This window comes from Ochotona curzoniae, unplaced genomic scaffold (assembly GCF_017591425.1).
Source record: "Ochotona curzoniae isolate NIBS_2020 unplaced genomic scaffold, NIBS_Ocur_1.0 patch175, whole genome shotgun sequence".
Taxonomy (NCBI): domain Eukaryota; kingdom Metazoa; phylum Chordata; class Mammalia; order Lagomorpha; family Ochotonidae; genus Ochotona; species Ochotona curzoniae.
The window spans coordinates 449,253-584,094 of NW_024466723.1; the positions used below are offsets into that span (position 1 = coordinate 449,253).

General features: G+C 54.5%; 11 protein-coding genes across 16 annotated transcripts in view; 6 read left to right on the forward strand and 5 right to left on the reverse strand.

The window, feature by feature from the left end:
• The first annotated feature begins 13,154 nt into the window (after window positions 1-13,154).
• Window positions 13,155-17,489, forward strand: LOC121166585 (tubulin gamma-2 chain). The gene is made up of 11 exons (XM_040995800.1): window positions 13,155-13,203; window positions 13,460-13,572; window positions 13,775-13,942; window positions 14,216-14,284; window positions 14,596-14,675; window positions 15,193-15,319; window positions 15,912-15,998; window positions 16,101-16,250; window positions 16,602-16,754; window positions 16,837-16,998; window positions 17,119-17,489. The coding sequence occupies exons 1-11, from the start codon at window positions 13,155-13,157 to the stop codon at window positions 17,314-17,316; spliced, it is 1,356 nt and encodes a 451-aa protein (XP_040851734.1). The 3' UTR covers window positions 17,317-17,489.
• Window positions 17,490-18,444: 955 nt separating this feature from the next.
• On the reverse strand, window positions 18,445-26,723 carry LOC121166550 (pleckstrin homology domain-containing family H member 3-like). 2 transcript variants are annotated; one of them, XM_040995742.1, is made up of 13 exons: window positions 26,348-26,723; window positions 24,452-24,507; window positions 24,002-24,081; window positions 23,721-23,909; window positions 23,457-23,614; window positions 23,179-23,299; window positions 21,854-22,160; window positions 21,162-21,369; window positions 20,822-20,949; window positions 20,345-20,477; window positions 19,724-20,179; window positions 19,263-19,454; window positions 18,445-18,757 (listed from the first exon to the last, which is right to left on the reverse strand). In XM_040995742.1, exons 1-13 carry the CDS (start codon window positions 26,507-26,509, stop codon window positions 18,584-18,586), a joined length of 2,364 nt encoding a protein of 787 aa, XP_040851676.1. In that variant the 5' UTR covers window positions 26,510-26,723; the 3' UTR covers window positions 18,445-18,583. The 2 variants fall into 2 exon arrangements, with proteins under 2 accessions (XP_040851676.1, XP_040851674.1); XM_040995740.1 differs by having other exon boundaries at window positions 20,813-20,949.
• A 2,278-nt stretch (window positions 26,724-29,001) lies between these two features.
• LOC121166564 (C-C chemokine receptor type 10) lies at window positions 29,002-30,876 on the reverse strand. Its single transcript, XM_040995756.1, has 2 exons — window positions 30,853-30,876; window positions 29,002-30,074 (listed from the first exon to the last, which is right to left on the reverse strand). Exons 1-2 carry the CDS (start codon window positions 30,874-30,876, stop codon window positions 29,010-29,012), a joined length of 1,089 nt encoding a protein of 362 aa, XP_040851690.1. The 3' UTR covers window positions 29,002-29,009.
• A 761-nt stretch (window positions 30,877-31,637) lies between these two features.
• Window positions 31,638-44,256, forward strand: LOC121166542 (contactin-associated protein 1; the record flags this gene model as incomplete). The annotated part of the gene is made up of 24 exons (XM_040995730.1): window positions 31,638-31,714; window positions 32,507-32,608; window positions 32,698-32,891; window positions 33,348-33,495; window positions 33,700-33,903; window positions 34,313-34,497; window positions 34,954-35,097; window positions 35,345-35,606; window positions 35,908-36,057; window positions 36,218-36,389; window positions 36,776-36,882; window positions 37,039-37,158; window positions 37,461-37,664; window positions 37,805-37,961; window positions 38,049-38,176; window positions 38,394-38,579; window positions 39,006-39,227; window positions 39,410-39,649; window positions 40,920-41,273; window positions 41,375-41,502; window positions 42,930-43,023; window positions 43,147-43,392; window positions 43,502-43,549; window positions 44,003-44,256. Coding segments are annotated over exons 1-24 (4,113 nt in total), but the record flags the coding sequence as incomplete, so codon positions are not given.
• Window positions 44,257-45,559: 1,303 nt separating this feature from the next.
• On the reverse strand, window positions 45,560-77,923 carry LOC121166586 (histone-lysine N-methyltransferase EZH1). 2 transcript variants are annotated; one of them, XM_040995801.1, is made up of 21 exons: window positions 77,877-77,923; window positions 72,352-72,463; window positions 68,471-68,591; window positions 68,211-68,339; window positions 65,784-65,903; window positions 63,576-63,696; window positions 61,576-61,752; window positions 60,781-60,883; window positions 60,188-60,351; window positions 59,760-59,851; window positions 55,670-55,850; window positions 55,271-55,467; window positions 54,027-54,118; window positions 53,382-53,422; window positions 52,748-52,873; window positions 49,672-49,850; window positions 49,150-49,245; window positions 48,777-48,858; window positions 47,978-48,058; window positions 47,427-47,511; window positions 45,560-47,263 (listed from the first exon to the last, which is right to left on the reverse strand). In XM_040995801.1, the coding sequence occupies exons 3-21, from the start codon at window positions 68,585-68,587 to the stop codon at window positions 47,203-47,205; spliced, it is 2,244 nt and encodes a 747-aa protein (XP_040851735.1). In that variant the 5' UTR covers window positions 68,588-68,591; window positions 72,352-72,463; window positions 77,877-77,923; the 3' UTR covers window positions 45,560-47,202. The 2 variants fall into 2 exon arrangements, with proteins under 2 accessions (XP_040851735.1, XP_040851737.1); XM_040995803.1 differs by lacking the exon at window positions 65,784-65,903.
• Window positions 77,924-91,807: 13,884 nt separating this feature from the next.
• LOC121166551 (receptor activity-modifying protein 2-like) lies at window positions 91,808-93,696 on the forward strand. 2 transcript variants are annotated; one of them, XM_040995744.1, is made up of 4 exons: window positions 91,808-91,910; window positions 92,580-92,645; window positions 93,034-93,145; window positions 93,245-93,696. In XM_040995744.1, the coding sequence occupies exons 1-4, from the start codon at window positions 91,808-91,810 to the stop codon at window positions 93,498-93,500; spliced, it is 537 nt and encodes a 178-aa protein (XP_040851678.1). In that variant the 3' UTR covers window positions 93,501-93,696. The 2 variants fall into 2 exon arrangements, with proteins under 2 accessions (XP_040851678.1, XP_040851677.1); XM_040995743.1 differs by having other exon boundaries at window positions 91,839-91,910; window positions 92,526-92,645.
• Window positions 93,697-98,623: 4,927 nt separating this feature from the next.
• LOC121166588 (vacuolar protein-sorting-associated protein 25) lies at window positions 98,624-104,615 on the forward strand. 2 transcript variants are annotated; one of them, XM_040995805.1, is made up of 6 exons: window positions 98,624-98,794; window positions 98,944-99,092; window positions 99,995-100,069; window positions 100,756-100,844; window positions 101,770-101,845; window positions 103,951-104,615. In XM_040995805.1, the coding sequence occupies exons 1-6, from the start codon at window positions 98,742-98,744 to the stop codon at window positions 104,061-104,063; spliced, it is 555 nt and encodes a 184-aa protein (XP_040851739.1). In that variant the 5' UTR covers window positions 98,624-98,741; the 3' UTR covers window positions 104,064-104,615. The 2 variants fall into 2 exon arrangements, with proteins under 2 accessions (XP_040851739.1, XP_040851740.1); XM_040995806.1 differs by having other exon boundaries at window positions 98,697-98,794; window positions 98,944-99,089; window positions 100,016-100,069.
• A 1,001-nt stretch (window positions 104,616-105,616) lies between these two features.
• Window positions 105,617-119,656, forward strand: LOC121166587 (serine/threonine-protein kinase WNK4-like). Its single transcript, XM_040995804.1, has 18 exons — window positions 105,617-106,231; window positions 107,471-107,643; window positions 108,514-108,734; window positions 108,963-109,120; window positions 109,538-109,626; window positions 109,702-109,918; window positions 112,438-112,702; window positions 112,908-113,029; window positions 113,234-113,295; window positions 113,397-113,514; window positions 113,773-113,889; window positions 116,869-117,006; window positions 117,459-117,513; window positions 117,601-118,181; window positions 118,261-118,321; window positions 118,411-118,801; window positions 118,892-119,091; window positions 119,253-119,656. Exons 1-18 carry the CDS (start codon window positions 105,617-105,619, stop codon window positions 119,381-119,383), a joined length of 3,714 nt encoding a protein of 1,237 aa, XP_040851738.1. The 3' UTR covers window positions 119,384-119,656.
• A 666-nt stretch (window positions 119,657-120,322) lies between these two features.
• Window positions 120,323-121,288, reverse strand: LOC121166543 (cytochrome c oxidase assembly factor 3 homolog, mitochondrial). The gene is made up of 2 exons (XM_040995731.1): window positions 121,057-121,288; window positions 120,323-120,806 (listed from the first exon to the last, which is right to left on the reverse strand). The coding sequence occupies exons 1-2, from the start codon at window positions 121,268-121,270 to the stop codon at window positions 120,700-120,702; spliced, it is 321 nt and encodes a 106-aa protein (XP_040851665.1). The 5' UTR covers window positions 121,271-121,288; the 3' UTR covers window positions 120,323-120,699.
• Window positions 121,289-121,627: 339 nt separating this feature from the next.
• LOC121166590 (cyclin N-terminal domain-containing protein 1-like) lies at window positions 121,628-128,764 on the forward strand. The gene is made up of 7 exons (XM_040995809.1): window positions 121,628-121,796; window positions 124,561-124,636; window positions 125,397-125,571; window positions 126,351-126,513; window positions 126,943-127,087; window positions 127,997-128,093; window positions 128,591-128,764. The coding sequence occupies exons 1-7, from the start codon at window positions 121,628-121,630 to the stop codon at window positions 128,762-128,764; spliced, it is 999 nt and encodes a 332-aa protein (XP_040851743.1).
• Window positions 128,765-129,219: 455 nt separating this feature from the next.
• The window catches only part of LOC121166589 (beclin-1), a 13,102-nt gene continuing 7,479 nt past the window's right edge, over window positions 129,220-134,842 (reverse strand). For both annotated transcript variants that reach the window (XM_040995807.1, XM_040995808.1), the window contains exons 8-12: window positions 133,069-133,215; window positions 131,791-131,940; window positions 131,602-131,662; window positions 130,668-130,810; window positions 129,220-129,965 (exon numbers count right to left, since the gene is read on the reverse strand). In XM_040995807.1, coding sequence (XP_040851741.1) covers window positions 129,797-129,965; window positions 130,668-130,810; window positions 131,602-131,662; window positions 131,791-131,940; window positions 133,069-133,215 — 670 coding nt within the window. In that variant the 3' untranslated portion in view covers window positions 129,220-129,796. The remainder of the gene's footprint in view (window positions 129,966-130,667; window positions 130,811-131,601; window positions 131,663-131,790; window positions 131,941-133,068; window positions 133,216-134,842) is intronic.

Genomic DNA, 134,842 nt, shown 5'->3' on the forward strand with positions numbered 1-134,842 from the left:
GCCATTCTGGCCACTGAGGGAGTAAATCAGTGGATGAAAGATCTTTCTGTCTCTCCTTTTCTTTCTGTGAATCTGACTTTCCAATAAAAATTGATCAATGAATATTGTTTTTAAAAGAAATCACAATTATTCAAAGGAGAAGAAAAGCAAATATAACAATCACAATAATGAAAAATGCTGATCATGCATAATAACACTATCATTATATAGATGATGCAGATAAATTTTTAAAAAGATTTGTTTATTTCTTTATTTTTTTAAAGATTTATTTTTGCTATTTTTTTATTGGAAAGTCAGATGTACAGAGAGCAGGAGAGACAGAGAGGAAGGTCTTCCATCCAGATGATTCACTCCCCATGCAGCCACAATGATTAGAGCTGAGCCAATCTGAACCCAGAAGTCCGGAGCCTCTTCCAGGTTTCCCATGCGGGTGCAGGGTCCCAAGCTTTGGGCCATCCTCGATTGCTTTCCCGGGCCACAAGCAGGGAGCTGAATGGGAAGTGGAGCTGCCTGGATTAGAACTGGCACCCATATGAGATACTGGCACCCACAAGCAGAGGATTAGCTAGTTGAGCCATCACAACCTTACCTTGAAGCAATATATATATATATATATAATATATAATAATAATAATATATAATCATATAATATTTTTTTTCTTGGAAAAGCAGAGACACAGAGAAGAGAGAGAGAGACCTTGCATCTGCGAATTCACTACCCAAATGGCTGCAACTGCTAGAGTTGGCCCTGTCAGAATCCTAGAACCAGGAGTTTTTTCCAGGTCTCCCATGTGGGTATAGGGACCCACAGTCTGGTTTACCCCATCTCAAATATTTGGGGAGTGAGCCAACAGACAGGAATTCTTACCCATCTCTTAGGTAAATAAACAGATCTTTATGAAAATAAAGGGCCCGGCATGGTCACCTAGTGGCTAAAGTCCTCACCTTGAACATGCTGGGATCCTATATGGGCGCCAGTTCTAATCCTAGCAGCCCCATTTCCCATCTAGCTCCCTGCTTGTGACCTGGGAAAGCAGTCAAGGATGGCCCAAAGCTTTGGGACCCTGCACCAGTGTGGAAGACCCGGAGGAGGATCTGAGCTCCTGGCTTCAGATCAGTGCAGCACTGGCTGTTGTGGTCACTTGGGGAATGAATCATCGGGCAGAAGATCTTCTTCTCTGTCTCTCCTCCTCTCTGTATATCTGATTTTGTGATAAAAATAAAATAAATCTTTAAAGAAAAGAAAAGCACAGAGTAATTGTTCTTGCATAGTTGTTGGTGGCATACACAGACTTTCCTTAGCATTTGAATCATTCCCAAAAAGAGTATTCTCAAATTACACTTGGGACAAGTTTTTCACCCAAAAAGCTACAAGTATATAATTTTTGCTACTCTTCACTGAGTTTGTAAGTGTCCATAATCAAAAGCCTGGGAGTTCAATTGAGGATAGTATTTTTTTAATTTTAAAATGTTTGCATTCTGTTGCAAGCAGGGGAATGCATAGCTGAATCCTGGAGGAATAATTTCAGCTTGATGAGTTAGGGATCTTTCTGCGGCTCTCTTACTTCAAGAGAATCAACCAAAAGTGTCCAGGAAGCACATTGTAGATCCATGGTGCTAAAGTGAACCAAGCAGGGAGGGGCCAGCCTCAGGCTAAGCTGCTGCTGGCACCACCTGCATCCCATAGCAAAGTGCTGGTTCAAGTCAGGGCTGGCCAGCTCCTAATTAAATCTGTTAATACACCTTGGGAAGACAGAAAAAGATAGTCTAAGTACTTGGGTCCAGTGGAAGACCTAGATGGAGTTCCTGGTTCCTAGCCGCAGGCCGACCCACCCTTGATTGTTGTGGGCATTTGCACAGTCCATCAGTAGATTCTGTGTGTGTGTGTGTGAGAGAGAGAGAGAGAGAGATTCAAATAAATCTTAAGATTTTTTTTTTTTTGTGGAGGTGAGCAGAGAGGAGAGCCCAGCCTCATAGCTCAATTGGTTAATTCTCCCCCTTGCAAGTGCCAGGATACCATATGGGCCAGTGGTTCATCTGCTCCACTTCCCATGCAGCTCCCTCTTTGTGACCTGGAAAAACAGTGGAGGACGGCCCAATGCCTTGGAACCCTGTACCTGCTTGGAAGACCCCAAGTGAGCTCCTAGCTCCCGGCTTAGAATCGGCTCAGCCCTGGCTATTGCATCCATTTGGGGAATGAACCAGCAGATGGATGATCTCTGTCTCTTCTTTCTGTGAATCTATCTTTCCAATCTATCTTCAAAAAAGATGCTTTTTATTGGAAAGGCAGATCATATTTATGGGGAGAAGGAGAGACAGAGAGAGAACTTCCATTTGTTGATTCACTGCCCTCCCCAGATGGCAACAACAGCCAGAGCTGAGCTGATTAAAAACCCAGATACCAGAGCTTCTTCCAGATCTCCCATGTGGGTGCAGGGACCTAAGGACCTGGGCCATTTTCAGCTGCTTTCCCAGGCCATAAGCAGGGAACTGGATCAGAAGCGGAGCAGCCAGGACACAAACTAGCATGCATACAGGAAGCAGTGTCACAGGGAGCCACAAGGCTAACCTCTCAAATAAACAAATCTTTAAAAAAATAATAATAGGGCCCGGCGGCATGGCCTAGCAGCTAAAGTCCTCTCCTTGAATGCGCCAGGATCTCATATGGGCACCGGTTCTGATCCAGGCAGCTCCACTTCCCGTCCAGCTCCCTGCTTGTGGCCCGGGAAAGCAGTCGAGGATGGCCCAAGGCCTTGGGACCCTGCACCAGTGTGGGAGACCTGGAGGAGGTTCCTGGATCCTGGCTTTGGATCAGCATAGCATCGGCCGTTGCGCTCACTTGGGGAGTGAATCAACAGATGGAAGATCTTCCTCTCTTTCTCTCCTCCTCTCTGTATGTCTGACTTTCCAATAAATAAATAAATCTTTAAAATAATAATAATAAACTTGAGTGAGCATACAAATAACTTAAAAATTTTAGATTGTAAATCTGGTGGAGCTCATTGTAGTGTGTGTGTGTATTTTAAAATAGTTATTCATTGGAAAGGCAAAGTGACACAGAGAGAATATTTTCTATGTGCTGGTCTACTTCCTATATGCTCACAACAGCTAGGGCTGCTCAGGCTGAAACTGTGAGCCTGGAGCTCCACCCACACCTTCCGTGAAGGGGGCAGGAACCGAAGCACCTGGGTCATCATCGCAGGTTCACTGGCTGCACACAGCAGGAAGCCAACTGCCAGCAGAGGGGCCTGGCACAGGCACTCCAACATGCAATATGAGCATCCCAAGCTGCAGCTTAACCAGTTGCACCACAATGCCAGTGTAAAGATGGTACATTTCTAACCAGCCTCCAGGTGTTCCTGCTGCAGCTGCTAGTCAGCGCTCCTGCACAGAGTATGGCAATAAAGCAGGAGTTCTCACACTTCAGGCGCTGCCAGTCACTCACAAGGCTCCTGAAAGCAGTGTCAGCCCACCACTCCCCTCCCCAGGCAAGGTTCCTCATGTAGAAAGGCTTAGGTGGAGTGCACACTCTGCACTCCTACATGGTCCTCAGGGATGCTTACTTTGCTTTGGGGACGACACTCTACATAGCACTGCTATCAAGAAAAGCCTGTGCTGCACTACCCCTCACTGACCCTGGGACTCCCTCAGGAAGGCATGCATTTGGCTGCAATCAACACAAGATGCAACGAGCTGCAGCTTAAACAAACAGCAGTTTGTTTTCTCCATGATTAATCCTCAGGTGGATAGCCCTCTTGTAGGCCTTCTTTCTGTGCCACCATCACTGATATGTGACTTTGAACTCATGACTCCATGACAACTGTGGAGGAAGCACAGCCAAGGAGTGAGGGGCAGCTGCACTTCTACAAAAGTTAGCCAAGGAGTCCGACTCCATAACTTCCATTCCATCACCAGACCACAGCTATGGCAGCCAGACTAGGGAAAAGAGCTGGACCCACCTACCCACACTGTCCACCAAGGAAGCTCAAAGGCACACACAAAAAAACCACTGGTGCTCTCCAAAGTAAGTCCACATCTCAGTTCTAAGGACCCTGTCTCCTCCTGCATGGAAACTCTGAAAAGCACTACCAGCATTTAGGACAATCTTCCAGTGGGTGGGGTGTTCCTCAACATCCCTGATCTGCAGGTACCAAAGGCAAGTACGTCTCAGATTAAAGCTCCTTAACCGTTTGCTGAACTTCCACTCATACCTCCCTTCTGTGATTTTTCTCAAACATTCATTAGTGCCAGCTGTGTATAAAGGGAAGTAAGCTTTAGAAATCTGGGTGCTCCATCACCCCCACTACTGTAATGAAACCCAAAAGGCTTCTGCAGGTTTGCAAATGCCTCCCAGTGAGGGTGGGGAGTGGGAGGGGCTTTATTCCTGAGCAGGCAGCCACCAAGCTGGACCATCTCAGGCCAGAATGGAATGATCCCTAGCCTCTGTAATAAAGGGTACAAAGTGGGGAGATGGGTATCCACTCTTCATGCGGTGGGGGGCAAGCATTCTTTATCTCCTTGATGCTCCTTTGAGACCAGGACTAGTTTATCTTGTTGGGAAAGCCTTCCCCCTTGTGTGCATGGACTGTCCAACACCATCACCTCCTGTTCTTTGTTCTAGCCATCCACCGACTTTGAATTCACTGCTCCACCTTCACCAATGCCTTTCCTTTTCACAGCGAGCTTCACTCAGGTGGTTCTTCATCCACTTGAACAGTGCTGACAAAACCGACCTTTCCTTGACTTCTCCCATGCGATGCCATTTCCCTGGCCCAGCTATTTACCATTCCACTAATGACTCCTAGCCTTAAACTTGACTGGCTCACTAAAAAAAAAAAAAAATTTGAAAATCAGAGGACAGAGAAAGAGAAGTCTTCCATCTGCTGGTTCACTCTGCTAGTGGCTACAACAGTCAGGCTTGAGGCAGGCTGACATCCAGGTCCCTGTGTGGCAAGGGTCCAAGCACTTGGGTCATCTTCACTGCTTTTCCCAGGCCATTAGCAGCGAATAGATCAGAAGCAAAATAGCCGGGTCTTGAACTGGCACCTATACAGAATGTTGGCATTGCAGATGGCAGCTTTCTCTACTATACTTTATACACCAGGCTCCAACTTACCTTATTCTCATGCCACTACTTCCTGCACCTCTATGTCCTTATTCTCTATCTTGATTTATTTCATTCTCCCAAGCAGTTAGCCTCAGGGACTCACATTTCTTCTCCATGGACATCCAGATGCAGCCCCTCTTATGTCCCTAAGCTTCCCTCATGCTCCTGGCCCTGCTCCTAAATGATTTTGCCCTCTGCCCCTATGCTTGGGCCACTGAGTGCTGATCGACACAAGGCTCCTCCAACCACATAGCTGCCTCAATAAAGCAGTGGTTCCTAGCCAGCCCACCCCTCTCCACCCCAGGGCTGGTCAGCCCTCTCCTGTCTGCTACCTTTCTCCACCTCCCCTCTCTTCCTCACTCTGATAACTTCACTCCTACTTGACTGGTGAAAATAGAAGCTGTCAGGCAGAAGCCCCCCCAGCTTCCTGCCCCCTACTCCCACCCCGCTGAGACACTTATTTTTATCTACACTTATCCTTTGCTCCCTTTGATTGTGGGAAAGTTTCCTTCCTGTAGTTAATCCCTCCACCTGAGCCCTGCCTCCTAGTGGCTGTAGCCTCCTGAGGGACCCTGGCTCTCAAAAACTCCTCCCTACTTCTTCAGCCTTTGGATATGCAAAGCCTAGTTCCCCACACATTATGTTCCCATCTCTGCAATTCTCCCCTTCTCTCATTTCCTTTACAGCAGGGGTTCTTAACCTTTTCAAACCATGGATGTTTCCTTTTGGCAGTTTAGTGGACAATGTTATTTGAATGAATAACATGACAGATACAGAATTACCATGGAAAACAGTTATACTGAAACATGGGTATAATAATATATATTTTTTTTAACCTGAAAGGCAGAAGAGGACAGACAGGAAGAGACTGCTCTCTTTCACTGGCTCACTCGCCAAATTCCTACAGTGGCCAACACTGTGCCAGGCTGAAGCCAGGTCTCACATGTGGGGGCAGGAACCAAATCACTTGGACCATCACCACTGCCTCCCAGGGACTACATTACCAGGAAGTTGGAAGCAGGAGCCAGAGGCAAAGCTTAACCCCAGACATCTTAGCCAGCAGGCTCTGTGCCTGCCATGTAATACTATCTTAGCCCGTCGTGGCACAGCAGGTTAAGGCACTGTTTGTGCTAGCTACAGCCCACACTGGAACAGTCCTGGTCATTTTGCTTCTGGCCCACTTTCCTGCTTCTGCATCTTGAGAGATAACAGATGATGGCGCAAGTGCTAGAGCCCTGGTGACACATGTGGGAGGCTGAGTGTTGTTCCTGGTTCCTGGCTTCAGATTGGTCCAGCCTTGACTTTGCAGGTAGTTGAGGAATGAAAGCCCTCTCTCATTCTCTGCTTGTCTTTCTGCCTTTCAAGTAGATGAAAATAAAAACACATGCATTTAAAATAAATAAAATTTTATGACCAATTTTGACTTGATAATATATGTGCTTATCTTATTTGGCTTCTGAACTATTTCCTTATTCATTCATTTAAAACAATGACATAGACACACACACACAGAGAAAGAGGGACAAAGAGAGAGAGATATCTCATCTGCTTGCCCACTCCCCAACAGCTACAATAGCTGAGGCTGGGCTGGGGAAGGCCAGGAGCCTGGAACTCCATCCAGACCTTCCCCAGGAGTGACACAGAGCCAAGCATTTGAGCCATCCTCTGCTACTTCTCAGACACATTAGCAAGAATTTGGATCAGAAACAGAGTAGCCATCACTCGAACTGGCACTCTAATACAGCAAGATGTCCCAAGTGGAATGACTCAATCCACTGTACCACAATGCCCAGTACGCTTTCTTTCATGCTTGTGTCTTTTTTCTTTAATTTTAAAAAAGATTTTGTTATTTATTTTTATTGAAAAGGCAGATATACAGAGAGACGGAAAAACAGAAAAATCTTCAGTCCACTGGCTTACTCCCCAAATGGCCACATCAGCCAGAGCTGAGCTGATCTGAAGCCAGCAGCCAGGAGCTTCTTCTGAGTCTCCCACTTGGGTGCAGGGTCCCAAAGCTTTGGGCCATTCTTGACTGCTTTCCCAGGCCACAAACAGGGAGCAGGATAGGAAGTAGAGCATCCAGGATACAAACCGGTGCCCATAGAGAATCCTGGTGAGGATTTAGCCTCTAGGCTATTGCACTAGGTCCTACTACTGTTTCTGTTTCTCTGGAAAACCCTAGAACAATTCCAGGTGACAAATCCTAAAAAGAAATTAACAGCTGAAGAAGGAAGGCTATGTCTCTCCCCACATGTCTATTTTCAATCAATAAGAAAGACCATTCCCAGAAGTCTTTCCTCACATCTCCCTGGCCTGAACTATACTGCATGTTCCTTTCTAAACTTGCCCCTGGTGAGGGAACTAAAACAACCACAATGTGCTTGGATCAGTGCAGACTTACTTACTTACCTCCAAGTCACTGAAAGGGAAGGTAGAATACAGAAGAAACTTGGGCTCTGCCTGCCACAGAGGGTAAGTAACCAAATTCTACTGATACAGATTGTCTTTTCTTCTGCTTTTTTTCTGCAAAAAGCTTCCTCCTTCATTTCTTCCTCAGCACACAGTTTTCCTTCCTGCCCCTTAAATGTGCATGCCACCAGGTTGCCCCATTCCATTCCATGTTCAATTATCATGGCCTCTGAAGTCTTCCCATTCAGCATCTCTCATGTCTGCACCTGCTTGTCCCATCAGGGCCCTCATTTCATGTCTGGATGAATGCAGTGACTTGCCTGGTAACCTGGCCTCATCTTTTGTTCTCTTGCTCTCCTGACCTGTGTCACGGATGCCCAAGAAATGCAAATCTGATCCCGGCCCCATGTTTCTCAGGATCCCCCAGCGGTTTCTTTTTCCACAAGGCACACCCAGGTCTGGCCCCTGCCAACTTCAGGTTTAGTACTTGAAAATTTCCATGTTCACCCTAAACTCAGCACACCACGGGTGGCCTGAAAACGTGTTGCTTCTTGTACCATCAATCCTTCCAGCTCCCTCCCTCCCTCTCTCTTTGCACACATACTCTGAAATACTTCAGTTTTATCATAACAGCAAGAACGTGCACATTGTTTTATGACTTGGTTTCGTCACCCACCATATGCAGGCCACTTTTTTTTTAAAAAAAAAATGATTTACTTATTTTTTTGTTTGAAAAAGTGACACCAAAAGAAAGGGACAGAGATCTTCCCTTTATGCAACAGGAGTTCTGGGTGCAATTGGGGTGCTGGGGGTACAATGAGGGTGCTGGGCCAGAACAGAGATGGGAGTCAAAGACTCGATCAATCTTCCATATGGGTGGCTGGGACTCAAACACTTGAGGGTGGCCTGTTGTTTCCTAGGGTGCCCATTAGCAAGAAGCTGGAATATGGAGAGGATTCAAGACTTGAACCCAGCTCAGTGGCTAAATCCTCTCTTTGCACACGCGGGGATCCCATATGGGAGCCAGTTTGTATCCTAGCTGCTCCACTTCCCATCCAGCTCCTTGCTTGTAACCTGGAAAAGCAGTAGATGATGGCTCAAAGCCTTGGGACCTGCACTTGTGTGGGGACCCAGAAGAAGCTCCTGGTTCCTGATTTCAGATCAGCTCAGCTCTGGCCATTGCAGTCATATGGGAAGCCCTTCCTCTACTAAGATAAGCCCCATATTCTGTAGCAGGGCTAGCCTTTCTGTATGCTTATTTCCTGCAGAAGACTGTGACTTCTTTATTACTCACCAACCCAGCTCAAAACAGTTCACCTGGTTTAACACAGGCACAGATTAAAACAATGAAAAGAATAAGCAAATAATCCAACAGGATTGCTTTCAGGCTTATTTTTCTTTCCCCTGTCGGGAAAATACAGAAAACAACAACACTCAAGCCTTTTCTTCCTATTCATTATCAAAATACAAATTTAGCACAACTCCCTTCACATAACCAACTCAGGCTCTTTATCTTCCTTGTTTTAATTTCTTCTTTCCTTTATTTTGAATGTTACACTCTGGAGTCATAGGATCTGGGGCTGAGAGCCAAAATGGAGACACACACACTGCATCGCTTCCCCACCTCTCACACCTCCGTTTCCACCGCATACCTGTGCTCCTGACTGCAGGTGGGATGTTCAGAAACAAGCCAGAAACGAAGGTGCCTCCAACAGCGTTTCATTCAGTCCGAGGCCGGCCAACACAGGCTCAGCGAGCCGCTTGCTTGAGATTTCAAATGCTACATTTTTATCAGAAGTCAATGAACGCCTCGCCTCGAAGGAACAGCACATCCCAGCAACTTAACACAACCCAGATCAGAGGCATGCAAATCAAAGTCAAAACTCAACGGGCCAAGCCATGGGCCTGCCGTCTTGGAACTCTGGGACTGAAATTCATGACCATGAACCTGGGCTTTGCGCTCAACCTCAACCGAAGTCAGCTCTGAAACGGAACCCACAGGATCATGAATATTAAATGTTTATAACACGTATTTAAAGCAACCACACACTTTGCGTTTAACCTACATAGGGTCTTCCACGGGCTGCAGCTGCCCACCTAGAGGTCAACTCATACGAGTGCATCTTGTGGGAACAACAGCAGTTGATATTCGTGGAATACTGGGTGGGAGCCTGGCACCACACACAGGGCTTGTGCGTCTTCCCGTTGCAGCCGTATTGATCGCCGGGCTCCCCCACAGAAATGAAGAGCATGGCGAGCAGGAGGACTCAGGTCAGCTCTGTCAATCCCCTCTACCGGACAAGGAAGGGCCCCGCCCCCGGCTTCCGAGAGGACACGGGCTTCTCTGGTCCAGAAAACTGGGATGTGAAGGACGCGGCCGCGCATCCCTGTGTTCCCACACTGCCCACAGTGTTTGCTGGAAGCACGAACTCGGCGCTCCTGCACTCACGTGGCGGAGGCAGGTTTAAGCTCGGCTCGGAGGGCGCCTTGCTTCCCCTGCGCAGCCGCGGGGAAGAGGGCGGCCCGGCGCGGGAGCCGCAGCCCCGCAAGCGCCGGACAGCGCTGGGGGGCGCAGAGGGCGCTGGGTGGGCGCTGGGGGGGCGCTGGGGGGCGCTGGGTGGGCGCTAAGAGGAACGCTGACGGGGCGCTAAGGGAATGCTGAGGGGGCGCTGAGGGGGCGCTGAGGGAACGCTGAGGGAACGCTGAGGGGGCACTAAAGAGCCCTGAGGAGGCGCTGGGGGGCGCTGACGGAACGCTGAGGCTGAGTGGGAGTTGAGGGGGTGCCGAGAGAGCCGCCAGGCTAACTCAGGCACCCTGACCCCGCCCTTGCACTTCAAAGCGAGCAGCCAGACCCTCCCTGGACGAGCCAGACTACCGGCCCTCTTGCGGGACGCTCGAGAGCTCTCCGGTCCGAGCCGGAGGAAGCCGGCTGGGGCCAGCAGGGCTGAGGGGAGGGGAACTGACCGGGCAGGGGAGGGGGGCGGGCGTGGGGCGAGCTCCAGAGCCTCCCAAAGCCGCCCGGAGGATTCTGGGCGGCGGAGCCTGGAAGGCGGCCGAGTTCTCCTTAAAAACAAAAAGAGAGAGAAAACAAAACCCCTGGTTTGAGCATGGGTCCTGGTGGTACCTTTGCCAACCTCCGCCGCGGCTCCCAGAGAAGGCCGCCCGACCTCCGGCGCGGCTCGCAGCCAGGCCAGAAGCGGGCCGGCCGCGGAGCGGGGGCTCGGAATGTTCCAGGGGGAGGCGCTCGCCCGCTCCGCCGTAATTGGTTCGGAGACAATTGCCCATCCATATGGAAGAAATAAAGTAGCTCCCTATCTCGCGGCAGGCCTCCAAATAAATTCCAGATGAACTGGAGACCTACCGGGAACAAGCAAAAACTGCTGGGCAGCTTTTAGAGGAAAACCCAGGAGCGCTGTATGAGACTGGGAGTAGAGGCGGTGGGGAGCGGAGGAGAGGGGGTGGTCCCTAAGTTACTGAAACAAAGAAAAAGATGAATAGTGTTGTCCACGTTAAAATTGACATCTTTGCTATGGCAAAAGACACTTCCCAGATGTACAAACGACATAGAAACAGGCGTACCTGGGACAGCAGCATTCCATATAGGTATTGGTTGGAGTGCTGGCTGTTCCACTTCCCGTTCAACTGCCTGCTAACACGCCTGGGAAGGCTGTGGAGCATAACTCTAGGGCTTGGAAGCCTGCATGCACATGGGAGACCCCAATGGAGTTTCTGGGGACAGCTGGGATTATTGCGGCCATTTGGCGAGTGAACCAGTGAATGGACTTCTCCATGTCTCTCCCTTTGTGAGTTACTGGATTAAATGAATAAATCTCAAAACAAAACAAAAACCCAGCCACATAGGCTCCGATGATATTTGCAGCCACACAGAACGAATTTACAGGCAGTCATTGTCTAAGACAAGTAGGTGAAGGATATAAACAGAGGAAGAATTCCCAGAAGGTCAATAACAAAAGCAAAGCAAAGCAACCTCGCTCATGATTGCAACCGGACATGCCAGCCAGAACCACCTTTCTCTTTTTTGTAACAATGTATAAAAATGTAGCTAATTATGGAATACAATGTAATGTCTCCAAACATACATAGTTTATGGTTCAAACCACCAGAGTAAACAAAGCTATCTCCTCAAACATGATCATCTCTATGCGTCTGGCTTTTTAAGAAATCATAAAGATTGTATTGTTATCCGTGGTCAACTTACTGGACAAAAGGACACCAAACCTCTTCTCCTACCTACTCTCTTACCATTAATTGATCTTTTCCCATTCTGTCCACCTCTAATCAGGAACAACCCAGCTACACTTATTTGGAACTAGAATAGACTGATTTTATTTGTCTAATGAAATACTATATGGCAGTTTAAAGGAATGCAGATCACATATTGAGATGGCTAAATCACAAAAAGTCCTAAAGAAAGGTAAAAAAAAATTTAATATTATATGTCGGTGTCAGTTATGTAAATTTCCTAACAGAAAATATAAAATCATGTTGTCTACAAACATTTTCATGTAATTTAAAGTAAGATAGGCAGCACAATGAGATGCTACCTCACACCTAAGAACATGGCTATGATCAAAAACTAGAAAGTAGTTAGTGGGGATACAACAGGAATTTTTCAGCATTGTCAGTGGGAGTGTAACACTGTGCAGCCACTTGTGGGAAAGAATATTGGCAGTTCCTCAAGGAAACAGAATTATCAGCAATTCTACTTCCAGGTATATACAGCCCACAGACTGAAGGCAGGGAGTGGAACAAATATATTCAAAGAAACAACGCTCACCATAGCCAACAGATAGAAGTCACTCAAATGCTCATCAAGGCTCGAGTGGATAAACAAATGGGGTGTATCAATTCCATGGACTATTCATGGAAGAAAATTCTGACACACGCTACAAAATGGAGGAATCCTAACACTTGCATATACAAAATTCAGGGACTCAGAAGAGTGATTTCTCGAGTCTAAGAGGAAGACGGGGTGGGAAACCGCTGGTTTCATGGATAGAGTTTCAGTTTGGAAAGATGAAGAATTTCTGAAAATGGACCGTGGTTATAGAGCAAGAAAGATGTGCTTAATGGCCTTAGGACCGTCTACTTAAATGACTCAAATCAGTTTTATGCTGTGTACGGATATGTTCCAGAAATGTAAACGAAGAAAGTTGGCTCGGATCCAAATCCCGATCCCAGCAGAGCCGACACAGTCCCCAGGGAATCGGGACCTCCACCCGCACCGCCTGGTCCACCCGGCCGCCCTCCTCTCCCCACCTCTCCCCTGCTCTCCCCTCCTCTCCCCTCCTCCACAGCTCCGGTCGCGACCCTGCGGGCCCCAGCCAGCCTCACGGCGCAGGCGCAGAGCGGTGGCAGCCGGGGGGCGTGGTCTCGCTCTGCGCCTGTGCCGAATTCCAGCTGCTCCTGCTACGGGAGAAAATGATGCCCAGGATGGGCTCCGGGGCTGGCTGGTGGAGGAGAGGCCCGCACTGCACACGCGCAGACCGAGGCCTCGCGTCAAAAGGCAAAGAGAGCGCGCGCTGCCCACGTCCTGCGCGCCCGGCTGCCAGGCTTTCGTCTCAGCCGTGACTCCCGCCGGGCTGGGGCCAGCGTGCCCGCCCGCGTCTGGACCGCGATGCCCCGGGAGATCATCACCCTGCAGCTGGGCCAATGCGGCAACCAGAGTGAGCAGTCTGTCCTCCTGCCCCCTTGGCACCCATCAGTCCCACTCTCCCTGTCGAGAGGCCCCTGCCCCAACTGCGCGGGATGACCCAGGCTGAGAGCTGCGCCTCCAGCCCGTGCAGTGCCAACTCCCAGGCCCAGCGTCCTGACATCCGCCACCCTCAGATTGTGGCAGCCTCAGAACTCTAACATTGGAATTCTCAGGCCTTTTGGCCCTCGCAGACCCAGGCGTCTCCCCCTGTCCCTATTCCTTCCCAGTTGGGTTCGAGTTCTGGAAACAGCTGTGTGCCGAGCATGGTATCAGCCCGGAGGGCATCGTGGAGGAGTTTGCCACCGAGGGCACGGACCGCAAGGATGTCTTTTTCTACCAGGTGCCCCAGTACACTAATCTCCCTACCCCCCACCCCCACCCCCAGTGATCCAGAAGGGTACTGGAAACCACACTGGGCACAGCCCATTCCCCTCCCCCCCCCCCAGCTTGAGGCAGGCGGGCAGGCATGAGCGAGGGTTGGGGGGCCTGAGGACCAGGCGGGCGCTGGCTGACAGGGCCCCTCCTTGGACCCCTGCTCCTAGGCAGACGATGAGCACTACATCCCACGAGCCGTGCTGCTGGACCTGGAGCCCCGGGTGATCCACTCCATCCTCAACTCTCCCTACGCCAAGCTCTACAACCCAGAAAACATCTACCTGGCTGAGCATGGAGGTGGAGCTGGCAACAACTGGGCCAGGGGATTCTCCCAGGTGTCAAATTCTTTGCCTTTCCCCAAGCCCCACTCGCAAAGCAAGGCAGACTTGAGCAACCTTGGAAGTGGCACAGACCAGATTGAACATAAGAGATAAAGTGATGCATTCATCAAGGGACAGCTGGAGAGAGGTTTTGTCAGATTTTTGTGTAAATCATCCACAAAGTATCATTTCTGCATTGAGGGCTGTAGCTGAGGCTCTGCTTTTGGGGGAGAGGTCGGCACGGTATTCTCTTGTCACCCTGACCATCTTTCCCGTGGCCCCATCCAGGGGGAGAAGATCCATGAGGACATCTTTGACATCATAGACCGAGAAGCAGACGGAAGTGACAGTTTGGAGGTGAGGTCCCTGCTCGCCTGGGATGCGGTGGGGAGGGGCTACAGAATGCCGAGGTGTCCTTGCCTGTTGACTGAGTCTCTGACTTGGGATATTGCTGTAGATAAGGTGCAGTCCTGGTTCTCAGCACCCAGAGGGCTTCAGCTTTTTAGGTCTGAATCCTTCAGCATGAGCTCAGCTTCTGTCTTCCCCAGGGGCATCTAACTAAGAGGACCTGCAGGAAGCCTTGCGACATGAGTGTGCTGTGAGGGGGTGGGTGAGATAAGCCTGAGCTCTCCTCCAGATCTCTGGACACTGTCCTTCACTCCACGTAGGGCTTCGTGCTGTGTCACTCCATCGCCGGAGGTACAGGTTCTGGCATGGGCTCCTACTTGCTGGAGAGGCTGAATGACAGGTAATCCCCATACCCCGACTCCACTTCCTCATGACCGGCTACACCCCCCTCACCACGGACCAGTCAGTAAGAGCAGCCATCAGGGTTCCCCGGGCCGGGGCCCTGAACCAGCCTTTCTCTCCTCCCATGGCAGTGCCCAGAGGCCTCATGCTCAGGGACTGGCACAGAGCAAGCGAAGGCCTCACTGCCATGTCTCCATCTTCCCTCTGCTCTGTGATCCTGTGTCCTAGGGGGCCATGGGGCCAGGAGAGGAACCCATGAGCCCTGGTCCCATGGCTGATGGCTGTCCTTTTTGTCCCCAAGAAGGTCTGCCCCCTAGGTACTCTTTTTGAGTAACAGGGACAAACCCACCCAGGTGCTTGCAGCTTCTGTAATTCTAAACACTGAATTCTGTGACCACCCCCCCCCCCCGCATGCAAGAGCTCAATGAAAAGAAATGGTGTCCATTGTCCCCAGGGAAGACAGCTATGCACAGTTGAATGGGCTTCCCTACTCTTCCCTTCTTCATCAACCTCAGGTACCCCAAGAAACTGGTGCAGACATATTCGGTGTTTCCCAACCAAGATGAGATGAGTGACGTGGTGGTGCAGCCCTACAACTCGCTGCTCACACTCAAGAGGCTGACCCAGAATGCAGACTGCGTGGTGAGTAAAGGCAGAGAGGGTCGGGGGCTGCAGTGTGCTGCCTTGCATCACGCACAGTCCTGCTCCGGACCCTGCACTGTGCAAGGAGCGTCGATTTTCAAAAATCAGGTCCCAGCCTCCTAGTTACTTACACTTTTAGGTGACAAGTTCCCCAATAAAAGGAGTCTTCCCTCCACCCCCAGCACCTACACTGATCTGCCCACTTAGGCTGGAATTCTCAGCTCAGATGTCACTTTTTTAACAGAATCTCTGCTGGCTACTCAGTCAAGCACAGCTCCCTTCACCATATTGCAGATTACAAACTTCATTCCTTTGTTTTATTCTTCATGCTAGCCTCCCCCCACCAAACTAGAGACTGGTGAACTCCGGTGAAGGCCATGGCCATGTGCCTCTCTGCGGGCAGTCCAGCCTAAGTGTGTAGCCTGTGGAGGCACTCACAGATGTGTTTATAGCTCTGCACTGCCCAAAGTAACTCAAACTGTCTCCAAAGAAACGTTTCTTTTGAAATTAACAAAGCTACTGATCAGTTTTAGAGCATAACAAGTACTGACCAAATCTTTTATTTTTATCCCCACCCTTTCTGTCTCCCCAGGTGGTGCTGGACAACACAGCCCTGAACCGGATAGCCACTGACCGCCTGCACATCCAGAACCCGTCCTTCTCCCAGATCAACCAGCTGGTGAGCTCCACTCCATCACATCGGACGCCCTCTTGCTGGAGGGCTTCTGCGGAAGGGAGGTCCTCCCCAGGTCAGGCCCATGACACGCCTTCCCGTCCCCAGGTGTCCACCATCATGTCAGCCAGCACCACCACCCTGCGTTACCCCGGCTACATGAACAACGACCTCATCGGCCTCATTGCCTCGCTCATCCCCACACCCCGACTCCACTTCCTCATGACCGGCTACACCCCCCTCACCACGGACCAGTCAGTAAGAGCAGCCATCAGGGTCCCCAGGCCGGGCCCTGAACCAGCCTTTCTCTTCTCCCATGGCAGTGCCCAGAGGCCTCATGCTCAGGGACTGGCACAGAGCAAGCTAAGGCCTCACTGCCATGTCTCCATCTTCCCTCTGCTCTGTGATCCTGTGGCCTGGGAGGCCATGGGGACAGCTGCTGTGGTGGCACAGGGACCCTGGGAGTTGCTGGGCTGAGAACCATGGAGATGCCCCTGCCACGGCAGACGGCATCTGCTCTGAGTCTGCAGGACATACATGTTGCCTCCTCTGCATCCCTGAATAGTGCCTTGCCTGCTGACCCCTGTGACCCATTGTCCCATGCCTCAGGTGGCCAGTGTGAGGAAGACCACGGTCCTGGACGTCATGCGGAGGCTGCTGCAGCCCAAGAACGTGATGGTGTCCACAGGCCGGGACCGCCAGACTAACCACTGCTACATCGCCATCCTCAACATCATCCAGGGGGAGGTGGACCCCACCCAGGTAGGGGAGCCACCTGCCCTCGAGCCCTGAAGCCACAGGGCTCCAGGAAAGAGGCCACCCTCACCCTCCCTGTGCCTGCCAGGTCCATAAGAGCCTGCAGAGGATCAGGGAGCGCAAACTAGCCAACTTCATCCCCTGGGGTCCGGCCAGCATCCAGGTGGCCCTGTCAAGGAAGTCTCCCTACCTGCCCTCAGCCCACCGGGTCAGCGGGCTCATGATGGCCAACCACACCAGCATCTCCTCAGTGAGTCTGCTGTTCTTTGGCTGCTCTGTTCCTCTGCCAGGGCCCTGTGCATTCTCAACCCCCAGTTCCTTAATCTCCCGCCCTACAATGGAATATTCTGAAGATTCCTACTTCCTTCAGCTCTTTGAAAGCTCCTGCCAGCAGTATGACAAATTGTGGAAGCGGGGAGCCTTCCTGGAACAATTCCGCAAGGAGGACATCTTCAAGGACAACTTTGACGAGATGGACAGGTCCAGGGAGGTCGTCCAGGAGCTCATCGATGAGTACCATGCAGCCACCCGGCCGGACTACATCTCCTGGGGCACCCAGGAGCAGTGACTTCCCTTCCCACCACTCTTCCTGGATGAGAAGTGGCCTCCACACCTGGTCCCTCCAGCCCAACCTCACTTCATGTTCACCCTTTCTAGATTCATCTCCAGCCCAAGAGCTGGCCCTACTTCCTCCCTGCTCTGCCCTGACCCTTGATATGCTTGTTCAGCTCTAATAAAGTAATAAAGCGTGTCTGTGAGCAGTCAGGATTTGTGCTGAACTGGGGGTGGGGGTGACGGGATCTCCGGTTTCCAGGCACAGGGTCGGAAGGTGGCCCCTGCCTGCTCTGGTCTCTTGCTGCTTAGTCTAGCTAATGTCCCATTTCCACTGGGGTCTCTCACCATGAACGACGGACCTGCCTTAGTGCAGCCAGCACTCTCAGTCACAGAAGATTATGGAGGTCAGCTGTCTAGTATCCAAGCTCTTACCTGGGGGTACATGGAGTCTGCCCTGACCTCTTGCCCTCAGGACAGAGGACGTGGGGCCTACTGCATTCTGAGCAAGCCAGCAAAGCCAGGATTCTGGATTTGTAGTGCTCAAGGCCTCTGGATTCCTAGGAACTAAACTTGATAAGCAGGAACAGGACTCAAGAGCCAAGTTGAAAAGGCAAATGGCTTTTCCAAGCCAGAGGAGTTCTTGGGTCTGTATCCTGCCCAAGCTCCTTTCCATTTCACATCCAAAGCAGCAGGCACACCAAAGGCAGACCCCAGCACGGGGGCCCGAAGCAGGACGCCAGGGGAGGAACTGGGCAGTGCCAATCCTGATGACTCAGTGCCCTCCAGCCTCAGGGATGCTGGGAGGCCACCCCTCACCACTCAGGGGCACAGGGTGAGTAATTGCCAGCTTCCAATACTGCCTTCTTGCTGGCCCCACCCACCTTGCCATGGCAACACACTGGTCAGGAGGAGGTTAAATCCAGGAGGTCAAGGAGGGTGGGGCTGTGTAGTGTCCAGGCTCCTCAGTGCCTGGTAAAAGTGCAGAGTGTGGGCGTCCCCAGGGGCGGAGCTCTGAGCTCCCGGGGCTTCAACACGACCCACCGGCAACAATGACGCTCCCACAGGAAGGCTTTGTGTAAATAAGATTTTTTTTTTTTTTTGCTTCTCTTCTACAAATAAATTAAGAAACAAACTAGAAAATCGTCCACACCCATAGCAGCTTTTGGGTGTGTGATGTACCCCGTCCCTGCAGGGCCCAAAGAGACCATGGTTCCCTCAAATCTCACAACAGTCCTGGCCCAGGCTGGAGGCAGGAGGGGAGTCACGACCTCTTGGCAGGCTCAGTGCTGCAGCTGCCCCAAGCAGCCAGCCTGTCCCTGGGGCTCATCCAGGCCCGAGTGCTGGCTGGGAGGGGAGGCGTCTGGCAGGTCTTGGCATGGAGGAGAAGGGCTGCGGGGCCTCTCGGGGGAGGGGCTGGCCAAGTAGGCATTCACTAGCTGCATGATCTCTTCCACCTAGGAGAGGGCAGAGGGCAGTGTGCAACAGGGGCGGCAGGCTTCTCTCTCCTCCACCCAGGCTCTGGGGCCCTACCTATACTTGGGCCTCTGCAACCTTTCCCTCCACATCACCATTTCTCCTCACGCTTGCGACATGTCCTCTTGTGTCTTTCTGCCCCCTCTAACACACCCAAGTTACTCTCCTGTAGCTCCCTCTACTCTGGCTGCTGTTTCCCAGATTTCCCCAAGGCCAGCTGAAATGCCACCCTGTTTGAGGAGTTCTCCCTGGCTACCCTAATGCCTGAGTCCCTGCAGTCCACAGCTGTTCGTTTCGTAGCATTTACCATTGTCTTCCATGGAGCCGGCTTGAGAGTCCTTTGTTCAGGTTCAGGCCCTTGTTTCTCCTCCCTTCTGGTATCCAGTCTTGACTGCTAACATCTTAGCACTGTACCTGGGCCAGGCTGGCACTCTGTCTCCTGACATCCCTTCCTTTCCCTTCTTCCACAACCCTCTGCCCACTCACCTGGGGGCTCTGCAGGATGAGCTGGTTCTCTCCCACCCTTATGGCCAGGGTGTGAGGGCCCATTAGCTGGCAGGCGGCAACATGGCCATAGCTGACACAGTGGATGGGTTCTGTCTCACCTGGCCGGGAGAGGGACATGGCCTTGGCTCCCAGGCCCAGGCATAGCTTCTGTGGAACACCTCCACCAGGTTCCTAAAGACAGACAAGCAAAGCACTATCTTTGGTTCTGGGAGATGGAACAGACAAAGGGCCTTCTCCATCCCTCTAGGATTCATAAGGCCAAGTGCCAAGGGGGCTATGGCTCCAGGGAGACACAGTCATGCAGGAGGTAGGATGGGGGATGGGGAAGGTGGGGCAGTGACGCCAGGGGTTTCGAGCCGGGCAGCCCAGCAGGCGCTCGCGGCTCTGGGGCAGAGGTGCTCAGCTCGGCCACCAGTCCCCCTTCTCCCTTCTCCCCTCACCGTGCTCAGCTCCAGAACGTCATACCGAGCAGCGCCAAACCCCGGACACTGCGCCGCCAGAGCCAGGTAGGCAGCCATGGCCTCCGCTCGGCCCATGCCTCGGAGCCGCTTCCAGCTGCCCAGCACCGCAGCTGCCGTGCCTGAGCTGGCGCCGCCATCTCCTTCTTCAGCGGCCGTGATTCTTGCCGGACGGCCCACCCCGCCGCGCCGGGCCCGCTCTGCCCGCCTCTTGGCCAGGCCAGGGTTCCACAGGGCCCCGGCCAGCAGGGCGGCGGAGGACGGTGGCCTGGGGATCGGGCAAGGTGGGTCTCCGAGAGGCGATAATAGGCAGTCCAGGCGCGGCAGGGACATCCGCGGCGAGAACTCCCGGTGCAGGCTTTGCAGGCGCAGCGTCGTCAGGGCGCGCAGGGTGTCATCAGGTGGGGGCGGCCGACCATGCAGTAGCAGAGCGTGACCCTGGAGGTGAGGAGGGGGAGGAAGTCACCTGGCATCAGGGGACCGGAGGCGGCAGCACATGGCAGACAGCACCGGGTAAGCAAGATGGCCCAGGAAGAGGGTGGCTCGGGCTCGGGCTCGGCCCGGGCTCGCACTCGGGCTCGGATGAGTTCGCGAGCGTCTCACCTGCTCAAAGACGAAAGGCAGTTCTTGATTGTCCGGGGACAGCTCCTCCGTGTCCATCGGTCCAAGTAGACGTAGACACAATCTACACCCCGAGTCTGGCGAGTCCTCCAGCTCGGGGTCCTCCACGGCCAGACTGCAGGTGGGGAAAAAGTGCAAGGCACTGGAGCCACCGGGCCCTCCGGGAAGAGGACCGCCGGGCAGGGCTGGGGAGCCGTAGGGGGCGGGACGCGTACGCCCGGGCGGAGCCTGGCGGGCCGAGGAGCCCGGAAGTGAGAGCGGGTGAGACCTGCCCGCGGGCAGGGTCCCATCAGCTAATCGCCAGCTAATCGCAGGGCTAATCGCGCCCGCATATCTCAGCGGATGGCGCGTGGCATCCACGTGGCCAGCGTTCCACCGTTTGCTTAGGGAGTGACCTAGACGGAACAGTAGAGGGACGAGTAGACCACAGGGCTGGGATTGGACATTTACTTCTCAAACCTGGTGAGCAGGTCAGCCATAAGGGTCCCTCCGGCCAGGGCTCGCTCCTGGGCTCCTCGCTGCTCATACAGCGCAACTGAGTTCTTACTCCGATCTAAGCCCAGTCGCCCTACCAGCTCTTCTGCCACCTAGAAAGGAAGTGAGGGGGTGGGAAAAGTCAGACCTTCCCCTCCCCTCCGGCCCCGCAGCCCGGGAGAAAACCAGGATTCTGGTCCAACGAGAGAGAGAGGGCGCAGAGTTCCTCCCTTGCCAAACTAATGACGCTTAGGGTTGGGGCAAAAGCGGGCGGAAGAAGCTAGAAAGACGGGCTAGCGGTGCGAGGGCCTCTCTGGGACCTCACCTCGCCCACCGTGGTGTGGGAGTCGATGGTCACCAGACAAGCACCAGCCTCCGGACAGTGCACCGTGCACCGTAGCTCCTGCCGGTGGCTCAGTGCGGTGATCTCCGCCAGCGACGGCACTAATTCGCGGCCGCGAGTCCGGCTCAGCGCCTTCCGGATGAAGCGCGCGTATTCTGCGAGTTCCGAGTCCGGCAGCGCCTGCTCCGTCCTGGGTGAGGAGGCAGGATCGCTGAGGTCGAGCTCCAAGCTCGCTGAGGCTCTCCCAGCGCCTCAGCCTCCCGGTCCTTGGAGCTCACTTGGTCTCCTCGGGTTCCTCCGCTCCAACTCCAGTTCCTTGAAGTTAGTGCCCAACTCTTCCATTCTAGGGCCCTTGGCAGCGAGCTCCTAACTGCTCCCGCTCACTCCCACAAGACTCGGTGATCCCTTTGCAGTCTGGACCCCCCCCCCCTTCCTCAGCGCGAGGAAAAGCAGCGCTCCAATATCATTTCTCAGCCCAAAGCAAGGGGCAGCCCTTTGTATGATCCCAACTGAGATGTGATTTTGACAATTCCCACAAGGGCGCTGTGTAATGTAACTTAGCAGCAGCCCTGACTCTGGGCAAGTCTCATCACTTCCATAAAAACCTTTTGCAAACCTCTCCCAGCCCTGCAGCTCTCTCACTCTGGCCTTAACCCCAGTCCCTCCCCTCTCACCTCTGCAGATGTCCCAGGAGGTGATCCCGCACGGCACACCCTGGTTGGAAGGTGCAACTCATGCAGGTAAGGAGCTGCCAGTACCGCAAGGTTGCGGGGTCTTCGGTGGCGGGGAGCCCCGGAGGCCCCTTGGGGCCTGAGGTCTGCTTAGCCAGCTGCAGGAAGAGTTCATCCTGGAGCGCAGGCAGGTCCTGGCAGGTTTGGAGCACACCCTGCATCAGGGGCCCGGGGCGCCGCGCCCCTTCCAGCGCCTGCAATGCCAGGAACAGCCGCACTGCCTCTTCGCGCAAGGGTGCATAGCCAGGACCTGTGGGAGGGTGGGGGTGGAGGGACGGTTTGGAGAGGGGACACAGAGCTGTGCCCTGGGAGGAAGGTAGCAACCAGGGGAAGGTCAGGTGAGAGGGGATGCGGAAGAAGGCACAAGCATAGGAAGAGTGAAGGGAAAGCAGTGGTCCCGAGTCTCGCACCTGCCTCCCAGCACTGCCCTCGCCCAGTCCTGCTAAGCCTGAACTTGGAATTAGTAAGGCACATGCACAGCGTGCAGGAGTCAGGCTCAAGCCCCAGATTCAGTCACTGGGTACTGACCGCCAGCACTATGGGGCCAGAAAACACACTGGAAGTGAGAAAACCAGGATTCTTCCCTCCCCCCCTCCCATCCTAATCCTCTGGCGTTAGGACCTGGGCCAATCACTACACCCTACTGGGGGAGGGGAGTAGAGCTGGATGAGACCAACACATTCTCCCCAGGTGGTGTCTTTCCCGTCCCTGGAAGAGGTGATATAACACAATCTTATGAGTAGAATGACAACTAGAATAGAGGTGGTCTAGCAGGGAAGCTGTTGGTTGGGATGGCCTCTCACTCCCAGCTCCAGCTCTTGGCAATGCAAACCCCAGGAGGCAATAAACAGTGGCTCCAGTCCTTGGCAACCTGCCACTCCTGTGGGAGCCCCAGGCTGCATTCCTAGGTTGCTGGTTCTCAAGTTCGATCTGGCCAAACCTCAGATTTTGGGGGGAGGCATTTTTGGAATGAACTAGCAGATGGAAATTATTTTTCTCTCTTAAATATATGTATATGTGTTTCATCTTTTAATAGACAACAAAGTATAAAAACTCTGGGAGGCTCAGCTGGTCGGTGATCAGAATAAAACCCGTGGGGAAGGGGGCCCCATTTTCTATGACCCTTCCCTCCTCTCTGCCCTGGCCAACTCCTACATCACCTTTGCCCTTTGCAAAGTGAGGTGCTGGGGAGGCCCCTGCCAGCTGCAGCATTCCCAGTCCTGTTCACTTCATCCTATCCAGGGCACCTGCACCATAGGGCCGCTCACCTGGGGGACTCACTCCATAGGGCAGCGGCAGGAGTGGGGCATAGAGGGCCCCACTGGTGTGTCTCAGGATGGGGTTCTGCTGGTAGATGAGTGCCACAGCCTCTGGGTCTCCACAATTCTCCTGGGGGTGGGAGTGGGGGAAGGTCAAACAGGCAGATCAGGGGGCTCGAGGCTATGGCCAGCTCCTGTGAGTACATCCTCCACCTGCCTGAGGCATTCCGGGTAGTGGGCGGTGGCTGCGGGTCCAGCCTCCGCCTGCCTGAGGCTCTCAGTCTCACCTCTATGTCCCGGAGCAGGAGCTGCGTAGGGGTCTCCATCGGTGCCTTGGAAGCGATCACTTCGCGCACCGCGGTCCCCCAGCGCTCTGCCTCGGCCTGGCGAGGGGAGCAGAGGCGGACACTGTGCTTCCTGCCAGACACTGTCACTGTCCACAGCCCTAGGAGTGAAAAGCGAGGCGGCGGAAGGCAGTCAGGACCGGCTGAGCACCCTCCCCTCCCCTCCCGCGCTAGGGAGGAACGAGAGGTTGCCCGAGGAGGTCTCACCAGTTTCCTTGGGCCTGCGCTCCGGGCCGTTCACAGAACACAGGCTGGTCAGCACCAGGCTCCCGAGGCGCCGCGCTCCCTTCCCGTTGCCACTGAACTGGTCCAGTGAGTCCCGCGTGAGCACGAACCAGGCCCGGCGCGGAGGCAGCCATGGCCGCGCTCCCCCACGGGGCTCCCGGTACAGCCAACCTGGTGGGTGGTAAGGCAAGAGGGGGGTCAGCAGGAGAGAGTTGGGGGCCGTCTGCAGGGCTACGATTGCAGGCTTCCCAGAGGGCACTCACCTTTCACTACGACATCCGGGTCATCCTCTTGCAGCCCATTCTCGGGGATGAGGCTCCATGTCTCCTCCCAGCTCTGCAGCCTGGAGTGGGGGGCGAGGGTTGGCCGAGGCTGCAGGGCCTCCGCTCCACCTCCAGGGGGCTCCTCCGGGAGGGCGCCCCAGACGGCAAGGGGTGCCCGCTTCCAAGATGGACAGCCCTCCTCCAAGCTGTGGGAACGGCCGGGCCATTCTGACCTCGTACCAGAAATAGCCAGGACCCCCCCACCTCACTCCTTTCCTCCCCAGGCCCCCAGCCGGACCGCCCCCGGGCCCCCAGCCAAACCACAGTGTCCGGCAGCTAGGGCCTCTCCCTTATTGCACAATCCCGGGAAGGAGGACAGCGAGGTTGGGGGGTCTTAGAGACTGACAGAGATTTAGGGAATATGAGGACATAAGGGTTAGGGAAGCTCACCTGTCGGAGACCTGCCCGCTTCTTCCTGGCTGAGTCAGCGTCACGTCCAGGGAACCCTGGAGAGAAAAGAAGTCCTCAGGATGGGAGATCTCCCTAGGTGATGTCCTTGGCTTCTGCCCCCTGGGGACTGCATGGCTCTGGACACGGAAGGAGTGAGGGAGCAGCCCGCCGGTCGCGCCTGAGGCGGACCCTTGGTCGAGCTCCACCGAAGTTGCAGCAGAGAAGCCAAGGGGCATGCCTTGTCTGTTAACTTGGGAGGCGCGCTCAGATGCGGTGCAGGGTGGAAAGAGCGCTGTGCGGAATTTGGGAGACCCGAGTTCTAGTAGCAGCTTGGACCATGCTCGCAACAAAGTCCCCTCCCGGCTCTGGGCTTTCCTTCGAAAGGGGAGAGAGTTGGCAGGAGCCTGGACAAAAAGCATTGACCTCCTAGTTTTCGCTTTATCTACTGTGAGACTCAGGAGTGAACAGGATAGAGACCCTGCCCCTCTGCACAAGTTTGTGAAAGGGAGGTCTGGCTGAAAAGCAGCATACAGCCCCAGACCAGGTGTGGCTGGGGCATTGTGTCTGCCTATTTCATCCAGCTTAAGTCCCATCCACCAGGGTCCGAGAGAGGCTGGCGTCCCAACCGACGGCAGAGCCAGTCAAGAACTATGCCATCTTCCCATGGCGTCTGGACTGCTGGAGTCAAGAGAGAAGGGATGGGGGAGGGAGGCCGGGGACACCTGTCCCCACGCTCCAGGGAGGGGGGGTTGGAAGTGGAGCACGAGGGAGGCAATGGCATGATTGACAGAACAAACCATGCCCGGGCTGGAAGTGTGGGGACGCTGGGGTCTTGCTGCTTCCCTGAGAATGTGTTCGTTTAGTTTCTGGAGCAGGGCTCTCAGAGGCACCACGGAGGGGGGGGGGGGCAGGTACTGACCACCCTTTTAGACCAAACTCCCCCAGTCCCAGTCCCTTGCTCCCCGCCCTTCTCTCCTCTATATTTATCTGCCCTCTGCCTCGCCAGGTGCTGGCTCGGGCCCCAGCAGCGGCGCAGCCCGCCCCACCCGGGCACTGAGCCACCAAGGCCTGCTGGGGACCCCTGAGCCCGGGCGGGGGATGGGAGCCTGACCTGGCCCAGTGTGCCGTGTGCAGGGGCCCCAGCGGGCGGGGCAGGGTAGGGAGGGTTCCCGCACCGACTATGCCTCAGTTTCTCCCACAAACAGAGCTGAGAGAGCCAGGCAGTCCGGGCCTGTGGCCCACATGCCTACAGGGATTCCCCAAGAGCCTCACCGGGGAAGGCTGAGCATTCTGTCCTGCGTGGCAGGGCAATGGCGAAGGGTCTTCAAAGAGCCGTGATCCCCCGTTCCGTTTCTGTGGGGCCCCTGCCACAGATCCCAGTCCCAGGACGCCTTCTCCCCCTCGCCCGGGTCCCTGTGGCGGGAGCTCCGGCATCTGGCCCCAACACTCACAAACTGGGAGCCCAGAGGACCCAGGCGTTCGAGCCGCCTAGCCGGCCTCGCCGCATTCCTTGGCGCTGGCGGAGGCGGAAGGAGACGGGATGGGACGCAAGCCCGAAGGGGAAGGGAGAGGCAGGGCCAGGTCGGGCCACGCGTGACGCCTCCCCTGCCTCAGGGCCCCCAGCAGGTGGACAGCGCCCAGCGTGCTGCACGAGGCCCACAGGCACATCCCGAGCAGGGCTGCTACTCCCGCTCCTGGGGGGAGGGGGGCGGAGGGACTGGGCCCCCCCCCCCGCTGGCCCCTAGGCAAGAATCTCCCTCCACGTCCCCAGTTTGCCAAAAGCTGGAGTCTGGAGCTGGATCAGGCGTGACGGCCGCTGGTAGCGAGAGAGAGCCACGCCAGACGCCAGATCCCCCCTCCACCGCCACCCCCTACTCACCCGTCGCCCCGACTTACCCTCCCGCCACCCGCCGGACTCGGGGTCCGCAGCTCAAAGGTCTCTTCGTCGTCCTCGTCGTCCCCGTCCCCGCTAAGCTCGCCGTCTCCGTAGTCTCGGTGCAGAAGAGTGAAGCCTCGACGGCAGCAGAGAAGCCACCACAATCCCCCGGGGAGAGGCATCCGGGCCAGGGGAGGGGGCTCCGACAGCCCTGGCGGAGCAGCAGGGGGTCGGAGAAACTGGCGGGGCTTCGACCTGAGTCGGTGGAGGGGGTATATGAGGCGGGAGAAAGTGGAGGGGGGAGCTGAGAGGCGGTCTGAGAGGAGGCGGTGTCCACCGCTGGGGTGCAAGGGGCCGCTGGCTAGAGCCTGAGGGGGAGGGGGGACTTAATGTCTGGGCCCCCGAGGGGGGAGGGGGAAAGGCGTCCCAGAGCCTGGCGGTGGGGTGGGGGGGAGGCGGGGAGGACAGAGCAATGTCCGGAGCTGGGAAGTAGTGTCCGTTGTAGTGTCCAGCCCTGCGGGGGGCAGTGTCCGGTGCAGTGTCCGAGGTGGGCAGTTGTCCAAGCTCCAGGGAGGGTCGTGTCCGGTAGGGCGTCCGGTGGCCGGGGCCCGGGCCGCGCGCGCTGCGCTCCCTGCAGCCCGGGGACTGGCGCGCTGGGGGCGCGAGAGCGCAGCGCTGGGACCCCGCCTCCCCAGCCCCCTCCTCCGGGCACCCCCTCCCTCCTCGTCGGTTCCCTCTGCTTTCTCTCCGCCCTTCTTTTACAGGGCAGGGTCCAGGTTTCGTCACAGCCTCCTCTGCCCAATCCCGGTGCCTGGCGCCGGGCGCGGCCGCCAATCACAAGGCTGAAACCGCGGCGGGTTGCATCATGTGCCCCTGGCTGGATGACAGCGGAGAGGGGCGGGGGATCGGGCGGAGGGGCGGGGCGACGGTGGCCACGCCCCGGCCTCGGAGGTCGGACGCGGGGTGCCAGTGGCGTCACGGGAGCCCGCCCTCCCGCCTCGCTTTAACTCCTGGTTCGCCCGGGCGCGGATTAACCCTTTCGAGGAGCTTGGGAGAACGAGGCGGGCACGCGCCCTCGTCTCTCCGTGGGGTGTCTGGGAAAGGGGGAGCGCCTCAGCCGCCTAGAAGGTGGCCAGACCTGCGCGGGACACAGCTCTGCCCCTCGAGTTCCACGTGCTGGGAGAGGGGAAGAGGCTGAGGCAGCGACTCCAGGGAGGCGCGGATCTAGGCGGGAAATAAAATCGAACTTGGAGCGCGCATCTCTCAGAGCACACGTAGGGAGTGGCTTGGAATTCTGGGGAGTTTCTTTTGGCCTGGGACTAGAGTGGAGGTTAAGAGCCTGCGCCTCTGGGTAAGACAGGGTTAATGGAGGCGCTAGCCGACCGGGGCGGAGTCGGGGCGCCGGGGTGTGGGGGGGCGCCTTGCTGACTCAGCGGCGATTCCCCAGGTCCCGGGCGGAGGGTGCCAGGTCGGCCCCCAGAGGATGGGGTGCGAGCTCGCCGCCTTCTCCCGGCCCCTCGAGGCCGTGGCTCGGCGTCTCAGCCGCCGCAGACTCCGGTGGCCCGCACGGCTAGCTTCGGGCCAGGCGGGGCGCGACAGGGCGGGGACTTGAGGCCAGCGCCTCCCTGGAGACCTCCTCTCCACGCCACACCCTTCTCGCCCCCTCGCCTCGAGGCTGGAGTGGCGGGGACAGCTTTGCTCGCCGGATGTTAAACCGCGAGACTTGTCGCACGTGAACGCCATCCTGCCCGTTGGCATGGTGTTAAGACAAAGACCCGGGATCAAGGCGACCCTCCCGGCGGTGCCCTCGTCCCTAAAGAGGGGAGCTTGTACTGAGATCTCCTGGGGATGGAGACGCCACGATCACAGGCTCCTTGCCCTGCCTGAATCCCGGGAGGGAAGTTCTTCTCTGTCGTCTCCCCGGTGAACACACAGCGCCTTTCCCCCCACTGAATCCTGTGGGAAAGTGGAGGCGCCTGCGCGCGCGCGCGCACACACACACACACACACACACACACACACACACACACTTCACGCCTGTACTCTGCCCTGGGGAAATTTGCAAATTGCAATTCTCTGCTTGCTTTTTTCCCCCCCAGGTGAAAGACTCTTGACTCAAGCTTAAGCATGACTTTTTGCTCTGCAGCCCAGAACTTCAGGAGCGATCCTAAAGTGGTAATTAATCCAAACGCCCACCCCAAACAGGAATCTCCTGCCCCATCACGACGCCCACACCTGACGCACGCACACGGACTTGGGGCAGCCGGTGGGCTCGCTGCTTGCTAAGACGGCCATGATCGGACAGGGCTTAGAGCCGCTGGCGAGCTCTTCCTAAGGTTTCCAAAGGAGGCCGCCCCAGGTGGCGGCGGGGGGTGGGCAGGAGCATGTCAAAGCCCATAGCCTCTCACCCTCACCCGGCTCTAGAGCCCGCCGCTGGGAGCAGGCAGGGGGCAGGGAGGGCGAAACCCACCTGCTAGAACCCCCGCTGCAAATTGCTTCGAAGTCAGTGACTCAAAAATAGTAACACTTGATGGGCTGCATCTCATTTCCATGCTATCAATTTTAATGTGAGGCAAAGGCGCAGAAGCAGCCATCCCTTTGGGTCCCAGCCTTTCTTAAGGTGCCCCTCCCCCGATCTTTCCCTCCGATCCCTACCCCGCCCCCTCCTTTGCATTTGAGGCTTTAATGGTCCCAGGAGAGACTGTGGGTCTCTGTGGGGGCCGAGCAGGAAGAAAGGCGGGGCCGGCGCGGGCAGCGGCGGCGGCCTGGGGATCTGGGGCTGCAACCCCCACCCCGAAGTAGCCTTCTCAGGTCCTGGCGGAAGCGCAGGCCCAAAAAGGCATAGAGCACGGGATTGAGGCCGCAGCGGGCCAAGGCCAGGCCTCCCGTCACCAACAGCGCTAGATCCTTGCGCTTGCTGGCAGGGCAGGTCCGCTCACGGGCTGCCAGGAGGTCGGCTGTGTCCAGTAGTAGGGCAAGACTGTAGGGCAGCTGCAGCACCACGAAGGCGGCCACCAGGGCCACCACGACGCGCAGCGCGCGCCGGCGCTCGGGCCCCCTGGCGGCCAGCAACGTGCGGCCCAGGAGCGCGTAGCAAGCGGCCATGACGGCCAGCGGTAGCGCGAAGCCGAGCACCACCTGCGCCACGGCGCTGGCTCCCTTCACCGTCTGCGCGAGGCCCTCGGGGAAGATGAGGCGGCAGCGCCGCAGGCCTTCACGCTGCCCGTCCTGGCTGAAGAGGAGCGCGGGTAGCGCCAGCAACAGCGACAGCAGCCACACGAGGACGGAGACCAAGTGCGCACGGCCTGGAGTGGCGGGTCGGGGTCCTGCTGGAAGCGCCCGTGCGATGGCCACATAGCGATCCGCGCTGATACACGCTAAGAAGAGGAAGCCAGCGTGGAAGGAGGCCGAGTACAGGCCGGAGATGGCGCGGCAGGTAGTGCTTCCAAGATTCCAGCCCTGAAGAACCCCTACAGCAGCGAATGGCAGGGTCAGGGCCAGAAGGAGGTCGGCCAGGGCCAGTTGCAGCAGGTGGGCAGCGGTGGGCGAGCGGGCAGTGCGTCGGGCAGCCAGGTGGGTAGCCAGGACCAGGCCGTTGCCAGCCAGACCTAGCGCAGCCACGGTCAGCGAGACGCTGGGTTGAAAGGTCCGACTGAAGGCCTGGACATCCGCCTTGTGGCAAATCTCTGGCAGCGGTTCTGCAGAGTAAGCTTCGTCATCCTCTCCAGAATAGGGGCCCCAGGAAACCTGGAGAGGCGAAAGGAAGAGGAGGGGCGTTAGAAAAACTCTTAACACACCTCCTCTTTTACCTGCATGTGTGTCTGCCCCACTTGGCCTGATGTGACAGAGGCCCCCCGGGGTAACACACAAACCTAGGGACCCTTGATGCTGCTCTGCAAATAGGTCTGGGCTTCCTTCAACTCCTGCTGCTTTCAGATCCCTGGGTGACCTTGAACTTTTCTGAACCTCAGTTACCCAGTAAGTGATGTCCCCTTGACAAGTCCTGGCCACGCTGGCTGCAGGGTTGGTGACATATGGAAGATGATGGAAGGGAAACACCTGTGTTTTCCACCGGCCACTGGCTTGCAGTACTGATACAGGCTGCAGCTCTGGGTCCCTCGGCAGCGCCCTCTCTTGGACAGACGCACAGATGTAGCCTTGGCCGCAGGTCTGGACCCTGAGCTGGAAGCTTTGTCTAGACTGGCTTCCTGTTCCCTTTCCCTTCTTTCTCCATCCTCCAGTGCACACACTCTCAACCACTCGTGCCCTCCCTGGAGGGGGTTGTGGGTGGCAGCCTTAAAATTCCTTGCGGACCTGGGGCCGCATGGTTCAAGCCGCTCTTCCCCCTCAGCGCCAGCTCTCCAACCTCAGCCTCACCCCACCAGCCCGTCCACCCAGGAGGGCGGCAGGCAGAGGTCATTCCAGGCTACCCAAAACCTGCAGCCAGGTGGGGAGGCCCAGCCCTCCCCCCTACCGCTCCCCGCCCCCAACAGCCCTTCTCCCCCGGCCCTGCCCCCACTCCCACCTGCTCTGTGGGCTGCGTCCCCATCTCTGGCTACAAGGGTTTCTGAGGTGTAGCCGCAGGGGCTAGAAGTTAAATAACTCGTGGGACAGGAAGGAAGGGGCGGGGAGAGGGGCTAGGAGGGAGGTGAGGATTTGGGTCCGTGGGCTCAACTTCCATTTTCTACTACCCCTAGAAGATGGCCTCTTTTCTCTGCATTTTTTTTTCTTTTGTTGTTGAAGAAAAAAATGCTGTGCCAGTTAGTGGTGGGGTCTTGAACCGGGCTATGAGCTGAGAGCCTCAGGTTTTTCACCTGCAGAGTGGAGTAAGGTGACAATGCTGAATTCACCATGTGCTCCCCCGACTCCAGGCCTCTGCCTCCTTTTCCCTCGGTTTTTCAGGTTCCTCTGGCACCCTTGCCTCCCCGCTAGGCCACCCCTGCGGCTTCTGAAGCTGCCAGGCTGTGGGTGCTGGGGTATTTCCCTGGTGGCTGGAGGCGCGCTCTACCCCCGCCCTTTCGTGGAGCGCGAGGCTGTGGCACGCGCTTGCGCGGGGCCCGGGAAAACGCGCGTGCCAGGAGAGCGAGGCTGGAGGAGGGGGGGAGGTGAGAGCAGAGAGGGTGGAAAGGAGAGGAGAGAGGAGACCGGGAAACGGAGAGAGGAGGGAGGAAGAGATAGGTGGGGGAGACAGCAGAAAGGCAGGGTGGGAGAGGTGGGCCAGGAGGAAGAAGCGCGGGTCGCTGCAAGCCCCAGCAGCCTGGAGGCTGAGTCCGCTGCGGAGCCCTAGCTGGAGTGGGGCTCTGGGAACCGGCTGCCCTGCACGATGCAGCCCAGGATCCTCTGCATCCTGCTTGCCGCCGTTTCAGGAGCTCAAGGCTGGGGCTACTGTGAGTGCCGCGCTCGGAGGCGGGCGGGGTCCGGCTGAGATACCCAGAGCCGGCAGGGCGGGTCCATGCGCCGCATTGCGGCTGGGTGGTCGCTGCTGCTTCCCGGGCTCTTGGCGCGCCGGCTCACTCCCATCTTCTCCTTGCTCTCCCCCGCGCTCCGCATTGCAGCTCCGAGGCTGCTGCGCACATGCTACAGGGCTGGGGCTAGAGCTGGGCTCCGTCAGGGCCGGGATTTGGGGCGGATATCCAAACCCAAGCTAGTGCCTGGATTTGAGACTCGGGCTGAGCCTAGGATGATCTGGGCTGGGGATGTTGCCGGAGGATGGGGCTGGACTTTGGAGCTGGCCCAGGGACTGGGGTTTGAGGCTGGGATCCAAGCAGTAGTGGGTGACCCTGACCTAGAGGGTGCTGCTACTGCTGGGGCTTGGGGAGCTAGTAGCAGTGGGTGCTGGCAAAGTCTTACATCTGGGGTTCAGGTTTGTGGGGAGCTTAAGGCTGGGGCTGCCTGGGTGTCTTGGGCTGGTTTGGATGCTGGGAGCTGCTACGGTTTAGGACTGTGTTGGGGGTGGGTGATGAATCAGGGCAGCTACTGGGCACCAGGCCCACAGGTTCCCCTCTGGCAGGAAAGGGAGCGTCCCTTGGGTGTGCAGCTGTTGCCGCGCTCCCTGCTGGGAGATGGGGCTGGGTCTTGCGGCAGCGGACGCAAGGTGGTGGTGGTGGTTGGAAGGGAGCGGGCAGACCCAGGTGTCAGTGGTACTGGCACTGACTGGCTGGCTTGCTCTCCCAACCCAGATGGCTGCGACGAGGAGCTGGTGGGGCCCCTGTATGCACGCTCTCTGGGTGCCTCCTCCTACTACGGGCTCTTCACGGCGCCACGCTTCGCCCGTCTGCACGGTGAGCACGCCACCGCGTGGTCATGCAAGGGACTCCCCGGGGCTGGGGTGGGGGGAGAGCGCGCATTGATATCCCTAACCCTTGTGTAGGTATAAGTGGATGGTCACCCCGGATTGGGGACCCGAATCCCTGGCTCCAGATAGACCTCATGAAGAAGCACCGGATCCGAGCCGTGGCCACGCAGGGTTCCTTTAATTCTTGGGACTGGGTCACACGTTACATGCTGCTCTATGGCGACCGCGTGGACAGCTGGACACCCTTCTACCAGCAAGGGCACAACGCGGTACTCCTAGCGCCCAGGCGCACACACCTGGAGAGCCTTCTCTGCTCTGGGCTCAGGGCTGGGTAACCCCTTCAAGGAAGAGAACAGGGTGGCAGTGAGGGTCCAGGAGAGGAACCTTAGAGCTGCCGGTTCTCTGTGTGGGCAAGACTCTTTCAGATCTCCGGGTTTCCATACACACACAGGTGGTGTGAAATCCCAGGGGGCTCCTGGAGGAGGTGGCATGCACCTGGACTTTTGTGGAAAGAATATGCTGGCGGGAGGGGGCACACTCCAGGCTAGGGAAACTGCACTGGCACTACTTCTGCCGCCGCTGCTGCCACCATGGTCACTGCTGAGCTACCAAGGCGGGGGACCATCCCGCAGGGTTTGCTTTGGAAGCCGATGGGCTGGGAGGCTTAGAGAAAGGCAAAAGAAGATGCAGGGGAGGTTTTAACTCATTTTGCCTCCACCCCACAGACCTTCTTCGGCAACGTGAATGAGTCCGCAGTGGTGCGCCACGACCTCCACTATCACTTCACAGCGCGCTACATCCGCATCGTGCCGCTTGCCTGGAACCCTCGTGGCAAGATCGGCCTGAGGCTGGGTCTCTACGGCTGCCCATACAGTAAGGGCGCGGAGGGCGCGGAGGGCGCGGAGGGCGCGGAGCGAGCGGCGGCACGGTGTGTGTGCGCGTGTGTATGCATGCGTAGGCGGGCTGCCCATACGGTAACGGCTCAGAGGCACGGTGTGTGTGCGCGCGCGTGCGCAGGGGAGATGTGTGGCTACCGCCAGCCTGGGCTCGCCAGCTGTCTTTTCGCTTTCTACACAGAGTCCGACGTACTGTATTTCGATGGTGACGATGCCATCTCTTACCGCTTCCCGCGAGGGGTCAGCCGAAGCCTGTGGGATGTGTTCGCGTTCAGCTTCAAGACAGAGGAGAAGGACGGGCTCCTATTGCACGCCGAGGGCGCCCAGGGGGACTATGTCACGCTGGAGCTGCAGGGCGCACACCTGCTGCTACACATGAGCCTGGGTGAGCGACCCGGGTGGCCCAACCCAGAGTCGCTGCTATTCCGCTTGCCGTTGTGCGGGAACCTAGCCATTCCTTTTCTGGCTGGCCGGGCCGTCCACCTTTGGCTAGGGAAACGGTGTCATTTGGTGTCAGGATTTGGTGTCAGCAGAGCCCTGGCCTCTGCCAGGAGGGCTGAGTTGTGAGCTCGGGTAAAGCCCTGCTTCAGCCTCACGGCAAACTCATGGAGAATCGTTGTGATCGGTTGTCTCCTGAGCTTGTCACCTGATGTGAGAGAAGCGGCTTTCAGCCTAAGGTTTTATAGTTAGGATAGCAGAAGTTTGCCCCAGTCAGCGGCCCCAGGGCACTGGGTGTGGCTCTGGGTCCTGCACCTGCTGGCGGGAGGGCTCACTCGGCCCCGCCCCCCACCCAGGCAGTAGCCCCATCCAGCCCAGGCCCGGGCACACGACGGTGAGCGCCGGTGGCGTCCTCAACGACCAACATTGGCACTACGTGCGCGTGGACCGCTTTGGCCGCAATGCCAATCTCACCCTGGACGGCTACGTGCAGCGCTTCGTGCTCAATGGCGACTTCGAAATGCTGAACTTGGACACGGAGGTGAGGCCGCCACAGGGAAGTGCTAGAGGCCAGTGCATGCGGGCTTGGGTGGAGCAGCGTGGGTTGTGGGGGATGCCTGTCTCCCTCCTGCGGCTGAAAAGTTTGCTTTACCGCTCCGAAATTTCGAAGCTGTCCGCGGCAGAGCGTCAGATCCTCCGCAAGATACGGGCCGCTGCGGAGGCCGCGGCTCGCTGTTAGCATGCCTGTGCCCGGGGTGCCCACCACCCCGAAACTTCTGGGATGCAGTCTGGGAATCAATCAAGGGAGGAAGCGTGTTCACTTGGTTCTTCCCACAACCATGCGGAAGGGGCCAACACCACCCCATCCCATCTGCAAAGCAAGAATCCCAAATGGGTTCGTTGTCTGTGGGGTCCTGCGTGCTTGGAGCCTGGCTTGGTGTGTGGGAACGTGCAGGGCGGGACAGACAGCCTCCCCATCAGCCTCCTCCCCCCGCAGATGTTCATCGGGGGCCTGGTGGGTGCCACACAGAAAAACCTCGCATACCGGCACAACTTTCGCGGCTGCATGGAGAACGTCATCTTCAACCGAGTCAACATCGCAGACCTGGCCGTGCGGCGCCATTCGCGGATCACCTTTGAGGCTAGTGGTGCGGGGGCACTGGGAGGGTGGAACCCCGGAGCCACTGGCCAGGCAGAGCTGGGGCGGAACACCCCTCCTTCGCCAGCCGCCAGATTCTCAAGTGTGTGTGTGGGAACGGGGGCAATAATCCCGCAAGGCACATGGGTCAGCCTCCACCCCCACCCCGTGGTGCTTCACCAACCCATGTGAAATGGTACTGCCGGGCCAAGGCGAGCTCGGGGTTGACGCTGCCTCGTCTCGCCCCTAGGGTAAGGTGGCGTTCCGTTGCTTGGACCCCGTGCCGCACCCCATCAACTTTGGAGGTCCGCACAACTTTGTGCAAGTGCCTGGGTTCCCGCGGCGCGGCCGCCTTGCTGTCTCCTTTCGCTTCCGCACGTGGGACCTCACGGGGCTTCTCCTCTTCTCCCGCCTGGGTGACGGCCTGGGCCACGTGGAACTGATGCTTAGCGAAGGACAGGTCAACGTTTCAGTGGCGCAGAGTGGCCGCAAGAAGCTGCAGTTCGCTGCCGGTGAGGGCTCAAGAAAGACTGTGGAGCTCAGGCAGGGGAGCGAGGCCGGGGCTTGCTGGCGCGGGGAGGGAGTGGCTGGAGGCAGTTCTGAGAAGCTGGGAGGCCTAGAGTTGTCTGGCAGCCATTCTGACTCTGCAGGGTCACCTGCTGGGGTCACACAGAGAGAAATAGGACTTTCAGAGTTGTCCTAAGTAGCAGGGGAGGCGGCACAGCGGGGGACACACTCCTGCTTCCTCTCTCCCTCTCCTTCCTCCTCCCGCCTCCCCTGAGCCTGCACCTGCGCCATTCTTCCTGTCCCCAGGGTACCGTCTGAATGATGGCTTCTGGCATGAGGTGAATTTTGTGGCCCAGGAAAACCAGGCAGTCATCAGCATTGACGACGTGGAGGGGGCAGAAGTTAGGGTCTCCTATCCACTGTTGATCCGAACAGGGACCTCCTACTTTTTTGGGGGTGAGTGGAGACCAGTGTCTCAGGGTGAGGGAGGGGAGAGGGAAGACACACAGAGAGGAGCCTGCTGGCACCTCTGGACCCCTGGGGAGTGGAAGCTCACGTCTGTGGTTGGCCTTTTCTCGCTCCTGGGAAGGGCCTTATAGCAGTTTGGTTGTTGCAGGTTGTCCCAAACCAGCTGGCCGATGGGGCTGCCACTCAAACCAGACAGCTTTCCATGGGTGTATGGAGCTGCTCAAAGTGGATGGGCAGCTGGTCAACCTGACGCTGGTGGAATTCCGGCGGCTTGGACACTATGCTGAGGTCCTCTTCGACACATGTGGCATCACGGACAGGTACCTTTCCCAGGAGTCTGGGAACCCCCTGGGCTGCCAGCAATAGGGCCTTTCTCACCTCCCATCTTCTTCTGTTGACTCAAGCTCAGAGTAGAAATAAAGCATGTACTGTTGGCCTTAGAGAGTGAGTGTGTGTGTGTGTGTGCGTGTGTGTGTGTACATGTGTGCACTGGTGGAGTGTAGGATAAGGCAGTTTCTGTTCTCTGGGGTGGAAAGGGGAGGGGGACCAGGAATACTTGAGGCCCAGCAGCATCCAATGCCCCTGCACCTGGTGAAAGAGCCCTGGTGTGCCCCAGGGGGACCTGGGAAGCGGCCTAGAGCTGCTGCAGAAGCTTCCTCTGCCTCCCAGTGAGCTTCCATCCCCTGGGCACTGACCCCTGGCCTAGGTGTAGCCCTAACATGTGTGAACATGATGGCCGCTGCTACCAGTCCTGGGACGACTTCATCTGCTACTGTGAACTCACAGGCTACAAGGGGGAGACCTGCCACCAGCGTAAGCCACCGGGGTGCTGGGGACAGCCAGGACCAGGACCGGGAGGCTGGGTGTGGGGGAGGTGAGGGGAAGGAAGGCCACTGAGAGGAGGGGATCCTGCCCTCCTAGGCCCCCCCCACCCCATGATCACCTTCTCCCAACTGCACTACCCACCAGCTTTGTACAAAGAGTCTTGTGAGGCTTATCGGCTCAGTGGGAAAACATCTGGGAATTTCACCATTGATCCTGATGGCAGCGGCCCCCTGAAGCCCTTCATGGTCTACTGTGATATTCGAGGTGAGAGGCTCCAAAGGGTAGCAAGGGGCAGTTGACCTGGCAACCGGGGATGTGGCAGGGAGGAGGGGCGTGGCAGTGAGATTAAACCCAGAAGGAGAAGGATACACTAAGGGATTTGTTACCGACCCATTCCGGCCTCCCCTGTGAGGGCGGGGCTGGGCTGCAGCACAGCTACTGGCTCCATGCCTTGACTCTGGGCTGCACTGGTGTGGGGGTGCTGGGGCTGTGGGGAAGTGGGAAGAGAGATGGGTGGGGAAGGCCCCCATGTGCAGCCAAGGCTCTGTGCCCTTCCTTGCTCCCAGAGAACCGGGCCTGGACGGTGGTGCGGCATGACAGGCTGTGGACCACACGGGTGACGGGCTCCAGCATGGATCGGCCCTTCCTGGGGGCAGTGCAGTACTGGAACGCGTCCTGGGAGGAGGTCAGCGCCCTGGCCAACGCCTCGCAGCACTGCGAGCAGTGGATCGAGTTCTCCTGCTATAACTCCCGCCTGCTCAACACGGGAGGTCAGGGCCAGTGTCTGGGAACCCCTGAGAGGGAGGAGGAGAGAGAGAGGAGGAAGCAGGCAGGAGTCTGGGCTGGAAGCTGATGGAGGCACAGGGCCTAGAAGCTGCCTTTCTCGCCCCTCTTTCCCTCTTCCTGCCAGGAGGCTATCCCTACAGCTTCTGGATTGGCCGTAACGAGGAGCAGCATTTCTATTGGGGAGGTTCACAGCCCGGGATCCAGCGCTGCGCCTGCGGGCTGGACCGGAGCTGCGTAGACCCTGCCCTGCACTGCAACTGTGATGCTGACCAGCCCCAGTGGTGAGTGGGGCAGGGCCCCTGGGGTCGGCTCAGCATCGCAGGGGCAGCTGAGTGGCAGGGCCTGAACCGGCGCCTCCCGCCCCGCAGGAGGACTGACAAGGGCCTGCTGACCTTCGTGGACCACCTGCCCGTCACGCAGGTGGTGGTGGGCGATACAAACCGCTCCACATCGGAGGCCCAGTTCTTCCTGAGGCCTCTGCGTTGCTATGGCGACCGTGAGTGGCAGGTTCCTTCTGCATGCCGCCCTCACGCTGGCTCTTGCGGGTCCAGAGTGTAGGCTGCTTGGGGTGGGGTGTGGTGTCTTTGGGATGCACTGGCAACTGCTGCTGCTGCTGCTGTGATCTGCCCCTCATTGTGCTCAGGACTGGCCCCTCCCCTAACTCCTTACCCTGGGGCCTCCTGGACAAGTCCTTGCTGTCTGCCATTCTGCAGGAAATTCCTGGAACACCATCTCCTTCCACACTGGGGCTGCGCTGCGCTTCCCTCCGATTCGTGCCAACCACAGCCTCGACGTGTCTTTCTACTTCAGGACCTCAGCTCCTTCTGGGGTATTTCTGGAGAACATGGGGGGCGCCTACTGCCAGTGGCGCCGGCCTTATGTGCGACTAGAGCTCAACAGTGAGCAGGCGGGCTCTGGGAGGGTGACGGGCAGGTGGGTGGGCACAGGCCTGGGGGCGGGCAGAAGCTGGGGTAGGAAGACTAGCCACTGGGAGAGGTGACTAGGGAAGGGCTCAGTGGCCCTGGATTGGCTGCTGTGTGTCCATGGGCACTTGCTTTGCCTATTGGGGCCTTGGTCCTCCTTACCTGTGAAAAAGAAAGGAAGCTGGACTCCTGGGATCTCCCCACCTTGGAGGAACTGTGGGGCTAGGGACCACAAGTCTTGCCTGCAGCCCATGGGCATGAGGCTTTAAGCCATTTAGAGAGTGTGTCACAGGCCAAGGCCAAAGCCAAGGTCAGGGGCCAGGGGAGGAGCCCCAGAAAGGTGAGGAAGGGAGGCTGGGAAGGACCCCACAGGCCTGAGCCTGCCCCCGTGGCCCTGTCCAGCATCCCGGGATGTGGTCTTCGCTTTCAACGTGGGCAATGGGGATGAGAACCTGACGGTGCACTCGGAGGACTTTGAGTTCAACGATGATGAATGGCACCTGGTCCGAGCGGAAATCAATGTGAAGCAGGCCCGACTACGTGTGGACCACCGGCCCTGGGTGCTGCGGCCCATGCCCCTACAGACCTACATCTGGCTGGAGTATGACCAACCCCTCTACGTGGGTGAGCAGCAGCTAGAGGTAGCTCTGGGGCACCCTTGCCCATCCCACTTTCTCAAGACTGGTCTCTGGGCTTCTGGTCCCTCTGCTTCATTTGCAGGCCAAGGTTCCCCCATTTCCCTCCAATCCCTGGCAGCCCCCTCCCAGCTTCTCCCATCACCCACTCCTTGCCCCGTCTGTTCTCAGGGTCTGCAGAGCTTAAGAGGCGCCCCTTTGTGGGATGCCTGAGGGCCATGCGTCTCAATGGAGTGACTCTGAACCTGGAGGGCCGTGCCAATGCCACTGAGGGCACCTCGCCCAACTGCACAGGCCGCTGTTCTCATCCCCGCTTCCCCTGTTTCCACGGAGGCCGCTGCGTGGAGCGCTACAGCTATTACACGTGTGACTGTGACCTTACGGCTTTCGATGGGCCGTACTGCAACCACGGTCAGTTGGCTACCCGGGGCATAGCCAGGTGTAGGGGAGAGTAGGGAAGGCGGGGGGTCTATAGCCAGTGTCAGGGAAAATGTCATCACTGGGTTCCTGAGCTTTGAGCTGGCAGGTGAAGATGCTGGTAGACTCCAAACCATCAAATAGGACGGGGCATGGCTGGTCCCATTTGCTGGTGTACAAAGAACTCAGAAACATCAAACCAGTCCCTTTCCCCTTGGTCCTGCCACCTCCAAGGTCACGGGCTGTTACCTTACCTACACGTAGCCCTCGGCTCACTGTGGCCTTCCAGGCCATTTCCTGTTGACAGCTGCTGTGCTCCAAAAACCTAGCCCCACCCTGGTTCTTGCTTAAAGCAAACCTTGACATTGCGCATAACATGACTGTACACACGTACGCAGGTTGCAGCCTCCTGGAAACTGGCCTGGACAGGGCAGGAGTCCACAGGCAGCTGGGTGGCTGGGCGGGGGGAGGGGTGGTTGTGGCAGACAGCGGACAGTGGACTTCCGGACCTGGATTGGAAGTGGGAGGAATGCCATGGCATGTACGATGGATGGAATCAGGCCAGCTCTATCCTTATCTTGGCTGTCCCTTCCAACATGCTCTTAGGTCAGTTATCAGCTATCTCTGGGCCTCTGCGTCCCCTTCTGTAAAATGCAGAGGTAGGGTCCAGTGAGCTCTTGGCCTTGTCGGGGCATTAAGATTCCATGTGGGACCCACAGGTACATGCAACAGGTTGGGGATGGGGATGGAGATTTTTTTTTTAGAAGCAATATGATTTTATTTAATTACACTGGAAACAACCCCAAATAATGTCTGAACCCAAAGTTACATAAAAAATGGCCCCAAATAGTTAACTGCTTTGAAGATCTGCAGTTTCCATAGTGTGAAGGCAGTCACAGCGAGGTCACCAGCTTCAGCCACGCACGGTGAGACAGACGCCCCTACCCCGGGAAGAGGCTCGGGTGCACTTGATGCTCTCCTTGCCAGTGTCGCTCAGCTGACCCCAGAAGGGGCAGTCCTGGTGGTGACTGTCCCCGCCCGTCATGTTACTGCTTGTTCTTCTGGCCATCCGTGACATGAGGACACAGACCCCTGGCCCTTGTTGACGTCATTGCCCATCCACCGACTCCTTCACAGCGTCACCTTATTGGGGGACGGAGATTTTAACCAGTGTCAGTCAGTGCGTGTGTGTGAGCCACTCAGAGCCTCAGAGTTGGGAAGCGAGGGGTCAGGGGTCCCTTCACCTCACTGCCTCTACCTCCAGACATCGGCGGCTTCTTCGAGCCAGGCACCTGGATGCGCTACAACCTGCAGTCAGCCCTGCGCTCTGCAGCCCGTGAGTTCTCCCATATGCTGAGCCGGCCTGTGCCAGGCTATGAGCCTGGCTACATCCCTGGCTACGACACTCCTGGCTACGTGCCTGGCTATCATGGCCCCGGGTACCGCTTGCCTGACTACCCACGGCCTGGTCGGCCCGTGCCCGGTTACCGTGGGCCTGTGTACAATGTCACGGGAGAGGAGGTGTCCTTCAGCTTCAGCACCAGCTCGGCACCCGCGGTCCTGCTCTACGTCAGCTCCTTCGTGCGTGACTACATGGCTGTGCTCATCAAGGAGGATGGTGAGCGCCGCTTCGGCCCTCCCAACCCTGCCCAGGCTGGCGCCCCATACTGACACCAGCTGGGTACAAGCAAAACCCACCCTTTTCCTCCCTCCCCATAGGGACCCTGCAGCTGCGGTACCAGCTAGGCACCAGCCCCTATGTGTACCAGCTAACCACGCGACCAGTGACCGACGGCCAGCCCCACAGCGTCAACATCACCCGAGTCTACCGCAACCTCTTCATCCAGGTATGGCAGGGGCAGGGGAGACCTCAGATCACAAGCTCATGCCCCCCCGCTCTGGTGCCAGCACCCCACATAATGTCAGCTGCAGAGGACTGCCATGTCCTCTGCCTACTGGGCCCTCCCAACACCCCAGTGCAGTGGTACAATAAGTCAGTGCCAAGAGGAAATTGTTTTTCCCAAAGTCAAATTTCTAAGACAGACCTCAGGGGCCGGGACTATGGTTCAATTGGCTAATCCTCCCCTTGCAAGTGCCAGTATCCCATAGAAGTGCTGGTTCATTTCCTGGCTGCTCCACTTTCCATTCAGCTCCCTCTTTATGGCCTGTGAAAGTAGTCCAGGATGGCCCCTTTGGGCTCTGCACCTGTGTGGGGGACACAGAGGAGGTTCCTGGTTCTTGGCTTTAGATCAGCTCAGTTCTAGCTGTTATGGCCATTTGGGGAGTGAACCAGCAGATGGAAGAGCTTTCTCTCTCTTTCTCTTAGTAAATCTGCCTTTTCAATAAAAATACATAATTTGTTAAAATGGTCTGAAACCCAGGCTGGTTTGCTGCTATTGATTTGTTTGTTTGATTCATTGATTGACTGAAATGCAGGGCAACCAGAGAAGGAGGGCAGGGGACAGCCAAAAAGAGAAGTCTTCCATCCTCTGGTTCACTTCCCAAACTGCCACAGCAGCTAGGTCTGGGCCAAGCTGAAGCCAGCAGCCAGGAATTATATCTACATCTCTCACATGGGTCGCAGGGGCCCAAGTCCTTGGATCATCATCCACTGCGTTTCCATGTACATTAGCAGGGAGCCGGATTAGAAGTAGAACCAGGAGCCAGCACTATGGCAGAGCAGGTTAAGTCCCTCCCTGCCTGTGATGCTGGCATCCCCTATGGATGCTGTTGCACTTTTGATCCACCTCCCTGCTGATGCGCCTAGGAAAGCAGCAGAAGAAACACCCACGCTAGAGACCTGGTCGAAGCTCTGAGCTCTTAGTTCTGACCTGGCCCAGACCCTGGGCTGTTGTAGCCATTTAGAGAGCAAACCAGCAGATGGAAGATCTCTGTCTCTCCTCCTCTCTCTGTAATGTAACTCTGTTTCACTTAGTTCCCAACTGATGGCTCACTTCCCAGGTTCCCACGATGGCAGAGGGCAGAAACCAGGAACTGTCTCTCATGTGCTTGCTGGAAATCCATTTACTTGAGCCACCCTGGCTGCCTTCCAGGGGCACATGAAGAAACAGCTGGAGTCAGGACTCAGAGTTGAGGCTCCAATCCATGCCCCCAGATGTGGAACTTGGGAATCCTAGCTAGCATCTTAACCTTCACTCCCTGTATCTAACCCCTGACTGAGTGGTTTTCTTAAACACACTAAATCCTACCCCTGGCTGGCAGCTGCCCGCTTGGCCACATTCAGCGCCATCCCCTTCACCCCCCCGGTATCCAGGTGGACTACTTCTCCATGACAGAACAGAAGTTCTCCCTGCTGGTGGATAGCCAGCTGGACTCACCCAAGGCCTTGTATCTCGGGCGCGTGATGGGTAAGCAGAGGGTGCACAGCAGCCAGACCCTGGAGCCTGGGGCAGGGCTGGGGGTGTGGCAGAGAGGGGCGGGATGCGGGGCGGGACCGGGGAGGAGGTGGTCCGAGCCCTTCTCTGTCTCAGAAACGGGGGTGATTGACCCGGAGATCCAGCGCTACAACACCCCGGGTTTCTCGGGCTGCCTGTCCGGTGTTCGGTTCAACAACGTGGCACCACTCAAGACGCACTTCCGCAGCCCCCGGCCCATGACGGCGGAGCTGGCCGAGGCCCTCCGCGTCCAGGGGGAGCTGTCCGAGTCCAATTGCGGGGCCATGCCGCGGCTGGTCTCGGAGGTGCCGCCCGAGCTGGATCCTTGGTACCTGCCCCCAGGTACGGCCGAGCCTGGCGTGGCGCATGCGCGCACACGTATGTGGGAGGGGCGGCAGGGAAGCGAGCTAGCGCCCGGGCGCGCGGTCCCGACTGCCGCTTTCTCCTGCAGACTTCCTCTACTACCACGATGACGGCTGGGTCGCCATTCTGCTAGGCTGTGAGTAGCCCTGCTCGGCCGCTAACCCTCAGTTTCCGTGCAGGGATTCTGCCCCGTCCCCAGCCTGAGGGGTCTCGCGGGTGGTGGGATGCCTGTTGGTACAGAGAGACCACCGCGAGTGTGGTGTATGATCGGGCCGCAGATTCCCTGATATTTAAAGATCCTCTGGAAGTATTGAAATGGGGCTACAGCTGAGGACTGAGGAAATACACCAACAGCTGGGGAGATAAGAAACTGGGAAACCCCAGGGATACAGAAAGAGGGTGCTGGAATTAGAAGTGAGCTGAGGGCCAAGCCAGGCGTTGAGTTTCATGGGGTCATCTGGCTAGTTCTGGTGCGCATGTGTCAAGATGGTATGTACCTGAGTGTGTGTGTGAGAGAGAGGGCGCGAAAGCGCTGACAGTTGCTCTGTGTGTGTGTGATAGCACTGACGGTTGCTGTTCTTGCTTGCAGTCTTGGTGGCTTTCCTGCTACTGGGGCTGGTGGGCATGTTGGTGCTATTCTACCTGCAGAACCACCGCTACAAGGGCTCCTATCACACCAATGAGCCCAAGGCCGCCCACGACTACCATCCCAGCAGCAAACCCCACGCTGCAGGCGCTGCCCAGACCCCAGCCCCAGCCCCAGCCCCAGCCCCAGCTCCCAACCCTGCCCTGGCCTCAGCCTCAGCCCCAGCCCCGGCCCCTGGCCCAGCCCCAGCCCCTGGCTCAGGCCCAGGCCCAGCTGCAGCCTCTGGTCCCCGGGGTCAGACCCTACCCCGAATCTCGGAGGAGGGCAAGTCTGAATGAGTAGGGAGCAGGGGCTGCAGGGCCCAGCTCCTCCAATCCGCCCCCCCCTTCCCTGCCGCAACAGACATCTGGCCCCACCTAACCAGCTCTGCTCCAGAGACACCCCACCCCCCACCAAGTCTGGCAGGCAGAGCCACAGAAGGGAGCCGAGGGAGGGGGCCTCACTGCCTACACTCACTCTGGCCCCCCACCCCCACAGACTCCTGGCTCTGCGCCTGCCCCAGGGAAGCCTCTCGGGGGACAGGCCAGAACGGCCCTGCCCGCCCTCACCCTCTCCGTCCCAGCTGCTGGGAGGGATTAACCAGAGTGCTGGGAGATTAACTGCCTCCCTCCCCGTGGCAGGGACAGCCGCGTGTGCGTGTGTGCAGGCAGCAGGGCGGCCTCCCTTCCCCCGCTCCCCGCCCGCCCTGCCCTGTTGGCTCCCACCTGCTTCCTCTCCACCCTGGTGGGTGAGGGGGGCCTCACTGATGTCCCCAACCCACAGATTTCGTTTTTTGCACAGAGACCAGAGGCCTCAGTTTAGCACCTCAGTACCTCCGTTGCTTCACTGCTTTAGCCAAAGCCATAAGGAACCTGCTGTGTAGAGAAGATAGCGCAGACACGCTGCCTGGCCAGCCCCCTCCCGCCCTGCCCCCTTGCCAAGCTATGCAGTCGCCTTGGGGCCTGACCCAAGGCTCCGCCCCCTCTCCAATGCACGCGAGCCCTCGCTCTCAGATGCTGCTGCTTTTGCCCAGGAGGTCCTATTGTTTATATATTTTTTTGTTGCAGAGTCTGTCTCTAGGGAAACAGTATATATTATTCTAATTTTTTAAACTACCTGTTTATATATAAAAGAAAAGCCCAGTTGGCTGTCCGGTCCTGTGCTGTGCCCACAGTCTGTAGTTGGCTCCCCCTGTTTGTCACTCATCCAGACAGCTCTGAGGCTGGTGGGGGGCTGCCCTGCTCTTCCCTCGCCTCAGAGCCAGACCAATAAAACAGAGTGGCAGAACCACAGGCTGTGTGTGGTGGCTGGCACTGGGCTGGGCTAAGAGGGGACAGTTTGATAGGAACCCACTGAGGGCTCTGGGAGCCCTTGCACCCCCAGCCATCGCCTGGCCTGGTCCACAGATCAAGCTGTGGGTGGTAAGTGGGGATCCTGATGGCTCATGCCACGGCCACACACACTGGCATGCACTGCACCCCATCCCTGAAGCCCCAAGGCGCACAGCATGACACTGGCCCACATGGTTCCTAACACTTTATTCAGATAAGAGGTCACAAGCCACAGGACTTTCAAGTGCATGAACATCACTGGTGGGAGGACCACATGCCCTCCACACCCGCCACCCCGCTCCATCCGCCATGGCGTGTGGGGTAGAGAGCTCAAGACCCGTCATGAGAAGTGGGGGAAGGGATCAACAGGGACAGGGGGAGGGGTGTGCTGGGGCCTGGAGCTGGAGCTGTGCGCTGAGAAGGCTGGGTGTGCCGCAGCCTGGCCCCCATCCTGGCGGCCAGCTCCCCTGCATTCCAGCCAGGCCTGCTTCCTCCACTCTCCCTGGATAGCTTAGCAGGAACTCGGAGCCCAGGGTCCCGCCTGAAGGCCTCCCTGACACAGCGCATTCCAAGCCCCAGGGAGGGGATGGAGAGGGTAGGGGGCATGCTCCTGCCAGTGTGCTGCGTGTGTGCTTGCACGTCTGTGTCCCACGCAGATCCCTTGGAGGCAGAGTAGCCAGGGGGAATTGTATTTCCTCCTGCGTGAGTGAGCCAGCAGGGGCCAGGGGCCAAGGACACTGAGCCTGCTGTCTGCACGCCCCCAGCTCCACGCCCGGGGCCCCACGGCAGGCCACTCCTGTTGGTTCCTGGTTCTGTTCTTGCTGGCTTCTGCGGTGTCAGGCCAACTCCTCCTCCTGGCCAGCCACACTGGAGGAGAATTTTCCGGCCCACAGGCTCCTCCTGCAGGGGTGGGACTGGGTAGGGGCCCTGAGACCCTGTCTCAGCCGTTACCCCAGTCCCAGACCTTCTCATAGCAATAAAGTGCTTTGTTCTGCACAAACCCCACCCAGGATGATATTGCAGCCTCGAGTAGCCGATCTGCCTGTCTCCGCCACCCTACCCCATGTGTGGTTAAGGCCCTGACCTTCTAACACCTATGGTATTAGGGCGTTTGGCACAGCTTCAGCCCCCACATCTGCAGTCCAGGCCTGTGTCCAGGGACCAGCCTGCCTGCAGCTGGAGGTCAAGCTGTGAGAAGGAGCCAGGCGCCGCCCCTGGCCACAGGGAGGTACACAGAGTTGAACTCTGGGTGCACATGGCAACTGAACTCTGGGTGCCAGCTGCCCTCCCACTCTGTCCAGGGAAGATGGCTCTCTCCTAGTATTGAACCTGGCTTTTGGCTCCACCCTAGGGGTCAGGCAGAGATTGCCAGGGGGAGGAGGTAGCAGCGGCTGGAGACCTATCTCCCTCTGGTTGGTCTGTGCTGCCTGCCAGGCCCTCCTCTAATGTGTGTTGGCCCCAGGCCTGGATATAACTCGGCCTGTTCACTCCATGCTTCGGGCCTCAGAGCTGTGCCTGGCGCCTCCTTCACACCAGGGCCCCGGCCCAGGAACGCTCTACTTGGGGTCATTACCTGTAGGCGCGCAGCCAGGGACTGACCCGTACAACCCCGCAGCCTCCCTCTTCTGCAGCTCTATGCTGCCGCAGTCTCCCCTTTCGCTGAGAAGTGGGATCCCCCCACAGGATGCGGCTGAGGCCTTGCGTTATGGGGAATAGGCAGGTGATTTGTTGATGTGGAAAACACAGGGTACAGGGACAGATGTGGCACTAGTGTGTGTGGAAGCAAAGATGGTGTGGCCACCGCGGGGCTGGAGTGGGGTTGGGACCCAGGAGCTAAAGGACGTCGGTCTCCCGCTCTATCCCCACGTACTTGAGGGCATCGGCCTGGCTGTACCTGTCCCAGGACAGAGGGGAGCCATGTTATTCTGGAGGCTCTCCTGACCCAAGGGCAGCGCTCCCTCCTGAGTCACCCCCTCTCCCCCTATTCAGCCCTCCCCCAGCACCCCACTTTGGAGGCAGGGCCATAGGGTGCAGAGCAGTCCCCACGGCCACCCCACCTGTAGTCGAAGAAGAGCTCTTCCCCGGCTTGAATGGCTCTCTTGGCGAAGATCCCAATGCGATGATCCCCATTCACCATGACCACTGCAGTGGGGACACAGCAGGGCAAGGTGCTGGGGCAACCACCTGGCGGACCTGGGGCTCCTGACCCCAGATTCCCACAAGTGCGCGCGCACACACACACACACACACACACCAGTGGACCCGGCCAAGCAGCAGGAACAGGCTTGTCCCTGTGCTCTGAGCTCTGTTAGATATGATGTGGGCAGAATTATCTTTCAATCATGTTTGTGGGAAAGTGTTTACAACGATGAAAAAGCAGATTATTGAAACTGAACGAGAGGTCTAAAATGATACCATGATTAAATGGCATTAATTGTGATTATCTCTGGATTTGGGGAAAACAAAAAAAAAAAAGAAAGCCCAACTTGAGAAAGAGCTGCACACATCGCGTCTCGGCCTTTTGGTTAAGATCAAGTGATGAGAGCTGCGCAGGGCGCTGTCACAGAAGCGTGTACCCCGCTCACCTCCAAGGCTGCTGGGAACTCACCTTTGGCATAACAGTTGGGATTCACGGAATGGTTTGCAAAACGAATCTTGTTTCCTTTCCGGGTAGCATCCACTACAAAATCTGCACCAAGCATATCGGGGGAAGACAGTGAGTGCACGAGGCAGCTCTGTAGCTTCGTGACTCAGTTAAGCAGTAACAGACCTGGGACCACCCTGGAGGACCTCGTGCCTGGAGTACAGATTTCCACTTCCCATCTACTGGGCATGGACACTGTTTTTAAGGGTTTTTGTTTTTTGTTTTGAAGAAAAAGGATTTATTTCCTCTTCAATTTCTAAGGTACAGTGACAGAGAAAGGGGTGAGGCCTCTTCCGTGTACTGGCTCACTCCCAGAGGCCCAATAACAGCTGAAGCCTGGAGCTCAGGACTGCACCCCAGTCTCCCCCGTAGGTGGCAGAGACCTAAGAACCCAGGCCGGCATCCATGCCTTCCCTGGCACATCCTTATGTGGAACAGGCAGGGAGCTGCACAGAAACAGAAGAGCTGGGACTTGAACCAGCACTGAGATCTGGCACGTAGGCATACCAGGCAATGGTTCAAGCTGGTGTGCCACAACACCCAGCCCAAGCCCAAGCCTAGGTGCTTAGCACTCCTGCTGCAAACGCAATCTGGGAATGGAAGTGTCTCCACATCTGATGGCCTGTGGCCTGCAAGGCTCTCTGAGGGCAAGCTGGAATTGTGCTATGCGTGTGGTCATCTGCACCTAGACTGAAGGGAATGTTCTAGAAAGCCCCGCACAAACTATTCTGTAGGAGGGGGCGGGTGGGAAGGGGCTCCACACCATTGTTGAGGTTGAAGAGGAAGCTGGACATGTACTTGTCGTAGACCTTCCCTCGGCGGTCGGCCTCGTCCTGAGAAATGAGCTGGGGGAGACAAGTGGCAAACATCAGACTCCAGAAAGGATGGGGAGGGCGGCACCACACACAGGCACCTGCTGAGTACCAGGTCACGCTGTGCTGCCCACCCCGGGACTGATGAACCCGATGAGCTGCAGAGCCAGAGGTTTGTTGGAGAAGCCCTGTGGGATCCCCGAGGGCGCCCCACCCTCCCCGCCATGAGAGCCCCGCTGAGTGATTTAGAGATCCTCCACGGAAGCCTGGCCTGCAGACAATCAGTGTTTTTCATCAGTGGCCGCCCAGGCCCGCAGCACTCACCTCACCACAATACTCAGAAATGAACTCGTTCTTCTGCACAGACTCCTTAATGAAGGTGCCCCATCCGGCCACATCTGAAGGGGCTAGCAGCAGGTGCTGGGGGGTGGGAGAGGGAACCACAGCTCAGCCTGCAGCCAAGATGGGGTGTGTGGCAGGGGACAGGGTGGAAAGAACTAGAAACTTAAGAGGATCGGAAAACAGAAAAAAGGCCTGAGCCATTCTGTTGTGATGGAGGAGAGACCGAACAGGGAGGTAGAGAGAGCAAACAGACCCCTCTTCCTCACTACTGGCTTGGGGCCTCTCAGACCCTAAGCCGTGGGCATTCATGGCTCTGTGTGGGTCAAAAGAACCGCCCACTCCATGGATGGCACAGTCACTTCTAGCCTAACTGATTGAGAGGGCTGCCTTCCTAACCCCACACTAGTGTGGCAAACTCCCCTGGAGATCCTGGAAGCCACTGGTGCTAAGGGGGTCCTGGCCCAGGCCTGGCCTGTGGGGACCCCCACAGAGATGAGGCGTCACCTTCTTGAGGCCCCGCTGGATGCTGCAGTTCTTGCAGGAGACCACCTTGCAGTCCCAGTGCTCCGAAGCCCCGCAGGTGAGGCACAGGTCGGGGTCGCACTCGCGCACAGCCAGGTAGCAGGGGCACTGCTTGGTATTGCACTGAGTTTTACAGCGGCAGCCAGGGAAACGATTCTGACCTGGGGGCGGACAGGCAAAGTGAGGAAGGGCTAACATCCGAGGGGGGATGGCAGGCAAACATGCCTGTTGCGTCCAAGAAGGTGTGGCCCAGCAGGAGAGCAGCTGGCTTGTCGGTGATCACACCAGGGGGGCTCTAAAAGCCTCATGGAGGGCTGGGCGTTTGGCCTGGTAGGTATGGTGCCGCTTTATGTGTCCCCGACCTTCATGCCTGAGTTCGAGTTCCAGCTCTGTTCCTGACGCCTGGCAGTGGTGACAGCTCAAGGAGGTGGGTTCCTGCAGCCCATGTGGGAGACCTGAACTGAGTGCCCAGTTCCTGAACTAGATGAGTATCTGAGTTGGGCAGTAAACCAGCAGGTGGAAATGCTCTTGCTGTTTCTCTCTGCCTCTCCAAATAAATGAATAAACACACAAGTAAACAAATGAATAAATATGTTCCTGAGAAAACTATGCATGTACTTTGACATTTTAAAAAATTATCAATTGCTACCCCCTCCAGCCACTAGGCAGCTTGTTAACAGCCCCGGAGCCCTCTCATAAACTGTGGACCAAATGGAAATAAAAGTTTTGTGCTGCAACTTGAAAAAAATAAATAAATAAAAATTTAAAATTATCATGTATTTTGATCCACTCAAAAGGCAGAGACAGGGAGGGAGAGAAAGAGAAAGGCCTTCCATCTGGTGGGTGCTTCACTCCCCAAAAGGCCACGGCAGCCAGGACTGGGCCAGGCTGAAGCCAGGAGCCAGGAACTCCATCCTGGTTTCCCACTTGTGAGGCAAAAACCCAAGCACTTGGGCCAAGCTCTACTGCCTCCCACGGGCATCGAGCAGGAAGCTGGACCAGAGGCAGGGGAGCCAGGACCAAGCCATGCAGATGTGGGGGACATGTGGCCTAAGGAAGGGTGGTTTAACTACCGTGTTAAAATGCCTGCTTCTGAAAACCAAACAAAAAACCTTTCCAAAAATGTACTTTAAAGACTTCTTCTGGGGCCTGGTGTGATAGTGTAGTGGTTAAAGTCCTCACCTTGAATGTGCCAGGATCCCATATGGGTGCCGGTTCTAATCCTGGCAGCTCTGCTTCCCATCCAGCTCTCTGCTTGTGGCCTGGGAAAGCAGTCAAGGACGGCCCCAAAGGGACCCTGCACCCACGTGGGAGACCTGGAAGAAGCTCCTGGCTTCGGATTGGCTCAGCTCCAGCCATTGCAGCCGCTTGGGGAGTGAACCAGTGGATGGAAGATCTTCCTCTCTGTCTCTCCTCCTCTTTGCATATCTGCCTTTCCATTAAAAATAAATAAACCTTTTAAAAAAAAGTTGTTCTTTTCATTGTAATTTGAAAGGTGAAGAGGCAGAGAGAGACAGATGGACACCGAAGGATCTTGCATCTACAGCCTCACTCCCCGAATGTCTATGATAGCCAGGCTGAAGCCGGGAACCCAGGAGCTCCCACACGGCTGGAGGGACTCTTGCACCGAAGCTCTGCCACGCTACTTTCCACCGTGTGCATGAGCCGAAGCCAGGGAGGACTCCAACTCGCCTGCCAATATGGGAGGCAGGTGTTCTGAGGGGTGACATAACTGTCATACCAAACGCCAGTCCCTCACAGATACTCCGCCCTAAGGTGTACTTTCAACTCCGTTTCGCCACAGCTTTCCGAAGGCCCCTCATGCACTCAATTTTTCCACAGGGTGTCTGCTGACATGCCTGTGGGTCAAGTCAAGCAGGTGTGTGGGGGAAGCGGGCGGGGGCCACGGGAGAAAGAGCAGGTGTGAGTGCAGAGCGAGCTGCCTTTCCCCTCCCCCCCCCAGGCTCCGGGTCTCACTTTCCACCCGCCACCCCCAGCCTTGCTGGGGGACCGTGGGGAGCGCTTCCGGGAAAATGCAATCTGTGCTCGGCACTGGCAAAGCCTCGCCATCAAAGCAAGTATCATTTTGAGAACAGAACGCATCCGCTCCCTGCCACCCTCCTCCACCCACAGCCCCCGCAGCACGAGCGCCTCTCTGCTGTGGCTGAGACTGTCGGCTGCGGCGGGTTTAGGTGGTTTTGCTGACTGCCTGGGCACCAAGAGCGGCAAGCTGGGGTGGGGGGGAACCCTCCAGGCGCTCAGAAGGGAGAAAGAAGAGCTGCTAACTTGCCTGCCACCTCTTAACAGAGAGTCGGTTGTTTTGTTTTGTTTTTTTCTGGGGTGTGCATTGATCAGCACTGGGAATACTCAGACCCTGCATTGGACGGCCTGGCTTGAGTTCCAGCGCCTCCACTTTTTAAAAATGTTTTCATGTATTTGCTTCAGAGGCCGGGTTACAGAGAGAATGAGAGGAGGAGAGCGAGACATTGTCCATCTGCTGATTCACTCCCCAGATGTTCAATACAGCCAGGGCTGGGCCAGGCTGGAGGCAAGAGAGCGCTTCCGCTCCTGCTCCAGCTCCCTGCTAACACACACACGGGAGGCCGCAGGTGACCGTCAAGTGCCCAGATCCCTCTGGGATGGAGTTCTGAGCACCTGGTCCCCACACGGCCCAGCCAGCCCTGGCTACTGAAGACCTTTTTGAGTCTCCATCTTCTGTCTCTTTCTCTCAAGTCAAATGAAGATAATTTAAGTTTAAACTAAAAGGAAAAGTCCCCCAAAGGAAGACTGTGACAGCACCTTCAGGGAAGAGTCCCACACTCTTTAGTTTCTCTGGAAGGGAAAATTAGGTCAGCACCCCACTTCTCAACATGTGCTGCTTCTTACGTACCTAAGGGCTTTCAAAAGTGATTCCCCTGCCCCAAGACCTTAAGCACTAAGTTTCCCTGGGAGAATGTCCAGGGCCAGGACAACACGACAAGGCCGTCGGCCACCGAGGGGGCAGGGGTGAGAGGAACGCCTGGGGTGGGTGGGGAGACAGGTCCCACGGCATGCTCACAGTCTGGGTTGCACTGGCAGAACTTCTCACAGAAATTCTGTGTCATGATGCAGGGGCAGGTGCTGTCACAGGGGCGGTCTGGGTGGTCACACGGCTGGTAGTTGTACACTTGCGTGGAAGAGTTATCTAGGAGAGAGAAGCACGAAGCAGGAGGCTCCTGGGACCCGCCTCGTGGCAGGCCAGCCCTTCAGCCCCAATGGCTGCGGCCCTGATTCCAAAGAGACTTGTTCCAGCCATAGCCCGGGGCACACGCCTGGCGGCTGACGGAAGGCGGCAGTGGCAGGCACTGCCATTCCCCAGCCCTGGTGTGGGGGCGTGTTCTGTGCGGATGAGCCGCCTAGATAACTCGCAGTTCAGCTGGATACCGGGGTCTGAGCTCTCGGATCAGCAGTCTGCCCAGCAGCACCGCAACAGGGTGGTGGTAGCGGGGAGGGGGTGTCTTTGCTTCTGAGGAGGGCTGCTGGGCTGCAGCTGCAGCGAGGGGTGGAACTGCTCTTCCCAGCCACTGCAAAAGCTTCAAAAACCTGTGCTAGGTGGAAGTGGCCAGGGTCAGCGAGGACATGTTGTGTGGAGTGAGGTGGGGGAGGTGAGGGCCATGGGCAGGAGCCACAAACACAGCCCCGGAGCCACTTACCCTTCTTGAGCTGGATTTTCCTGCAGTGCGCAGCCCATAGTCTGTAAGACAGAAGAGTGGGTCTGGTCACGTTGCTCTGCCCTGATGATCAGGGCGTGGCCCCCTACCTAGTGCCCAGAGCCTGGCTTTGACTGCAAGACTGCAACTTACAGGGCGCAACCCCCTCTCCCCAGGCAGAAAACGCCAAAGCCTCTGAGCAAGGGGCCACAGGTGTTGGCGAATGCCATCACGGGTGGCACTCATTAGAGAACAGAGCAGGCCAAGGGCCAGGTTTGGTTTGGTTTTGTTTTGTTTTTCCAGCTTCCCCTTCTCCCCCCGAGGGAGGCCAGCTGTGAGGGTATAATCACACAATACAAGTGGAGAAATAAGCCCAGGTCACAGCAGAGAAGTGGGTGAGGCGGGAAGCAGCCACCAGGCCAGGAGACACCCTCAGGCTGGTGGCCGGCAGCTCACGTGGAAAACCGGAAGGCCACCTCATGGTCCAGGGCATCTGGAGGAGTGGGCAGGGCTGGGCCCAGGCCCATAGCCGAGAAACTGGCCCTCGGCAGGGGGAGGGGCTCACCCAACCCTGGGAGGGAGGCTGGGCCCAGAGGGCACGCAGCGCCCAGAGCGCACTGCCCAGGGCGGCGGGCCACCCAGCTCCACCTGTGCTTCCGCTTCTTCTTCTGCGAGGGGTTCATGAGCTCATCTGTCGGCAGCTTCAGGATAAGTGACTCTTTCACGGCAAACTGGAAGACCTGGGTGGGCAACGCAACAGGGCCCGTCACTCCTGGCCAAGCCACGCGGTCAGGTGGGCATCGAGCCCAGGAGCTTGGCTCAGGAGGGCAGGGCGTGGCACACAGGCAACAGACTGAAGGCTCCTCAGTGAAGGGGAGACGGGGTGCTACGGGGACATGGGGTCCCTGGCTGACCCCCAACGGCTGACCCAGGCCCGAGGAGGGAGAAATGCTGAGCACTGCAGCGGCCCAGGGGCCGAGCATTCATGGCGGCTCTTTCCACCGCGGCCTTTGGCTGGATCTCTTCAGTTTTAGTGTTGGCTTTTTGGAAGGGAGCTTTGCCTGCCTGCGGCAACGACCTCACGGGAACCGGGCCCCGGCGGAGCTCTGGCGCCCCCTGCTGGCACGGCCATGCCAAAGCCTGCCGTTCAGCAGGACGCCTGCACCCTGCAGTAACAGCTCCTGCTGCTCTTCCTCCTTTCCTTTCCCTCGCTGGCTCTGTACCTTTTTCAGATTTCTATGGAAACTACAGTCCTTATCCTTAGGAAAAAAGCAGACTTTTTTCTTTTTTGCTTGCAATCTAGCCTTCTGGGTTAGTTGGGAGCCTGTGCTTCAGGGAGTTAGGTAGTGAGCTCCCAGATGAAAGCCAAAAGGACTTTGGCTCCCAATTCTCGACTGCCCTAAGTGAAGGAGGCCGGAGGGACCCTGCAGGGTCAGGGCACCTCGTGCCAGGACCTCAGGCCACAGGGGCTCCTGTCCTGCCGCACACCCGGCCCTGCCCCCTGGCCCCCAGTCGCCAATGTGTGGGCTCTCTGCTCCTGTCGGCTGCTGGTCTGAGTTAGGAGGAGGAGGGGACAGAACACTCAGCAGCAGGACATGGGGACACTAGAAGGCCTAGGGGGCTGATGGGGGGCGTACAGCAGCCAAGGCCACGGTGTGCCAGCTCTGGAGATCCACAGAATGAGCGGGAGGCCTTTCCAGGAAAGCAACAACTCCAGAGGTGTTGGGAGGTGGGAGGAGTGAAAGTCAGAGGTGAGGGATGGCGGAGCTGCGGGCAACGCTGGGCCCTGCCTCCTCTGGGGGACCCAGAAAGACAAAGTCAGCAGGAACACCCCAGACCCACGGGCTGCTGGGGACGCGATCGGGCGGGCCTGCGCCGTGCTGCAGGAGTACCTGTTTGCATGTCTTGGTGCCCAGGAGCCTGGCTATGGAGCAGAAGTTGTTGAAGTACGTGCCATGGAAGACACGGAAGAGGGACTCTTCAGCGCCGGTCCACTCCACGGGCTCCGAGGGCGCCTCGACCACACAGAGCTGGGCTGGGGCGGGGCTGGCTTTCTGCTTGGTGGGCGTCTGACAGCGCGAGTTGGCCTCTGAGAGGAGACAAAACGAGGTGGAGGGCTGCTAGCCAGGATGGCTGACATATGTGGGAGAACCTGGGGGAAAATGCTCCCCCTCGCCACTGCCTGCGGGTGAACTTGGCGGCAGAATGGATGGTTCCACCCACAGTACCCTTAAGTGTTGGATGGCGACCTTGTCCTTGCAAGGAGAGATGAGATCTTCGCCCCGCTGTACCTGAAGAACTGGAGGCCCAGTCGTTGCCCGTGTCCCTGTCACTGTCCCCTTCTTTAGTCTCGGCCACAGCGGAGGCCGAAGTGTTGGCGCAGGAAGTGCTGACCCCATGGTGCCGGCGCCGGCGCCGGCCGGAACACTTGGAGCGCGGGTTGTGCAGCATGGCGTATTCCTTGGCTCCTTCCTGCGGCAGAGCAGAAACCGGGACGTCACCACGCACGGCCCTCGCCCAGCAGCCTTGACCTTCCTCAACATCCGCATCCCAGGGGCAGTGCTGCTGCCTTGCCGGCTGCTGTGTACCACATGGCTGGCGTGACTGCAACAGCCGCTCCACAAAAGTTGTACAACTTACAACCTTGATTTTTTTTTCTTTTTTAAGATTTGATTCATTTGATTTTTTTTTAAGATTTATTTATTTATTGGAAAGTCAGATATACAGAGAGGAGGACAGACAGAGAGGAACATCTTCCATCCGATGATTCACTCCCCAAGTGAGTGCAACGGACGGTGCTATGACAATCCGAAGCCAGGATCCAGGAACCTCTTCTGGGTATCCCACGTGGGTGTAGGGTCCCAAAGCCCTGGGCCGTCCTCGACTGCTTTCCCAGGCCACAAGCAGGGGGCTGGATGGTAAGTGGAGCTGCCAGGATTAGAACCGGCGCCCATATGAGATCCCAGCGCATTCAAGAGAGGACTTTAGCTGCTAGGCCACACTGCCGGGCCGATCTGATTCATCTGAAAGAGTTGCGGAGAAGGATCTTCATGTTGGTTCATTCCCCGAGTGGCCACAAAGGCCAGCCCTGAGCCAGGCTGACGTCTGGATCTCCCTTGCATGGAACAGGGATCCAAGTACTTGAGCCATCATTTACTGCTTGACCCTGACCCTTGGCAGGGAGATGGATAAAAAGGAAGGCAGCCAGGACTCAATGGCTGCCCATTAGAGAGGCTGGTGCGTAGATGGTGGCTGAACTTACTGAGTCGCAGCACCGGCCCAGCATGTTTCCCTTATAAAATGTTCAGTCCTTACACTTGTACAGTGTTACTATTTAATTCTGAAATTACTCTATGATCTATTATAAAACTGAACGTGCCATTAGCACCTATAGCTATACTATAAATAACCTTTCAAAAAGTTACTGATTTGGGCCTAGCATAGTAGCCTAGTGGCTAAAGTCCTTACCTTGCACACACTGGGATCCCATATGGGCACTGGTTCTAATTCCAGCTGCTCTACTGCCCTTCCAGCTCCCTGCTTGTGGCCTGGGAAAGCAGTCGAGGATAGTCCAAGTCCTTGGGACCCTGCAGCCATGTGGAAGACCGGGAAGAAATTCCAGGCTCCTGGCTTTGGATCAGTTCTGCTCCAGTCCTTGTGGCCATTGGGGGTGGGGGGTGGGGGGAGGGCGGGTGAATCAGCGGATGGAAAAACCTCCTCTCTGTCTCTACTCTCTGTAATTCTGACTTTGCAATAAAAATAAATAAATCTAGGGCCTGGTGCAGTAGCCTAGTGTCTGAAGTCCTCGCCTTAAATGTGCCAGGATCCCACATGGGCACTGGTTCTAATCCTGGCAGCGCCACTTCCCATCCAGCTCCCTGCTTGTGGCCTGGGAAAACAGCCTAAGCCGGCCCAAAGCCTTAGGACCCTGTACCCACATGGGAGACCTGGAAGAACTTCTGGCTCCTGGCTTCAGTTGGCTCATTGCACTCACATGGGGAGTGAATCATCGGACAGAGGATCTTCCTCTGTCTGTCCTCTCTGTGTATCTGATTTTCCAATAAAAATAAATCTTTAATAAATAAATAATCTTTAAAAAGCGTTACTGATGTGAGAGAGACCTGAGAAAGACAACTCCTACAGGCTGCTTCTCTCTCCAAATGCTCACAATGGCCTGGAGAGGCCGGGATGGAGAGCCCCACCCCGGTGTCCCACAGGGCTGGCAACTCCTACAGGCTGCTTCTCTCTCCAAATGCTCACAATGGCCTGGAGAGGCCGGAATGGAGAGCCCCACCCCGGTGTCCCACAGGGCTGGCAGGGACCTTGTTACCTGCTGCCACCCACGTCTGTCTTAGCAGGAGCCGGAGCTGGGACTTGAACCGAGACACTCTGCTACGGGACAAGTACCCCGCCTGTGTGAATTGCTGGGCCAGACAGCTGCCTCCACTTCCTTAGGTTGGTTTTTTTTTTTTTTCCATTTTATTTATTTTTGGGGGACTCAGTGTGATGGTTCAGTTGGCTAATCCTTCCCCTTGGCAAGTGTCAGGATCCCATATGGGTACCCGTTTGTGTCCCTGCTGCTCTACTTCCCATCCAGCTCCCTGTTTATGGTCTGGCAAAGCAGCAGAGGATGGTCCAAGACCCTAAGACCCTGCACCTGCCTGGGAGACCTGAAAGAGGTTGCACGCTGCTGGCTTCACATCAGCTCAGCTCTGGACACTGCACCCATGTAGGGAGTGAACCAGCAGAAGGAAGCTCTTTCTGGAAATATCTGCCTTTTCAATAAAGACCCTGCCTCACTTGTGAAGCACGGTCACCCAGAGTGTTTCCCAGAAAAAAACCCTCGAGTGTGCACTGCTCACGTCCGGGTCATGGAGCGCGGAGGCTACAGGAAGGACACTGACTTCAGGAGGCAGGAGAGAGGAGTGCAGGCTGCGGGGGAGCCTGCGGGAGCGCACAGAGGGCCGCCTCGTAAACACGAAGCCCACCGCGTGAGGCTGGGTTTGTCTCTCAGGTAATTCTCAGTATACCTGGAGAACTAACAGAACGCAGAGCAGATAATGTTCCGACCTTCCAGCTGATTTTCTTGAGTATAAGAGAAATGATTTTGTTTTTTGGAGCTGCTGTGGGATTATTTAGCAAACAAGCATCACAACAGTCAATGACTTACATGCAAATGGCTCAGGAAAAGACAAAAGGTGTGCACAGTCCAATCCATAAGGGTGAGCCCAGCTCAAAGACCTAGTGGCTAAATCCTTGCCTTGCATCCGCTGGAATCCCATATGTTCCATTTCCTTTCCAGCTCCCTGCCTGTGGCCCAAAGCCTTGGGACCCTGCACCTGCGTGGGAGACCCCGGGGGAGGCTCTGGATCTCAGCTCCAGCCACTGTGGCCACTTAGGGAGTGAACCAGCGGGTGGAAGATCTACCTCTGTCTCTCCTCCTCTCTGCAGATCTGACTTTCCAATAAAAGTAAATAAATGTATATTTAAAAAAAAATCTACGTCTCAAATAAAACAAATGACAAAATAATTTTGGGCATAATATGTAACTTAAAAATATTTTTTAAATTGGAAAGTCAGATATACAGAGTTAGGATCAGCTCTGGGACAGGTGTCGTGGCACAGTTAGGACACTGGTGGGCCACTCCTCCAAAGCCCTTATCAGGGAGCCCGGCTTGAGTCCCGGCTTTCTGCCCTTCTGACTCAGCTTCCTGTTAATGCCCCCAGAAGGGGGTGGAAGATGGCCCAGTCTGGACTCCTGCCTCCCACACGAGAGAGCCAGAGGGAATTCCTAACTCCTGGCCCAGTCCTGGCGGCTACAGTGAATCACTGATAGAAGGTTCTATTATGATATTAGTGTGAAAACAATGGCATTACCCACTTTTCTGTAGCCCTTGACCCTTTGTACCCTAAGTAACTAAGTAAGATTATAAAAAAAAATAAAGTAAAAATGAAAAACAAAATCGTGATCTAAAATACCGCTCCCCCGAAAAAAAGAAGGTTTTATCATTCTGCCTTCAAATCTTAAAAAAAAAAAAGGTATATCCTGTCCCCTTCCTGTGTGATTTACAGGCACCTAAAGGACACAGCCACACAGGGGAGTGCCCACCCCACAGGGACGCACGTTAGGACTGTTTCAATTCTAACAATACATCTGAAACCCCAGCAGGCGGTATTTAGAGCACAGAAACCCCTAACGCCCTGCAGGGACCAGTGGGTGCTCCTCTGAGCACAGACACAGCAGGGGTGGGCTCCGCGACCTCCAGACAGCCACACAGGCTCACCTGGCCACACGTGGCCCCGGGGGGCGGCAGAAAGCCCAAGAAACACTTCCAGGTGGACTGCCTACCCAGTCAAAGCCAGAACAGCCTACGGACATACCAGCAAGAGGAAGCAGTCTGTGCCACACGGTTCCGGTTCAATCTTGATTTCTTTGTTCTTACGTTTATACACATTTGGGGTGGCATGAAAAGCTGGAACACAAAAAGCGTCTGGTTCCCAGTGGTCCACCAGTTTGACAAGAATGGTGGTGGGGGGGGGGGAGGAAAACTGAACGGGAATGAGAACTGATGTAAACAGGGCTGACTTAGGAGCACATGTCTGACCCCAACCCAATCCCCTCCAACCCTGGAGGTGCTGGGGGCCATGTATGCAGCTAATCTGTCCGCACTGCAGCTGGGGAAGATGGAGCTGGCCCCCTTGTGGGACCCTGGTCAGCCAGAGGCCCAGAGCTCCAGCTGGACGGAGGAGGAGGGGGTGGAGCCTGGGGGCAGGACCAAGAGTGTGTCTCCCCCGGTGGCCCCACTCACGGTGAAGGAAGCAGTCGTATTTAAAGCAGCGGCGGCAGAAGAGCGTGTGAAAGGAGTGCAGGGACTGCTCCCGCTGCACAGACTTGGCGTTGGGACCATCGATGTTGGGCGTGCACTGAGGGGGCAGCGCGTTGGGGTCTGACATCTCGGTCAGCTCTCGGTACCTGGTGCAGAGAGAGGAAGCCCCCCGAGGGACTGTCTCCACCGGGAGAGTACAGCGTGGGGATGGGCAGGGACAGCCTGCCAGGGCACTGGGGGATCCTGCTGAGGGAGGAGGGTGCGGTGTGTAAGGCGGGAATGCCACCGCAGGCAGGATGCATGATGCGGGCGGGCGCGTGGCTGCAGGCGAGGGGAGGGGCGGTACCGGGGCGGCTTCCCAGGAGAACCGCCCGCCGAGTCTTCCACCTACACGGACTCAGAAGCCGCACTGCGGCCGTCACGGGGGCAAGGGGTGTTCCAAGGTCAGCCAGCGCCAGAAGTAACCGGATGGCCGGCAAATCACAACTTGCTCATCGCAACCGGTTCTTCGTTAGCCATGGCAGCAGCTGGGACACGAGTCGTGCGCGGGCCCTGGGTGGGATAGCCTTCCTTACCTCTCCTTCATGTCGTCCGGGACTCCGTTCTCGGGGAACATGGAGGCAATGGCACTGAAGATCATGTCATTGGGGAACTGCTTCTTGGAGCTCTTCTTGGTGCCTGCATGGCAAACGACACTCTCCTGAGTGCCCGCCGTGGGCCTGGGCGCAGAGCCGTCTGCAGACCTAGTCGGCTTTGGGCAAACTTTCCCATAACCAGGCTGGGGTTGAGCCGGGCTGTGGACTGTAGGGACACAGCAGGTCTGGAGCTGCCAGGCCTTGGCTCACAGAGGCCACGAGTGGGCACTGACCAAAAAACCCGTTCCACTTAGGACGGGGGGGGGTCTGCCTGCACACAGAATGCTGATTGAAGAACCCGGTGGGACAAGCACTGGGAGGCCCGAGAGGCACCGAGCCTCCGCACCTGCAGCACGACTAGAGTGATGGCACAAAGGAACACAGCCGGACCCAGGTGCACGTAACCCACGGACCTGCTGACCCGTATATGCGCCTCTTTTCGGTCTAGAAGGAATATTGGCAGCAGATTTATGGGATCATTTCTGTTTCTTCTTTATAATTTTCCATGTATTCCAAACACGTGACTTTTATATTGAAAATGAATAGCAATCATTATGCTGTAAGTTCTCCCTCAGCTAGGTCACAGCCAGCCCAAGCTGTTGTGTAAGGGTCACGTTTTCCTTTCAGGTGGACCAGAGAAAGTTGCCAGAGGCGCCCCCGCCAGCCCCATGGTGTCCATGGTGTCCATGGTGTCCATGGTGTCCATGGTGTCCAAGGGGCGGTCCAGCGGCGCACCTTCCAGGGCGTGGCGCTTCCGCTTCCTCGTGACCGGCAGGTCCTCCTTGCCGTCATCCTGCTTCCCATCCGAAGGGTCGTTGTGGCTCTCCTCCTCCTCGTCTGAGTACTGATTCAGGGCGTCCACCAGCTCCAGAAAAACAGCGTCACTAATCAGGACAGATCCAGGGATCATCTCTGAAATGGGGGGGTTAGAGGGTGAGCCCCGGCCGTTTCGTGCTCCCTTAGGAAACTTCCAGGGCACGTTTCTTGTCTTTGCTGCTGAGGCCTAGGCAGCTGCCACACATGCGTGTCCCCACCAGGGAATGATCTGAGTGGCTCTTGCACCTGCAACAGGTCAGCTGGCTGGAGTGGACAGCCCGGCCAGGGGCTTGATTGTTACTGGGCATTTCACTTCCTCAGCCATAAGTCCATTTTATAGTTTGGCTCAAGACCTGACCAAAGTGTGTAAACAGCCCCAAGTGAGACAGAAGAGTCATTAAAAGAAAATTCTCCCTTGGTTTTCCAGCTACTGTGTGGGTGGTTTTCTCTGAATCAAGTTTTCTCCACAAAATTGATTTTCTATAATCTGAACACAAGGGGGCGCTGTGGACTAATAATGTGCTTCAACATCATCCTGCGAGCGCCCAGCACAGGAAAGGGGAGGCGAGGCTACTTAATCCCCGCTGCTCTCCTCTCACATACTGACAATCTTTTACACAGTTACCACTAATTCTTGGTGATTTACTTGTAGGACACTCAGGATGCTAAACATCTGTGAGATGCAGGACAGCTGTGGATCTAAGTGGCCAGGCAGGGCTCATGTTTACTGCCATTCTCAGAAAAAAGGGAAATGAAGGATTCATGGCCCTGGATGGACACACAGAAACCCAGACGAAACTCCCTCGTCCCATGGGAAGCTCTCCAGTCCCTGATTCTTAGTAACCTTTTTATGTCCCAACTCTTTTACACTTTAACTGGGCTATTGTTGTTGTTGTTGTTGTTACTATCATTATCATTATCATTATTTTATTTAAAAGGCAATCTGGGCCCGGCACGATAGTGCAGTGGTTAAAGTCCTGAACATGCCTTGAACATGCCTCGGGATCCCATATGGGCGACAGTTCTAGTCCCGACAGCTCTGCTTCCCACCTAGCTCCCTGCTTGTGGCCTGGGAAAGCAGTTGAGAACAGCCCAAAGCCTTGGGATCCTGCACCCATGTGGGAGACCCGGAAGAGTTCCTGGCTCCTGGCTTCAGATTGGCTCAGCTCCAGCCGTTGTGGTCACTTGGGGAGTGAACCATCGGACAGAAAATCTTCCTCTCTGTCTTTCCTCTCTGTATATCTGCCTTTCCAATAAAAATAAATAAAACTTAAAACAAAAAAGGCAATATGTCTTTTGCTCTGTTTCTGCCTTTTAAAAATATTTTTACTTTTACTTGAAAATCAGAGTTACAGAGAGAAATGGAGACAGACATCTTCCACGTCCTGGTTCATTCCCCAGACGGCCAAAACAGCCCCAGCTGAGCTGGTCTGAAGGTGCGAGCCAGGGGCTTCCTCTTTACCTCTCACATGGCTACACTGGTCCAAGATCCGCTGCTTTCCTAGGCCATTAGCAAAGAGCTAGGTCAAAAGCCGAGCAGCTAGGACTTGAACTGCTACCCATGTGGGGTGCAACTGCCACAGGTGGAAAACTAGCCCCCTATGCCACATCTTGGCCCAGTTTCCCATCCAGCTCCGTGCTTATAGCCTGGAAAGACAACAGGGCACGGCCTCAGCACTTGGGCCCCTGCACCTTCACAGGAAACCCAGAAGAAGCTGCTGGCTCCTAGCTTCAGATCAGGCCAGTTCTAGCCACTGCAACTGTTTGGAGAATGAACCAGTAGAAGGAAGACCTCTGTTCCTCTGTCTGTCTCTCTCTGAAACAGCCCTTCCCGTGTCCCGGTGGGGCAGATAGAGAACAAGGTGCCGATGGGCGAGAAGGGCTGGCTCAGAGCCTCCGCGCAGACAGCCCGCTGCTACCTTCTTCGCCGTGGACCTTCCCGTCGTAGTTGTTGATCAGCTCCTCTATGAACGTCTCGTCTTCCTCCTTCACTTCGTCGCCCATGTAGGGGATGTTGCATAACACGGTCTCGTCTTCCACCTGCAAGCAAGCCGGAAGGCGTTCACTCCCGGAGCTGCTGCCCAGCTCCCCCTCCTGCCGTGACAGCCCTGCTGAGGTGCTGCTCCCGCGGCCCCTAAAAACGTCTTCGGTAACAGTCCCCTGCCTTCTTAAAAAATGTTTTTAAATGGTTGGGCTAACATGGTTTCATTTTCCATTACAGTAAAAAGCATAATGATCTGTTGCTTTTTTTTAAAAAAATCTTGGTGTGTGGCTTTATTTGATATTCACGCATCAATGGATCAAAGATTAGATTCACTTAGAAAAACCGACTCCAATTAAAAATGCAGAACTTAGATTTCCTGGTGTTACTCCTAAACTTAAAGTAGAAGTAAGGTGTTGTCCACTCCACTCACATGCTCACGTTTCCAATCCAAGCTAAGGAACTGGGAGAAAGTCAGGATAGCTCCGAGTACATATGGGATACTACAGCACTGAGGAATCCCAAGATGTGTCAGGAATAGCTGGAAGTGGGAAGCCCCAACTATCTGGGTGGTGCTTTTCTGTAGGATTCTCGGCGTGGGTCCAGGCCTCAGAAAGCACCTTTAAACACTGGGCTACCTGGTGTCATGAGGATGGCAGAGGGTCCCATAGCTGGACACAGTGGCCAGGTAAATAATGAGGACAAACTGAAGACCAAACGGTGAGGCTTCTCGTGTCTCATGAATGGAAGGATTAACTAGTTGAAATCTAGGCAGTTTTCCATTTCTTGGCAGTCTGATGCATTTTTAATGTGTTTTAAATTCTCAATTAACATACAGTAGTCGTACATATTTATGGAGTACAGGGTGATATTTCAATACACGTGTGTTATCACATCTGGGTAACTGGCCTAGCTGCCACTGAGACATTCATCTCCCTTCTGTGCTGGCACATTCCAAATCCCTTCTGTCAGCTGTCTGCAGATACACAACTAGCTGGTGTCAACCAGTTATCCCTCTGAACTACGAAACACTGCAAGCTCTTCCTCCTGCCCGCCGCTCCTGCGTTTGAAAGGCTGGCGTCAACACCTCCAGTGCAAGTGGCAATATTACTCAGAGGAGGGAAAAGTCAGTTTAGTGGATGATGTGAAGCTCCAAAGGCTCAGCCTGACGTGCTAGAATTTGACAGCGCTCCCATCTCCCACCCATCTCATCTGACCCGTGAAACAGCTCTGTGACACGGGCAGGAGCGTCACCCACACAAAACTCAGCAGGGACTAACGGCACCTGCTTTGTCGTGAGCAAGCCAAAAAGAAGATGTCTTGGAGGGTGGGCTGCAGAACCACTAGAAAAGAAGTGGGCCACCAAACAAGTTCTAGATATCCTGGAAAATAGGAGAAGATTCCCCAACAAATCAACAGTGACTTACGGTTCCCGATGGCTGCCAGTCACACCTGCTGGGACCCCGAAGCCTACTGTGGTGTGTGCGCTGCCGGCATTTTCTGGCAGCGAACGGTGCTAAGGGACTGGGAGGAGACGCTGCTCACTTTAAATGCTGAGCTTCAAGGAGAGTTACTCCGGGGCTTCACCCTCAGAGCCAGCGTCCTCTGTAGACCCCTGCCCTAGTACAGTCAGCAGCGCTGTCCTGGGCCACACCCTCCAGGAGGGCTGGTGATCAGAGCTACCTGTGGCCCCAGCACAGACGCCCAGACGAGAGGACCGTGTCCCCCACATGCACTCTGGTCATCTCCCATGGCATCTTGCCTTGGAGGACTCAGCAAAGTGCTCCCTCAGCTGGGAGCTGACAAGCTGCCTACGCCACAGCGTCTGTGACTTACGCTGCATGTAACTGCACATAATAAAATAAAGTTGGACCAAGATCGTAAGAGAAAAATCAGTCTTGCCCAACCTCATTCACTCAAAAAAAAGGAAAAAAAGAAAAGGCTAACAGACCAACATCCAGACTCCACAAAGCAAAAGCACCTTGGAGGAACATATATAAATATATGTAAGCAAATTCCAGCTAGTTCTGCCTCGTGTGCCCACACTTCGTGACGCACTTCCACTGTCTCTGAGAGGAGCTCCGGTGTGTCAGCCTAAGAACCATCTAGGACAGTGTGAGCAGCCAGCAGTGCCTTCAATACATACCATGAAGTTCTGCTGCAGAGGGGACCAGGAATACATGATGGGGACCAGCGCCACTGTGTTCAGAGACCGCATTAGCATGTGCTGGCTCGCAAAGCCCGGGAACATGCTGTCTATGGTGCACTGCAACACACAGGCACAGGACAGTGAGAACACAGCCCCCAGGCACTGCGGCAGCGGGTGGTCGGCCCCCGCAGCCACGACACCAATTAGGATCCTAGTGTCTCACATCAGAGTGCCTGGGTTCAAGTCCCAGCTCCGGCTCCTGACTCCAGCTTCCTGCTAATGCAGACTGGGAGCTGGTGGTGGTGGCTCAAGTCATTGGGTTCCTGTCACCCATGCAGGGGACACGGATTGAGTTCCTGGCTCCCAGCTTCAACCCCGACACTGGAGACATACATCTGAGGAGTAAATCGGAAGATGGAAGCACTCTCTCTCTCTCTTTCTTGCTCGCTCTCTTTTGATCTTTCTTCATCTCTGCCTCTCAAATGAGTAAAAAGGCAGGGTGGGAAGAATCCAAAAGGCCATGAAGCATAGGGAAATGATTTGGAGGAGAAAAAAAAAAAAGAGGGAAAGTTGTGTTTCCTTCTAAACTCATCCTGGAGCCCTTCTAATTCCACCAAATGCCAAGGCTGGGGTTACGTAACGGCAGCTCCTGCAGGAACCCCTGGCTCACCTGGGGAAGCAGGAACTGCTGTCTGCTTCATGTTGTGCCCAGCACAGTGCTTCCCACACTGACCTCAGGGTCACATCAGCGGAACCTGCAGGTCCCCGGGAAGCACGTGGCAGCCAAGGGCCTCCCCAGCACTTAGCAGATGTCGGCCTGAAGACACAAATATCTTTGACACAGACGCCAACCCCACTGCATAGTGGCGGGGCCACTACACAGGGAAACAAACAGTACGGAAATTATAACTTAAAGAAGCATCATTCTGCTTTAGGGAAGATAATGGTTTCATCATTATATGTCACTGGATAGATACTTTTTGTTTTTGAAGATTTACTTATTTATTTGAATGGCAGAGTTACAGAGGGAGAGACAGAGAGAAAGAGAAATCTTCCATTTGTGAGCTCATTCCCTAAGCAGTCTCAGTGGATGGAGCTGGGCTGGTCTGAATCCAGGAGCATCTTCCGAGTCTCCCACAAGGGTGCAGGGGCCCAAGGGCTTGGGTCATCTTCACTGCTTTGCCAGGCACTTTGGCAGGAAGCTGGGTAAGAAGTGGAGCAGCTGGGACTCACACTAGCACCCATGTGGGATATTGGCACTACAGGCAGCAGCCTTACTAAATATGCCACGGTGTTGGTATCAATAGCGATTTAAATTACCATTTTAAACAAAATTTTAGGGTTTTTTTGTGTAGGGGGTGTGAAGATTCATGTTACTTATTTAGAAGGTGGAGTGATGGGGAAATGGGGAGGGGACAGAGAGAGATTTTGCATCCACTGGTTTCCCTCCACCACGTGGCTGCAAAGGCCAAAACTGGATGCAACTCCACCCGGGTCTCAGACATGCTGGTAAGGACCGACGTTCTTTCCCAGGTGCCTTAGCAAAGAGCTGGACTGGTAGTGAAGCAGCTGGGACAACAATCAGCACTTGGTTAGGGGATGCTGGCATCACAGGTGGTAGCTTATCCTGCTGTGCCACGAGGCTGGCTCCGAACTGCTATTTTTACTTATTAGAGAAGCAGTCAGAAAGGCAGAGCACTCGTCCAATTGGTTCACCCCCTCAAATGCCCACACTGGCCAGCGGGGACCAAGGCAGGGTCCAGTAGCTAAAACCATAAGCTGGGTCATGCATAACGTGTCTTTTCCAAGACCTGCCCTGGCAGGAAGCTGGGGTCGGGAGCCAGAGCCAAGGACCACCAGGGCACTCTGGTGTTAGTCACACCCACTCCCTGGCTTTTTTTTATTTTAGAAATAATGTCTCTTTGAGACATTAGAATGCTCTTTTCCAATTTCTGATCAGGGAGGTCCCTCCAATTGGTGCCCCCTGGCTGAGCATTCCTTCCAAGGGGCCAGAGGAGGCACCAGCGAGGCTGTTCCACCGCCTGGACCCAGAGGCTGAGAGGAGCCCGCACCCTGTCTGCTGTTAGTCAGAACCTCACGATGTTGCTCAGTTGAGAACATGTGAAAAGTAGGGCCTCTTCCCCTTCCCGCCCCGCCGTCCTGGGCGGACACAGGAGGAAAGCATGTATCCCACCCACCTTCCTTCACACCTCAACTCCCCCCACCCTAATTAGAGACGCGCGTGGGCATACATCCTGCTCAACTAAAGAAACACTAAAAGGAAACAGGTGAAAAGTTCTTCCGTCACAGAGCTCCCCCCTTGGAGACTCCCGGTCGATTGTAACCACTACACACCCTCCCCTCCCTTTCTAACTCCTCACGCAAGCAGGGAGGAGCGCGGGCCGCGCCGCGCAGGCGCAGTACCTTTCTGAGGAAAGGATGGCCGCTCACGGGCTTCATGGACTGGACCGGCTGCACGCGCAGCTTCTTCCACTCCTCGTTGAGGATCTGCGTTTTCTCCTGAACTTTTGCAAAGTTTGCCACATATAGAGCCTGACAGGGCCAAGGAAGGAAGCACAGGTTAAGGAAAAAACAAAACGACAACAACAAAAAAATGTTCCAAGCCTCCACGTGGCATCGGTACACCCACACAGACCACCTTTCCTGCAGAAATGACTGCTTACCTTCGCACCCATGTTTGCCTGAAGCCGTTTGAGTTGCCGAAGTCGCATATACTCAGATTTTACTTTTCTTTTCCAGTAAGTGATACATTTGGAAGTTGGAGGATTTGGTATATCCATTTTGCTGGAATCCAAGAAAGACAGAGATAAAGAAGAGCATTTTGCGGCCTATGGCATGCCATAGTAAATTAAGCCTCCACCTGCGCTGCCAGCAAGAGTTCGAGTCTCAGCTGCTCCACTTCCCATCCAGTCCCTGCTTATGGCCTGGGATGCAGGGGAGCACAGCCTGAAGCCTTAGGACCCTGCACCTGCTCTGGGCTCCTGGTTTCAGAATAGTTTAGCTCCAGCCATTGTGGCCATTTAGAGAGTGAACCAGTGGATGAAAGATATTTCTGTTTCTCCTTCTTTCTGAAACTCTGTCATTAAAATAAACAAATCCTAAAACAAACAAACAAAAAACCTTGGGCCCGGCGGCATGGCCTAGCAGCTAAAGTCCTCGCCTTGAACGCCCCAGGATCCTATATGGGCACCGGTTCTAATCCCGGCAGCTGCACTTCCCATCCAGTTCCCTGCTTGTGGCCTGGGAAAGCAGTCGAGGACAGCCCAGAGCTTTGGGACCCTGCACCTGCGTGGGATACCCAGAAGAGGTTCCTGGTTCCCGGCTTCGGATCGGCGCAGCACCGGCTGTTGTGGTCACTTGGGGAGTGAATCATCGGACGGAAGATCTTCCTCTCTGTCTCTCCTCCTCTCTGTATATCTGGACGTGTCTTAATATAAATATATTAATATAAATATGGAATGGCCATAGCTGAGCCACAGCCAGGAGGTTCAGCCAGTGCTGGGCCATCTTTTGCTGCTTTCCCAGGCACACTGGCAGAGTGTTGGGTCAGGAGTAGAAAGGCCAGTACTGGAACTGGGTTCCACAGGGGATGCAGGAACTGCAGGTGACAGCTTAACCCACTGTGCCACAACAGTGGGCCCATGGTGGCTGGTTTTAAATTTAACATCCGGTACACCAGGAACTCCAATTACATGAGAATGTGGAGGCCAGGTTACCACTCTGAGTAAGGGAAATATTCAGCAAAAGACAAATTCATTTTCAAGGGCTTCACAGAAGGACCACTTCCACCCCAAACCATCCTCACTGAACCGTCTAAAGGCACGACAGACCCAGGAAGGAGAGTGGGACCTGGTTACAGCCAGGTACAGACACTGAGGACACTGCGCATCATCATTTTGGTGCTTAGCTACACGACCTGCCACATGGAGCAGCCAGGAAGGGCCGTGCTCCACGTGGGCCCACTGGCCTCCGGAGGAATGGTGAGACATGAGGACCAGCCCAGGGCTCAGCTTTGCCCAGGAGCACCCCGGTGGTCTGAGGCACCTAGAACAGTATAGATGGAGCCTGGCACGCTCTGCCCGGTGCTCCCCAGGACAGGGGACCCTGGCTGTTGTGACATGGAAGTCAGGTTTTGAGAACACTTCATGCCATTTGGGGAAGGGCTTTATTTTGTTAAATTCATCTTCCTTTCGTAATGCATGAACACAGTCTCACAATCACCTCGTCTTAGCTACTTCCCCGAATCATCCAAGCTCCACCTCCTAATTATTTTAGAAAGGCAACATTAAAAATTAATTGAAATCTAATAAAATCTGTAATGATATTTTTATGTCCTATGAATTATTTAGATTTCTTAGAGGACTACCTCTAGGCATTTTAAATTAAAAAAAAAAATTTTACAAGGATCTATGAAAAGCCACGAGTAGCAACAGAAACTAAAGTTGTAGACTTTGTTTTTAAAAACTGCCTACACTTCTTTTTCTTTGGAAGTAGAACATGACATTTGTTTTAAAGAAGCACTTCATTTTTTAACTTTTTTTTTTTTAAAGATTCATTTATTTGAAAGGCACAGTGACAGAGCGAGAGGGAAAGAAACAGCAAGCGAGCAAGAGCGATCTTCTATCCATCGGTTTACTCCCCAAATGCCTGTAACAGCTCAGGGGCTGGGCAAAGCCAAAGCCAAGGGGGCCTTCCCCAGGTGTGGCAGGAAGTCACTGGTGCCTTCCTCAGTGTCCCCAAGCAGGAAGCTGGACTGGCATTAGAAGCAGGACCTGACCCTCCGCCTGCTGGGCCACAATGCTCACCCTGTTACATGTTTAGTGCAGGACTGGAGAACCTTTTTTCTGCCAAAGATCATCTACATATTTATAACACCATTCACAGCCATCCAAAAGTGTCATCTTGGAAATAAGCCTTCTGCAGGCTAACTGAATGTCAAGTTCCACCTCTGGTGGCCCTAGCCAGATGATCTTCCGAGTCTTATATGGCCTGTGGGCCGGATGCTTCCCACCCATGGTTTAAGGAAATGGAAATGTTAATTACACTGATTTAATTGTAACACATTATACACATGTATAAATTATCACATTACACTTGATAACATATACAATTAAAATTTTCAAATAAAAAACATTATCTCTTCGGGGAAGACAATGAAACAACAACAACCAAATCTGAGAATTTAAAGTACTAGGCCCAGTTTAGTAGCCTAGCAGCTAAGGTCCTTGCCTTTCACACACCCATATGGGCGCTGGTTCTAATCCTGGCGGTCTCACTTCCCATCAAGCTCTCTGCTTGTGGCCTGGGAAAGCAGTCAAGGATGGCTCAAAGTCTTGGGACCCTGCTCCCACGTGGGAGACCCGGAAGAGCTCCTGGCTTCTGGCTCCGGATCAGTTCAGCTCTGGCCATCCCAGTCACCTGAGGAGTGAATCATTAAATGGAAGAACTTCCTCTCTGTCTCTCCTCCTACCTGTGTATCTGACTTTGCAATAAAAATAAAATAAATCTTAAAAAATATATATTTTAGGAAATTCTTACTCATACAGAATGAAGCCAAGAGACAGATTCTTTTCAAACAATAAAACTAACAATAGACACTACACTCACATATTACAGTAAGTGGCTGCCAGTATAATTTACGCCCTGAACATGCTTGATAATATTCTGTTGTAGGAGGCAGGCATCTGCAATGCCACCAGCCCATACGGACATGAGTTTGAATCCCAGCTGTTCTACTTCTGATCCAGCTCTTTGTTAATGCACCTGGGAAAGCCACAGAAGGTGTCCCAAGCCGCTTGGACTCCTGCACCCACATGGGAGACTGGGCTGGAGCTCCTGGCTTCAGCCTGGCCCAGCCCCAGCTGTTGTGGTCACTTGAGAAGTGAACCAGTAGGTAGAACATCTCTTTCTTTCTTCCTCTTTCTCTCTGAAATTCTTTCAAAGAAAATAAAGCTTTAAAAAATAAATTCTGCTGCAGGAAATGAAAAAACTGTTTAGTCAAGCACAAAACTGCTTGTCTCAAAAACCTTGGACTAACCACACTGAGACTCAAACATTATATATCACAATTCAACAAGACATGACAACTTCCTAAAAAAAAAAAAAATCACTCAACCACAATCCCAGTCTCAATCCTCCTGAAATCATTTTTACTTTTTGCATTAGTGAGTTTAGAAGAGGTCGCCCAGCTATTTAGAACTGGAATCCAGGCGAGGCATTGTGGTGCAGTGGCGTAAGCCACAGCTTAGGACACCTGCATTGAACCCTGGGTCCAGTGTCAGCTGCTCTGCTCCAACCCAGCTCCCTGCAGACGCACCCGGGAGGCAGCAGGGGTGCCCCCAGCCGGGAAGTTCTGGCTCTTTGCTTCAACCTGGCTCAGTCCTAGCTGCTTCAAGCATTTGGGGGGAATAAACCAGAGCACAGAAGATTTCTTTTCTTTCTTCTCTTCCTATCTCTCTCCATCACTCTGCCCTTCAAATAATTAGATTTCAAAGAAAAACAAAACAAAACAAAACTGTAGATAAAGCAATGGAAAAGAACTCACTCGATCCACAGCCGCTAGCGTGTCTGTGTGTGTTTCTCAGAGGAGACGGCTGAGGACAATGTCAATATTTTTATTAAAGACGAGTCATCGTTGAAATGCGATCTCCTACCGTCTGTCGAGAGAGATGACAGTAAATACATCACAATAATCCAGCCATTAATAGTTCCGTTGCTAATTTTACTCGAGTGTTTTATTTGGCCAGAGGAGAATACACACGAGACAAAAATCCCACTCAGTTTTCACCAATCACAACACAAAATAAGCCACACTTCCTCTGCTGGTGTTTAGTGTGACATCTGAATCCCATGTGCACACGAGCCAGGTTTTATTTCCCGTGACTTTTTAATGGATCCTCCATGCCTCTAAGAGTTTTTTTGGCAGGCGGTCAGTTCCCACAGGTTGTATGAGGAAGATGAAGTAGACTGCAATAGACAGGATTAAAATGAACACCTGAAACCCAGCCAGAGATGGGTTCCTGCAGTGGCTGGCTCCAGGCCACCAACAAAAACTCAACATTCAGGGGAACAGGGATGGAGAAGTGGGTTCACTCACTTTGGACAAAGAGAGTGGAACCAAAAATATTTTATTTTTCTATTAAATTCTGGGTTTTTTTTTTTGTTAAAAATGTATTTACACAAGCAAAATAGCACTGATACCCCAGCTAAGGGTGTGAGAGTCTTTCAACCATGTTTAATGAAATATTGAAAGCAAACTCCAAAACACATGCTGTTCTGGTCACAAAACTAGAAAATAATTTCTACAATTCAACAATAAAATAAATAGTCCAATACAAATTGAGAGAAGGGGTAACCTCTCAGTCCACTGGGGCCAACAGTGAAGTTCCCAGGATTGAACCCAGATAACCCAGGCCGAGATCGGCACTCCAGCTCCTTGCTCCTGCAGGCCCCAGGAGGCAGCAGTGATGGCACCAGTAGCTGGGTCCTTCCTAACCCTATGGGAGACCTGGATTGCATGTCCAGGTCCCTGCCTTGCTGCTGCCCTCTCACACCATACTGATGCAAGCAGTGGGAGATGTCTCTGTCTCTGAAATAACAGGGGGAAAATTATTTATCTACATGAAAGTTATGAAAAGGAGAGAGAGAGAGAGAGAGAATTTTCCATCTGCTGGCTTACTCTCCGGGTGGCTACAACAGCCAGGACTGGGCTGATTCAAAGCTAGAAGCTTCCTCTGGGTCTCCCATGTGGGTGCAGGGGCCCAAGGATCTGTGCTATCCTCTGCCATCAGCAGGGAGTTAGAAGTAGAGCAACGAGGGTTTAAACCAGTGTCCATGTGGGATGTTGGTACAACAGGCAGAGGCTTAGATTGTTAAGCCACAGCACCAGTCCCCCTACCTGTACACTTTTGTAAGATGTTAATAAATCAAGAAATTGGATGTAGGGTTTAAAAACACTCCCTGTACTAGCTTCATAATTGTGTTTATAAATCTAAAGCTGTTCTAAAAAAAAAGTGTTTATTTTTTGAAAAGATTAATCCTTTGGGGTGGGTGTTGTGGCTCAGTAGGTTAAGCCACGCCCTTGTAGTAACCACAGCCCGTATCAGAGTGCTTGGGACGGAGACCCACTTCCGTCTGGGAGTCACACCAGCTTCCTGCTGATGCGCATTCCAGGAGCAGCAGATGGTGGCTCTAGTACTTGGGCCCCGGCCACCACGTGGGAGACCCAGATGGAGCTCCTGGTTCCTGCCTTCTGCTTGGTCCCGCCTCTGCTATTGTAAGCATTTGAGAAGTTAACCATGAGGAGTCAACCAGTGCATGAGACACCTCTCTCTCTCACACTTCCCCTCTCTCTCTCTCTCTCTCTCTCTCTCTCACTGCTCATTCTCGTTCTCTCTCCCACTTCTCTGTCACTGTTTTTCAAATAAACAAGTCTTTAAAAAAAAGTGAGAGCAATCTTCTAACAGACTGGTGCTCCACTTTGTCTAGTTTTCTAGGATGCCAGCACCAAGCTGAATATTGAGTGGCTGCCCATTATCACTCAATCAAAATAAGATTTACAAATCTAGTTTGAATCAGATGATCAGTAAAGGAGTCAGAGGCCCTAAACTCTAACCGTTAAGTAACTCAAGACTGTAGAGCTTGAAGGACTGAAACATTCCAACCCATGTCTGACATGACAGACTAAAGGAAGAAACCTGATACACAGTTTGAACAAACAAAACAGGGCCAGCACTGTGGCATAGCTCGCTGATCCTCTACCTACTGTGCCAGCATCCCATGTGGGCACCATTTCGAGACCTGGCTGCTCCACTTCCAATTCAGGTCCCCGCTGATGTTCCTGGGAGAGTAGCAGAGGATGGCCTGTGTGTTTGGTCCTTGCACCCATGCGGGAGACCCAGAAAAAGCTCTTGGCTCCCAGCTTTGGACCAGTCCAGCTGTGCCCATTATGGCCATTTGGGAATGGAGAGGGATGAACCAGCAGATGAACCAGATCTCTCTCTGTCTCTCTCTGCTGTAGCTCTACCTTTCCAATAATAAACAAACCTTTAAAAAAAAATCCCTAGGGACATTACAGAATGAAGGTATTCTCTTAACAGCCTGTTTTAAACCCTCTGCCTCAATCCCAACTTCACTGATACTACTGGCCCCATCCTCTTTTCTCTCTTTAGTTTATCCTCTATATCAACATAATGCATCTTTGATGTGATTGCCTTATTTTCTAGAAAGTTTCTAGTAACCAAAATAGGAACTTTTAAATAGGAACAAAGTAGAAACTTTCAAAACCTAACCCAGGGATATAAAAAAGGTACACTTAATGAGGCGTATTGTTACATGCCTCATTTAAGACACACATCAAGGCAAGGAAACTGTTACCTCTAAGACTAAGGAAACCAGGTTTCAGATTTCAAGAACTAAATGGATTAACCATCTCAATTGATATTTTTTAAACACATACTAATCCAGGCCTCGCAAGGTAGCCTAGTAGCTAAATTCCTCACCTTGCACCCACCAGGATCCCATATGGGTGCTGGTTCTAATCCCGGTGGCCCAGCTTCCCATCCAGCTCCTTCTTGTGGCCTGGGAAAGCAGTTGGGGAAAGCCCAAAGCCTTGGGACCCTGCACTAGTGTGGGAGATCTGGGAGATGGTGGGAGATCCAGAAGAAGCTCTAGGGCTCCCAGCTTTGAATCAGCTCAGCTCTAGCCTTTGCAGCCACTTGGGGCGTGAATCAGTGGACAGAGGATCTTTCTGTCTTTCTCACCTCATCTCTGTATACCTGAGTTCCCAATAAAAATAAAAGTTAAAAAAAAAAACCGCATACTCATCCAAAGGCTATTTTAAGAAAAAGTCTAGGGGCTGACTCTGTGGTAGAGTGAGGTAAATTGCTGCTTGAAACACTAGCATGCCATATCAGAGTACTGGTTCAAGTTCCGACGACTCAGTTTCTGATCCAGCTGCCTGATAATGTGCCTGGGAAGGTAGCAGAGGATGGTCCGGGTACTTAAACTCCTGCTTCCCACATGGGTGCCTTTCCAATAAAAATAAATAAATCTTTTTTAACAAAGTACCTAACATAAACTCCCAACAATAATATTTCATGGGGTCCTCTGTTTCAACAGGTTCTATAAAAGGACTGATTTATTTGAAAGGCAGTGACAGAGGAGGAGTAGAGCAAGAGAGATCTCCCATGCACTGGTTCACTCCTCAGATGGCCAGGTTTGGACCAGGTGAAGTCAGGAGTCAGGACCTGCATCCAGGTCTCCAGCAGTGGTGACAGGGGCCCAGCACGTGGGCCACCTTGCACCGTGTTCCCAGGTGTGTCAGCAGGGAGCTGGATGTGAAGCAGAAATGCTGGGATGCCTACCAGTTCTCTGGCATGGGAGGCTGTGTTGCAAGCAGCGACCTCATACGCTTCTCCCCTACCCAAAGTACGTATTTCCCAAGTTGAAGGAGAACAGGAACCAGTCTCCATTCCAGAATCTGAGGATATTAAGTTCCCTCACATAAAACGACCCATTATCGGCATCTATTTCACATCTCCTCCTGTGTCTTCTGAATTCTATTTATTTATTTACTTATTTTTTGAAACACAGAGGGATAGAGATCTCCCACCACCTGCTGGTTCCCTCCCTGAAAGCCAGGAGTAGGGAGCACCAGCCAAGCCTCCCACGAGGACAGCAGGGATCCAACTGCTTGCCCACCACTTGCTGCCTCCCAGAGTGAACGTGAGCAAGCAGCTGGGATTTGGAAAGCTAAGTGGGACTTGAACCTACACACAAAGGGTGTGTGCGCATCCCAGCGGTGTCTTGACTATGGAGCCAAAAACGTAGGCTGTTTATTATTCCCAATACAATGTAAATGCTACGTGAATAGATGTTCCACTCTATCCTTGAGGGAATCGGCTTTTTTAAAGTCTGCACATAGTCAGGTCATATGAAAACTTCTGAGTATTTCCTCCTGCAGAGGGTTGAATCCAGAGTAATGCAACCAGTTCCACTCCTAAAATTTACATCGGCAAGCTGTCACAGAAACCTCTGATAGGGTCAGCGCCTCCTCAGGTTCCACACTTCATTCAATATCAAAATTCATAAACATAAAAGTCCTGGGAGGTGGCGGGTAAGAGGGGGTGGTTTCTATTCCGAGTCAGCCATTGGTGCACATCCAGTTGTTAAGCCTACCTCAGCTCTTTCCCTTAATTTCTCCCAAGAAGAGGTGGCTGGGCTCGATGGCTGGGCCCACTCCATTTACAATCTTGTGCTTCAAACAGCCAAAGCCGCCTCGCAGCATCCCACTGGTAGCGCCCGCATCCTTCCGCCTGCCCACAGGACCAGCAAACCGTGTCTCAAGCAGTCACTTTCCACCGAAATCAAATTGTGTTGTCCCATGTTTCCTAACAGGCATGTTCCCCTCCCAACACATACACACAACACATGCAACACACATATACACACACATACACCTTTAAGGCACTTTCACTTGTATCGCTGGATCCATGGGAGAAGCCAGGGGGTGGACAGGGCCTGGCGCGCAGGTGCAGGGCTCCGCACCTGCCCGGCCTGCAGTGTGTTCCCTGACGCTTTGCATCTGCCCGGCCTGCAGTGTGTTCCCTTGACGCTTTGCACCTTCCCGGCCAGCAATGTCCCCTGACGCTTTGCGCAGCAGGTGCCTCTCACTTGGGACTACTCCACGGCTCTATGCTTACTCATCTCCCTTCCCCCAGAGTGCTCGCGACCCACGTCCGGGTCTCTGCTCCCCGGAGTTCACCTCTCTGCTCCCCGGAGTCCACCTCGCCCAGGGCCCTCCCGGCGCTGGGGGCTCCCGCCCACCGGCCCACCGGCCCTCCAACGGGGTTCCAGGTCCCCGGGCCCGCCCCTGCCGCTCCTCCCCACGCCGGAGCCCCGGCCGCACGTCTGTCCTCCAGCGCTCCGCACACGGAGGGTCTGCCGGCCTCCCACGGCCGGGTGGGCAGTGTGTGCCCCGATGTCGTCGTCAGCCCCTCCGCAGGGTCCGGGCTGCAAGGTGCGGAGGCCCGGCCCCACCGCCCGGCCCCGGATTGTTTACTCACTCACCCTCCATCCCGAGCCTCAGGCACCGGCAGCCAGGACGCCTGCGCGCCGCGGCCACGCCCCCCGCGCCGCGGCCACGCCCCGTGCCTCCCCGAGCGCCTGCGCACTGAGCCGCCCGCGCCGCCCAGGTGGAGCAGCGTGGCCGCCCAGCCGTGGTCAGGAGCTGGACAGGGTGCTACGGACCCCGGCTTGCGGCCCAGGCGGCACGTGCATGGGCGAGGAAGGGTCCTGCCGACCTCTTAGCTTCTTGAAGACCTTATCCAGCGGTTGGCGTGTTGCCTCTCAGTGGTGGCAGGTCATCCTGCACCACCAATACCTCACAACATCTGTGCTGGGTTCCAGCTTCTTGCTTTACGTCTCATTTACCCTTTTTCCTGTCAATTATTTTCCCAGTGACTACCACTAAAAAGTATGGCCTTGTGTTAAAATATGTCCACACTTCAGTTTCCGATGGAAAAGTAACTGTGAGAAATGAGGCCGGCACCACCCTAAGGACAGAGATTCGCCTCACCAACCCTGAGATTCTTAGCGGCAACTTCTCGGTGTGTTGAAGTGGGAAGCAAAGGCATCACTTCTGATGTGTTCTTGCTGCACGTAGTCATGAGGAACCGGCAGACAAGTACCGAAAGAAGGACATGGCAGAGCAGCTAATGCTCTGCCTGTGGTGCATCCCATCTGGGCACAGGTTCAAGTCCCGGCTGCTCCATTTTCTATCCAGCTTCGTGTTAAAATGCTTGAGGAGCGTCCAAGCTCTTGGGCCCCTGCTCCCACGTGGGAGAGCCATTTGGAGTTCCAGACTTTGGCCTGAGGTAGCCTCCACATTGGGAACATTCAGGGAGTGAACCAGCAGATGGAAGATTCTCCCTTTCAAAAAAGTCAACACATATTTTAAAATAAAGAAATAGAGGAAAGGAAAACTTGTCCATTGAAATACTGACATCCTATCAAAATACTTGGGTTCTAGTTCTGCCTCTACTTGGAATTCCAACTTCCCCTGGGGCAGAGGGGGAAGTGAGGAGTAGGATTTTCTCCTTACACCTGTACCTATGGAATATGCGAAATACACACTCCTTCAAAAAAATTTTTTTTAAATCTAACTTCCTGCTAGCGCGCATCCTGGAATGACTCAAGTACCTGTGAGCCTGCTATCCACGTGGGAAGCCCAGATTGAGTTTTCTCTGGCTATTGCAGACATTTGGAGAGCGAACCACTCTCTGTCTCTCTTCCAAATACAAAATGAAAATAAATAAGTGGTAAAAAAAGGTATCCGTGTCATGCAAGTCACAGAAGGCGTGAGGATCTGCCCCAGGTTGGCGAGAAGGAGGAGACGTGACAACTGAATGGGCTGTGGGCGCCTTGCTTGGTGCCGCTGCAGCAGACAGGTTCCTGGTGGGCGATCTGACGGCACTAGACCGCGTCGTGCAGAATGGCCAGTAGTATGTCGGCATTCTTCATTCCTGGCTTTCATCCTTGTATTTGAAGCAGTAAAATGAAGTGTGTATAGACGCTGTAGGCCTCATTTACAACTATTTTGCAAATTTGAAATTACTATAAGATATTTTAAGGGAATTTTTAGTATTTACAAATATCTTAAAATAGTGTTTGGAAATTCACGTGCAGGGTGGACACCTTGCATGGCAGATGTGCCCTGCGTCACAGTGTTTGGCCTTGGTTCCCAGCTCCTGCTCCCAACTGCAGCTTCCTGCTGGTTCACTGTCCCAGAACAGCAGTGATGGCTCACGTGGCTGAGTGCCCATCACCCACTCAGGAGATGGTGATGGAATTACTGCATCTGTCTTTGCCCTTGGCCCGACCTCTGCAACTGTGAGTCAAGCCAGCAAAAGGGAGCTGTGTCTCTGTGTTTTTCAAATACAATATTAAAAAGCCTGATATACAAAGTAACATTATCTTGGTTTTTCTCTAACTATATAATAATATGGAGTAGTGGTCCTGATGCAATAGCCTGGTGGCTAAATCCTTGCTTTGCATTAGCTGGGATCCTTGCATTAGCTGGGATCCATGGGTGCCGGTTCATGTCCCAGCTGCTCCACTTCCTATCCAGCCCCCTGTTTATAGTCTGGGAAATAGCAGAGGACAGCCCAAAACCTAGGGACCCAGCACCCATATGGGAGTCCCAGAAGAAGTTTCTGGCTCCCGGTTTTGAATCAGCTCCGCTTGGCCACTTGGGGAGTAAACCAGCAGGTGGAAGATTTCTTCTCTCTATATATCTGCCTTTCCGATGGCCTGGCAGCTAAAGGCCTCGCCTTGCATGCGCTTGGATCCCATATGGGCACTGGTTCTAATCCCGGCAGCTCCACTTCCCATCCAGCTCCCTGCTTGTGGCCTGGGAAAGCTGTCGAGGACGGCCCAAAGCCTTAGGACCCTGTTCCCACATGGGAGACCTGGAGGAAGTTCCTGGCTCCTGGCTCCTGATCGGCGCAGTACCAGCCATTGTGCTCACTTGGGGAGTGAATCATCGCACGGAGGATCTTCCTCTCTGTCTCTCCTCCTCTTTGCATATCTGACTTTGCAATAAAAATAAATAAATCTTAAAATAAAAAATCATACAGAGTTCATTTGTTTGTTGTTGCTTTTTAAAACAGATTTACTTATTTTTATTGGAAAGATAGATATACATATGGGATTCTGGGGCATGCAAGGCAAGGATTTAGCCACCAGGTTATTGCATCAGGCCCACATTTGTTTTTTGTTATGTTTGTTAATTTTTAAAATAACCTTGATGGCAACCCTGGGCAGTACATAGGGCTGGTTCCAATTTGGCATAGTAGACTGTTCTGGCATGAAGGAATTTGTGTATTTGTACTACCCTCATGAAAGATTCCCTGTCGGTTTTTAAACTTTGGGTTCATGGATTCCCCATTCAGAGCTGTTTCCCTTAAATCACAAATTTTGACTTGGCTGTTTTCCATTGCCTCCATCAGTTTAACTACCAAATCAAGGCAACTACTCCATTTTAAAAAATACACTTATGTGAAAGGCAGAGCAACAGAGAGGCAACTCTGCCGTCTCCTGGTTCACTTTCCCAATGGCTTCAACAGCCAGGTCAGAGCCAGACTAAAGCCAGGAGCCAGGCGCTCCTCCCAGATTTCCCATGTGGTTGTACGGGAGCCAGCTTCCCCTATTTTCCCAGGCCTATTAGCAGGAAATGAGGATCAGAAGTGGAAAGCAGCCAAGAGTAGAACTGGCACTCTGGGGAGAGATGCTGATATCACACCAGCGGCTTAATGCACTGTGCTGCAACGCCAGCTGGCAAGCACTGCTTTATATTTGTAATTTGTAGTCTGTTCCTTTCCACTTCCAGTGTCTTGTAGATAAGCGATTTAAAGTTGGCTTACACTGGAATCACCTGGAGAACTTTATTCGCCACTAAAACCACCCTGAATGCCCAGCAGGTCTGATTCATTGGCCTGGGGGAAGGCTTGGGCTGTTTTATAAGCATCTCAGATGATTACAACGGTTGCCAAGCTAGAGACTCTTGCACCACCTAAGCAATCATGGAAAGAATGTGGATTATGTGAGAGGAGATAAAAGGTTTGGATGTAAGGTGAGAGACTTTAGAAGAGAATTGAGAACCATTAGCACGGTGATGGAAGCCTTAGGAGAGACTGCCATTGCCTTAGCAAGCCATGCCAAGGAGCCAGAGAGGAATGCCAAAAAAAAAAAAAAGTTAAAGAAAGTCAGGTGACAGAACCATGTCAAGGCACAAAGGAAGGCAGCTGAAGGACTCGGTGCCAAAGCTGCAGCTCAGTCGTGTTCTGTCTCCTCCTCCAAACTTCCAGCCCTCCAGGGCGTTGGGGATACTCCACCTCCGGAACTTTCTGCTCGCTTCCACACTGTTTACCTCTTTCATAGCCACCACGGGACTTGGGGTTGGATGGGGAGGGGAGACACAAAGCACAGGGTTTAGTAATCCCAATTCAATGGAGGATTATAAAACAACTTTCCATGTCATTCATAAGTGTGAGTTTGGTGTTCTTGGGGGGGGAAATGTTTGCCAGTTGCTGCCTCCTCACTGTGACAGGAGAGTTTTACTGAGTCCAGACTCACTGGCTCGTAAATTCAACTCGCTCTCTTTCTCTCTGGCGACACTATCAGCCACGCTTTGTTTTGCTTGTTCTGCCTCTACTTTTGCTTTTCCAGCCCTTCGCGTCTTTGTCCTGTACATTCGTGGAAAAACTACTGGCAAGTGGTCAGCTCACAGACCTCGGAAAAACAGAGCCATTACCCCTGGCCCAAGTCCTCCCAACTCCACCCCCAGGCGGTCAACGGGAGAAAGCAACAGCTGTGTCACCCTTGGCTCCTTGCAGCGCATCTTACTCTTCGCTTGGAGGCCTCGGGCTGAAGGGAACTGGACAAAGTGTGCCGAGTCGTCTAACAGGGCTGGTCTTTTTAATGAAAGTTCCCTATTGCGGAAAAATAAATTGTGTATGATTTCTGAAACCTGACACCTGATCCGCCTTGGCAGTCCTTTTCGTGGGCTTGGCCGAGAAGCCAGCAACATTAGTATCCTGATTAATACCAGTTCAGTTTGCTCCCTGGAGAAGAAGAGCATGATTTACTTATCTCTTCTTAAATCCTCTTTCATTCGTCCGTATTCCACCATAATCTCCTTGGTTTTAACATGCTCTCCCAGGAGGACCCCTGACCACCGGCCATCGGGGAAACTCCGGGGAACACAGCTCTCTGCTTTTGCGCTTGCATCCCCGACACAAAGCAAGACTTTGTTCCGTCCAGTGATGCAGAATGACGGTCATGTGTTGGCCTCCTCCTAGGATGGGTGAGCTCTAAGGGCTATACCTTCGTCATTGTCCCTTGCTGGCCCCCGGGGCCACTGGCAGAAAGCAAAAGAGATGATGGCATGGCCCAGAATTCAGAGCCTCGTGCCCTAGTCTTTCCTCCCTTTCCACCCCAGCGTACCCTTGGTCTACTGCCTTCATGGCCCATTCTGGTCCTCCCTTGAGAAGCCCACAGGGACACCAAAGGGGGATTTTCAGAGTGGACACTGAACACTGAGAAGGTGGGGGGACCCCATGGTCCCTGACAGGCGAGTGTAAACACAGCTGTCCAGATGGGAGGAAGTTCCAGCGCCTTCCCTGCTACCCCTCCCCGGGTCCCACCCAGAAGCAGGGAACGGCCACCCCGCTGCAAGGAAGCAAACAAACACAGCTAAGCACAACCCACAAGCCTGCCCCCAGGTCACCAGGGCTTGGTGGGGCCAGCTGAAATGCCAGGCCCCGCCCTGAACCCTTAGTGACCAACATAGCTGCAAAGTGAGTTGAGAGCCCATGGAGGCTCTCCCGCTCCCCCCCACCCTCCCCGCAGGACACGCTGTCCTCTGATCTCAGGTACTTAGCGCCTGACCCCTGGTCACTTAGGGGGTCATTCAGCAAGCAAGAACAGGCCCACAATAAACCCTTGTCCTAGACTCTTAACAAATTTAGACTCCTAGCCTCCACGCCAAAGTATGAGACAAGCCTTCCTCAGCCTTTGTTAACGGCAGAATAAATAATTGCCACAGGAAAGGACTTTCTCTTTGGGATATTCCTTGGGTGGGATTCCTGTCTTGATTTGCTGTGCTGTCAACGCTCCAGACTCGCCCTCATTCCCTCCCCCCTAAGCCGGGGTGGTGCTGCCTGTAACTGCTCTCTGGGCAGTCACACTTAATGCAGGGCCTTGATCCCTCAGGACACGCCTTTGGCACAACCATGTCTGGGAAGTAGCCCAGGAGGGAGGTGGGTGGGTGGATGGATGGGTGGACAGCTAATGAGCTGTGCTTCTTTTCTGGCCATTGGGATCCTCAGCCATAGCGGGGAGAGGGAAAAGCTCTCCAAGCCTGCCACTGTGTTAGGTACTTTCTCCAGATTATTTTATCTAATCCGAAGTCAACTATCTCTGAGAAAGTTAAGGGACTCTAAGCTATGCAGCAGGATCCTCCAGCCAGTAAATCCGGCCAGTAAATTTGACAGCCGATTTGGACTCGGTCCTGCGATCTCTTAGCCATGCTCCAAACCATTCCACCATTTCTCCTCCCTTCCCGGGAGCCTTAGAGCTCTGACGTCATGATTCTGGACCCTCTCCATGGCCGTATGCTCTCCCCAGTGGCGCCAGAAAGAGAATGCCTGTTTGGGACTCTGGTCTGTCTGTAAATGCAGAGGAAAACAGCTTCTCCGCGTTAATGGGCTCCTCGTTTCCTGTGCTCTGGAGATGCCAGTTCAAGCGGGACACAGGACAGAGCCCGTATCAGCAGGGAGCAGCCTGTGTGCGAGACAAACAAATCGCAGCCTGACAGGAAAGGGAGTTTCCCTTGGTTCTCTGCCTTCTCCTGCCCTCTCGCCTGGTTTACCAGCTGCAGCTACTGACGCCACGGCCACGATGGGACAGCAAGAGAAGTGACCATTCTACCCACAGTGTATACGTTGGCAGGTCACACCCATGGCACTGCAGAAATGAGCAACACTAAATCACGTGTGCACGTTTCAGACTACCTTTAGCAGGATTGTCATTGTACAAATCCTACAAATGCTTAAGACAGGAAGGTCAGGAGGATGTCAGCCAGAGATGCTGACAATGCTGTCCACGGCCACTTGCTGGTTTCTTTCTTTCTTCTTTTCTTTTAAAATTTTTTTTTTAATTTATTTATTCCAAGGGCAGAGTGAGACAAAGAGAGAGAGAGAGAGATCTTCCATCTGCTAGTTCACTCCCCAAATGACCACCACGGCTGGATCTGGGCCAATTCAAAGCCAGGAGGCAGCAGTTTTCTGAGACTCTCCCATGTTGAGTACAGGGACCCAAGGACATAGGCCATCCTCCACTGCTTTCCCAGGCCATAAGGAGAGAGCTGGATCAGAAGCGGAGCAGCTGAAACTCAAACCAGCGCCCACACGGGACTTCTGCAGTGCAGGCAGCAGCTTCATCTGATATGCCACTGTACCAGCCCCTCTCATGTTGCTGTCTTATCAGCATGTGGAACTGGAATTCAAACCAGAGCTCAATCCATCTGACTCCAAAGTCTGCATTCTTTCCAATAAGAATGGATGTTGTATAACGTGAGAATAACATTATGAGAAAGATCCCAGAATGTCTTAGAAAACAGTTGTCAGTAGAAGTGTATGCGCAGGACGTTAGGAGAGCATTTTCCATCTCTCACGTGCACCGGGCTTGCAGCTCCATGCTTGACGTGCGTTGTGTCCATTGCTCGGCAAGGCACACGCCAGCAGGCCCCTCTTGCAAGCCAGAAAACAAGTTTAGGGCCAGGCATCTGATTCAGCAGTTAAGACACAGCCTGGGATGCCTGCATCTCATATCAGAAGACCAGGATTTGAGTCCTGCCTCTGCTCCTGATTCCAGCTCCCTGTTGCGCTTGCAGACCCTGGAAAATGACAGATGCTGGCTCAGGAGTTTGAGTCCAGACAACCTACATAGGAGACCAAACTGAGGGGCTCCTGTATCAGCTATATCAGCTCGGATTTCGTGAGCACTGGAGAAGTGAATCAGTGAACAGAAAAACTCAGCGTCTTTTTGTCCTTCAAATAAGAACTAAAGGAACAAAAGTAAAAGGGTGGTAAGGTCAGAGTAGTAAATTAATATAAGAAGCGATACTCAGTTTAGACAACCGTGGAGTTGAGATTCAAACCCATGTCTGCTTGATCTTAAAGAGCATGCCTTTGGGCCCGGCGCGGTGGCGCAAGTGGTTAAAGAGCATGCCTTTAACCACAAATAATAATATATACCAGGAGCCGATGTGATGGTTCAACTGGCTAGTACTGTACCCGTAAGCACAGGCATGTCATACGGGTGCTGGTTTATGTCCCAGCAGCTCCGCTTCCCTTCAGGTCCCTGCTTGTGGCCTGGGAAAGCAGTGGATGATGGCTCAAATCCTTAGGAACTTGCACCCACATGGGAGACCCAGAAGAAGCTCCTGGCTTCTGGTTTCAAATCAGCCCAGCTCCGGTCATTGTGAACAGTGGATGGAAGATCTTTCTCCTCTCTGTACATCTTTTCAAAATAATAACAATATACAAATGACTGCAGGCTGTGGTTGCACTTTAAGTGCTTTGTTATTTTCTAACATGCATCTGTTATGTCATCCCCATTTGATGAATGGGCAAACTGTTGTTTATTATTTTATCTAAGCTTGCAGGTGGTCAGTTCATGTGCGCTAATTGTCATCTCTGTGTAACATGTTGGATCCTTGTGGGAATCTAGAAATAGATATCTTTGTCATAGATCTTTTTTCTTTTTTTTTAAAGAGTTAGAAATGAATGTTTTCTCTTTTTTTTAAAGATTTTTTATTATTATTTTTTTTTATTGGAAAGGCGGATATACAGAGAGGAGAGACAGAGAGGAAGATCTTCCGTCCAATGATTCACTCCCCAAGTGAGCACAACGGCCGATGTCAGGAGCCTCTTCCGGGTCTCCCACGCAGGTGCAGGTTCCCAAAGCTTTGGGCCGTCCTCGACTGCTTTCCCGGGCCACAGGCAGGGAGCTGGAAGGGAAGCGGGGCTGCCGGGATTAGAACCGGTGCCCATATGGGATCCGGGCCTGCAAGGCGAGGACCTTAACCACTTGCGCCACCGCGCCGGGCCCATGTCATAGATCTTTTTTCATGGAACATCTAATAATGCATGATGGCCTTTTTAGATTCTCTTTGTGTGCAAGTGGAGAAAGCACAATCCAGAGAGAGGGGCCTTACTGAGTGGGGAAAGGCCCCGTGCCGAGGTGCACAGCCAGCTTGCACCTGCCAAGTTCTGTGCTCAGGCTCTGGTATCAGGCAGGACTGGATTATCTTTCAATGTTGGTTGCTTGAACTTGAACAAGTTATAATCTTCCTGAGCCTCTGTGTCCTTGTTGGTGAAGCGGGTGGCTATGAACCCCAAGTGAAGACAGTGTGAGCAGAAAATACTCTCTGGCATACCCAGGGCTTGGCAAATGAACACAAGTACCCCTCATTCTAGAACATCAGTCCCTGGGCTGGTGGGAGCAGAGCAGAGTGGAACTGGGGATGCTCTGAGCAGAGGTAGAAGGTCTCCTGGCAATCCGCATCCTGTTCCTGTCAGCAGCCATGAGTCAACCCGAGGTGCTGAGGGACTAGATGTGTTCTCTACACGCTGGGCATGGGCCATGGTCACTTGGCCACAGTCCCCTGTAGTCACGCTGTCCGAGCGCCATTCTTATAAATCAGTCCTGAGTTCTTTTCAGAAAAACAGTCTCTCTTTCATGGGATGTCACGGGCCAGCATAGCCTGGAAGGGAGGGAGATGAGGCTGTGTGTGCGTGGGATGAAGTCCTAATTTTTGGAGGAGTCAGACTGGTCCTGAAAGTGACCCTCTGTCCTTCTCTCTCCCTCTGGGGACCTGGCAAGGAATCAGCATTCTGAGATGGAGGGGTGGTGGTGGAAGGGGACTGAAAATGGCTAAGACGGAAACTTCCATCCTGAGCTATTGGATGTTCAAATCCCGCTCTGCTCTGGGACTTTAAATTTTGTTCTCAAGTCTCCATTTCGCCTGTGGAGAAGGTGAGGCTTTAAGAATAAGCACACATGGGCCCGCACCGTAGTGTTCTGACCTAAGCCTCCAGCCACTACATCCCACCATATGGGAGCCAGGTCATGTCCTGGCTGCTGCACTGCCCATCCAGCTCCCTGTCTGTGGCCAGGGAAGGCAGCAGAGCATGGCCCAAAGCCTTGGGATCCTGCAAACTCATAGGGGAGGCTTGAGAGAAAAATCTTGGCTCCTGGCTTCAGAGCTGCTCAGCTCCAGCCATCTGGGGAGTAAGCAGATGGAAGATTTCTCTCTGTTACTGCTTCTCTCCTTCTCTCTGGAACTCTATTGTTCAAATAATAAAAATAAGTCTTAAAAAAAAAAAGGAAGTGCCTGCATGGGAGAGCACAGGAGGCGGCACACGGGAACTGCAGCCAAGCCCCTCCGCAGCGGATGAGTAACATGGCCTAAGCACTTCTCTGCTCTGTCCTGCCTCAAAGGGCTAAGCTGCAGCAGCTATCCTGTCCCCAGCTCCCCCTACCAGGGGAGCCAGCTTGTTCAAGATGAGGAGGCTAGGACAGACACAGTGCCACGTCCCTGCCCCTTTGTTTGGCCCTGTGGCTGCAGCTCCCAGCTGCTTCTTGCTGCCTCCCTTCCCCCTCTCTGAGTCCTTCTCCCAGCCCCTCCCGGGCGTCTCTGCTGGCTCGGCTGACCCCGACGCTCCCTCACATTTTGCCTTGAGTTCAGTGGAGCTGGGGAAGCGGCCAGCCTGTGTGCACTAATTGCAGAAGGCACTGCAGGAGGATTGCAGGGTACAGGCCCGCCCCCAACTCCCTTCAACGTTGTTCTGGGTGTATGTGCGCCCCCGCAGCCTATTGGCTGGACAGTGCCAGTGGTGTGGGGGTGTCGGAGATTAGAAAGGGCCTCTTTCTAAAGGTTCCAGCAAGGCGGCCCTCCAGCTGCCTGGTAACAATAAGGGAAATTTACACAGCAGAATTCCTGCTCAGGAAGAATCAAAATCCACATGGGAGCCGGAAATCTCAGGACAATTTCCAGTTGGACTGGAACCAGGTTCCCTCCTCTGCAGGCCCTGGGTGGTGGTGGTGGTAGGAGTGAGGAGGGGGACAGAGCAATGAGGGAATGTGGAAGGGCCTTGAAAACCAGCTCTCTGGACTGGAGTGGCCTTTTGGCCCTCCAAGGCGATGCCGCCAGTCTGGACGCCTGCACCCATATCGATGTGCCTGGGTTCCCAATTCCAGCTTTTTGCTCATGCACACCCTGGGAGGCAGTGGTGAAGGCACAAACGCTTGGATCTCTGCCATCCATGTGGGAGGCCATGATTGTGTTCCCAAGTGCCTGGCTTCAGTCCAGCCCAGTCCGAACCGTTCTCGGCATTTGAGGGAGTGAACCAAGAGATGGAAGCTACCCCCATGCCTGTCTCTTTGCATTTCAAGTAAAGTTGATGAGACTATCATGGGCCTAATGGAGGGAAAAGTCTGAAGTCAATACTACACTACGGTTTAAAGGAAGGAGAAATATGTGTATGTAGTATCATGAGAAAAAAAAAAAATCCAGACCTTTTTTTCTTTGAAGCTAATGGATTAAAAGCAACAGAATAAATCCCTATGTTTCATTTTATTGAATTGGCTTTATTTTATAATTTTATAATCAGGAAACACTTCATGTTATATATATGTAACATACACATATATGTGATATGTATATATGTATCACATACATATATGTGATATATATATGGCGTGTTTCTTGATTGGTTTGAAAGGTAAAGTGATAGAGGAGAAACAGAGATCTTCCATCTGCTAGTCTACTCCCCAAACGGCCACAGCAGCCACATTATACATTGCAAAGCCAGGAGCCCAGAGCACCATCCAAGGTCTCTCAGGTGGTTGCAGTGACCTAAGCCCGTAGGCCATCCTCCATTGATTTCCCAGGCACATCAGCAGGGAGCTGGATCGGAAGTGGAGCAGCTGTGCCTGGAGCTGGTGCTCTGAAATGGGGTGTTTATGCGGCTGTGCCACAACACTGGGCCCTGAGTTTCCTTTCTTTTTCTTTGTAAAGATTTATTTATTTTTATTGGAAAGGCAGATTTACAGAGAGAAAATGAAGCAGAAAGATCTTCAGTCTGCTGATTAATTCCCCTCCCAAAAGGCTGTAACAGTCAGAGCTAAGCTGATCCGAAGCCAGGAGCCAAGAAAGTCTTCTGGATCTCTCATGTGGGTGCAGGGTGCCAAAGGCTTGAGCCATCCTCTACTGCTTTCCCAGGCCACAAGCAGGGAGCTGGATGGGAACTGCCGGAACATGGGCCAGCACCCACATGGGATCCTGGCGTTTGCGAGGAGAGGATGAGCTAATTGAGCCATTGTGTTGCGCTTCCTGAATTTTTATTTTTAAATCCAAAACAGATGGGATATGAGACAAGATTGGGGATATAAAGTTTTATATGTTAATTATTTTGTAAATATATATAAGCACATTCGTTTAGCAAAAAGAAGTGAACTTAGAAGGGAAATGTATGGGGCTGCAAGGGTGGTAAACAGAAGGCCACAAAGGTGCCCAGTATGAATCAGTCCCAAGAACCCCAAAGTAGACCTTGTAAGCAGGGTGCCCTCGGGGGTCAATAAAAAAATATATCAGGGCACAATGGCTCAATGACTCAATGGCTAAGTCTTCTTCTTGTAAGCATCAGGATGGGTGCCAGTCCCTGTCCCGGCAGCTCCACTTCCACCCAGCTCCCTGCTTGTGGCCTGGGAAAGCAGTCAAGGACAGCCCAAAGCCTGGGACCCTGCACCTGTGTGGGAAACCCAGCGGCTCCTGGCTCCTGACTTCAGTTGTCTCACCTCTGGCCATTGCAGCCTTTTGGGAAGTGAACCAGCAGATGGAAAATCTGTCTTTCCTTCTCTTTGTAAATCAGACATGCCTTTCCAATAAAAATAAATAAATTAAAAATAAAGAATGCTTACTCAGCTGGCATGACCAGTGCAAAGAGGAAAGTCAAGAGAAGAGAAAATTTCCAGTTTTCTTAACTGGAGGGTTTGGACTACCAAATTCGGGGGTGACTACTAATAAGTTCTTTGGAGCTCATCCTGACCCGGACTTCACCCCAACCCTGGGCTAACAGCATTTCCAAGCCAATCACCTGCGTTTTCCCCTCCGACTACAAAGCCAGTCTCCATGTGCAAACCATCAATTCCAGAGACCTCATGTGGCTTTCCCAAGGCCACACAGCAGGACACAAGCATCTGCCTTCAAGTGACTAACAAATGTCTGCTTTTCAATCCACCCTCCTATCCTGCCCCACATGCAACCCAGCACTGGCTGTCGTCAGATGCCCACTTCAGTCCTAACCCACAGGGGGCTGTGGGCTTTGGTCACAACAGCCGCTCCTTGCCACTGCCTCCCTCTTTATTCCCCAGCAGTCTCCCTCTAGCTTCCTTCCAGAAAAGGACAATCATGGATAGGACAGGAGGGGCACCAAGGCTGCTGCGTTTGGCCCTGTACACCGCAAAGGTGATCCTCCGCAGGAGACCCTGGGCCAGCGGTGCTGAGGGACACCAGGGTGTCCGTGGCCACGTCTCAAGAGCCAGAAAGGAAGATTTTTTAAAGAGATCCTGAAAGACCTTTTGTGGTGAGCAGGCATCCACGCACGGGGACAGCAGCAGCAGCAGAGCCAGGGGTCAGGGTCTGGGAGTCATTATCGAAGTTTAGTGCAGACAGCTGTGTGTCTGGGAGTTTGAACATCATGGCCAAGTCAGCTCCTGGGGCTCCTCGGCTGCTTCAGGCTGATGAAGTCCTGTCCCAGGGCCCAGCGGCCACTACCATATTGAGGTTGGGGAGAATCTAGGACCCAGCAAACGCTTCGGAGCGGGGACCCCCCCCCTTGGGTTTCCCCTCTCCCCTGGTCCTGGTTCGGCCAGGCCAGTTCCCGAGGCCGGCAGAGGGGTTCCCATCAGTGGAGGGGGCGCTGCAGGGCCTCTTCCCCCACTGCCCAGCCGGCCCCAGCCCCCTGAGGGGTCCCGGCACCTCCCAGACCACCCCCTCAACCTTCCCCAGGCCCAGCAGATTAGCTCATCTCCTCTGCTTGTCCCGAAAGAGGGCGGGCGACTGGGACCCGGGAGCCCACAGCAGAAAACCCCGGCGGGTCCTGAGCGCCTCGCGGCCGAGCCTGAGGACAGGATCTCGAGTGTGGGGAGACGAGGGGAGCTGTCCAGCCCCGCGGGGTGAGCTGGAAGGAGCGTGGGCCAAGGCCGGCGGGTGCGGCAGCGGCTCCCCCTCCAGCCCGCCCCCCACGTGGCCGCAGCCGTCCCAGCCCCTCCGAGGAAGCGGCGCGGCTTCCTGCGGCTCGGGCCGGGGATATAGGCGCCCCCGCCCGGGCCCGGCTCAGCGCCGCCGCCCCTCCTCGCCCCGTCGCTGCGCGATGGCCTCGCTCCGGCCGGAGCGCGCCGCTGGCGGTCCTCGGCTGCCGATGGCCCGCGCCGGGGGGCCGGTCGCGCTCCGCCTCCTCCTGCTTCTGCTGGGCGGTGAGCACGGAGCCCCGGGGCCCCGCGGAAGGGAGGCGCGGGAAGGGAATGGGGTGGACGGCTGGGGCCAGCACCGGCTGCAGGGCGCGGGAGCGGACTCGTTCGGCGCGCAGCGCATCCTGCGAGCGGGTTCGCCGGGCCCACCTCGGGGCGGCCGCAGCGTGGACTGCTTCCCACTTCGGTGCGGGGCCGGGGCTCAGCGGGTTGAGTCTTGGAGGTCCAAGCTTGGCAAAGGGGGGGTGTGTGTGTGTGTGTGTGTGTGTGTGTGTGTGTGTGTGTGTGTGTGTGTGTGTGTGTGTGTGTGTGTGTGTGTGTGTGTGTGTGTGTGTGTGTGTGTGTGTGTGTGTGTGTGTGTGTGTGTGTGTGTGTGTGTGTGTGTGTGTGTGTGTGTGTGTGTGTGTGTGTGTGTGTGTGTGTGTGTACGCGCGTGCGCGCGCCTGAGCCTGAGAGTGAAGGAGCTAGTGCTTGCCACTTTCTTTCCAGGATCGAGCTCTCCCGTGTGGGTGCGTGTGGAATTTTGGGGCTGGGGGGGGTGGGGAACAGAGCACTGCTCCTTTTCTTCCGCCGGCGCCTTGATTTGTAAGGGTCTCAGCTTACATGCCCCCTCGACTGCAGGCTCCGTTGCCCACATCACTGCCACTGCCTCCTCCACTCCCAAGTCTCCCACAGCTCTCCTGAAGCCCCAGGAGTCGCTGGCCCAGTCTCTTCCCACCCCGGACAGCTTGGAGTTTGAAGGTGGGTGCCCAGGGGCTGTGGATGGGAGGCCTAGGGTCAGGAGGAGAGCCAGGACAGTTTGATGGGGAGTGACCGAATCCTTTCCCAATGGCTGCCTCACTCCCATTGTTGCCCCACCAAGCTGCCTTTGTTTGGTGTCCTGGTGGCCTAGTATGGAGCAGGATTGGACCCAGATGGGTGCCTGTGCAGGGTGCCAGGCTGGGATGGCCAGAGCTGTCCACACCAGAGGCATCAAGAATTGCTCAGCTGTACTCGCTGCTGGGTGAACTCGTAGTGGGGCTCCCAAGTTTGAAGACCAGGGTCTGGGCTTCCCCTTGGGCAGTAGCTGGTCTGGAGGGTGTGGGAGAGAAGGTGGGATATGCTCACCACACAGCCTATGTCCCCACAGGGAACACAGTGGAGGTGAACTATGAATCAATGGTGGTATACTGTTGGAACTCGTACAAGAACCAAATGGACACTATTGAAAAAGATTGGTGCAACTGGGCTGTAATCAGCAGGTAGGGGCCAGGAGTCGGACCTGCTGCTGGTGGGCAGGCTGCTGAGCCAGTGAAGGGGCTCCACTGTCCCTCACTCAAGTCCTCCATTACTACCCCCAGACCATACAGTGATCTGCAAGAATGCTTGGAACACAGCGCAGAGATCTTCAGCCTGGGCTTTCCCAACCCCTTGGCGGAGAGGGTCATCATGGATACGCATCAGATCCACTTTGCCAACTGCTCGCTGGTGCAGCCCACCTTCTCTGACCCTCCTGAGGATGTGCTATTGGCCATGATCATTGCCCCCATCTGCCTCATCCCCTTCCTGGTCACGCTGGTGGTGTGGAGGAGTAAGGACAGCGAGGCCCAGGCCTAGGGTGATACAGTCCCAGGACGACACAGGCCCAGGGCGACACAGGCTTCTCAACAGCCGGCTGACCCTCCTCCCTGGCCCACAGTAATCCTCTCTCTCCCCTCCCTGCTCCCTTTTCTCACTCCTGACCCTATCCACGGCAATGGAAGTGGAAGGTGGGTCTGGGTTCTGAAATCTTCTAAATAAAGACATTTTTTGGGTACAATGGCCCCCTTCCCTTCCTAGTGCAGTCTGCATCCCTCCCAAAACCTCTGCCCTTCCCACAATGGACAGCAGAGTGGGAAGACTCGGGTTCGGTTTGGAACTTCATCCACCGCCTCTCCCCCTCCCTCCCTTGCTGCTCCCCCCACGATGAAAGCCATGCCCCATGTACCTTTCTCCCAGGGCAGGGCCTTTCCTGCGCCTCTCCAAACACAGCTCCAGGAAACAAGCAGGAAAAGACTCCCTTCCGGTCTGGACAGCAGCTAGGGGCAATGCAGGAGGAGGGGCAAGGGACAAATTTACTGTGACTTCCATAACGAGGGGACAGCCCTCGCTCTTCCTCTTCTTCCTGCCTCAGTTTACTCTGAGGTCCGGGGAAAAGGATCCCTGAACTAAACCCCAAGAATCTACCCTCTCTCCTGGGCCTCAAGACCTCAGAGTTGAGGGGAGGAGTGGCATGGGGCTTCCTTTGCTAGGCTCACCCCTCCCCTCTCGGACTAGGGCCTCCATCCTACATTGTCCTGGATGGGGTGTGGCCCACATCATGACCACACACTGCCCCCTGGTGTTCAAGCCAAGACTTGTATGAAACCTGAGAGCCTAAAGCTAGGGAGCTTTGGTCCTGGCGGTCAGGGAAGTGTTATCTCCATAGCAACCACTAGTTCTTCCTGAGACATACCAATGCTCCTTTAAGATAACATCCCACTTTCTAGGGGATGTATCTAACCCCTCTCTACAACTCACTGTGCAAGGGGAGCATGTACTGTTCCTGGATGGGGAGGCCCTGTTCATGAAATAACCTTCACCTCCAACCCTCTCTGGGACACACCTGCCAGGCCACCAACAGCATCTGTGAAACAACTTGATTTTCCATGGAGACCCCTATTACTATTACGACTGTTATTCATTCCCTGTCTCACTGGGGGCTTTCCTCCTTGCTGAGCTGTGTCCTTGCACTGTTGCAGTGTACAGGAGAGATCACGCCAGGCAAGGGGTCTTTATTCACTAAGCTTGCTCATGGCAGTGCTCATTAGGAATTAGCAAATGACAAGTGCATGTTGCAAGTCAGTATGAATCAAGCTCCTGAGAGCAAAAAACGATCATTACTGTGAAACTCGTCCGTTAAACTGAAGACGTATGACCTAGCTTCTCCAGCAATACAAGTTAACCCCAAGAGACATGCAGCGAATAATCTCTACACAATTAAAAAGCTGAAAGCATTCACCTTTTCCTGGCTTCTTTGCCCACATTCCATTACTGCTAGGCCTCACCTCTCCTAGAACTCTTTTTTTTTTTTTTAAATGTGATTTATTGAAGACAGAAACTATGTGTCATAGGAATCAGGAGGGGGATCCAAGAGGGAAAGACCTGAGAAAATTGTGGAAGTGGTGTCTTTTTTTTTTAAAGATTTATTTTTATTATTTTTTATTGGAAAGGCGGATATACAGAGAGGAGATACAGGGAGGAAGATCTTCCATCCGATGATTCACACCCCAAGTGAGCGCAACAGCCGATACTATGCCGATCTGAAGCCAGGAGCCTCTTCCGGGTCTCCCACGCGGGTGCAGGGTCCCAAAGCTTTGGCCGTCCTCGACTGCTTTCCCGGGCCACAGGCAGGGAGCTGGAAGGGAAGCAGGGCTGCCGGGATTAGAACCGGCGCCCATATGGGATCCCGGGGGTGCAAGGCGAGGACTTAACCACTTGCGCCACCGCGCCGGGCCCCCTAGAACTCTTGAAAGTGCCTGGATTAGAAATACAAAGCATCTTAGCATTAACATCTTTACTGTCCCACCCAAGCAGTGAGCAGAGGGTGAGGAATACAGATGCACAGGGGCCATGCTCAGGCACTGTCTGTCCTCAGTCTGTCCACAGGATGCCAGAATGCAAACAGATTCTGGGGAGGCCAAGAGTTGGAGTGCCAGAGTGAAAGAAGCACACAATCAAGAGAGCAAGCCCTTAGACCCAGCGCGGTGGCCTAGTGGCTAATGTCCTCGCCTTGGATGTGCAGGGATCCCATATGGGTGCTGGTTCTAATCCCAGCAGCCCTGCTTCCCATCCAGCTCCCTGCTTGTGGCCTGGGAAGGCAGTTGAAGACAGCCCAAAACTTTGGAACCCTGCACCCATATGGGAGCCCCGGAGATCTGGGCTCCTGGCTTTGGATCAGCGCAGCACCCACTGTTGTGGTCATTTGGGGAGTGAATCATTGGACGTAATCTTCCTCTCTGTCTCTCTTCCTCTCTGTATATCTGACTTTGCTATAAAAATAAAATAAATTTTTAAGAAAAAGAGACAGAGACAGCCCCTCCCTACCATGGGCCTTTATGGGGGCTTGTGAGGGAGTGGTTACACAACAATGCAATATCACCCCCTCTCAGGTTCCAGGTGAATGTCACAGGTGGGCAGAAGGGGCCTGGCACTGTAGCCTAGTGGCTAAAGTCCTCGCCTTGAAAGCACCAGGATCCCGTATGGATGCTGGTTTGTGTCCCAATGGCCTCACTTCCCATCCAGCTCCCCGCTTTGTGGCCTGGGGAAACAGTCAAGAACTGCCCAAAGCCTTGGGACCCTACCCCTGCATAGGAGATCCTGAAGAAGTTCTTGCTTTCTGGGTTTGGACTGACTCAACTCCAGCCATTGTGGCTACTTGGGGAGTGGAAGATCCTTCCTCTTTACTCGGTGGATGGAAGATCTTTCTCTTTTTCCATTTCTCTGTATATCTGACTTTCCAATAAAGATAAATAAATAAATCTTAATAAAAAGGACCAGGTAGATGGGGGAGGTGTGGCTTCCAAGCTTGTGACCCTGAATTAACTGCCTAAAACCACAATAGCACGCACTTGCAGTCTCATTCCTGAGGCATGGCTGCCCACTTCATGAGGGCCTGCTCAACACTTACTTCACACCAGACACATCTGTTTCTAGGACTGCTAAGGATATTTCCAGTTTTCACGGAAAGAGATGTTGCTGTATTCTGGGAACACAGCCGTCCTCTTCTTCAACACATTTAGTTATCAATTTACTTGATATTCAGAGTGACAGGAAAAGATTGTTTATTCACTGGTGCATTCCTCACACGCCTATAGCAGCCAAGGCTGGGCTGGGTCGAAGTCAGGATCCAGGAACTCCATGCAGATTTCCCGGGTGGGTGGCAGGGGCCAACTTCCGCTGCCTCCTAAGGTGCATATTAGCAGGAACCAGGCTTGGAAACGGAGTGCTAGCCTGGGGTGCGTGAATCCCCCACGTTTGTCTTCACACACACCACTAACACGCATCACGTGGCTGGTTGTATAACAAATCGTGCATGGTGTGTTGTCCTGTAAAGATGGAGGAAACAGAATCTAGTTTTCTTCTCCATGTTTCATCCAGTGAAGAAATGGATGGACTGGTGTTGTGGTGCAGTGGGTGAAGCCACTGTCTGTGCTCTGCTTCCGATCCAGCTCCCTGCTGATGTACATGGAAGGCAGTGGAGGATGGCCCAAGTGCTTGGAGCCCTGTCACCCACATGTGAAACACAGAGGAACTCCAAGGCTCAGCCCCCACTAGAAAATCTCTGTTACTCTGCCTTACAAATAAATAAGAGTTGTTATCCTAAGATTTTGGTTTATTTATTTAAGTCAGTTTTACATAGAGAAGGAGAGACAGAGGGGAAGATGTTCTATCCGTTGATTCACTCACCAAGCAGCCACAGTGGCCGGACCTGTGCCAGTTCAAAGCCAGGAGCCAGGAACTTCTTCTGGGTCTCCCAGGTGGGTACAGGGTCCCAAGGCTTAGGGCTGTCTTCAACTGCTTTCCCGGGCCACAAGCAGAGGAGCTGGATGGGAAGCGGGACTGATAGGATTAGAACCAGTGCCCATATGGAATCCTGGTAGGTGCAAGGCAAGAACTTTAGGCACTAGACTTAACATGGGGGATTCCGGGTTTCCTGGCCTGAAACCATGGTTTTGAGAAAGTATTATCAATGGAAAGGTTCATTCATTCATTCAACAAATATCTGTTGGTTGCTCTGAGGAGCAGGAATTGTGGAGCGAAAGGCTAAAGGTCAGACAGGAAATTAAGGTGGCGGTGTCAAAGGCTGGACAGGTTTTCACATAAGGAAGATCCTGATCACCCCTGTGTCCTTGGGGGGCAGAGTCTGGGGAAAAGAAGAGAGGAAACGGGACAAAGTTCTTGGAGAAGTTGGGAAGCAGCAGCAAGATACACCAGAAGCCATCACTGGAGCCAACTGCAGACACTGCTCCCCAGCTGGAGCATCCGAACTGGTCCAAATCCAGCCTAGTGCTCATGCAGACACTGGCAGGGAACAGGCCAGCTTCAGAGAGGAACGGAAATGGAACTGAGCAGTCTAGGCAGGGGGAAAGGAGTCACCTAAAACCAACAGGGGTCCTGGGGAGTAGGAAGGCACAGGCATGGGAGAAGGGAGAGATGGTTGGAATGTTAATATCAGAAGAAGTCCAGTTGAGCAGAAACACCCGTCGGCTGAGGCAGGAGACCAAGGTTGGCTTTGGTGAGCTCACTGTTCTCGGGCTGAACCAGAGGACTGCTTTAAAAAAACAAAAAAAATTGGCTTATTTTTTATAGCAAAGTCAGATATACAGAGAGGAGGAGAGACAGAGAGGAAGATGTTCCGTCCGATGATTCACTCCCCAAGTGACCACAATGGCCGGTACTGCGCCGATCCAAAGCCAGGAGCCAGGATCCTCCAGGTCTCCCACATGCGGGTCGTCCTCAACTGCTTTCCCAGGCCACAAGCAGGGAGCTCGATAGGAAGCAGGGCCGCCGGGATTAGAAGCGGCGCCCATAGGGGATCCGGGCATGTTCAAGGCGAGGAGTTTAGCCGCTAGGCCACCGCGCCTGGATCCCATACTGGCACCTCAAAACTCGTTTTGTTCTAAAAGGACAAGGCTTTGCTGGGGTAGAGGTCTGGCTGACGACACGGGCCTTTAGGGCGACATCCGGAACCATTCTGCTGTGCTTTCTGCCCGGACAGATCCAAGTGGAAACCGGAAGTGCTTTGCCGGGAGATTCCGGGTTTCCTGGGCTACAACGATGGCGATGAGTTTCGAATGGCCCTGGCAGTATCGCTTCCCGCCCTTCTTTACGTGAGGCTCAGCCCCCGAGAAGCCCCGCTCTTCCTCCCTCCCATCCCCGGACCTAGCCCTGGGGGAGGGGAGAAGAGACCCGGCTCCCCACACCCCGCACCCTGCACGCGTCGCCCCCTCTAACTGTGCGCCTGAACCCCTCCGCCCAGGTTGCAGCCGAACATGGACACGCGGCAGAAGCAGCTGGCCGCGTGGTGCTCGCTGGTGCTGTCCTTCTGCCGCCTGCACAAGCAGGCCAGCATGACAGTGATGGAGGCGCAGGAGAGCCCGCTCTTCAACAACGTCAAACTGCAGCGTATCCTGCCTGGGGCGGTCCCGCAGCCCTCCTCCCTGCAGCCCCTGCCGCCCCTGCCGCCCCTGCCGCCCCTGCCGCCCCTGCCGCCCCTGCCGCCCCTGCCGCCCCTGCAGCCCCTGCAGCCCCTGCAGCCCCTGCCCATGCACCCGCACCTGCATGCACTTCCCCCCAGACGCCACCCCTTTCCCTGTCCCGGACCCACACTAGGCAGGGTCCCACCCCTAACCCCGCCCCAACTGGATTTAGGGTGGAGGGTGCCGGTGGAAGCGTCGCCTCCAGATCCTCTGGCTTCAGCTCTTGCCCCTGAAACCCAGGATTCCCTCTAATAATCTCCATTCCCGCCCCCATTCTCCCCACCCCCCGGAAGTAAGGTTCATTTCTTCCTGCCTTCTGTGTCACGCTGAAACTATGTGGAGAAAGGCTGAAGGCAACCTTTCCTGTCCTGAATCTGCCCCTCCCCCTTGCTTTTTTTTTTTTTAAAAATATGTATTTGAAAGGCAGAGACAGGTTTTTCTATCCATGGGTTCACACGCCCTCATCGGCTGAGATGGAGCCAGCCGGGAACCCAGGGACTCAGTGTGGGTCCCCTGTGTGGGTGGCAAGGGCCAGAGCCATCCTCGCTGCCTCCCAGGGAGCACGGGAGTGGGAAGCTGGTGCTGGGAGCTTGGGACCAGCTCTGCAGGGCAGAAGCCTTGTATGAGACACAGCGCCTGAACTGCTGCCCTTGAACACCTCCCCTAAAACCCTTCTAACTACAAGAGTTTTTCTCCACCTCCCTCCGTTTAATATCCAGTGTGTGTTCAACTGCCCTGGACATGTGTGGACAGGGGCAGAAGAAGGTGGCTCTTGGCATAGCACTGACTAGATTTTAATTTTTTTATTCCACCCAATGTACAATGTGTGTGATTCCCTTAACCTTCAACTAGGGAAGCTCCCTGTGGAATCCATCCAGATTGTGTTAGAAGAACTGAGGAAAAAAGGTGGGTTTGCCTTCTCAGATTTTTTTTTTTTAAGATTTATTTATTTTTATTGGAATGGCAGATATATGGAGAGGAGGAGGGACAGAGAGGAAGATCTTCCATCCGATGGTTCACGCCCCACCCGGCTGCAATTGGTGAAGCTGAGCCAATCTGAAGCCAGGAGACAGGAGCTTCCTTTGGGTTTCCCGTGTGGGTGCAGGATCCCAAAGCTTTGGGCGGTGGTCTACTGCATTTCCAGGCCACAAGCAGGGAGCTGGGTGGGAAGCGGGCCGCTGGGATTAAAACTGGCACCCATATGGGATCCTGGCACATTCAAGTCAAGGGTTTTAGCCACTAGGCTATCTCACTGGGCCCTCAGATTTCTTATTTGTCCCCCTACTTGGGTTTTCCTGAGGTTAAGTCAGTCCAAGGTTTTTCCCTTTATTAACTTTTTTTTCCCTCTACCTCTGGCTTGAGACCAAGAATGTTCTTTGCCACCAATGGCCCGATTCTGGGTGCTTTTTCTCCCCATATATATACAACATTAAAATCTCTGCACCCCAACCTGAAGTGAAGTGGGAAAAAAAGAGAGTGAGTGCCTTGCAAACAGGAAAGTAAAAACAGAGTCTCTTCCACTCTGTCACCCCTCGGTGTCTGCCTCTTTGTCCCTTTCTAGGGCACGAGGCTTTCATCAGTCTGTTTCACAGGGAACCTCGAGTGGCTGGATAAGAACAAGTCTAGCTTCCTGATCATGTGGCGGAGGCCGGAAGAATGGGGGAAACTCATCTACCAGTGGGTGAGCCCATCCTGCTGCCGAGTACTGAGCGGTGACCCGGGATAGGGGGTGGTGGTCGCTGTGCCTGGTGTTCCTGGATTGAGATGGAACCCGCTGGGAGAAGGTGCAGGAAGAGGAAGTGTAGGCCTTCCAGCAGACCCCTGCGTGTGACCCCTGCGTTCTCTGTGTGCACAGGAGCACCCTGTCTTTGCTTGTGGGGGACCAGAGGCTGTATGAGGCTGTGTTTGGAGAATGCAGTCCTGGGAGCCAGGAGTGCTATTGTTGGCTGGTTCTCTGACCACAGGAGATAAATGGGGAAAGGAAGGGGAGACACATGCGCGCACACACACACACACAGACACACACACCCCTGGGGCCCCTCCTCCACTGTGTCATTATGGTGCTATCCACACTATGAATGAGACATTCTGAATTGCGTGGGTGGGGGTGGGCCTGAAAACTCTCGCCCCCAAATTCCTAGTCCCCACTAGCCACAAACCTTCCCAGCAGAGAAGAGCAGGGAAGAAGCATCAACAGCCTAAATATAACACACACACACACACACACACACACACACACACACACACACACACACACACACACACACACACACACACACACACACACACACACACACACACACACACACACACACACACACACACACACACACACACACACACACACACACATATCCTGAACAGGAAACCAGCCAGGGGAGGTCAGTGCACGGACACATGCAGGCCTGTGGTTTCGTGGTGCCTGGCGGTGTGTGTACACATACAAATATAGCACCTGTAGGGGTTGTGCTTTTCAGGCCGCTGGCAGAGGTGATACGAACTGCGCTTTGGAAATAGGCAGAGTTCTTGGAGGAAAGAGATGGAGGTGGGGAGTGTTCCCTCACCCCAGAGATTCTCAGCCTTACCCAGCCCTGATGTGCCCACAGGTTTCCAAGAGTGGCCACAACAACTCCGTGTTCACCCTGTATGAACTGACCAATGGGGAAGACACAGAGGATGAGGGTAACGCCTTTCTCTTTCTCCACATCCTCTCTCCCATCCTGGCTCTAACTGATACGCACTCTTTCCGTTTCTCTGCCCCTGAATTCACATCCCGCAATTCTAGAAACCACCTGAATTCACCTGCCCCAAACTCATGGTGTTTGAGTGAGGGCAGGTGCATTTTCCTAGGGAGAGTCTTCAGTTCAAGATTTTTGGGGCCTGTGGGAGCCCAGGGAAAGTTAGGAGTTCCTGCTGGGAATGGCAAAGGAGGCAGCTGCCCGGGAGATTAGCAGGCAAGCTCGCTGCTTGCTGACTCAGGTCCACTCAGCCTTTATCCTCACCAAGACCTCAAGGTTTGCGGGTGTCAGCTGAAGGAATTTGGGCCAACAGCCCCAGCCCATTTAAATACTTTGGTGTTTGGCAAGGATTCGGATACCCTTTGATTTTTCGGCAGTGTGAACCCCTCCTTAGTTCTTTTCTAACTCCTCCCTCTGATCCCCAGGATCATGGTGATCCAGTCTCAGCTTTGAGGGGACAGTGGGACAGGGCAGGTGGAGGCTGGGGAGGTGACTGTCAGACCCTGGCTGCCCCAACATAGTCACAGCTCTTGGCTGTCTCCCCCTGCCCTGCAGGCCTCTGCTTGCTGCTCCCACGAGTAGCACCCATGACTTCAGCGCGGCAGCTTCGCCCTGCCCACTGCTCAGGCCGGGAGAAGTGGGAGGCTCCCTCACTGGAGCTGGTCCCCCGCAGCTCGCCTGCTGCTTGTCGGGGCTTGCCTTGTGCCTCTCACATCTCCTTCAGTATCATGCCATATCTCCAGGAACTCCGCTGGCCCTTGGCTCCCGGCCCTGTCCCTTTGAACTAACAAAGGGCAGAAAGCAATGCCAAAGTTGGCCAGTCTCCTGGCTGGCAGTACTGGCCATACCTCATTGTGTCGGGACAGGCCCTTCTCGTTTGTACAGATGTCTGCTGACAGGGTTCTTGGCCTCCTCAGCCCTGACTGCAGGGAGCCCTTCCTCACGGCCCCGAAGCATATAGTGTCATCCTTGTGTGGCAGACATGAAGTGGCAGGGAGCAGGAGGACTGGAGTAGGAGGGGGTTTGCGTCAGACAGGAGAGCCAGAGGGCGAAATAAGCCTGAATCCTCATGCTGACCCAGGCCTCCTTCCGTCCCTCCCTCCTCAGGGGGTGCCCAGGAAGTACGGGTGGTAGCTGTGGAAGTATATGAGCACCCTTCAAAAGTTGGAAAATGAAATTAAAAGGATGATTTTATTTTGGTGCAACTTGTTTCTCCCATAATACACAGAAAATACATTTTTTGGGAAAAACATGGATTTCAAATTTTTTTTGTGCCAAGACAAACCGAATAGCTTAAAAGCTTTCAGTTGGGGTGGGGGCGATATAATGGTGCAGCATGTTAACCCACCACTTGCAGGATAGGTGTCCCATATTAGAGGACCAGTTCAAGTCCCCATTGTTCTGTATGTTAACCAACTTCCTGCTAATGCACCTGGGAAAGCAGCAGCAGGTGAACCCAAGTGTTTGGGCCCCCGCCGCCTGTATGGGAGACCTTGATGGAGTTGAGCCTGGCTTAGCCCTAGCTGCTGCAGCCACATGGGGAATGAACTGGTGGACAGAAGATCTCTCTCCCTCTCTCTTCCTCCCTCTGTCACTCTGCCTTCTAAGTAATTGAACCATTTATTTAAAAAGTAGTTTTTCTATTTATTTGTGAGGCAGAGGCAGGAGATGTTCCCCAAATGCTTATAATGGCTATGGCTGGGCAGGCCGAAGCCAGGAGCTGACAGCTCTGTCTAGGTGTCCCCGTGGGTGGTGGGGACCTCACTGCTTGAGTTGTCATCTGCTGCTGCCTCCCAGGGCGTGAGTGAGCACGAAGCTGGGATCGGGGATGTCGTTGGGACTTGAACCTGCTTTCTGATACAGGCCTCCCAAGTGACGTTTTGACTGCTGTGTCAAAATATGCTGTGACCTCACCCCTTCTTCTAATTGCGCTGGACAGACCCTTGGGGAAGACACTTATATGCCAGGCTCCAAGCAGCCTGAGCTTACAGCGAGACCACCCCGCTCAGTACCCCAAGCATCCCTGACAGCCTGCTTCTCCCTGCGCAGAATTCCATGGGCTGGATGAGGCGACCCTCCTGCGGGCTCTGCAGGCCCTCCAACAGGAGCACAAGGCCGAGATTATCTCCATCAATGACGGCCGAGGCGTCAAGTTCTTCTAGCTGACACCTGGCGCCCTTCACTTCCTACCTCCCGCCTTCCCAGGGCTTCCCAACGGAGGCAGGCCCAGGATCCCTGCAGCCTGGATCTGTCACTCCGCCAGACTCAACAAGGGCTCCAGTCCTGAAGCCTGGGACCCAGGGATGGGTTTCTCATGTACCTGTATATCTGTCTGTCTGTCTGTCCCCTGGGTAGGATGAGCTGAGATGCCAATGAGAAAAGACTTGCTTCTATTTGCCCTACCTCCTCCCCCATCCCAGACTGCCCCTGAGCCAGGGCTGGAAAACCTAACACTTCACACATGCTCACACACCTGAGCATAGATGCGTGTATACACACACACATACACACACCTGCTCAAGCTTCTGACCCTCCCCCCTTAGCTGCTGTGGCCTCCCGTCTCTGGCTGGTGCTGGATCCTCCTTGGGGATGGAGGAAACTCTGGCTGCAGGCAGCCTCCAGGCGGCGTGAAGGCTGGAGGGCCCAGGAGCAGACTTGGCTGTGGAGAGGCAGGGCCTGGCACTGATTTATGATATTAAAATCTCAGCTCCCACTGTCTGCCTTTCAAGTGATTGTCGGAAGAGGGGCGGGAGGACCCAGTGACTGGAGGGGAGGCCTGAGGCGGGACACCCAGAGCCTGGGATTCATCTGCTTGGTGGGCTGTGTGGAGGAGGGTTGATGGAGCACAGCTTGGGGACTGGCCACTTTTCCTCCGCCAGGGTGCCCTCATTCTGCCCCCTGTGAGAGTCCTCAACTACTAATCCTCTTCCTGCACAGGCTGCTCTGGGTGAGGTAGTCCTGGCCAGGGGGAGCCAGGGACCGCGGTAAACCGGATGCGGACTTTGGTTTATTGGGGACTTCAGCAAACAAAGAGGGAGGAAGGTGAGCCCACAGCAAAAACAGCCACTCTGTCTAGGGCCAGGCCGTGGTCGAGGCGGGGTGGTGGAGATGGGTTTTTGGTTTGGGGGAGGGACTAGTGCTGGAGGCACACGCCCATCTCTGCGGACCAAGGGCCAGAGGAGACCATACCTTTTCACTGACCTCTGCTCGGCCTGGGGCTACAGGCCCCCCCTCCCCAAGATTAGCCTAGTAGTGCTGCCTTATCTGGGGTGTGCAGGCGAGTGGGACCCTCCCCCTAGCCACCCAATCACCAAGGCCTGGGAGCCAGGGTCACATTTCTGCTCCTTGTCTGTCCTAGTGTCTTGGTCATGTCCCTGTGACAGGCAGGTTTTGCACACCCTTACTTCATGTGAGAGGGCACTGGGCGGTCTCCCGGACAGAGACGGAAGGCGGTGCGCTCCGCCTAAGGGAGCCGCCGGGGGCGGGGCGGCCGAGGTGAGGGGCTGCACGCTGCTGGGATCTGCGCTGCCCAGACGGGGCGGCCCCGGGGGGTACGGCCAGGGCGGGACCGGGGCGGGGCGGCGGGGAGGCCGGGCTGGGGGCAGGGGCCCCGGCGGCTCATCCCGTGCGCTGCGCGCTCAGCCACAGTCTGCTGGTCAAGCCTCCTCCGCTCCGGCCGTCTGGCTTGCCGCCCCGCGGTGGCCTGCCCTTCCTCATGCTGGCACCCCGGACCACGGAGACTGCAGTCCCCATGTCCCAGACCGAGGCCGACCTGGCCCTGCGGTCCCTGCCGCCTCTCGGCTCGGTGGGACCACCACGTCTCGGGCCCCCTCCTCGCCGAATGCGCCGCTTCTCCGGGAAGGCTGAGCCCCGGCCGCGCTCCTCTCGTGGCAGCCGCCGCAGCTCTGTGGACTTGGGGCTGCTGAGTTCTTGGTTCCAGCCAGCCACGCCCGCTCCGGAGCCCCCCGACCCTCCGGACTCGGTTGGTCCTGAACGGGCGACGAGCCCAACCCCCAACCCTCAAGAGCTCCCCGAGGGCACGTGGGCCGGGGAAGCCCCCGTGAAGGCGGCAGGTTCTGCTCCTCCCGAGCTCTCGGAATCCGCAGGCGCCCCAGGGTCCGGGGACAAGCCGAGGATCCTCGATGCCGCGGCCCGGGAACGACAGCGAGAGCAGGAAGAAAAGGAGGACACAGAGACCCAGGCAGTGGCCACTTCCCCGGATGGCCGCTACCTCAAGTTTGACATCGAGATTGGACGTGGCTCTTTCAAGACGGTGTACCGGGGGTTGGACACCGACACCACGGTGGAGGTGGCCTGGTGTGAGCTGCAGGTGCGGCTGGGCGCCCCCCACCCCTCGCGATGGGATCCTCCAGCGGTCTTGGGATGGGAGCGTGGGAGGAGGACAGCCTCCGGGAGAGGACGTATTTTTCCACTCCGTGCCCGGACGCTCTCCCCTCCCTCCTTGCCCCAGTGACCTGCCTCTAGGCTGCTGAAGGAGAAACTGAGGCAGGTGCTCCCTTATGGGTGTGAACTTCTTTAAAGGCTCCGTACTAAATTCTACCCCCTTCACACTCCCCCACCCCCCCAGGAGAAAATAGGCTTTGAAATTGGTTAGGCGCCCCTGGCAGGGAGGGGCTGGCCTTCCCAGTTCCCTGGCTCTGTAATGTCTTGTCTTGTCCCTTCCCCCACCTTTGGAAATCTTCCGTTGGGAGCCTGGTCCAGTCTTTGCAGAGTGGCAGGCTGGCACACAGCGTTAGGATCCCTTCAGCCTCCACAAGACTTAAGGCAGTTGTGGCTTGAAGGGGTCTCGCCTGGCTCCTGGAGCCAGCTGACTTGTGGACTTCACAGCCACTGGGGCAGGAGGGACAGAGGGCAGGAAGCACCAGCCCTGGCCTGAATCCAGTCCTTATCCCTCCGTCTACCTACCTGGGCTGTCCCTTCCCAGAACCAGAGCCACTGAACCGTGACTTTGAGGAGGGCGGTGGTTGGAAGGACCTTCCGGGCATTGCTTCCACTCTATACAGGGGCTGGACGTGGTGAGCCCTGTGTGCCTGCCAGTACCACACCCAAGGCTGTAGGCCAAGCAAGGGGGTGAAGGCCAAATTGGGGAACTAGGGGGTATGATCATGGTGGGAATAGGCTGGTTCCAAGTCCTGGAGTTTCGCTCTCCTTCTGTACCTCCCTCTGCAGTCTTCCTGCCTTCTGGGATCTAGCAGTTCCCAGTTTCTGGGGCCAACCCCTTGCTGGCCCCAATGCTCTGCCTTGGGTCCGCCTGCTGCCTGCCTGCTGCCAGCCCCTAGGTGCCCCCTCCTGCCTCACTGCTGGCTGAGTCACCACAAAGGCGCTATTGAGCTCAGCAGGCTGCAAAAAGCTGCATAAAGAGGCTTGTGTCCGGCAGGGGGGTCTAAGAAAGTTGCCCTACGCCCAGGTTAGACCCGTCCTTGGAGTAGCCCAAGGGAATTCGAAGTCTGTTCCCTGTTGGGTGAGCAACTCCACTCACCTGAGCCCATCCATGGGCTCCTGACCTCATGTGCGCCCCAGGCCTCACCTCTGTCTCCCCATCCCATAGACTCGGAAACTGTCCCGGGCTGAGCGGCAGCGCTTCTCGGAGGAGGTGGAGATGCTCAAGGGGCTGCAGCACCCCAACATCGTACGCTTCTATGACTCGTGGAAGTCGGTGCTGAGGGGCCAGGTGTGCATCGTGCTGGTCACCGAACTCATGACCTCGGGCACGCTCAAGACGTGAGCTCTGTACCCTGGGCGGGGTGGGCCGGGCTGGGACAGGACCCTGCTGCTGCCCTGTAAACGTCACAACCAGGTGCAATGCGGGCTTCCATGGCCACCTCCTTGACCTGTGCCCACCAAGAGTCCAGTTGAGACCGTGGATGTTTCTGCAGATTCTCCGCACTGTCCTCTGTCCCTGTCCAGTGTGTCCAAGTCCCTACTTAACATCTGCCTGGTCTCTGCCCTCACCTTGCGGGCCACTGGTGTGGAGCCCCATTCTGCCCCTCTAACTGGCTCCATTCACTGCAGCCCGGGGGCGGGGGAATCTTTCCTAGAGGCAAATCCCACCTTCTGCCTACCCTAATTCCCACAGCCCCAGGAATAAAACCCATGGTGATGAACTTGCTCACAAAATTCTAGGGTAGAGCTGCATCTTGAACCTAAAGTCCAGACAAAACCAGTTCAAGAGCTTGCCCTCCCCTCCCTGCTGTCTGGGACGGCTCCTCTGTCTGGAAAGTCTCCATTCCTTTCACTTTTCACCTTGAACTTCCACTCCTCCTGCAAGAGGCAACACAGAAGTTATTTCCTCAGCGAAGCTCTCCCCCATGCAGGGGCAATTAGTCATCCCTTCCGGCACTTCCCACGGCACTGGGCCCTGACCCTACCTGAGAGTTTACCTACCAACCAGTTTTGTAAGCTCTTTCTACCACACCCCCTTCTTGACTTTCCTCTAGGACCCTGCAGTTCCCTGACCCTGAGAAACTTTGGCTCTGAGGTGGAGTGAGTGAGGAGCATCCCTCCCTGGTTACAGTGCTCCATCCCCATCCCTGTGCTGAGACCCTCCACCCCCAAACCCCGCTGCGACCCTTGCTGTGCATCCTCCCGCAGGTACTTGAGGCGCTTCCGTGAGATGAAGCCTCGAGTCCTTCAACGCTGGAGCCGCCAAATCCTGCGAGGGCTTCACTTCCTGCACACCCGCGTGCCCCCCATCCTGCACCGTGATCTTAAATGCGACAACGTCTTTATCACTGGCCCCACGGGCTCAGTGAAGATCGGGGACCTGGGTCTGGCCACGCTCAAGCGCGCCTCCTTTGCCAAGAGCGTCATTGGTGCGTCTTTTCAAGAGGGGAGCCTTGCTATTCCTGTCTCCCATGCCAACCCTGATCAGAAGAAAACCTGGGGATCACCCTCCCCTAGACAAGGCCCTTGGAGGACCCCCAAACTGGGAGACCCTAAGGAAGCTGGGGGACAAATGGAGCCCCCCCCCCCCCCCGCCCATTCCTGGTTGCAATCCGGCCCTGAAGGGGGCCATCAGATTCCTGCTGTGGTTCCTCCAGGGACCCCAGAGTTCATGGCCCCTGAGATGTATGAGGAGAAGTACGACGAGGCAGTGGACGTGTATGCATTTGGCATGTGCATGCTCGAGATGGCCACCTCCGAGTACCCGTACTCCGAGTGCCAGAATGCGGCGCAGATCTACCGCAAGGTCACCTCGGTGAGAGGGGCATGGAGGGGGTGGAGAAGGAATTCCAGCCCCCCACCCCGTCGTCCAATTTTCTGGGGCCCGTCCTTTATGAAATCAGCTAAGGTGCCAGGGAGCTGAACAAGGAAGTTGTACCGCCTGCCCGCAGGCTATTTCCAGCGCAGACTATTGAGAATAACGTGGATGCGTAGTGCGCATGCACCAGATGGCCCCTCTGGGGTCTTTGGCCTTTCCAGCCGCCCTGCAGGTCAGCAGGACACACCCCCTGCCCTGCTTTTCCTGAACCAGAAAGCACAGTGTGCAAGGCACTGGGACAGGGTCACATGCCCAAGCTTGAGGGGGTTGGGGTTTGAAGATCGAACTAATGGGAGCTCTCGCCGGGGCTGCTGCTTGCTGCCATGAGGGCCTCATGGGATCCTCTCTGCAAAGGGCACGAAGCCCAACAGCTTCTACAAGGTGAAGATGCCCGAGGTGAAGGAGATTATCGAAGGCTGCATCCGCACGAACAAGAACGAGAGGTAGGGCTAGGGGCCGAGGTGGGGCAGGTGCACAGGTCGCTGAGGGCTGCACTCATGGCCACACTGCCGCCCCAGGTTCACCATCCAGGACCTCTTGGCGCATGCCTTCTTCCGCGAGGAGCGCGGTGTGCATGTCGAGCTGGCGGAGGAGGATGACGGCGAGAAGCCTGGGCTCAAGCTCTGGCTGCGCATGGAAGATGTGCGGCGTGGGGGACGCCCAAGGGACAACCAGGCCATTGAGTTCCTGTTCCAGCTGGGCCAGGATGCGGCTGAGGAGGTGGCCCAGGAGATGGTAAGCAGAGGACAAATTGTTCTGTTTGCTGGGCGTGGATGGGACACATGGCCAGTGCCACAGGGGAGAGTTGCCCATCCCACCCCACCCCTCCCAGCCTCTTGAGCGGGTGTCTCTTTTACACTCCTTCGCACACCCGGTGTTCCGTCCGGGATAAGCCCTGGGCTGGCCTGCCAGGTGTGTGTTTGTGTATATTTCACTCTTACTGCTTTGGCTCCTACAGATCTGTTTTCCTGGGACCTCCATCTTTTTTTTTTTTTTTTTTTCTTTTTAGTATCATTTACATCATTAAGAGGACTGCATGTCCATGTGGGCCTCTAGGATGGGGAGGGTCAGGTATGGAGGAAGGTGGGTGGGATACATATTTCACTTGTTTTTCCTATTTTTTTCCTGTGTCTATAGGGGAGGAGGGGCAAGGGCTGCTCCTTGCTGTCAAACCACATCAGTCCCCTGGGATGGGGGACAGTCCTTTGATGCTTTAGATACCCCGATGTGGGGAAGTGTGCTCTTAGGGTGTTACTTGAGTGGTTTTGTTTAGTTGTGAGAAATTGTTGGTTTTGTTGCTCCAGGGTTAAAAAAAAAAATCTTTCCAAGGTCTGCTGGTCGGTGAAGTCTACCTTAGCACATCCATGGACCCAGGAACATGCTGCTAACTTGGCTGGAATTGTCCAATCTGTTGTTTCCCATCCTCTGATGAGGCACTTGATGTCCCCTGCTGGCCTAGATGAGCTGGCCTTCGTGTTCCCGGTTTGCATCTGGGCATATTGTCCACCACAAAGGCCTCAGCAAGTGAGGAGGCCCCATCCAGAAACATGCACTCCAAGGTCAGACAACACACCCTGTGATTTTCCCCCGAGTCCAGCAGTCCAGTCGGGGATTACCCCAAGAAAGTTCGCCTGGTGTAAACTCAGACTTGACTCTTGGTGTGTGCCAACCAGTGCAGGGTCAAATGCAGTGTGTCACCTGCACCAGCCAACACACATAACTGTGGATGTAGCTGCCTGGTCCCTGGACTGTCCTTCTTGGCAGTTTGTCTTTCTCCCCACTCTCTAGCCCTCAGGACCATGGGACGCAGGGAGACTCCCCCTCTGGAGTCAGATGTCAGTGCTGCTTTCCGCTTGAGCAGGTCCTGCCCACACGGGTCTGCTTTGTGCTTGGCCACGTTCCTGCCTTTCACCTTTACTGGATTCTAAACTCCTTCAGGCCAGAAACTGACCTTCCTGATTTTTCCATCCCTGGCAGTGCTTGGTGCATAGTAGGAGCTCATTATCAGCCCATGCCCAAACAGGACTCAAAGCACTCTGCTGCCATTGAATGTTTCTAAAAACACTGCCTGAGGCTGCCTCTGATTGCTGTGTGGCAGTGCTGCATGGAGAGCCATGGGAGTCCAATCTGCTGATGAGGAAATGAAGCTTGGAGAGGTTGTATATCATTTTTAAGATTTATTTGTTTGAAAGGCAGAGTTAGACAGAGACCTATTGTTTTATTCCCCAAATGGCTTCCACAGTTGGAGCTGGACCGGGCTGAAGCCCAGGAATCAGGAGCCAGGAACCCAGCGTGTGGCAGGGGCTCAACTACTTGAGACAACTTCCGCTGCATTCTGAGTTGGCATTAGCAGGGAGCCGGATTAGAAGTGGAGCAGCCAGGACTTGAACCAGCACCTGTATAGAATGCAGGCTTCATAGCTGATATTTTAATCTGCTATACCATAACACCAACTCAAGGTTGTATATTCTTGTCCAAGGTCCCAAGGAAGGAAGTGATATGAGCTACATACAAACCCAAGGAGTTGAGACTTTTAGTCAGATCACCTTACCCACTTGCTTTAGTTACCCAGCAAAGCTTGTGGCTGAAATCAATTAGGAGGCAGCAAATGGAAGCTGGTGAAAGGAGAGAGACATGAATAGAGGTAGAAAATGCAAAAACAAAAGTTGGTGAGCTAGGTTCAGTGGGTGATGGGACGCATGGGAGGACAATGGGTTCTCAACAGAGAAATGACAGTTGCAGAGTGGGGATCATGAACCCAAGACTGTGTTGGACTCAGCCTGATCTGAGGTCAGATCCTGAACTGTTAGTCACCAGGGCCTCTTGACTGTGGCTCTCCGTGTGTCTTTGCCTTGGAGCGGTCCTGTGCATTGCAGGGGATTGAAAAGAACCCCAGTTTCTCACCCCCATAGTTGCACCTATCCTCCAGTCGCATCAGCCAAACATGTTTCTAGATGTGGCATAAACATCCCCTTCCCCCATTGAGAACCACTTACTGTATAACCATGAACCAGTCCCTTACTTTCCTTGTCTCTCAGTTGAGGCTGGGCAGATCCATCTCACTATGTGTTAGAGAGTACTTGGTGATGAGAATGGCAGAGAGTCACCAACCAGTTCATGGACACAGTGGGTAACCCATAACTGGTTCCTTCCTCCCATGTCCCAGGTGCCTCGAGGAGTGTATGTTGTGTGTATGTGTGTGTGTGTTGAGGGTGGGGGTACCTCAAGTTCTGCTCTTCATCCTCTCAATGCAGGTGGCACTGGGCTTGGTCTGTGAAGCTGATTACCAACCAGTGGCCCGTGCCGTGCGGGAGCGGGTTGCTGCTATCCAGCGAAAGCGTGAGAAGCTGCGTAAAGCTAAGGAGCTGGAGGCCCTTCCCCCAGAGCCAGGACCTCCACCACCAAGTGTCCCCGTGGCTGCCTGTCCACCCAGTGCCTTCCCCGCTGAACCTGAGGAGCCGGAGGCCGACCAGCACCAGCCTTTCCTCTTTCGTCATGCCAGCTACTCATCTACCACTTGTAAGTCCCACCTGAGCTTCAGACATAGGTTCTAGACCCTGGGCCACCGATGCCCCACTCAGAAGCTAGCCTCACAGCACTGGCACTTCCACCTGCAGCCTGGCCTCTCCCTCTGGGAAGATCTCCTTGCCCCATCCTGGTTGAGGCAGGCCCTCCTCTCCTACTCCTGTCCTTTACATCTCTTGATCATTCATTCCCTAACCAGCGGATTGCGAGACAGATGGCTACCTCAGCTCCTCTGGCTTTCTGGATGCCTCCGATCCTGCCCTGCAGGCCCCTGGCGGGGTGTTGGCCTGCCCTGCCGAGTCCCAAGTCTGCCTGCCCTCGGTTAGTTTGTCGCTTGGCGGAGGGGTGGGCTCCCAGGCAGCCTGCCCAACCTTAAGCCCCATGACCTGTTCCCTTGTTCTTGGAAATCCACCACCCTTGTCCTTTTGTTCCCACCCCTGGCCAGTCTAATTTTCCTAGTCTCTCCCCAGCACCCCAGGATCCAGCAGTTATCTTCTGACCCTGTGAATCCTTATCCTGTTTCAGGCGTTTGCCCTGTCCATTCCATGTTCTGGGCCTCTTGGCAGTGACTTTTCAGCTGGGGACAGGTATGTTCTGGGCTGAGCTGGGGGCCAGTTGTATCCTGTCTGGTGTTCTGAGGCATTGGACTCTGCCATGATCCTTCTCTGGCACCTGTTGCTCCCCCCAGCTATGCTTCTGACACAGCATCGGGCCTGAGCGACACTGGGGAAGGGCTAGGACGGATGAAAAGACCCCCAGGGAGGAATCTCCGGCGCAGACCCCGATCCCGGCTGCGGGTCACCAATGTAAGGAGATGAATGTGTCCCATAGGGCCAGGAGGGTATGGTCAGGTGGACTCAGGTGGACAGGCAGTCAACAAGAAAAGGGGACTGGCAATGTAACCAACTCCCTAGTGGCAACCTGGCTAGTATCTCACTGGCGACCTGGAGGGTGGAGCCTGCTTCTTCCCAGACCCAGCCTGGATGTTGGTGCCCGTTGGAGGAGGGGGTGCACACACAGTGAGGACAGAAGGCTTGACTTTCTCCCCTCTGCTACCCTGGAAGGTCTCAGACCAGAATGACAGAGTGGTTGAATGCCAGCTGCAGACCCACAACAGCAAGATGGTGACCTTCCGGTTTGATCTGGATGGGGACAGCCCAGAAGAGATCGCAGCTGCCATGGTGAGAGGGAGCAAGATGGGGACGGAATGGCCCCAGGGCCAAGAGCTTCCCTCCTGCCCTCTGCTGAGGCTGGAGCCACCCACCCCACAGCTGGGGCAAAACTAGCAAGTAGATTGATGAACTCTTTAAAAAGATTTTTGTTTTATTTGAAAGAAAGAATAACAGAGAGAGTGAGCAAGCGAGGTCTTCTATCTGCTGGTTCACTGCCCTAATGGATGCAGCAGCCGGAACTGGGTCAGGGTAGGAAGCTGGGACCTCCATTCTGGTCTCCCACATGGGTGGCAGGGGCCCAGGTAAGTTGTCATCAGCCGCCTTCCCAGGTGTGTTAATCGGAAGCTAGATCAGAAATGGACTAGCCAGGACTTGAACTAGCACTCTGATATGAGATGCTGGCATGTACAATACTGGCCCCATGGCTGGGGTTTTTTAAAAAGCACTGGTTGGCGCTCCTAGCCAAGGACTCAAACCAAGGACTACTCAGCTTTTATTTTAGAAGTGGGAGAATTTCTGAGGTTTGGCTCCTCAGAAATTGCTGAAACTTGACACTGATATAGCACCTAAGGGCAGCATGGCAAGCGCATGCTAGACATGTGGTACAGTGACTCCAGGCAAGGATGGGCCGTTGGCAGCCAGGGAAGAGGTATAACCCAACCAAGGTCTCAGCAGAAGGGTAAGAGAGGCGGCAAAGGTAGAAAGGGTGTGTCAGATGAAGGCATGCCAGAGACAGAGGCATTACAAGTAGCTGGCAGCACATCCTGGGGAGCCCTGTCACTGGAAGGAAGGGTTGCTTAGGGGGACCATGGGAAGTGAACGTGGGGACAGCAGAGTGGGCCCAGGGTACCTCTGATCCTAGCAGTGATGGCATGATGGGAGTGAGCTTTATGATGACCATGTGGGCTGGGGGGGGGTTTGGGGGCAGAGACTCCCACTGGGAAGTGGACACAGGAAACCAGATATGGGTGAAAGGAGTTGACCATGGAGCAGAGGGATGAGTGACTCAGGGTCGCTGCAGGCCAGTGCCTTGTTTTGCAATGCAGACACCTGTGGCGGTGGGACAGTGCACCTGGTGGACAGTCACTAAGCATTTGCTGAATCGATGTGATAGGGAGAGGAGGCGTGAAGGGTGACTGGCGGCTTGGAGGCTGAAGGAGCAGGCCCCTCTAGGGAGACAGGAGGTTGGAGGTGAGGCTTTGTTAGGGCTCTTCATAAGCTGGAGTGAAAGAGGGACAGCCAGACAAGGTCCTTGGAGCTGAACCTGGACCTGAGCAGGCGGCTGCGGGTTCTAGAACAGGATGGGAGAACAGGTCCCTAAGGACTCAGAGATGGAGAGAGAAGTAGGCGGATGTTAGTAGAAACCGAACGAGAAGGGAGTTTCAAAGAGGTGCCGTGGATGAAGACAGAGGCTTTGTGGAAAGGTCTTGGTGCAATGCCAGTTTCCTGAGTGGGGTTGGTTGGTGGAAGCCGCAGGGGAGCTGCAGGGGAGGGAGGGGAGTAAAGTCAGGCTTCGGGAACTGCCTGAAGCACCTGCTGCCATATGTCATTCACCTGGCATGCGAAGCTTCACACCAGTCCCCGTGTCTTCGTTCCAGCCACACTGGTTTCTGAATACTCCTTGGAAGGTGCCAGGTGTGTCCTTTCCTCAGGCGTGTCTCTGCCGGACCCTTTCTTCTCTTGACGGACAGGATGGGATAGAGGTGGGGCAGGGGGTGCCTTTCATGGAATATCAGAGTTTCAGTCATTATTCAACAATTTGATGAACTTGGGCCTGCTTCTAACCTATAGGAATGTCAGTGGCTTAACAGTAAAAGGCCAGCAAAGATGCCCTGACACCCTATGACGAGTTGGAAGTGGCTACACCACGTGCTGTCTCTTCCTTCCCCAAGGAAGGGTTGCTTCCAGGGGTAGCACTGAAGCTCATCTGTCCCAGCTCTTCCCCTCCCCCAGGTGGCAAGACCTGTTCCCTCTTGGGAATAGCACTTCTTTAATATAGTAAAAAATAATGAAATTTACCATCTTACCTGTTTTAAAAAATAGATAATTTGAGAGGCCGAGAGCCCACCCACTAATTAACTCCCCAAATGTACACAGTGGCAGCGGGCCGGGCCAGGCTAAAGCCAGGAGCTTGGAACTTCATTCTGGTTTCCCACATGGTTGCAGAAGCCTGAGGACTTGGGGGCCATCTTCTGCTGCTGACCCAAGTGAATTACCAGGGAGTTAGATTGGAAGTAAAGCAAGCAGAATTTCAACTAGTGCCCATAGTGATGCCAGGATCACAGATGGCAGATTAATCTGATGTGCCATTATATTAGCCCCTGGAATAGCCTGTCTACTTTGCTCCTAAGAGCCTTCCCTTTGGTGGGTGCCCTGGTGTCCTCTAGACTAGGTTTTTGTACTTCACTAAGGTCTGGGCTTGGTGCATGCTTCCCTGGACCTCACGGTACCTAGCATCGTGATGCCTGGCGTGGCACAGATACTCAGTGATGTTTGTGGACCTGCAAGTGACATGTGCCATCGTTATATCCCCACCTCTCTCCAGCTTTCTTGTGCAGCAGCCTGGGTCTAGGTAATAGGGTCCTAAAATCTCATAAGAACAGGGATTGTGAAAGAACTCGGGCTCCAGTTTTGACCTGGGTTTAAATCCAATGACCTTGGGAAAACTGAACTCAGCCTCCTGGAGCATTGGTTAGCTGGCCTCTGGAATGGAGACATGGGAGTGGACGCCACACAGTTGGCAGTGGTGTTGAACGTGGTGTGCATAAACTAGTTGGAGCATGAGTCCATGCATCCTGTCTCGGCTGTACTTTTCCAGACAGCACACAGTCCCTGGACCACAACAGGTATTCAGTAACCACTTGCTTTTGGCTGGCAATTGACAGAAGCACAGGTGTGAAGGTGTGGCTACTAAAGACCAGGAGGGGGCTGAGAGGGAGGAGGAGTTGGGGACCTGAGGTCACCCCACCACCTGTTATTCCCTGACAGGTGTACAATGAGTTCATTCTGCCCTCGGAGCGAGATGGATTCCTGAGCCGGATTCGGGAGATCATCCAACGAGTGGAGACCTTGCTCAGGAGAGACACCGGCCCTGTGGAGGCCTCTGAAGATGCCCCGGGCCCCCAGGTCAGCCCCTTGGGGACAGCACCTACCCTCAACCGTCTCCCTTGGCCCCACCCCCTCTTCACCTTTGGGACCTTGAAAATACTGGCTGTTTCCCCACTTGAGAATGTGATGAAAGTAATGGACTCTTGTTTTAGAAAAATGTGTTTAATACATACTTTTAGCTCATTTTGAAATAATAGACTTGCAGACAGAATTTGCAAGAATTTTACTAAGAATTCCTAGATCACCTTTGGCCCAATTTGCCAGCTGTCGGGTTTTACCACATAGTCATTTTCTCAGTTTCTCCTTGTACTTTTGTTTTCCCGTGACCCACTCGAGGAAAGTGGTACATATTGTGCTGCTTTGCTATGGCTATTTGCACACGTAGGAATCCCTAGCGTTAGAACCCCAAGCTTACACCTCCACTCTGAACCTCTCTTCTCCTGTGACCAGGGCCCCCTTCTCTCCTTCAGGACGAGCCAGCACCATTGCCTGCCCTCCTGGGCCCCCTCCCAGACCTCTGCAGTGGTATGTACTGGGTTTTGTTCCTGCTTATGCCAACACTCAGGGTCACTCCTAGAAACTGGAACCTCAACACCTCCTCCTTGCCAACAGAGCCCCAGAGCAGCACCTCCGCGGAGCAGAGGAGCTGGGCAGCCTTCTCTACCACCCCATCTTCTCCTGACACTCCCTTGTCTCCTGACACACCCCTCTTCCCCATCACTTCTCCCCTCTGCCAGCCCAACCTCTCCCTGTACTGCCCCATCTCCTCCCAGGCCTCCCTAAGCTCCTCTCCTCAGCAACCCAACTCCCCCCTTCTCTTTCCCTCCAGTGCACCCCAATTTCCAACCCCACCCTCTCCATTTCCCCTGGCCTCTCTCCCACCTGGTTCTCCATTCCCATTCCCTCCTAGTTGTTCCCAGGTCACACTGAATCCCACTTCCTTCCCACCCAGCCCCTCGCCCCCTCCCTTGCCCCCCACCACTGCAGCGCCTCTCCTCTCTCTGGCAAGTGCCTTCTCCCTGGCTGTGATGACTGTGGCCCAGTCTCTGCTGGCCCCCTCACCAGGGCTCCTCTCCCAGCCTCCCCCGGCCCCCCCGTGTCCCTCCCCCAGCTTGCCCTCTGCCCCTCCTGTGCTCCTGCCCCCTGCCCCTCATGGCCTGGAGACTCTTGCCCACAGTCCGGCTGAGAGCCAGGTGAGTTGGAGCCCAAGGGGGCTGACCAGGGAGGCTCCTTTTGGGACCACCTCCTTCCTCATGGGCCCACCCTTTTCAGACCTGCCCTAATCCTGATGGGCCCCTCGTGGGTGAAGCCAGACTGGCGCCCATCTCTGAAGGTGAGACCTCTCCGATTACTGCCCTCCATGGCCTTCTGGTCTGTCAGACCCTCTGACTCCTCTCTCCCCCTCCTGCTGTCTGTCCACAGAGGCGAAGCCCCAGCTTGTGGGGCGATTCCAAGTAACTTCTTCCCGAGAGCCAGCAGAGTTGCTCCCCCTGCAGCCTCCGTCTCTCTCCAGCTCTCTGAAGCCCCCAACCCCTCCTCCGCTGACCTCCGAGAGCTCGGACACAGAGGACAGCGCGGCCGGCCAGCCAGAGACCAGGGAGACGCTGGCGGAGAGCGACCAGGCGCCCGAGGGCCTGGGGGCTGGAGCTGAGGAGGAAGGGGTTCCTGGGCAGGAACCACCCGTCGTGGGGAGCTACTGTAGCCCCGTGTGGCTGAACTACTCGTGCAGCAGCCTGTGTGTGAGCAGTGAGGAGTCTGAGAGCAGCGGGGAGGACGAAGAGTTCTGGGTAGAGCTGCAGAGCCTGCGGCAGAAGTGAGTGGGAGGTGCATGGGGGACCATGGGAGACCTCCCCTCACCCTGCAAGGGGACCAGCCCTCTCACGCCCCCCTGCTGCATCCTCAGGCATTTATCTGAGGTGGAGGCACTGCAGATGGTACAGAAAAAGGAAATTGAGGACTTGTACAACCGGCTCGGCAAGCAGCCCCCACCGGGCATCGTGGCTCCAGCTGCCATGCTGTCCAGCCGCCAGCGGCGCCTGTCCAAGGGCAGCTTCCCCAGCTCCCGCCGCAACAGCCTGCAACGCGCTGAGCCCCCGGGTCCTGGTGAGACCACCGCCGCTGCCCAGCTTCCACCTTTCTCCTGAGACGCCTCCCTACAGCCTCAGTTTTTCTTCCAGGCCCTGGGGGTCTGCCCCTTGGTTGGTTTCCAGGGGACTAGCCCCCTTCCCTCATGCGGTGCTCTCCCTCCCCTGCCCTGCTCTCAGGCATTTTGCGAAGGAACTCTCTGAGTGGCAGCAGCACCGGCTCCCAGGAGCAGCGGGCAAGCAAGGGGGTGACATTCGCCGGGGATGTTGGCAGGATGGTGAGGGCAGGCCCAGGGGCGGGAGACTGGTGACTGGCCGTGGCGCCGCCCCCTCCCTCTGTGGGGGAGTCTCCTCAGTGCTCTCTCTTTTCCCCTCCAGTGAATTGAGTGCAGAAGCCATGTGTACCCCCTCACACAGCAGGGCCCACCATGGAGCTTGTCCGCTCTCACCACCACCACCACCACCACTACTCAGCAAGGAGGACCCCAGCCCCGAGGGGGTGGAAGGCCAGGGGGGCTCGGAGGAGGAGGAGATGCCTCCTCCACGCAGTGAAGAGCCAGACATGTGGGGGACTCTTGGTTGTGTGGAGGTATCATTTCTGCAGCCTTCATCTCCTCCCCCCGTCGGGGCGGGGGTCAACCACTATAAGCAAGCCCATTCCAGCCTAGACACTTGTAGAGGGACCCCTCCCAGCTGGGAGAGTACAGGGGAGGGGATCACAGAGCCACAGGTCTGCAGCCGCAGCCAATAAACATGCTGGAAACAAGCACCTTGTCTATCCTTAACCCTTGGGGGAGCTGGGGGACTGGGCCTTGTGGGGCGGGAGGACTCCAAAGGGTCTCTCATGGTGGGAGGCAGATGTAAATGCTGCCCACCCTTCACCCACGAGTCCACTGCAAGGTCAGCCATCCACTTGACCAAGCAAAGATCCTCTCCGAGGCCCAGCCAGGGCTTGTCCATGCAGACTGCAGTGACAGCTCAAAACAACGAAGGCTCCTTGTCCCTTAGCCTTCCTCCCCACTCTCTTTTCCCAGACTAGGAAAAGGCAGTGAGTGCCAGTGTGTTCTTGAGGGTGGAGGATGGGAAGTGAACTGCCTTCCTCCAAAGATCTGGTTGGGTTTGAAACTGCCTGGTGAATCGGGTGGAAAGATCTCACTGAAACAGCTATTCAGGTTACACATTTACAGCTCCCTGGGGCAAGGCCACTGCTGTTGCAGGCCTCCACTCATCCCCCCACACACTCACTGGACTCCGGGAGATGATTCAGTTTATTATGGTTCACCTGACCCCACCTCTCCCACTTTGGGCTGCAGCTCAGGGGCAGAGCTGCCACACCCTCCCCGGTAACAGCTGGGCCCCTGGGAGGCCAAGACGGGTAAACTACAAAGCCTGAAACGTCTGAGAAAAACCAAGGTCACACACCTCTCAAACAAGGAAACACATGGCCAGAAGGGCTCAGTGAGTGCACACAGCAGTGAGGACCGCGGGGTTTCCCAGGTCCAAGTCTCTGACTCCATGCCAACCCAAGGGTGGTGGGCAGGCCAGCAGCGCTGGGAGCGGGCTTCGGTGTCCACGGGGGCGCGAGAAGGGACTCCAGCAGGCTGCAGATGCGCCGGGCCCACCCGGGTCAGGGTCCCGATGCCCTGGCCAGAGCTCGGGCGCGTGCGGCTTTGGCCTCATCCTCCAGCTCATCCAGGAAACGCTCCTGGGACACGGAGTAGAAGGTGTAGCCATCTGGGGGAACGGGTTCAGGAAACGACTCGAACAGGCACATCCCCTAAAAGACCTGCCCACCACTCCTGTGATTTCCTCCCAGATCCTCCCCAACCCAAGCTGCTCTCTCCGACTCCAACGCCGCCACTGTGAATGAATCCCACTCAAAAAGCACCCGAGGAAGGGCAGGACCGCTTCATCCACACATGGAACGCTGAAAAAGCTCTTCCCCCACGGGCCCCTTCCCCGAATCGACATTCAGGACGGATACAAATGGCTAACACCACGGCCCCGATGCCCAGGCCAGTCAAGATGTTCCGGGTACGACGCTGCGGCAGCGTCTTCTGCCACTGAGCTAGCTGCACCTGCCGCATGAAATGCAGTTGCGCAGGACTCAGTTTATCTCGACTCGGGTCGATGCGCTGAGCGAACGGGGCCTGTTTACTCTTGGCCTCACGCGGGTCGCCGGCTCCCGATGCCGCCATGTTGCCGCCCTACGCAGTCCCGCGGCGCGAGGATCGCTGGGAAACGTAGTCCTGGATCGCCGCCTAGCACGCTGGGAGTTGTGGTTCTAGACCTTTATCCGCGGAGAGCCGAGGCTCGACAACACCAGAAGGGCGGCGCAGGCGAGAAGCAGTCCTGCATTCTGATTGGCTGCGGGGACCTTGGCCGTTGGGTCGCCAGAAGGGTGTGGGCGACTCGTTAAGTTAAGGCGGGAACTCGCTTTTCCTCAGACAGGCGAGGACAGGCCTAGGAGTGTGATGGAAAATTCTGGAAAGAAGCTGAGGGGGCCGGTTTCCGGGTCCAGTGAACAGTCCTGGTGGCCCAAAAAGCTTCTGAACATGGATGGACCTGCGCGGCCTAGATTGACCTCCCCCAGCGACTTTCAGTTTGGGGCCGTATCCACAGAGACGATCGAAGACGCCCTGCTCCACCTGGCCCAGCAGAACGAGCAGGCTGTGCAGGAGGCCGCGGGCCGGATGGGCAGCTTCAGGGAGACCCGGATCGTGGGTGTGGCCCCGGGCTGGGACCTGGATTTATGGGAAAGTGGGGCGTCTGCCTCTGAGGACTGACCATGAGAGTCTGTTGACACGAGTAATTTGTGTTAGCACTTAGAGGTGGCGGGGGTGGGGGTGGCGGTGAGCCAGCGTGAGGAGCGCCTTCCTCTTCAACATTAGAGAAGTGCAGTATTGACTTAGAAACATATAGAGTCCTCGCCCTCCACCTCTGTGCCAGGCTTGGTAACAGAAGTGTAACTGGCAAGTGACTAGGTACTGAGATGATTAGCTGAGTGACACACACAGAGATTTAGCTTTTATGGAGACTGAAATGAGTGAAGGGGTGATGGGACAAATTAAAGGAGTGTTTTGGGTATGATGGCATTGAGGCTGACCTCAAGGAAAAGAGAACATTTTGGTTGATGGAGGTGGAGGTGGAAGAGGGGGCAGAGCATGAGTCAAGCTGTGCAAATAGGAAAGCCCAGGGCGCCTGTGGGTAAAGTGCAACCCACATTGGCCAGAGTATGTGGAAAAGTGGCTGAATGAAGACCAGAAGGTAGCCTGGAGACATTCCACATGGAAGTCTGAATGCCAAGAGAGGCGTTTAAACTTGGTTTGGTAGGAAAACAAGAAGACAGTGAAGGTTTTTAAATCAGGGAGTGATATGAGTGCAACCTTTGCTAGGTAAGAATGGTTTTAGCTGTGATGTCAAGGATGGGTTTGACTCCTCAGCCAGGCCAAAGGAGTGTGTTAGTAGAGAAGGATGAAAGAGGATGAAGACATTTCAGAGACAAGAGCTAGAGTTCAACTGTGGATAAATTAAGCAATGAAGGAAAAGGTGGCTGAAAAGTTAGGCCTAGGAGACAGGAAGTATAGAGGTACCATTAAGACACACCCACCACTCGCGCATGCATACAGCAAAAAACAAATGGGAGGAAAGAGCTTGTTTGGGAGAGAGTGTAGCTTTGTTTTCCTACCTGCTGTGTTTAAGGCACTTGAAGAACCTACAGAAAGTTTCTAGCAGACGTTTTATTAACAGTTGGTCAGACCTGGGGATGGGAGCTTATGAGTGGTCTCCCTGGGGATGAGAAGGAACCACTGGAGGGTAAGAGGGGCAGGGAAGCCACACACAGGAACTGGAAAAATATTTTGTGTTGGGAGGATTGGAGTAGGAAGAGGAGTCCTGAAGGACAGCAGGGGGCTGACAGGGAGAGGAGCCCAAGGCAAGCCTGAGGCCTGATGATGGCCAGCACTACACATGCTTCAGTGTTACCATCAGCAGTCATTATTCCATCAAGGTCACGAAATATTTGCTGACTTGGGGCAAGCTGGGCAGTGCGCAGAGCATCAGGAAGGGAATGACGAAGTGATGGGCTGTGGTTGCGGGGAGAGTGAGCCAAGTGTGAAGAAACTTCGCAGGGATGGCAGGGTGCTGGCACCCTGGAGTCAGATGGTGGCAGGGCAAGGCTGGGGTCAGTTTGTGAGTGAGTAGGGAGGTTTAAATGTCACCCATCTCACCCAACCCAAACTCAATGTTCTTGGTGAATTAAGACGGAAAATAGAAATGAATATGCAGGTCATACAAATGGAAGCTAAAACTTAACCACCCCGTCTCTATTTGAAGTGAGCAAAACTAAGACTTAAGGCCTGCATCCCAACAGAGCATCTAGCTAATCCTGCATGGTTATGCATGCCAGGCGATTTTCCTGATCTGCTTCAAGTCACTCGGCTCCACATTGGGCATTGCCAGCAGAGCCTTGACACTCTGGGATCATACCATGTGTGTGGTATACCCAGTAGATGGTTCCACTGTTGTATGCTAACTTGGCATTTTCACAGCACTATTTTTTTTTTCTACCTCAGATTCCCTCTGAGGCCTTAACATTTTGTATGCATAACTGAGTTATTGGTGCCAAAAGTTCCTGGGTCTGCTGGGGTTTGCTTTGTTGAGAACTGACATTTGCTCTTTCTTCTACCCTCTGATGATGTTGCAAGCTAAACAGAACACTATCCGGGGTTGTTCCTTCAAAGGAACACAGAGGCAGGCTAAAATCTTGCCAAGGTAGCTTGCCTGCCCTTCCTTCCAGATGCTCCCCGCCCCTCAGCCTGGGCTGTGTTCCGTGGTTGAGGGGGATGTTTCTGCAACAACAAGCCACTCCACAGCCACAGTCCTGATCTCAGGGCGAGGCTCAGCCACCAGAGGTTTACCCAAAATGCAGGTTCTGAGGAGGTGGTGGGGGGGGGGAGACAGGGTCCAGCTGTAAGGTGAAGCATGTTTGGAAAGCGATGGGAGTTCTCCAAGGGTGGTTACTAAACAAACAGTGTCATAAAGCATATCGCAACTCCAGCAGGCACCTTTCAGTTCCTGCCAACATTCCACTGAAAACAGAAGATAGGGGTGAAGGCTTTTATCTATCCAAGAATCTTCCTTGAAACTGGGAGTTCCCGGCATGGGGCAGAGGGCAGTTAGAACAGCAGTGGGCATGTTGATGTGTTTCTGGCCAAGCCTTTTACGAGTAGAGACCCAGAGGAAGGCTCGGGGTCACTGAGGGGGCTTGGTCAGTCTTGGTCTCCTAGCTCCACATTATGCCTCTCATCTGCCTGTTGACAGCAAAGGCGGCGGAAGTCAGAAGTGGGCTCCGGTTGTTTCCATCTCTATCTCCTCTTTCTCACCTCCCAACCCCCACCCCTCAGCCCCCTCAGGACACCAAGAGTTCACAAGGAGGTTTTGGTTGCACTTCCCTGTGAGTGAGGCCTGTCTTTTCTGTTTTCGGCAGAGTTTGTTTTCCTGCTGGCTGAACAATGGTGTCTGGAGAAATCTGTGAGCTACCAGGCTGTAGAAATTCTAGAAAGGTAAAGTCCTACATGTCAGGCCATGCAAATGGCACCTGGCAGAACGGCCACCATGACTAGATCTTTCGGAAAGCACTGCTTCCCCCCACTCCAATTTCGTTTTACAGGTATGATTTGATACCAGGGAAGAGGTGATGTAGCACTACAGACTCCCTTCTGTTTTTAATTATTTTATTTTTAATAATGCTTACATTGTTGAGAGGGATACATGTCCATAGCCTCCAATTAGGGTAGGGAGGAAAGTGGGTGAGATAGTTTTTTTTTTTTTTTCTTTTTCCTCTTGTATCTGCGGTGGGGGAGAAGGGGAGGGGACTGCTTCTTGCTGTCAAACTGTGTAAGCACCCGGGGATGCGGGACAGTCCTTTGATGGCTCCTTAGAAACCCCGACATAGAAAAAAATGTTTCAAGGGTGTGACTTAAGTGGTTTTAATAGTTCTGAGATATTGTCTGCTTCATTGCTCCAGGGTTGAGGAAGTCTTTCCAAGGTCTGTTGGCTGACCAAGTCCACCTTAGTGCATCCACAGATCCTGGCCCTGGCTGCAAAGCTTGACCAGGAAAACGGTCCAACCTGTTTTGCTTTCCATCCTCTGATGGAGCACTCGACATTCTCTGCTGATCTAGATGAGCTGGCAGTCAAGTGCCCCATGTGATTCTGGGCTGCTTGTCCATAGTACAGGTGTCAGCACCTTAGGCCCTCCTGGGTCAGACCACTTCCTTCCGTTGGTGTGAGTGCAGGTGTCTCCACTGCTCTTCCCTCCAGGTTTATGGTTCAGCAGGCTGAGAAGATCTGCAGGCAAGCCACTGAGCAGCTGGGCAGTAATGGGAAGACGGGGTCTCCGAACTGGAGGGTTCTCAAAGAGCAGCTCTTCAACAAGTTTCTCCTCCGTCTCGTGTCGTGTGTTCAGCTGGCCAGCAAACTTTCCTTCCACTACAAAGTAAAGAGCTGGGGTGGCCTGTGGACACCTTAACTCCGGTGGAAATGCCAAAGTGCAATTATGCTTCCTAAGCACACCCCCCACCCCCACAAACATACAGTCACACAGAGGCAGTTACGAAATAGCCTCAAGTTCTGTTCCCAATGTGTAATTGCTGGGCAGATGCCATCATTCGCACAGGTCACCTTTCCTCCCCTTGGACTCAAGGGCAGTTTACATAAAGAGCCTGAATTGCTAACATCCCTATCAGCATTAACGGCAATCCATTCCATTTATAAAGGATAAAATGTTCCTACATCACTAGCCAGCACCCATATGGTAAGATGTCGGTCATTCTGCCAAAACTTGCTGTTTCTTCTATGGTCAGATACTGTTCCAGGTGTCATGGCAAAAATGAAAAATATGACCTGTGTTCTCAAGAAATTCAGAATAGGCAAATTGTGTGGAAAAGCACCCCGTTTAGCATAAACTGAGAGTGCTGTGAATAGAGAAGGAAGGCTTGGGAAGTCAAGGAAGTGCCCTCTGTGAAGCAGGGGTGTGGGGGGTGGAGGTCATGGGGATGGGAATGGAGGAGGGAGTGCAGGGGCGGAGGAAGGGAGAGAGAGCCGGTCCAGGAAGCCGTTAGAGCACCAGCTGGAAGGGAGGAAGGGCAAGGCATTCATTCCGTGGGCCGTGCATGGAGGGGAAGGCACACACTGCCCAGTGAAGGGCTGTGTGCGCTCAGCCAGGACCGGGAGCTTTATCCTGACGGCCTCTGCATCTTGTTTCTCTTTGCCCAGATAATCAGCAACATCACAGTCCTGAACTTCCTGCAGGCTCTAGGCTATCCGTATACCAAAGAAGAATTGCTGGAGTCAGAGCTTGATGTCCTCAAGTCTCTGGACTTCCAGATCAATCTGCCCACACCCCTGGCCTACGTGGAGATGCTTCTGGAGGTTCTAGGTACATCACAAGTGGTAGAGAAGGTGGGCTGGAGACTTTTCTGGCAGGCCCAGGGATCTGCGAGTGATGGCAGTGCCTGTCCCTGCCGGTGTTCCCTCTTGCATGCCTGGGGTAAAGCAGCTTCCAGGTCCCAGCAGCTGGTTTCTATCTGAACCCACAGGCATTCTCTAACTGCAGGATCAAAGAGTTGATTTTATAGAGGAGTATGATAAGAGAGAACAAATACACTTTAATTGTGTGCACACACAGAGGTGTAGGGGTACACCTTTCCCTTCGTCCTTCATGACTGACCTGCTGAACAGACTGTTTATAGACCAGAGCACCCCGGAAGCACCCGAGCCGTTTTCCAGCTTTATGTCACAGGACACCTGTGGCTACAATTAGGGAAGATGTGCTGCCTGCTTCCCACCATCCTCACTCTCCCTCTAGGCTACAACGGCTGTCTGGTCCCAGCCGCACAGCTGCATCCTACCTGCTTGACCTTGCTCGACCTCGTCTATCTCCTGCATGAACCTATATATGACAGCCTGCTGAGGGCTTCCATTGAAAATTCCACACCTAGTCAGCTTCAAGGGTAAGGCAACTCCTACAGGTTTGGAACCTTCCAAGAACAGGGATGGAGGACAGCCATAAGAATTTAGGGGGAGTGGAATGACAACGGTGAGGCCTGTTTGACCATGGGGCCTCATCTCAACATCCTGTGCAGGTGACCTGTAACTGAGCCCAAACAGGAAAACAGTCAAGGGTTTCACTCTTAAATTTATTTTTTTTAAGATTTATTTATTTTTATTACAAAGTCAGATATACAGAGAGGAGGAGAGAGAGAGGAAGATCTTCCATCCGATGATTCACTCCCCAAGTGACTGCAACGGCCGGTGCTGCACTGATCCAAAGCCAGGAACCTGGAACTTCTTCCGGGTCTCCCATGCGGGTGCAGGGTCCCAAAGGTTTGGGCTGTCCTGGACTGCTTTCCCAGGCCACAAACAGGGAGTTAGATGGGAAGTGGAGCTGCTAGGATTAGAACTGGCGCCCAAATGGGATCCCATGGGATCCCAGCATGTTCAAGGTGAGGACTTCAGCCACTAGGCCATGCTGCCGGGCCCTCACTCTTAAATTTAAATTGCCCCAAGCAATTAACAATTTCTTTCCCGGGTCTTCCTTTATAGCTGCTTATACTACACTACTTTTTATAGTCACTTAGGAAACCCCTCTCCCCCAAGGGCTGTGACTTGGACAGGAGTGTCTGATGACTGCAGTCATTGGTTAGAAGCCTTGGTTGCATTTGTAAGTTAAACAGGTGGAATAACGAGAAACCTGTAAACCAATGAGACACGAGACTCATGTTTTTTCATCCCAGATGAATGGAGGAAAGATGTGGGGCCATTCCTTTCTGTGTTAAAGCACTTAGCATAATCAACATAAACCTAAGGTTTTGAAGATCAAGTTTCATTCTAGCTCCAAAATTATGGTTTTAATCACTCAGGGAAAAGTTTATTTCAGTGAAGGAAGACTTCATGCTGTTGGCAGTAGGAATCATTGCAGCAAGCGCATTCATCCAAACCCCTCAGTGTTGGAGCCAGGTATGCACCATGGGGCAGGACCAGCGTCGGCAGAATTCACATGACTGAAAGCATTTCCCTGTCAGTTAAGGGAAGCAAAAGATAAGTGCCGAGACCCAGGATTAGGATATGTGTGCGCAATGTGGAGGGAAAAAACGAGGACAAGACCAAAAGTTTTTTTTTTTTGGTCTGGATCCAATTTTCTGCTGATGCAATTGGGCCTAGAGACCCAAAGTTGGCTTGTTCATCTCCACTCATAATAGCCCAATATTGTGTTCAAATAAGTATGTTTCCCAGAGGCCCAAATATCTGTTTTATATTTCATAGAGCTTACTTTCAGCAGCAAGTGAGCCTTTAGCTAACAGGACAAAGGATCCTGATGTGGCCCACTGACAAACATGGGAATCTGGACTTAACTTCCCCTGTAGGTCCAGGGAAATGTGAGGACATCCCAAGCTGTGTGTCTGTGAACTACAGTAGGCTGAGCCCTTGTAACAGGCACCTGTCTGTTTCCGAAGGTCGTGGCACATCTGCAGAGCATCACTGGCATTGCCTTAGAGAGCATCTCCGAGTTTTCTTACGCAATCCTGACTCACAGCGTGGGAGCCAGCACTCCTGGGCGGCAGCAGCAGCCGGCTCCTCCCCAGCTGCCGGCCAGAGTGCTGAAGGCGGTCGCTGTCTCCAACACATGAAGCAGGCTGAGCCCACCGAGCAGCAACAGCCACCCCTCACTGTCCTCCGGTCTTGGCTTACTTTCAGAGGGCACCAACATTCCAAATCTCCCTGTGAACTGGATCTGGCATTTCAATTCTGTGTATATTTTTATTTTTGTTTAACAAGCTATTTTTTAATTTCATTAAGAGGGAAACACCAGAAATGTTTAGTATTAATGTGGTGGGGGAGGTTTGAATGGAGCATCTGGGCAACCCTGACTGAGCAGCCAGCCTTTATTTCCTCCGAGAGCTCATTTAACATCTGTTTTTTGTTACTGAGTGCTACAGCCCTCTATCATCAGAAGTCTTAAAAAAGAGAAACAAAGCTATCTTCGGCATGTTTCAGTTCCACATACCTGCACTTGAAGTCTTCTTCCAGAGCACAAAGCACTCCATTTGAACAAAAACCCCAATAGTTCACCTCTGCGCAGTTATCAGACTGTAGCAAATCTTTTATTACAAATAAATCTCTCAATAATGTCTCAAACAGTATCAAACACCACCTCATTATCTCTAACACAGAGCAGACATTCAGTGAGAAGTGTTTGATTTCAAGTTTCTGAGCACATCACATGGTGACCAGACAAAGCTTAGATGTCATTTTCTCACAACTGTGTGTCCCAAACATCTCGTCTCGGTAGCGACAAAAGTTTCTATTTCATATTTGAAGTGCAGGAAGTCGAGAGCTAAAATCCAGTGAGAACATATCAACTTCAATTTAACTCAATAAAAAAAAAAAAAAAGCAAAGTTAAATTAGTTGTTTTCAGAGGAGGGAGGACGGCAGGCATGGGGTAAGAGTCAAAACTGTGACCCGGGTTGGTGACTGTCCATGGCATGTGGCAGCTGTGGAGACGCTGTCATATGATACTTTAAAATAAAGTGGCTTTTGTGGATTTTGTCTTTTTTTGGTATTGTAAACATATGCTGTTTAATATTACCCAAATTTAAACTTTCTGCAAACACAACAAAATGTGAAGCCTTTAAGGCAAACAAACATCCCTTCAGGAAAGTCATTTGTTATAAAACTGTGAGGACACCCACGCAAGGCCCCACTTGAGGTTGGTCAGCATGAACTTGAGAGCCTTTGTCCACTGTTCCTCAGAATTGAACTGGGTTTTGATGGAATAGGAGCCGCCGCTGCCTCCTGTGTCTTCAATCTTGCCTTTCTCCACGTCCATCCTGCAGAGGGACATGGCAGAGCTCATGAGTAACACATCATTTCAGGCCAATGGGCAGGGATGCGATCCCGGGACCATCTGCGTCAACGTATCTCTTAAAGACCACTTGGCAGGGATGGTCGTGTATCTTGGATTTGCTTGAAAGCCAAAAATCAAGAAGACTGTCACAAGAGCCCATTGTCACTGCCAAGGACAGGGACAGGACACACTCCCACACACACCAGAGGCCTGCAGCAGGGGTGAAGGAAGACTGGAATTCTTCCTACTGTTTTCCCGGCACCCCTGAACTTGGGAGGGCAGAAGAGAAGGAATGCTGTTTTGGGGTGACAAGCGGCTCAGCCTCGCTTTCCTGAACTAGGGTTTCTATCCATCACTGGGCTTCTACCGGTTTTGACCAAAAGAAGCATTCCTGTTAAGTCTCCAAGGGCTTCAGGGAAAAAACCTTTCTGAAATTGGAGAGCGGGCTTGAGCTCAGTGCCAAGAAAACCCACAAAACCACCTAAGACAACATTCTTGGGCTCCAGGGCCTCAGTGGTCACATTCTGTCCTGCTTGCAGTGCTAGATGAAGCCTCTGCCATCAGGGTCACGGGCCTGTGCCACTTTTGGCTTTCCCACCACTGAGACGTGCAGGCCTGCATTCTTGTGCTTTCACTCTGTCCTGTTTGGGTCTACTACAGCCCTCTCAGCGCGGGGGATACTGACCTGTAAGGAAGACAAAAACGTGTCTCGCCCTTTTCAACCTCTTCTTTAAACTGCTGCACACAGTCCAGGAAAGCCACCATTGCGTGGTCAAACTTGTTGTCCCAGAAAAACCGCAGCCCCCCAGAACAGTACAATGGAAGCTCCTGTCACATGAGAGGGAGAGAAAAAGAAAGTAGGGTTTGAGGGACTAAGAGCGGTGAACTGGGGCAGTTCCCAATCCTGTCAGTCTCCCGGGCCATGTGCGATCTGTATGCGTCGGTAGTATCCACGGTGGCTGCATTCTATCATCGCCCATAACCTGGAACAACTGCAGCAACTAGGGGCAAGTAACTCCCCTCACCCCTTTCCACTGCGAGTGCAAACGCACCATCCTCTCCCTCACCAGGACTGCGACCCCACCCCAGCACACAGCCCCTATGACGTGCTCCACTTCCCCTCTCATCCAGCTGTAATAGCTTTTTTTCCTGCAAACCCTAAAAGAGCTAAACCTAAACAAAACATTGGCCCTCCATGAGATATTTCAATCTAAGAAACTGAATGATGCCAATATTAAAACTAAACATTTGGGGCTGGCATTGTGGCATAGCAGGTAAAGCCACTGCCTGCAATGCTGGCATCCCATACTGGCATTGGTTTATGTCTCAGCTGTTGCACTTCTTGCTAATGGCCTGGGAAAGGCAGAAGCTGGCCCAAGCATCTGGGCCCCTGTCACCCAAATGGGAGATCCAGATGAAGCTCCTGGCTTTTGGCTTTGGCCTTGCCAAGTCCTGGCTACTGTGTCCATCTGAGGAGTGAACCAGTGGGTAGATGCTTTCTCTGTCCCCAGCCCCCTTCTGTAACTCTTTCAAATAAATTAATCTTAAAAAAGAAAAACAAACAAAAAATAAAATATTAAGAATCCTGTACTTAGTCCAAATGTAGCTTCCCGGATTACCTTAGATTTGTCTGTCAGAGACTCCAGGTACGAGTGATTTCCATAGGGGACCAGCCGATACCTAGAGCAGAACACACACAGGTGGACAGGACCGTGCCTAGACAATCCCGGGAGGCAGCACCCCAGTGTTCTCACGAGACCAGGGTATCAAAGACACACCACACCCCAAAAGAGAGCTGCATTTCTTACCTCTGAAATTTCAGACCCATCTTATTGGCCAGGGCATGAAGCAGCAACACTGTCTGGCCCCAAGCAGCATTAATCTCGTTCCATTCCACAGGAACACTGGGCAGGCGACCCAGTCGGAAGTTATTGATTGTGCCAAATTGTCCACTGTGCCTGTGGAGGACAGCCGAAGGCAGGGCAAATTCAGGGGAGCCCTTAAAAGTGCAGTTTTCCACTCTCACCTACATTAGCCCAGCATAAATTTCCCTCTTCTCGTGGCAGCGCACTTGCAGCTCCACCTGGCACCTTCATCCGTGCTTCCCACTGAGTCATCATCTCTGCTGGGCAGAGGCCAAGGAGACCCAGGGGTCATCCCTCAGTGCTCCTGCTCAGCTCCTCTCCCTGAATCCCCACTGCCTTTATTCTCTTACTCTCCACTTCTGCAAACTCTGCTACTCCTTCTTTCTGTAGATCCCTCCCGAATGTTCTGCTGGACAAGGCATTTCTCACACAACAGTTACAGGTGTCCATTGTAAATATAACTCTTGCCCTAAAATAATTCAGGGGCTCCCACTGCCTACTTGGGTAAGCCCAAACTCTACAAGCAGGCGAACATGACGCTGCAGGGGCCATCAGTTCTCTGGCTTCCTGACACTCCATCTTTAGTCACAATAAGCTCCTCTGATTTCAGGATGCTCCCCTCCCTCCTTCCTTGACCCACAATGTTTTCTCCGGTGGGCATCACTCCGCCGCCACAGAGTTCTGCTTCCCCTCTCAGGTTAAACATCACTTCCTCTGTGTGTGTGCGTGCGCGCGTGTGTGCCACATGGTCTCCCTGAATTGGGTAGAATGCCCTTCTGTGTCCCCATGGCACCCTGGGGCTTCCATACTGCCTTGTTTCACAGCCGCTGCCGGAGCTGCCCTGCTAGTGCTTAGCACTGTGGCTACCATGCAGCAAGTGCTCACTCAGCAGTTACTAGTTAAATGGATACAGCATCTAGCGCATGAAAACACAGATAATGGTGGGGGTGAGAAATCAGCACTGGGTTGCCGTGCGAGGCTTTCCCGGGGCTGAAGGGCTCAGCTAGAGAGCTCTTCCTTTTTGGCTGCCTTTCCTTTGGTGGCTGTCGCCAAGCTCTAGAAACCCACCACCCTGCCCCGTCACAGCAAGGGCAGGGATCTGAGTGAAGAGGACCTGCGGTCCCCCTTGGGGGTGCTGAGGGCGCCCTGGCTTAGTAGTCAATAGCTGAGGGCCACACACACAATGCACCCCGGTGTCCCTCCCATCCTGGTCCTCGTTACCAGATGTGGAAGGTCGCGTTGAAGACGTTGGTCTTCTTCAGCTTGTCCAGCTGCAGCTGCGCGTACCGCATCTGGTTTTCTACACTTTTCAGCTCATCGTCCAGCTCCAGCTGCTGTCGCTTAAATTCACTGTATTCTTTCTGATACCTGTGAGCAGCCAATAGCCCGGAGGTTCGAGTTTCTCTACTGTCACACCTCTGGGCGATCCCGGCACCCCCAGTTACAGCAGCTATTATAGTCGACATAGATCCCCCCACCTCACAGAATAGATGCTCTGGTTGTTTGGCCTGGAAGGGACAAAAATGTCGCAAATTTGAGCTGCCCACAGGTAGGAAGTGGAGGGAGGAAAGGGCTCTCCCAAACCAGGACAAAAACTTCTTGTATTTCTCACCTTCTTCAGAAATGAGGCAAAAGCCTTTTACTTAATTTTAAAAATTTATTTTCATTAGAAAGTCAGATTTAGAGAGGAGAGACAGAAAGATTTTCAGTCCGCTAGTTCACTCCCCAAGTGGCTGCAACGGCAGGAGCTGAGCTAATCAGAAGCCAGGAGCCAGGAGCCTATTCCAAGTCTCCCATGTGAATGCAGGGTCCCAAGACTTCAGGCCATCCTCAACTATTTTTCCATGCTACAAGCAGGGAGCTAGAAGGGAAGTAGAGCACCCAGGATATGAAGCAGCACCCATATGGGATCCCAGCGCATGCAAGGTGAGGACTTTAGCAATTAGAGTATTGCGCTGGGCCCCAAAAGCGACTTTTAAGTATAAATTGACACAGCTAAGCTCTATAACTTTATTTGTATACATTACTGCCCGTTATTTTGTGAAAAACCAACTGGGGCCAGTGCTGTGGCAATGACTAAGCTTCCATCTGCAGTGCCAGCATCCCAAAAGGGAGTTGATTTGTGTCCCAAATGTTCCACTTCCCATCCAGCTTCTTGCTTATGGTCTAGGACAGCAGTAAAGGACAGCCCAAAGCCTTAGGACCCTGCACCCACATGGGAGACCGAGAGGAAGCTCTGGATCCTGTGCGACCCAGCTCTGCCACTGCAGCCATTTGGAGAGTGAAATAGCATAGGGAAAATCTTTATCTCTGCTTCTCAAACTCTGCCTTTCAAATGGAAATAGCTAAATATTTCTATAAAACAAAAACAAAAAATGAACTTTCTTCTCAGCCCCTGATTCTTTCAACTTCTGTGCAGACATTTTCTCCTCGTGCAGAGGGTTCCCTCAGGTCAACACGTCCCTGACATGGCTGGGCACGTGGTACAGTGGTTAAGTTGCCAGTAAGGATACCTGCAACCCGTATCCGAGTGCCTGGTTCAAGCCCTGACTCCACTCTTGATTCCAAGTTCCTGTGAAATGCATACCCTGGGCGGCAGCAGGTGAGAGCCCAAGGAGTTGAGTTCCTACCACCCCCATGGGAGACCCATGGGAGTCCCTGCCTGCTGGCTTCAGCTGGGTCCAGCCCTGGCTGTCGCAGGCATTCAGGGGGCTGAACCATTCGGTCTCCCTCTAAACAAAAATAAATTTACAGGGCCAGCATAGTGGCTGGCTCAACAGGCTATTCCTCTGCCTTGCAGCACCAGCATCCCATATGGGTGCCAGTTCATGTCCTGGTTGCTCCACTTTCTCTCCCTTGCTAATGGCCAGGGAAAGCAGAATATGATAGCCCAAGTGTGAGAAGTCTTGCACTCATGGGGAAGACCTGGAAGAAGTTCCTGGCTCCTGGCTTTAGACCCACCCAACTCCAGCCATTTGTGGCCACTTGGGGAGTG

Coding starts and splice junctions, on each gene's coding strand:
- LOC121166585 (XM_040995800.1), top strand. CDS start 13,155: ATGCCCCGGGAGATCATCACCCTGCAGCTGGGCCAATGCGGCAACCAG. Junction 15,320..15,911: donor CCCAGAATGCAGACTGCGTG/GTGAGTAAAGGC, acceptor CTGTCTCCCCAG/GTGGTGCTGGACAACACAGC. Junction 16,251..16,601: donor CCCTCACCACGGACCAGTCA/GTAAGAGCAGCC, acceptor CCCATGCCTCAG/GTGGCCAGTGTGAGGAAGAC.
- LOC121166550 (XM_040995740.1), bottom strand. CDS start 26,509: ATGCCTCTCCCCGGGGGATTGTGGTGGCTTCTCTGCTGCCGTCGAGGC. Junction 22,161..23,178: donor CTATGGAGTGAGTCCCCCAG/GTGAGCGGCCCT, acceptor ACCCTCCCACAG/GTCCTGGCTATGCACCCTTG. Junction 19,455..19,723: donor ACGTTCTGGAGCTGAGCACG/GTGAGGGGAGAA, acceptor GTCTGTCTTTAG/GAACCTGGTGGAGGTGTTCC.
- LOC121166564 (XM_040995756.1), bottom strand. CDS start 30,876: ATGGGGACGCAGCCCACAGAGCAG. Junction 30,075..30,852: donor GGACGCAGCCCACAGAGCAG/GTGGGAGTGGGG, acceptor TCGCCTCTCCAG/GTTTCCTGGGGCCCCTATTC.
- LOC121166586 (XM_040995801.1), bottom strand. CDS start 68,587: ATGGATATACCAAATCCTCCAACTTCCAAATGTATCACTTACTGGAAA. Junction 60,884..61,575: donor GAAGCGCCACGCCCTGGAAG/GTGCGCCGCTGG, acceptor TTTGCCATGCAG/GCACCAAGAAGAGCTCCAAG. Junction 49,246..49,671: donor TCCAGCGGGGCCTCAAGAAG/GTGACGCCTCAT, acceptor CCCACCCCCCAG/CACCTGCTGCTAGCCCCTTC.
- LOC121166551 (XM_040995743.1), top strand. CDS start 91,856: ATGGCCCGCGCCGGGGGGCCGGTCGCGCTCCGCCTCCTCCTGCTTCTG. Junction 91,911..92,525: donor CCTCCTGCTTCTGCTGGGCG/GTGAGCACGGAG, acceptor CCTCGACTGCAG/GCTCCGTTGCCCACATCACT. Junction 93,146..93,244: donor AACTGGGCTGTAATCAGCAG/GTAGGGGCCAGG, acceptor TACTACCCCCAG/ACCATACAGTGATCTGCAAG.
- LOC121166588 (XM_040995805.1), top strand. CDS start 98,742: ATGGCGATGAGTTTCGAATGGCCCTGGCAGTATCGCTTCCCGCCCTTC. Junction 98,795..98,943: donor CGCTTCCCGCCCTTCTTTAC/GTGAGGCTCAGC, acceptor CCCTCCGCCCAG/GTTGCAGCCGAACATGGACA. Junction 101,846..103,950: donor GGAAGACACAGAGGATGAGG/GTAACGCCTTTC, acceptor CTCCCTGCGCAG/AATTCCATGGGCTGGATGAG.
- LOC121166587 (XM_040995804.1), top strand. CDS start 105,617: ATGCTGGCACCCCGGACCACGGAGACTGCAGTCCCCATGTCCCAGACC. Junction 118,322..118,410: donor ACTGGCGCCCATCTCTGAAG/GTGAGACCTCTC, acceptor GTCTGTCCACAG/AGGCGAAGCCCCAGCTTGTG. Junction 119,092..119,252: donor CGCTGAGCCCCCGGGTCCTG/GTGAGACCACCG, acceptor CCCTGCTCTCAG/GCATTTTGCGAAGGAACTCT.
- LOC121166543 (XM_040995731.1), bottom strand. CDS start 121,270: ATGGCGGCATCGGGAGCCGGCGACCCGCGTGAGGCCAAGAGTAAACAG. Junction 120,807..121,056: donor GGCCGTGGTGTTAGCCATTT/GTATCCGTCCTG, acceptor CCGTTCCCCCAG/ATGGCTACACCTTCTACTCC.
- LOC121166590 (XM_040995809.1), top strand. CDS start 121,628: ATGGATGGACCTGCGCGGCCTAGATTGACCTCCCCCAGCGACTTTCAG. Junction 127,088..127,996: donor ACACCTAGTCAGCTTCAAGG/GTAAGGCAACTC, acceptor TTAATCACTCAG/GGAAAAGTTTATTTCAGTGA. Junction 128,094..128,590: donor CCCCTCAGTGTTGGAGCCAG/GTATGCACCATG, acceptor CTGTTTCCGAAG/GTCGTGGCACATCTGCAGAG.